General features: G+C 45.6%; 2 protein-coding genes and 1 non-coding gene across 5 annotated transcripts; all 3 read left to right on the top strand.

Moving 5' to 3' along the window:
* The first annotated feature begins 52,411 nt into the window (after window positions 1-52,411).
* Window positions 52,412-112,698, top strand: LOC110499572 (striatin). 2 transcript variants are annotated; one of them, XM_036956443.1, is made up of 17 exons: window positions 52,412-52,788; window positions 67,427-67,530; window positions 82,463-82,536; window positions 88,301-88,379; window positions 92,444-92,584; window positions 93,182-93,329; window positions 93,631-93,790; window positions 97,271-97,381; window positions 98,721-98,867; window positions 104,655-104,791; window positions 106,703-106,878; window positions 108,448-108,617; window positions 109,592-109,756; window positions 109,870-110,010; window positions 110,271-110,372; window positions 110,667-110,753; window positions 111,265-112,698. In XM_036956443.1, the coding sequence occupies exons 1-17, from the start codon at window positions 52,420-52,422 to the stop codon at window positions 111,432-111,434; spliced, it is 2,481 nt and encodes an 826-aa protein (XP_036812338.1). In that variant the 5' UTR covers window positions 52,412-52,419; the 3' UTR covers window positions 111,435-112,698. The 2 variants fall into 2 exon arrangements, with proteins under 2 accessions (XP_036812338.1, XP_036812339.1); XM_036956444.1 differs by lacking the exon at window positions 97,271-97,381.
* Window positions 112,699-115,729: 3,031 nt separating this feature from the next.
* On the top strand, window positions 115,730-115,801 carry trnah-gug. The gene has a single exon. It is a non-coding gene; the product is annotated as a tRNA-His (tRNA).
* Window positions 115,802-116,616: 815 nt separating this feature from the next.
* On the top strand, window positions 116,617-139,692 carry LOC110499526 (protein MEMO1). Of its 2 annotated transcripts, XM_036956441.1 has the most exons (9): window positions 116,617-117,131; window positions 122,914-122,995; window positions 124,632-124,700; window positions 125,113-125,225; window positions 130,032-130,143; window positions 132,175-132,317; window positions 135,355-135,431; window positions 138,272-138,376; window positions 139,361-139,691. In XM_036956441.1, the coding sequence occupies exons 1-9, from the start codon at window positions 117,020-117,022 to the stop codon at window positions 139,490-139,492; spliced, it is 945 nt and encodes a 314-aa protein (XP_036812336.1). In that variant the 5' UTR covers window positions 116,617-117,019; the 3' UTR covers window positions 139,493-139,691. The 2 variants fall into 2 exon arrangements, with proteins under 2 accessions (XP_036812336.1, XP_036812337.1); XM_036956442.1 differs by lacking the exon at window positions 124,632-124,700 and having other exon boundaries at window positions 139,361-139,692.
* Window positions 139,693-144,179: the final 4,487 nt, after the last annotated feature.

Below are 144,179 nucleotides of genomic sequence, written 5' to 3'. Positions count from 1 at the left end.
GTAGCCTACTTTGATGTGTCTGTCTTCACTAGTAGCCTACTTTGATGTGTCTGTCTTCACTAGTAGCCTACTTTGATGTGTCTGTCTTCACTAGTAGCCTACTTTGATGTGTCTGTCTTCACTAGTAGCCTACTTTGATGTGTTTATCTTCACTAGTAGCCTACTTTGATGTGTCTGTCTTCACTAGTAGTCTACTTTGATGTGTTTATCTTCACTAGTAGCCTACTTTGATGTGTTTATCTTCACTAGTAGCCTACTTTGATGTGTCTGTCTTCACTAGTAGCCTACTTTGATGTGTTTATCTTCACTAGTAGCCTACTTTTATGTGTTTATCTTCACTAGTAGCCTAGGACGCCTGAGAAGGACCCGATTACATGACAGGCATTGCTTAATAAGAATTGTGATATATGAGACAGCCATGTGAGTGAGAGGTGACTTCGGAGCACGGGGATTGGCAGCAGGGAGAAGGTCATTTTAATTATTATATTCAGCCCAAAGGCACAACAGCATGGATGTTTTTAGGGGGCATTATGGCCACACAAGGGGGCATCCACAGCCATGGTCGCTGGGAAATTCAAGGCCTGAACAGCAAGTTCCGCTCAGTTCCACTCACCAGATGATGCTCATTTACCTTTCAACAAGAAGTTCTGTTTCAGTCTTGAAAAGGGAGAAGCGAACAAATTAGCAACATTTCTAACTCTCCCTCCCTCTTTCCCTCCTTCTCTCCCTCTCTCTCTTTGTGGGTTGTGGAGAGAACGAACCAATGTCATTCAGCTGGGTGGAAGCTTGTCTGTTAAGCCATGGGATATGTTCAGCAAGAGAGGAAGGGAGGGAGGGAGAGGGACAGGGGAGAGAGGATATTTCTGGGTGAGTGAGTTTGAGTAAGCATAGGCATTGAGTCAAGCATTAGAGAGAGAGAGAGAGAGAGAGAGAAGAGAGAGAGAGAGAGAGAGAGAGAGAGAGAGAGAGAGAGAGAGAGAGAGAGAGAGAGAGAGAGAGAGAGAGAGAGAGAGAGAGAGAGAGAGAGAGAGAGAGAGAGAGAGAGAGAGAGAGAGAGAGAGAGAGAGAGAGAGAGAGAGAGAGAGAGAGAGAGAGAGAGAGAGAGAGAGAGAGAGAGAGAGAGAGGCCAGGGGTGACGACTGGGTGTTGGGTGTCAGTGATAGCAGGCAGTCTGACAGCATACCCCTATTAATCCTGGAGAAGAATGTATCAGAGGATTGCTGGGAATGTCAGGTGTCAGCACCGAGAAAAGGACAGGAGAGGAGAGTCACAGGGTCAGAGATAGTTATAATACTTCTGTACACAATGTGGTGGGTGGGGAGGAAAGTGGAGGGGAGGGAGGGGAGAGGAAGGGAGGGGAGGGGAAGAGAGGAGAGGAGGGGAGAGGACAGAGGAGAGGTCCACACTGTCCTTTCCACCTGGACAAAAGGAACATCTATGTGGGAATGATGTTCATTGACAACAGCTCAGCGTTCAACACCATACTGCCTTCAAAGCTCATCACTAAGCTAAGGATCCTGGGACTAAACACCTCCCTCTGCAACTGGATCCTGGCCTTCCTGACGGGCTTTCCCACACTGACCCTAAACATGGAGGCAACCCAAGGGGGGTGCATGCTTAGTCCCTTCATTTACTCTATGATCACCCACGACTGATTGGCTGCACACAACTCCAACACCATCATTAAACCTACTGGCAAACAGACCGGCAGGTGTACTGTTAACACATAACATCCCCTCCAGGGTGGTGTACTGTACTGTTAGGACATAACATCCCCTCCAGGGTGGTGTACTGTTAACACATAACATCACCTCCAGGGTGGTGTACTGTACTGTTAACACATAACATCCCCTCCAGGGTGGTGTACTGTTAACACATAACATCCCCTCCAGGGTGGTGTACTGTACTGTTAGGACATAACATCCCCTCCAGGGTGGTGTACTGTTAACACATAACATCACCTCCAGGGTGGTGTACTGTACTGTTAACACATAACATCCCCTCCAGGGTGGTGTACTGTTAACACATAACATCCCCTCCAGGGTGGTGTACTGTACTGTTAACACATAACATCCCCTCCAGGGTGGTGTACTGTTAACACATAACATCCCCTCCAGGGTGGTGTACTGTACTGTTAACACATAACATCACCTCCAGGGTGGTGTACTGTTAATACATAACATTACCTCCAGGGTGGTGTACTGTTAACACATAACATCACCTCTAGGGTGGTGTACTGTACTGTTAACACATAACATCCCCTCCAGGGTGGTGTACTGTTAACACATAACATCCCCTCCAGGGTGGTGTACTGTACTGTTAACACATAACATCCCCTCCAGGGTGGTGTACTGTTAACACATAACATCACCTCCAGGGTGGTGTACTGTACTGTTAACACAGAACATCCCCTCCAGGGTGGTGTACTGTACTGTTAACACATAACATCCCCTCCAGGGTGGTGTACTGTACTGTTAACACATAACATCCCCTCCAAGGTGGTATACTGTACTGTTAACACATAACATCCCCTCCAGGGTGGTGTACTGTACTGTTAACACATAACATCACCTCTAGGGTGGTGTACCGTACTGTTAACACATAACATCCCCTCCAGGGTGGTGTACTGTTGTGACGACCCTCCCACTCTGTCTGCCGTATTTTGTCTTTGTTCTTGTTTCCTTCCTTATTAGGATGCCGGTGGGCGGAGTTGAGAGGGTCGTCAGCTACATGGGAAACACCTGGGCCCAGGTGTTTCCCAGGATAAATACACCCCTTCCCCATTCATGGAGGAGACTCTCTCCATGCAGACACCTTTGTAGATTGTGTTGTGGTTCTTGGTGGCCTTTTGTTTGTTTGCTTTGGCACCTTTCAACACCCTGCATTATCACATTCATGCATGCAAAACACTCACTTACACTACTGATTACTGATTACACACATCATTGTATATTTTCCTTAGTTGCTTTAGTTAATAAATATATATTTTGTTACTCCTTATCTCCACGTTGTCTCCCTTTGTTACGGGCTTTGAGCCGGTTCGTGACAAGTGGGGGCTCATCCGGGATATTTGAACTATTGGTTTGGGAGACCGTGGAGGTACGTGTTTGGTTTGAATATTGTGTTTGAGTGTGATAGGCCCAGTCTTGGTTGCCTTTGTTGTTTGGTTTGTGTGCTGCGTTGGAGAGAGAATGGTTAGTTTCCAGGCCCTGCCTAGCCTGGAAACGTTTGTTCTACTTTCTGTTGGGATATCAGTCTGAGGTGAGTAAATCGGCTGTGTACCTCGGTAGGAGATTTGGGTAGGGTAGTGGAACTTGCTACCTGGAGCTATAGCTTTTTTCCCCTGATAGGCTTAGCGACGTGTTTCAATTTTGGACATGTTGGGCATGGTTAAATGTTTGTTATTTTTGTGTGGTGTCTGTGGACTGAGCAGTTGTCTCGGGGGCACATCTGTGGCTTGGTGGAATTTGCCAGCATGCTGGGGAGTTCTATTTCCTTGCCAGCGGGCTACAGTGCGTAAATACCCACTGCAAATCTGCATGAAGACTAGGGTTGAGTTATTGTAGGTTTTGGGGAAGCTCCGTATCTCATCTCTCTTCTGTGGTGCTCAGGGTGATTGTCATTTCTCTGGTTGTGGTCTGATGTGCTCAGCAGAGGGGTTGAGCAAGATTATTTACTTATGACTATGGTGTCTCATGTAGACAAGTTCATTCGCTTTCATCAGAGGAACTGTTAGAATTAGGTACTAAAGAACAGCTGTTGAAGATCGCTGAACACTACAAGGTTAACTGATTGAAATTAGTGAAATTCTGTTTCGTTGGAAGTGACTATGAATTGTTGGAAGTGACTATGAATTGTTGGAAGTGACTATGAATCGTTGGAAGTGACTATGAATCGTTGGAAGTGACTATGAATCGTTGGAAGTGACTATGAATCGTTGGAAGTGACTATGAATCGTTGGAAGTGACTATGAATCGTTGGACGGGACTATGAATCGTTGGACGGGACTATGAATCGTTGGGAGTTGTAAAATTAAGAAGGACCCTGATGTTCTTTTCGTTGGAGTTTGTAGCTGTTGTGGTCTTTTGTGCCATGTTCCTGAATGTTTACGTGACTGACCATTGGTTGGGGTTGTCATGTTCTATCTTTCCTGTCTGTTCCCTCCTGGTCTTGTGTTCTTCTTTCCTCTTAAATATTGCTTCCTATGCGCAAAGGTTGCTGAGGTCTGGGGAGGAGGAGGTTGGCTGGCGCAGGTGGAGGTGTGAACACATAACCCCTCACCAATTTGGGACGCAGAGGCTGTGTCAATTTGGGACGCAGAGGCTGTGTCAATTTGGGACGCAGAGGCTGTGTCAATTTGGGACGCAGAGGCTGTGTCAATTTGGGACGCAGAGGCTGTGTCAATTTGGGACGCAGAGGCTGGTATGTTGTTCTGGGGTCCTTGTTGGTCCCCGGTTTTATGGGGGGGAATGTGACGACCCTCCCACTCTGTCTGCCGTATTTTGTCTTTGTTCTTGTTTCCTTCCTTATTAGGATGCCGGTGGGCGGAGTTGAGAGGGTCGTCAGCTACATGGGAAACACCTGGGCCCAGGTGTTTCCCAGGATAAATACACCCCTTCCCCATTCATGGAGGAGACTCTCTCCATGCAGACACCTTTGTAGATTGTGTTGTGGTTCTTGGTGGCCTTTTGTTTGTTTGCTTTGGCACCTTTCAACACCCTGCATTATCACATTCATGCACGCAAAACTCACTTACACTACTGATTACTGATTACACACATCATTGTATATTTTCCTTAGTTGCTTTAGTTAATAAATATATATTTTGTTACTCCTTATCTCCACGTTGTCTCCCTTTGTTACGGGCTTTGAGCCGGTTCGTGACACTGTTAACACATAACATCCCCTCCAGGGTGGTGTACTGTTAACACATAACATCCCCTCCATGGTGGTGTACTGTACTGTTAACACATAACATCCCCTCCAGGGTGGTGTACTGTACTGTTAACACATAACATCCCCTCCAGGGTGGTGTACTGTTAACACATAACATCCCTTCCAGGGTGGTGTACTGTACTGTTAACACATAACATCCCCTCCAGGGTGGTGTACTGTTAACACATAACATCCCTTCCAGGGTGGTGTACTGTACTGTTAACACACAACATCCCCTCCAGGGTGGTGTACTGTACTGTTAGGACATAACATCCCTTCCAGGGTGGTGTACTGTACTGTTAGGACATAACATCCCCTCCAGGGTGGTGTACTGTTAGGACATAACATCCCCTCCAGGGTGGTGTACTGTTAACACATAACATCACCTCCAGGGTGGTGTACTGTACTGTTAACACATAACATCCCCTCCAGGGTGGTGTACTGTACTGTTAGGACATAACATCCCCTCCAGGGTGGTGTACTGTACTGTTAACACATAACATCCCCTCCAGGGTGGTGTACTGTACTGTTAACACATAACATCCCCTCCAGGGTGGTGTACTGTACTGTTAACACATATCATCCCCTCCAGGGTGGTGTACTGTACTGTTAGGACATAACATCCCCTCCAGGGTGGTGTACTGGTAACACATAACATCCCCTCCAGGGTGGTATACTGTACTGTTAACACACAACATCCCCTCCAGGGTGGTGTACTGTACTGTTAACACATAACATCCCCTCCAGGGTGATGTACTGTTAACACATAACATCCCCTCCAGGGTGGTGTACTGTACTGTTAACACATAACATCCCCTCCAGGGTGGTGTACTGTTAACACATAACATCCCCTCCAGGGTGGTGTACCATACTGTTAACACATAACATCCCCTCCAGGCAGTTTTTTGTCCCTAATATATTTTATTGAACTAAATCAACAGTGGTAAATAGCACCCAACATTTTCCGGCGGCTCCCTTGGGAATGTTATATTAACCTTTTAATTTTAACTTAAGTATTATAGTTGATGGTTATTACTGGTTTCTTAATGTGTTTGAGCCAACCAGTTATGTTGTGACAAGGTAGGGGTGGTATACAGAACATAGCCCTATTTGGTAAAAGACCAAGTCCATATTATGTCAAGAACAGCTCAAATAAGCAAAGGGAAACAACAGTCCATCATTACTTTAAGACATGAAGGTCAGTTAATATGTAACATTACAAGAACTTTGAAAGTTTCTTCAAGTTCAGTCTCAAAAACCATCAAGCGCTATGATGAAACTGGCTCTCATGAGGACCGCCACAGGAATGGAAGACCCAGAGTTACCTCTGCTGCAGAGGATACGTTCATTAGAGTTACCATTAGAGTTACCAGCCTCAGAAATTGCAGCCCAAATAAATGCTTCACAGAGTTCAAGTAACAGACACATCTCAACATCAACTGTTCAGAGGAGACTGCGTGAATCAGACCTTCGTGGTCGAATTGCTGCAAAGAAACCACTAGTAAAGGACACCAATGATAAGAAGAGACTTGCTTGGGTCAAGAAACACGAGCAATAGACATTAGACTGGTGGAAATGTGTCCTTAGGTCTGATGAGTCCCAATTCCAGGTGAAGCTGGTTGAGATAATGCCAAGAGTGTGCAAAGCTTTCATCAAGGCAAAGGGTGACTATGTATAAGAATCTCAAATATAAAATACAGGTTTTTTGGTTACTACATGATTCCATATGTGTTATTTCATAGTTTTGATGTCTTCACTATTATTCCACAATGTAGAAAATAGTAAAAAATTAAGAAAAACCCTTGAATCAGTAGATGTTCTAAAATGTTTGACTGGTCTGTATATAATATATGTATTGTGTGTGTGTGTATGTATGTATTGTGTGTGTGTGTGTGTGTGTGTGTGTGTGTGTGTGTGTGTGTGTGTGTGTGTGTTTGTGTGTGTGTGTGTGTGTGTGTGTGTGTGTGTGTGTATTGGGGTGTGAGAGCATCAGTGTAGTCTTTTGCTGCTGCTGTTGTTCAGACTGACAGAACTCAACAGACTGAATTTAAGTGGATGCTCTGTCTCTCTCCATTCCATTACCTCTCTCCTCTCCCTGTCTCTCTTTCTCACTTGCTCTCTCTCTCTCTCCCTTCCATTACCTCTCTCTCTCCTCTCCCTGTCTCTCTTTCTCACTTGCTCTCTCTCTCTCTCCCTTCCATTACCTCTCTCTCTCCTCTCCCTGTCTCTCTTTCTCACTTGCTCTCTCTCTCTCTCCCTTCCATTACCTCTCTCTCTCCTCTCCCTGTCTCTCTTTCTCACTTGCTCTCTCTCTCTCTCCCTTCCATTACCTCTCTCTCTCCTCTCCCTGTCTCTCTTTCTCACTTGCTCTCTCTCTCTCTCCCTTCCATTACCGCTCTCTCTCCTCTCCCTGTCTCTCTTTCTCACTTGCTCTCTCTCTCTCCCTTCCATTACCTCTCTCTCTCCTCTCCCTGTCTCTCTTTCTCACTTGCTCTCTCTCTCTCCCTTCCATTACCTCTCTCTCTCCTCTCCCTGTCTCTCTTTCTCACTTGCTCTCTCTCTCTCCCTTCCATTACCTCTCTCTCTCCTCTCCCTGTCTCTCTTTCTCACTTGCTCTCTCTCTCTCCCTTCCATTACCTCTCCTCTCCTCTCCCTGTCTCTCTTTCTCACTTGCTCTCTCTCTCTCTCCCTTCCATTACCTCTCTTTCTCCTCTCCCTGTCTCTCTTTCTCACTTGCTCTCTCTCTCTCTCTCCCTTCCATTACCTCTCTATCTCTCCCCTTCATTGCTCTCATCTCTCTTTTGCCTGTGTGGTTATCTAATTCTTTCCGAGCTTTACGGTTTGGCTGCATCTGGATTTGACACATTTTTCCAAGGGCATTTCATAAACAATTCTCTTTCCCCTCTCTCTTTCCCCTCTCTCTCACTCTCTCTCTACCCCCCACCCCTCCCACCCCTCCTCCCTCGTTTCTGATAATGCAGAAGAATTTACATTCAAGGCCTTGTGGTCCACATCGCAACACTAAAATTCAGACAAGGTCTCAGAAACCCATAACAATAGGAACTGAGGGAGGAAGGTATTGGCTGAAGGTGTAGGGTATTGGCTGAGGGAGTAGGGTATTAGCTGAAGGTGTGGGGTATTGGCTGAAGGTGTAGGATATTGGCTGAAGGTGTAGGGTATTGCCTGAAGGTGTAGGGTATTGGCTGAAGGTGTAGGGTATTGGCTGAAGGTGTAGGGTATTGGCTGAAGGTGTAGGGTATTGGCTGAAGGTGTAGGGTATTGGCTGAAGGTGTAGGGTATTGGCTGAAAATGTAGGGTATTGGCTGGGGTTCTGCAGCCAGGCTTCGGTGGTAGAGGCGGTAGAATTGCATTGCCTCACCTAGCTGCCAGAGGATCAAGGTTGTAACAAATGAAATGCTTTAATTTATGGCACGGTGAGATTTCAATGATGTCATTCTGCGTCCTAAATGGTAACCTCTTCCCTATATGGGTTCTGGTCAAAAGTAGTGTACTATATAGGGAATAGGGCTGTAGTATAAAGTACTATATAGGGATTAGAGCTGTAGTATAAAGGACTATATAGGGAATAGAGCTATAGTAATAAGTAGTGTACTATATAGGGAATAGGGCTGTAGTATAAAGTACTCTATAGGGAATAGGGCTGTAGTATAAAGTACTATATAGGAAATAGAGCTGTAGTATAAAGTACTATATAGGGAATAGGGCTGTAGTATAAAGTACTATATAGGGAATAGGGCTGTAGTATAAAGTACTATATAGGGAATAGGGCTGTAGTATAAGTACTATATAGGAAATAGAGCTGTAGTATAAAGTACTATATAGGGAATAGGGTTGTAGTAATAAGTAGTGTACTATATCGGGAATAGGGCTGTAGTATAAAGTACTATATAGGGAATAGGGCTGTAGTATAAAGGACTATATAGGGAATAGAGCTGTGGTATAAAGTACTATATAGGGAATAGGGTTGTACTAATAATTAGTGTACTATATAGGGAATAGGGCTGTAGTATAAAGTACTATATAGGGAATAGGGCTGTAGTATAAAGTACTATATAGGGAATAGCGCTGTAGTATAAAGTACTATATAGGGAATAGGGCTGTAGTATAAAATACTATATAGGGAATAGGGCTGTGCTATAAAGTATGATATCAGGAATAGGGCTGTAGTATAAAGTACTATATAGGGAATAGGGTTGTAGTATAAAGTACTATATAGGAAATAGAGCTGTAGTATAAAGTACTATTTAGGGAATAGGGCTGTAGTATAAAGTACTATATAGGAAATAGGGCTGTAGTATAAAGTACTATATAGGGAATAGGGCTGTAGTATAAAGTACTATATAGGGAATAGGGCTGTAGTATAAAGTACTATATAGGGAATAGGGCTGTAGTATAAAGTACTATATAGGAAATAGAGCTGTAGTATAAAGTACTATTTAGGGAATAGGGCTGTAGTATAAAGTACTATATAGGAAATAGAGCTGTAGTATAAAGTACTATATAGGGAATAGGGCTGTAGTATAAAGTACTATATAGGGAATAGGGGCTGTAGTATAAAGTACTGTATAGGGAATAGGGCAGTAGTATAAAGTACTATATAGGGAATAGGGCTGTAGTATAAAGTACTATATAGGAAATAGAGCTGTAGTATAAAGTACTATTTAGGGAATAGGGCTGTAGTATAAAGTACTATATAGGAAATAGAGCTGTAGTATAAAGTACTATATAGGGAATAGGGCTGTAGTATAAAGTACTATATAGGGAATAGGGGCTGTAGTATAAAGTACTGTATAGGGAATAGGGCTGTAGTATAAAGTACTATATAGGGAATAGGACTGTAGTATAAAGTACTATATAGGGAATAGGGCTGTAGTATAAAGTACTATATAGGGAATAGGGCTGTAGTATAAAGTACTATATAGGGAATAGGGCTGTCGTATAAAGTACTATATAGGGAATAGAGCTGTAGAATAAAGAACTATATAGGGAATAGGGCTGTAGTATAAAGTACTATATAGGGAATAGGGCTGTAGTATAAAGTACTATATAGGGAATAGGGCTGTAGTATAAAGTACTATATAGGGAATAGGGCAGTAGTATAGAGTAGTGTATAGGGAATAGGGCTGTGCTATAAAGTACGATATAGGGAATAGGGCTGTAGTATAAAGTACTATATAAGGAATAGGGCTGTAGTATAAAGTACTATATAGGGAATAGGGCTGTAGTGTATAGGGAATAGGGTTCCATCTGGGACACTGTTTGAGACAGGGTAATAAAAGGATGGAACACCATGACTCAGCACTTTAGACCTCCATTTAATTTCAGCTGAATGCAATGTCTCCCCTTTCCTCCACCCCCTCGCGGAGGAGGGGAGAAGAGGGGGAGGGGGAGGGGAGGAGGAGGAGAGAATAAGAGTAGGAGATAATAAGAGGAGGAGGAGAGAAGAGGAGGAGAGAAGAAGAGGAGGTGGAGGGGAAGGGAGGAGAGAAAAGGGGTAGGAGGGGAGGAGGAGAAGAGGAGAGGAGGAGGCGGAGAGAAGGAGGAGAGAAGAGGGGGAGGAGGGGAGGAGAAGAGAAGAGGAGGCCGAGGGGAGGAGGAGAGAAGAGGAGGCGGAGGGGAGGAGGAGAGAAGAGGGGGAGGAGGGGAGGAGGGGAGGAGGAGAGAATTCAACTCACTCAGGATAGTCGACACCATACATTCTGAGTATGTTGTCTATCACTAGCATCACCATATCACCAGGTAACAATCTGAGGATGTTGTCTATCACTAGCAGTACCATATCACCAGGTAACAATCTGACTATGTTGTCTAGCAGCACCATATCACCAGGTAACAATCTGAGGATGTTGTCTATCACTAGCATCACCATATCACCAGGTAACAATCTGACTATGTTGTCTATCACTAGCAGCACCATATCACCAGGTAACATTCTGAGTATGTTGTCTATCACTAGCATCACCCTATCACCAGGCAACATTCTGAGATTGTTGTCTGTCAGCACCATATCACCAGGTAACAATCTGAGGATGTTGTCTATCACTAGCAGTACCATATCACCAGGTAACAATCTGACTATGTTGTCTAGCAGCACCATATCACCAGGTAACAATCTGAGGATGTTGTCTATCACTAGCATCACCATATCACCAGGTAACAATCTGACTATGTTGTCTATCACTAGCAGCACCATATCACCAGGTAACATTCTGACTATGTTGTCTATCACTAGCATCACCCTATCACCAGGCAACATTCTGAGATTGTTGTCTGTCAGCACCATATCACCAGGTAACAATCTGAGGATGTTGTCTATCAGCACCATATCACCAGGTAACAATCTGAGGATGTTGCCTATCAGCACCATATCACCAGGTAACATTCTATTGATGTTGTCTATAAGCACCATATCACCAGGTAACATTCTGAGTATGTTGTCTAGCAGCACCATATCACCAGGTAACATTCTGAGTATGTTGTCTAGAAGCACCATATCACCAGGTAACATCTGAGGATGTTGTCTATCACTAGCAGCACCATATCACCAGGTAACATTCTGAGGATGTTGTTTATCACTAGCAGCACCATATCACCAGGTAACATTCTGAGGATGTTGTTTATCACTAGCAGCACCATATCACCAGGTGGCATTCTGAGTATGTTGTCTATCAGCACTATATCACCAGGTAACATTATGAGGATGTTGTCAAGCATCACCATATCACCAGGTAACATTCTGACTATGTTGTCTATAGCTAGCAGCACCATATCACCAGGTAACATTGTGAGGATGTTGTTTATCACTAGCAGCACCATATCACCAGGTAAATTCTGAGGATGTTGTCTATCACTAGCAGCACCATATCACCAGGTAACAATCTGACTATGTTGTCTAGCAGCACCATATCACCAGGTAACATTATGAGGATGTTGTCTATCAGCACCATATCACCAGGTAACATTCTGAGTATGTTGTCTATCACTAACAGCACCATATCACCAGGTAACATCCTGAGTATGTTGTCTAGCAGCACCATATCACCAGGTAACATCTGAGGATGTTGTCTATCACTATCAGCACCATATCACCAGGTAACATTCTGAGGATGTTGTCTATCACTAGCATCACCATATCACCAGGTAACATTCTGAGTATGTTGTCTATCACTAACAGCACCATATCACCAGGTAACATCCTGAGTATGTTGTCTAGCAGCACCATATCACCAGGTAACATCTGAGGATGTTGTCTATCACTAACAGCACCATATCACCAGGTAACATTCTGAGTATGTTGTCTAGCAGCACCATATCACCAGGTAACAATCTGAGTATGTTGTCTAGCAGCACCATATCACCAGGTAACATTCTGACTATGTTGTCTATCACTAGCAGCACCATATCACCAGGTAACAATCTGACTATGTTGTCTATCACTAGCAGCACCATATCACCAGGTAACATTCTGAGTATGTTGTCTATCACTATCAGCACTATATCACCAGGTAACATTCTGAGTATGTTGTCTATCAGCACTATATCACCAGGTAACATTCTGAGTATGTTGTCTAGCAGCACCATATCACCAGGTAACATTCTGAGTATGTTGTCTAGCAGCACCATATCACCAGGTAACATTCTGAGTATGTTGTCTATCACTAGCAGCACCATATCACCAGGTAACATTCTGAGAATGTTGTCTATCAGCACCATATCACCAGGTAACATTCTGAGTATGTTGTCTATCACTAGCAGCACCATATCACCAGGTGGCATTCTGAGTGTGTTGTCTATCAGCACTATATCACCAGGTAACATTATGAGGATGTTGTCTAGCATCACCATATCACCAGGTAACATTCTGACTATGTTGTCTATAGCTAGCAGCACCATATCACCAGGTAACATTGTGAGGATGTTGTTTATCACTAACAGCACCATATCACCAGGTAACATTCTGAGTATGTTGTCTAGCAGCAACATATCACCAGGTATCAACCTGAGGATTTTGTCTATCAGCACCATATCACCAGGTAACATTCTGAGTATGTTGTTTATCACTAACAGCACCATATCACCAGGTAACATTCTGAGTATGTTGTCTAGCAGCACTATATCACCAGGTAACATTATGAGGATGTTGTCTAGCATCACCATATCACCAGGTAACAGTCTGACTATGTTGTCTATAGCTAGCAGCACCATATCACCAGGTAACATTGTGAGGATGTTGTTTATCACTAACAGCACCATATCACCAGGTAACAATCTGAGTATGTTGTCTAGCAGCAACATATCACCAGGTATCAACCTGAGGATTTTGTCTATCAGCACCATATCACCAGGTAACATTCTGAGTATGTTGTTTATCACTAACAGCACCATATCACCAGGTAACATTCTGAGTATGTTGTCTAGCAGCACCATATCACCAGGTAACATTCTGAGTATGTTGTCTAGCAGCACCATATCACCAGGTAACATTCTGACTATGCTTAAATGTATTTGGCAATAAAGGTGACTCTGATTATTACTCATTTTCAGCTAGAGAATCTTTCCAACTGCAGGGCAACACCCTTTATCTCTGCCATCCTTAGGAGAGAGAGAGAGAGAGAAGGGAAAGGACAGACAGTCCTTAGGATAGAGGAGGAGTGGATTTCTTTCTCGGTCAGGGAAGGAGGGAGGGAGAGGAGGGAGAAAATGAGGGGAGAGGGTGAGGGAGATGGGAGAGGGATGATATTCCTTTGAAGTGGGCGGCGGCTGAGATATTCAATTATTGAGTTGTAAGAGATTAAAGTTTCAGAAGCTCATTTGACCATCTCCTCCCTGCCTTGTCACTTGGAGGCAGAAGAAGTTAGTATGCACTATAGAGTCAGGCTGCTGGCTGGGAGGTTGATGAAGTGTCTGTGAGTCACTACCTGTTTGTGTGAGTGTGTGGCTGGGCTGGAGAAACCATATATCAGCCTGCCACAGGAAGTTCAGTTGGGCATGCTTCCCTCTCCCTCTCCCTTCCATATAAACAGAGGGAGCATGATATCTGATTACGAGAACTGTATGGTTTTTACAGAAAGAGATTTACAGTTGACCCATACGTGTTTGGGTGGGAAGCTATCTCAACAGCATTCCCAACAGAAATATCTGAATAGCCTCTAGAATACCTTGAATTTTTGTCCGGAACCTATCTGCTGACATTGAAAGCTCATTTTGAATCACCTTGTGGAATAATGACTGTCAACGTCAGTCACAGAGCAATTGATATGAATGAACTGTCTCTCAGCAGCAAGATCATCCCATCTTCAAAGGGACAAATACCTCTCTGGGATAGGGTCCAGTTTCCTAAATTTCCTCCTGACTGACATGCCCACAGTAAACTGCCTGTTACTCAGGCCCAGAAGCCGGGATAGGTATATAATTGGTAGCATTGAATAGAAACACTTTGAAGTTTCTAAAACTGTTACAATAATGTCTCAGACTATAACATAATTGATATGACAGGCAAAAATCCGAAGAAAAACCAACCAGAATGTGTTTTTTTGGAAACGTATTGTTCTTATGTAAATCTGTCTCCCAGATTGCAATTCATATGGCTTCCACTAGATGTCAACAGTCTTTATTCAAGGTTTCAGGTATGTTTTTTGAAAAACAAGCAAGAATTTGGGGTTTTGGTGAGAAGAGCACCGGAAAAATATCAGTCTTTCGCTTACTAATTTTCCTTTTCTATTGAACATTCTATTTTCCGTATTAAATATTATAATTAATTTACATTTTAGAGTACCTGAGGATTAAATAGAAACGTTGTTTGACTTGTTTGGATAAAATTTAGTCGTAGCTTTTTGGACTCTGTCATGACGTTGGCCTCTTTGGGTATAGCAAGCCCCCTCCCATCCTCCCCCTTGCCTCCTTCAACTAGGCTGCTGTGGTCAGAGGTCGTAAATTCCTGAGAAGACACTGCCACATGGCCACATAGTATAGAGAGAGTACATTTTCATAGAGGACAAAGGAAATCCTTCCACCTCACAGAACTTGAGGTACGAACAAATTTCATGTTCCGGAGAAAGTATAAAAGATGGGTGAAGAATCCAGCTAAGAACTGGTCCGTTTGTCACAACTTGGGGAAGCTCATGGGAGACGGTGTGACCACATTACCATAACGCTGTTTATATAATAACCTCAGATATGAGGTTTACATCTAATTGTTGTATAAGATGAATGAGTGAGTATGATACTGTTTATATAATAGTCTCAGATATGAGGTTTACATCTAATTGTTGTATAAGATGAATGAGTGAGTATGATACTGTTTGTATAATGGTGTAATATGATGTTGGACTGTTTAATGAAGAAAAATACAATTCCCTTTTGATTTGAACTAAATCAGAGGACCGCCCCTGAGCCCAGTTAGGGTCAGACATCCTGGACCGCCCCTGAGCCCAGTTAGGGCCAGACATCCTGGGACAGCCCCTGAGCCCAGTTAGGATCAGGCCTCCTGGACCGCCCCTGAGCCCAGTTAGGGTCAGACATCCTGGGACAGCCCTTTTCTGCCATTCCGAATAAAACCCAGACTCGGGTTTTCGATCAGCAGACCGAGCTTACCTCAATTACGAGAATTGCAGACCATGTTTTTCTCCATTAGGAGGACAAAGGTTGTAGACCATTGCTGAATATTTTAACCATACCACGTGGTTAAACTCTTAGACTATCAATACCGACAGAATAAGAACAAGTCTTTGATATTAATTACTAGTCTGCAGCTAGGAACTCGGTATCATTGAACGTGAAGAACAACAACCTCCGAAACATCCATTCTATAATGAAACGAATGAATGTCACTCTAAACTATCCACTCTAACCACAACAGAGAGAGAGAGAGGGAGAGAGACGGACAATTCTACAAAATAAATAAACTTTTCACCGGCGATCAAGACGACACACTGAGCGTAAATATATATATTGATTGCAATTGTTCCCGAATGAGTGAGTGTTCATGTGCAAAGGATTAGCATTTCAACTGTTATAATTATCACTCTGTAGTGACTTCTTAGTCGACCCCCACTCCCCCTCTTGTCTAACAAGCCACAATGCCAATTTACGACGTTTGGAATGAGACTATCGTGAGGTAAAGTAAATAATTCATTAATTCGAAGACTAATTAAATATCTGAAAAGTTATTTTAGGAAATTATAACTTTGTAATCTAAATATTTTTCCTTGGTGCCCCGACTTCCTAGTAATTACATATTTAATCAGTCTAATCGCGCAATAACTAATTACAGAGAATCTTTGATAAAAACTATCAGTCTTCAGTTAATGATAGTAAAGACGTGACAACTCCTTTGTCTGCATGTTGAACGAGTGGATTACTGAAATCGATGGCGCCAACTAAACAGACTTTTTGGGATATAAAGAAGGATTTTATCTAACAAAACAACCATTCATGTTGTAGCCGTTTGCAAACAGAGGAAGATCTTCAAAAGAAAGTGATTTATTTAATCGCTATTTATGATTTTATGAAGCCAGTGCATACGACATACGTTGATGTGGGGTGCTGTCCTCAGACAATCGCATTGTATGCTTTCGCCGTAAAGCCCATTGTAAATCGGACAATTTTTATTTTACCTTTATTTCACTAGGCAAGTCAGTTAAGAACAAATTCTATTTTCAATGACAGCCTAGGAACAGTGGGTTAACTGCCTGTTCAGGGGCAGAATGACAGATTTGTACCTTGTCAGCTCGGTGATTTGAACTTGCAACCTTTGGGTTACTAGTCCAACTCTCTAACCACTAGGCTACCCTGCCACCCCACAAGTTAGATTAACAAGAATTTAAGCTTTTAAATTAAATAAGATACTTGTATGTTCATGAATGTTTAATATTACGATTATTTATTTGAATTGGCAACCCTCTAATTTCACGGGGTGTTGTCGGCAGGTGTCCCAATAGTGGAACGCCTATCCCTAGGACACAGAGTGACAGAGAGGTGAACGGACATGTTTTTGCAAGGACAAATACATAAAAAAATGTCAAAAGAAAGATGTTTCCAAATTCTGGTCCTCGAGTATCCCAAACAGAAAACATTTTTATTGTAACCTTGTACAAGCACACCTGATCCAACTTGTCAACTAATCATCAAGCCCTCAATTACTTTAATGAGGTTTGTTTGTCAAGGGCTGTTGTACTGTTGGGGTACTGGAGGACCAGGATTTGGGGTACTGTAGGACCAGGATTTGGGGTACTCGAGGACCAGGGTTTGGGGTACTGGAGGACCAGAATTTGGGGTACTGGAGGACCAGGATTTGGGGTACTCAAGAACCAGGATTTGGGGTACTGGAGGACCAGAGTTTGGGGTACTGTAGGACAAGGATTTGGGGTACTCGAGGACCAGGGTTTGGGGTACTGGAGGACCAGAATTTGGGGTACTGGAGGACCAGGATTTGGGGTACTCAAGAACCAGGATTTGGGGTACTGGAGGACCAGAGTTTGGGGTACTGGAGGACCAGGATTTGGGGTACTGGAGGACCAGGGTTTGGGGTACTGGAGGATCAGGATTTGGGGTACTGGAGGACCAGGATTTGGGGTACTGGAGGACCAGGATTTGGGGTACTGGAGGACCAGGATTTGGGGTACTCGAGAACCAGGATTTGGGGTACTGGAGGACCAGGGTTTGGGGTACTGGAGGACCAGGGTTTGGGGTACTGGAGGACCAGGGTTTGGGGTACTGGAGGACCAGGATTGGGGTACTCAAAGACCAGGATTTGGGGTACTGGAGGACCAGGATTTGGGGTACTCGAGGACCAGGATTTGGGGTACTCGAGGACCAGGATTTGGGGTACTGGAGGACCAGAGTTTGGGGTACTGTAGGACAAGGATTTGGGGTACTCGAGGACCAGGGTTTGGGGTACTGGAGGACCAGAATTTGGGGTACTGGAGGACCAGGATTTGGGGTACTCAAGAACCAGGATTTGGGGTACTGGAGGACCAGAGTTTGGGGTACTGGAGGACCAGGATTTGGGGTACTGGAGGACCAGGGTTTGGGGTACTGGAGGATCAGGATTTGGGGTACTGGAGGACCAGGATTTGGGGTACTGGAGGACCAGGATTTGGGGTACTGGAGGACCAGGATTTGGGGTACTCGAGAACCAGGATTTGGGGTACTGGAGGACCAGGGTTTGGGGTACTGGAGGACCAGGGTTTGGGGTACTGGAGGACCAGGGTTTGGGGTACTGGAGGACCAGGATTGGGGTACTCAAAGACCAGGATTTGGGGTACTGGAGGACCAGGATTTGGGGTACTCGAGGACCAGGATTTGGGGTACTCGAGGACCAGGATTTGGGGTACTCGAGGACCAGGATTTGGAAACACTCTAGAACACCAGGGAAGCTGTCTTATGTCTGATTTTCCAGTATATATGGCAGTAAGGTCGATCAGGAATTCCTTTCTAGCCTTCTTACACATAACTAAACCAGGGAAATATTGGCTACGGGGTTATTCATCATCACTTCACCCATCCTCTATATATGCTGTCTAATTCTGGGCCCATATTTACAAGATATCCAAGACTATGAGGGCTGATCTAGGATCAAATAATGAAAAATAAGACAGGAGGGAACAAATCAAATGTCTCTCTAGGAATAGCAATATATTGGGTGCGTTTTTTCAAATATTCAACAGTTCATAGTTTATTATTTTCAGTGAGTCTAAATTATGCATTTGGTAATAGATTTATATATCTGGAGGAATAAAGACAAACTGTCATGCCCTGTGTTTCACCTGTCTTTGTGATTGTCTCCACCCCCTCCAGGTGTCATGCCCTGATCTGTTTCACCTGTCTTTGTGATTGTCTCCACCCCCCTCCAGGTGTCACGCCCTGGTCTGTTTCACCTGTCTTTGTGCTGGTCTCCACCCCCTCCAGGTGTCACGACCTGATCTGTTTCACCTGTCTTTGTGATTGTCTCCACCCCCTCCAGGTGTCACGCCCTGGTCTGTTTCACCTGTCTTTGCGCTGGTCTCCACCCCCCTCCAGGTGTCACACCCTGATTTGTTTCACCTGTCTTTGTGCTTGTCTCCAAACACTCTGAAGTTTCTAAAACTGTTAAAATAATGTCTGTGAGAACTGGCGAAAACCTGAGGAAAATCCATCCAGGAAGTGGGATTTTTTTAATGTGAGTGGTCTTCCATTGAATGCCTATTGCCTAATTGGTTAGGGCCCAGATTGCAGTTCCTATGGCTTCCACTAGAGAGCAACAGTCGTTTGGTTTCAGGCTTGATTTCTGAAAAACGATGAAGAAAAATACCTTTTGGTTAGGGGACTGGGGAAACAGTACTGGTTTGCACACCCTTTGTTATTTTTCCTTTCTATTGAATACGCTATTGTCCGGTTGAAATATGATCCATTATTTAGATAATTGACACCCTGAGGATATAAAAATCGTATGACATGTTTTGATGAACTTTACCGGTTTAGGATGTATTCGCGCTCAAACAAGTTTTTTCAGTAATCCACTGGCTCAATGGCGGTCACAACATGCAGAGGAATACATCCTATATACATCCCCTATTTGTCGAAACATGTCAAACAATGTTTCATAATTAATCCTCAGGTTGTCTATTGTATAAATAATCGATAATATTTCAACCGGACAATAGCGTATTCAATAGAAAGGAAAAATAACGAAGGGCGCGCAATCGGTCACGCACGCAAACAAGCTCTGCTTCATTCTAGAGTCTTAGAAAACTTAGAAAATGGTCTCATTCTTCCTCCTTTTTCAGAAAACAAGCCTGAAACAATGTCTAAAGACTGTTGACATCTAGTGTAATTCATAGGAACTGCAATCTGGGTCCTAACCCAATACATACTGTATAGGCATTCAATTAAAAACTACACACTTCAAAAATGTCCCACCTCCTGGATGGATTTTCCTCAGGTTTATGCCTGCCATATCAGTTCTGTTATTATCACAGACATTATTTTTAACCGTTTTGGAAACTTTAGAGTGTTTTCTATTCTGGGCATGAGTAACTAGCAGTTTTCTTTGGGCACGCTTCTCATCCAGATGTCGAAATACTGCCCCCAAGCCATAACAAGCTAAACGGAACACTGTCCTTCTCTCAGCAAATATCAAATCTGCAGGCTAAAGTTAAATCTAGTCTTGGTTTCCTCTATCGTAATCACTCGTCTTTCACCCCAGCTGCCAAACTAACCCTGATTCAGATGACCATGCTAGGTTACGGAGACATCATTTATAGATCGGCAGGTATGGGTGCTCTCGAGGGGCTAGATGTTCTCTACCATTCGGCTATCAGATTTGCCACGAATGCTTTAAAGGACACATCACTGCACTCTATACTCTGTAAACTGGTCATCTCTGTATACCCGTCACAAGACCCACTGGTTGATGATTACTTTTAAAACCTCTTAGGCCTCACTCCCCCTGAGATACCTACTGCAGCCCTCATCCTCCACATACAACACCCGTTCACTCTCCCCTATCTGAGTTACCTACTGCAGCCCTCATCCTCCACATACAACACCTGTTCACTCCCCCCTATCTGAGTTACCTACTGCAGCCCTCATCCTCCACATACAACACCCGTTCTGCCAGTCACATTCTGTTCGCTGCAGCTAGCGACTGGATTGAGCTGCAACAAACACTCAAACTGGACAGTTCTATCTCAATCTCTTCATTCAAAGACTCAATCATGGACACTCTTACTGCCAGTTGTGGCTGCTTTGTGTGATGTATTGTTGTCTCTACCTTCTTGGCCTTTGTGCTGTTGTCTGGGCCCAATAATGTTTGTACCATGTTTTGTGTTGCTACCATGCTGTGTTGCTACCATGTTGTTATGTTGTGTTGATACCATGTTGTTGTGTTGATACCATGTTGTTATGTTGTGTTGATACCATGTTGTTATGTTGTGTTGATGCCATGTTGTTGTGTTGATACCATGTTGTTATGTTGTGTTGATGCCATGTTGTTGTGTTGATACCATGTTGTTATGTTGTGTTGATACCATGTTGTTATGTTGTGTTGATGCCATGTTGTTGTGTTGATACCATGTTGTTATGTTGTGTTGATGCCATGTTGTTGTGTGGATACCATGTTGTTATGTTGTGTTGATACCATGTTGTTGTGTTGATACCATGTTGTTATGTTGATACCATGTTGTTATGTTGTGTTGATACCATGTTGTTGTGTTGATACCATGTTGTTATGTTGTGTTGATGCCATGTTGTTGTGTTGATACCATGTTGTTATGTTGATACCATGTTGTTGTGTTGATACCATGTTGTTGTGTTGATACCATGTTGTTATGTTGTGTTGATACCATGTTGTTGTGTTGATACCATGTTGTTGTGTTGTGTTGATACCATGTTGCTATGTTGTGTTGATGCCATGTTGTTGTGTTGATACCATGTTGTTGTGTTGATACCATGTTGTTGTGTTGATACCATGTTGTTATGTTGTGTTGATACCATGTTGTTATGTTGTGTTGATGCCATGTTGTTGTGTTGATACCATGTTGTTGTGTTGATACCATGATGTTATGTTGTGTTGATACCATGTTGTTGTGTTGATACCATGTTGTTATGTTGTGTTGATGCCATGTTGTTATGTTGATACCATGTTGTTCTGTTGTGTTGATACCATGTTGTTATGTTGTGTTGATGCCATGTTGTTGTGTTGATACCATGTTGTTCTGTTGTGTTGATACCATGTTGTTATGTTGATACCATGTTGTTATGTTGATACCATGTTGTTATGTTGATACCATGTTGTGCTGCTGCCATGTTGTCATGTGTTTCTGCCATGCTATGTTGTGTTGTGTTGTCCCTCTTGTCATGATGTGTGTTTTGTCCTATATTTTTATTTAATTTTAAATCCCAGCCCCCATCCCCGCAGGAGGCCTTTTGGTAGGCTGTCATTGTAAAAATAATTTGTTCTTCACTGACTTGCCTCGTTAAATAAAACTCACATTTAAATGGTGGAGTCTGACTTGATGGATGGCAAATTCTGCTCTCTGTCTAATCAATAAGTAGGAGTAATGAAACGATGTAACGCCATTTTGTGCCTCTTTTAGGATATTGTAAAAATGTGAAGTTGGCAGTAGTAAACGTGGTGGTCAGACAAGCTCATATTTCCAATTTCTATTTGATTAATTATAGAAAATAGAGGTGTAGATAATGGTATTAAATCGATTATTAATGATTTCTGACTGTTTGAGTAGAAAGCTCTTTTGCTTCAGGATTACGAGCCCGGCAGGCATCAATGAGGTTGCAATCAGAGTATATGGCATGCTATAGAGACTCTGAATACCAGGCATGCTATAGAGACTCTGAATACCAGGCATGCTATAGAGCCTTGGTTTCAATCAGAAAGTATATGCTATAGAGCCTTGGTTGCGTGTGGATTGTAGTTTGTCTTATTAGATTTGTCCTGCATGTACAAAATGGCATTCATGTCTGTCTCAATAACCAGATGGAATTTTGTTAATTCTAAGGATATGCTGTTCAGAGAATCAAAAAACGTAGGATCATATTCTAGATCAGACAGTCAGTGTGAAGGGTTAACTCTCATTTCCTCTTCTGTTCCATCTGAACAAACACTGTTGAGCTGACAGAGTACAGAGAGGAGGGAGGGGGAGGGATGGGGGAGGGAGGGAGGGATGGGGGCTGAAGGAGTACAGAGAGGAGGGAGGGAGGGAGGGGTACAGAGAGGAGGTAGGGAGGGAGGAGGGAGGGATGTGGGCTGAAGGAGTACAGAGAGGAGGTAGGGAGAGAGGAGGGAGGGAGGGAGGGATGGGGCTGAAGGAGTACAGGGGAGGGAGGGAGGGAGGGAGGGAGGGAGGGAGGGAGGGAGGGAGGGAGGGAGGGAGGGAGGGAGGGAGGAGGGAGGGAGGAGGGAGGGAGGGAGGGATGGGGCTGAAGGAGTACAGAGAGGAGGGAGGGAGGGAGGGGTACAGAGAGGAGGGAGGGAGGGAGGGAGGGAGGGGTACAGAGAGGAGGTAGGGAGGGAGGAGGGAGGGATGTGGGCTGAAGGAGTACAGAGAGGAGGTAGGGAGGGAGGAGGGAGGGAGGGAGGGAGGGATGGGGCTGAAGGAGTACAGAGAGGAGGGAGGGAGGGAGGGAGGGCTGAAGGAGTACAGAGAGGAGGGAGGGATGGGGGCTGAAGGAGTACGGAGGGAGGGAGGGAGGGAGGGAGGGAGGGAGGGAGGGAGGGAGGGAGGGAGGGAGGGAGGGAGGGAGGGAGGGAGGGAGGGATGGGGGCTGAAGGAGTACAGAGAGGAGGGAGGGAGGAGGGAGGGAGGAATGGGGGGCTGACAGAGTACAGAGAGGAGGGAGGAGGGAGGGAGGGAGGAGGGAGGAGATGGGGGCTGAAGGAGTACAGAGAGGAGGGAGGGAGGGATGGGGGCTGAAGGAGTACAGAGAGGAGGGAGGGAGGAGATGGGGGCTGAAGGAGTACAGAGAGGAGGTAGGGAGGGAGGAGGGAGGGAGGGAGGAGATGGGGGCTGAAGGAGTACAGAGAGGAGGGAGGGAGGGAGGGAGGCTGAAGGAGTACAGAGGGGAGGGAGGGATGGGGGGCTGTAGGAGTACAGAGAGGAGGTAGGGAGGGAGGAGGGAGGGAGGAGATGGGGGCTGATCCCTCTCTCTCTCTCTCCCCCACATTTCCCTCCCTCCATCCCCCTCTCTCTCTCTCTCCCCCACATTTCCCTCCCTCCATCCCCCTCTCTCTCTCTCTTCCACATCTCCTTCCCTACCTCCCCCCTCTCTCTCCTCCACATCTCCCTCCCTCCATCCCCCTCTCTCCCTCTCTTCCACATCTCCCTCCCTCCATCCCCCCCTCTCTCTCTCCTCCACATCTCCATCCCTCCATCCCCCCCTCTCTCTCTCCTCCACATCTCCCTCCATCCACCTCTCTCTCTCTCCTCCACATCTCTCTCCTTCCATCCCCCTCTCTCTCCCTCCTCCACATCTCCCTTCCTCCATCCCCCTCTCTCTCTCCCTCCATCCCCCCCCCTCTCTCTCTCCCTCCATCCCCCTCTCTCTCTCCCTCCTTCCTCTCCCTCTCCTCCACATCTCCCTCCTCTGAAGCCCTTCTCTTCCTGCCGCTGCCTGCCTCTTCAGCACAATAACATTTCTGGGAAATGGTAGACTCCCTCCCCCAAACTGTAAGGTTTTAACATGTGACTGATCTGATTCAGCCTGTTTAGCTCTTTCGTCATCAGCCACTACTGCTCTCTCACCCCGACAGAGTCTACTCCTCCCTCTCTGTCTCTTTCTCTCTATTTTTCCTCTGTCTTTCTGTTTTTTTACAAAACATGCTCTCCATTGATGTAGAGAGAGAGAGAGAGAGAGAGGGAGAGAGAGAGAGAGAGAGAGAGAGAGAGAGAGAGAGAGAGAGAGAGAAATGAACACAGACAGAGAAGTATTACAAACATCAAAGGGAAACCCAGCCGTGAGCTTCCCAGTGAAGCGAGCCTACTAGACGAGCTAAATGCCTTTCTTTAGTGCTCGCTTCGAGGCAAGCAACACTGAAGCATGCATGAGAGCACCAGCATGCATGAGAGCACCAGCTCGGACGACTGTGTGACCACGCTCTCTGTCGCCGATGTCAGCAAGACCATTAAGCCAGACGGATTACTAGCACGTGTATGTACTCAAAGCCTGCACGGACCAACTGACAAGTGTCTTCATTGACATTTTCAACCTCTCCCTGACTGAGTCAGGTAACCTGCCTACCCCCTCGTAGCACTCATGTCGGTAACCATGGCTCACATCAAGACCATCATGCCGGAAACCCTAGACCCACTCCAATTCGCATACCGCCCCAACAGACCCACAGATGATGCAATCTCAATTGCACTCCACACTGCCCTTTCCCACCTGGACAAAAGGAACACCTATGTTAGAAGGCTGTTCATTGACGAGAGCTCAGAGATCAACACCATAGTGCCTTCAAAGCTCATCACTAAGCTAAGGATCCTGGGACTAAACACCTCCCTCTGCAACTGGATCTTGGACTTCCTGACGGGCTGCCCCCAGGTGGTGAGGGTAGGTAAGAACACATTGGCCATGTTGATCGGGGGCCCCTTAGGGGTGCGTGCTCAGTCCCCTCCTGTACTCCCTGTTCACCCATGACTGTGTGGCCAAGCACGAGTCCAACACCGTCATTAAGTTTGCTGACGACACAACAGTGGTAGGCCTGAACACCAACAACGATGACACAGCCTATAGGGAGGAGGTCAGAGACCTGGCCAGGTGGTGCGAAGACAACAACCTCTCCCCCAATGTGAGCAAGACAAAGGAGCTGATTGTGGACTACAGGAAAAGGAGGACTGAACAGGCCCCCATTAACAGCGACGGGGCTGTAGTAGTGCGGGTCGAGAGCTTCAAGTTCCTTGGTGTCACATCACCAACGTACTATCATGGTCCAAACACACCAAGACAGTTGTGAAGAGGACACGACAACACCTTATCCCCCTCGGGGGACTGAAAAGATTTGGCATGGGTCCCCAGATTCTCAAAAAGTTCTACAGCTGCACCGTCGAGAGCATCCAGACCGGTTGCATCACCGCCTGGTATGGCAACTGTTCAACATCTGACCGTAAGGCGCTACAGAGGGTAGTGCGTACAGCCCAGTACATCATTGGGCCAAGCTTCCTGACATCCAGGACCTATATAATAGGCGGTGTCAGAGGAAGGCCCAAACAAAGACTCCAGTCACCAAAGTCATAGACTTGTTCTCTCGGCTACCCAACTACCAAACGGCAAGCAGTACTGCAGCTCCAAGTCTAGGACCAAAAGGCTCCTCAACAGCTTCTAATCGCAGCAAAAGGTGGCGCTACAAAGTATTAACTTAAGGGGGCTGAATAATTTTGCACGCCCAATTTTTCAGTTGTTGATTTGTTAAAAAAGTTTGAAATATCCAATACATTTTGTTCCACTTCATGATTGTGTCCCACTTGTTGTTGATTCTTCACAAAAAAATACAGTTTTATATCTTTATGTTTGAAGCCTGAAATGTGGCAAAAGGTCGCAAAGTTCAAGGGGGCCGAATACTTTCGCAAGGCACTGTATGTCCATTGGTGCGTGTGAGTACCTGTGCTGTGTGTTTTGGGCTTTCATGCCATTGTGGATTGCGCAGATGATTACGCCCAGTGCGTTAATCATTGTGCGCTGGTGTTATCTATTCGGGGTACTCCTCACTCTTTTGTTTGGGATTCAGCCCTGTGATTTTGTTATGTCTTCGTCTCCGTGCCCTTACAAGGCACGCTGTTATTTGGGGTGTAATTTTTTTGGGAAAATATTACGCATTCCTGCGTCTGTCTCCTGATCCTTCATGCCAACGTGCCAGTTAAACAATGTTATTGCACACGGAGTCCATGCAACTTATTTTGTGACTTGTTAGGCATAGTATTTCAGATATTCATTTAAGTCCTATCTGATCTGATCAAATGCCTGGTTCATTTGTCTTGTTGTAATAATCCATCATTTCAAGAAGCCTTTAGATGCTGTGAATGTCCCTTCCAAGAAACCGGTTTCTTAATTTCTGTGAGCCTGATTAGTTTAGTTGCACAGGGCTAGGCTGATTGGTGGAGAAGTAGCCTGATTAGTTTAGTTGCACAGGGCTAGGCTGATTGGTGGATAAGTAGCCTGATTAGTTTAGTTGCACAGGGCTAGGCTGATTGGTGGAGAAGTAGCCTGATTAGTTTAGTTGCACAGGGCTATGCTGATTGGTGGAGAAGGGGTAATATAAAGTAGTCTGATTAGTTTAGTTTCACATGTCTATGCTGATTGGTGGAGAAGGGGTAATATAAAGTAGTCTGATTAGTTTAGTTACACAGGGCTAGGCTGATTGGTGGAGAAGGGGTAATATAAACTAGTCTGATTAGTTTAGTTGCACAGGGCTAGGCTGATTGGTGGAGAAGGGGTAATATAAACTAGTCTGATTAGTTTAGTTGCACAGGGCTAGGCTGATTGGTGGAGAAGGGGTAATATAAACTAGTCTGATTAGTTTAGTTGCACAGGGCTAGGCTGATTGGTGGAGAAGGGGTAATATAAACTAGTCTGATTAGTTTAGTTGCACAGGGCTAGGCTGATTGGTGGAGAATGGGTAATATAAACTAGTCTGATTAGTTTAGTTGCACAGGGCTAGGCTGATTGGTGGAGAAGTAGCCTGATTAGTTTAATTGCACAGGGCTATGCTGATTGGTGGAGAAGGGGTAATATAAAGTAGTCTGATTAGTTTAGTTGCACAGGGCTATGCGGATTGGTGGAGAAGTAGTCCGATTAGTTTAGTTGCACAGGGCTAGGCTGATTGGTGGAGAAGGGGTAATAGGGGTTCAGGGAGGCCTGGGAGTTATGTCCTAGTTTGTCAACAGGTGTGTGTAGGAGGAGATGTTGAGGTGGGTGTGGGACAGACAACTGTGTGTAGGAGGAGATGTTGAAGTGGGTGTGGGACAGACAACTGTGCGTAGGAGGAGATGTTGAAGTGGGTGTGGGACAGACAACTGTGCGTAGGAGGAGATGTTGAAGTGGGTGTGGGACAGACAACTGTGCGTAGGAGGAGATGTTGAAGTGGGTGTGGGACAGACAACTGTGTGTAGGAGGAGATGTTGAAGTGGGTGTGGGACAGACAACTGTGCGTAGGAGGAGATGTTGAAGTGGGTGTGGGACAGACAACTGTGCGTAGGAGGAGATGTTGAAGTGGGTGTGGGACAGACAACTGTGCGTGCACAGGGGTGTACATGTTTGTCTAGGATACCAGTAAATTAAACGTCTCAGTTTACCTTGCTCAACCGTTGACCGTGGGAAAGAATGTCTTTTCATTTGACTGTAACTATTGTGTCATGAGGGGTGTGGTGTCATGAATGAATGGAGATCCAACTATGGTCAGGTGGTACGTACCTTCCCAGGAAGATGACAGAACAGATACACACCTTTACATTGTACTGTTGATATTCTCATCTGGGAAATTCACTTATTTTCCTGAAAGAATATGAGTCGTCACCTCATCTGTGCCTCAGGAGGTTCAGTGGTAAGTTGACTAATGCTGCTTGGAAGGTGAAGTATTTTGTGTAAAAGGTCATTCACAAATGTTAATGACTGTTTCTGGGGAAATAATAATAAAATAATAATAATCATCACTTAAGTTAAAAAAAAAAAGACAACTGTCTGTCGAGGATATCTTGCTCTCTCAGCTTTGCCTTCACTATTTTTCTCAAAACATGTAATCAATCAGTAATCTGTCTTTGTGACCTGATGTCAGTCTTCAGTAAGACTGATATTTGATCCCAGTCCCCAATCCATAACCTCCCTAACCATGTCACATGACTTCTCCATTGTCTTTGCTAAACCAAGCGTGTCAACCACCCTGTCACGCCAACACTGGCTATGTCCCAACTGGTGCACTACTCCCTATATAGTGCACTACTTTTGACCAGGGCCTGTAGGGAATAGGGTGCCATTTGGGATGAAACCCATGTCTACGTACTCTTTCTCAGGCCATGGGGGAACCAGGGTTCTCTTTCACATTGACAGTTAGAACAATAACACTTATCTGTCATACTGACAGTTAGAACAATAACACTTATCTGTCATACTGACAGTTAGAACAATAACACTTATCTGTCATACTGACAGTTAGAACAATAACACTTATCTGTCATACTGACAGTTAGAACAATAACACTTATCTGTCATACTGACAGTTAGAACAATAACACTTATCTGTCATACTGACAGTTAGAACAATAACACTTATCTGTCATACTAACAGTTGAACAATAACACTTATCTGTCATACTGACAGTTAGAACAATAACACGTATCTGTCATACTGACAGTTAGAACAATAACACTTATCTGTCATACTGACAGTTAGAACAATAACACTTATCTGTCATACTGACAGTTGAACAATAACACTTATCTGTCATACTGACAGTTAGAACAATAACACTTATCTGTCATACTGACAGTTAGAACAATAACACGTATCTGTCATACTGACAGTTGAACAATAACACTTATCTGTCATACTGACAGTTGAACAATAACACTTATCTGTCATACTGACAGTTAGAACAATAACACTTATCTGTCATACTGACAGTTAGAACAATAACACTTATCTGTCATACTGACAGTTAGAACAATAACACTTATCTGTCATACTGACAGTTAGAACAATAACACTTATCTGTCATACTGACAGTTAGAACAATAACACTTATCTGTCATACTGACAGTTAGAACAATAACACTTATCTGTCATACTGACAGTTAGAACAATAACACTTATCTGTCATACTGACAGTTGAACAATAACACTTATCTGTCATACTGACAGTTAGAACAATAACACTTATCTGTCATACTGACAGTTAGAACAATAACACTTATCTGTCATACTGACAGTTAGAACAATAACACTTATCTGTCATACTGACAGTTAGAACAATAACACTTATCTGTCATACTGACAGTTAGAACAATAACACTTATCTGTCATACTGACAGTTAGAACAATAACACTTATCTGTCATACTGACAGTTGAACAATAACACTTATCTGTCATACTGACAGTTAGAACAATAACACTTATCTGTCATACTGACAGTTGAACAATAACACTTATCTGTCATACTGACAGTTAGAACAATAACACTTATCTGTCATACTGACAGTTAGAACAATAACACTTATCTGTCATACTGACAGTTAGAACAATAACACTTATCTGTCATACTGACAGTTGAACAATACCGTTAGGTTTATAAACACATCAAATCTGTTTATTTATTACTGTATCTGTCCTTATTATAGACACAGCCTGACCAGCAGTCACTTTACTGAAGACAAATTCTACTGAACAGGACTGAATTCAACGCCGACTGAACAGGCATCAATGGGAGACAAGCCATTTACAATGTGGAGCCAGGGATCTTGGATCTGACTGAGCTGTAAATAATGTAAGTTATTCATATCTAGGACAGGAAAAATACTTCAGAATAGTGCTGTAGTGTCAAACAGAAGAATAAAAATAACAGTTGTGTGGAAAAACCCAGCTATAAATAGCACCGTTCTGTTACTCCCAGATGGCCCAGTGATCCTAGAGGACAATTAATCTAGTGACACACTTTTGAAAACTAAAATAGATAACTATCCAACGTAATACTAATAGTGTTGGTAGTCCAACTCAGAGCCCAGATAACGAAATTAAAAATGTGATTGTTTTTTCATACACACAGTGTTTCTTGCTAAAGAAGTCATAACATGATAACTGCCAGACAGAGGATCAACCAGTCAGTCAGCCAGCCAGATAGCCAGTCAACCAGTCAGTCAGACAGCCAGTCAACCAGTCAGCCAGCCAGAGAGCCAGTAAACCAGTCAGACAGCCAGTCAACCAGTCAGCCAGCCAGACAGCCAGTCAACCAGTCAGGCAGCCAGCCAGACAACCAGCCAAGCAGTCAGTCAGCCAGCCAGACAGCCAGTCAACCAGTCAGTCAGCCAGTCAACCAGACAGCAGCCAACCAGCCAGCCAGCCAGGAAGTCAGCCAGCCAGTCATGATTGAGTACTACTCTGTTCAGGTAGACTGTGATTTTGCTGTGATCTGATAGGGGTGTCAGTGGACTGACTGTGAACGCTCTGAAAGCCTCTGGGTTGAGGTCAGTTATAAAGTAGTCTACAGTACTACTGCCAAGAGATGAGCTATAGGTGTACCTACCATAGGAGTCCCCTCGAAGCCTACCATTGGCTATGTACAGCCCCAGCGTGCGACAGAGCTGCAGAAGTTGTGACCCATTTTTGTTGGTTGTTTTGTCATAGTTGTGTCTAGGGGGGCATATTTGGGAAAGAATACTGTCACCTCTGGGAAGGTAATTGTCCCCCTGTGTGCTAACAGTGTCAGGTTCTTGTCCAGTTCTGGCATGTAGGTCACCACAGACTAGTACATGTCCCTGGGCCTGGAAATGATTGATTTCCCCCTCCAGGATGGAGAAGCTGTCTTCATTCAAGTATGGTGATTCTAGTGGGGGGGATATAGGTAGCACACAGGAGGACATTTTTCTCTGTTGAGATCATTTCCTTTTGAATTTCTAGCCAAGTGTAAAATGTTCCTGTTTTGACTTAGTTAGTAGAGTGGGTTAGGTCTGCTCTACTCCAAATTATACCAAATTAGTTTCACACCTGGTAGTTTGGTGGATGGTACTACCAGCTCTCTGTAACCTAGAGGGCAACCAGTGGGTCCGTCTCCTCTATACCACCCACCTGGTAGTGTGGTGGATGGGACTACCAGCTCTCTGTAACCTAGAGGACAACCAGTGGGTCCGTCTCCTCTACACCACCCACCTGGTAGTTTGGTGGATGGGACTACCAGCTCTCTGTAACCTATTGGGAAACCAGTGGGTCCGTCTCCTCTATACCATGTTTCTTGTAGGATGACAATGTCTGTATTTCCAATTTCTTTGATGAAGACCAGGTTCCTGCTCTTTAGGCCAAAGGCAGACTTCAGACTGTCATGTTCTGACCTTAGTTCCTTTGTTATGTCTTTGTTTTAGTTTGATCAGGGTGTGAGTTGGGGTGGGTAGTCTATGTTCTTTTTTCTATGTTGTGTTTATGTGTTTGGCCTGGTATGGTTCTCAATCAGAGGCAGGTGTCGTTCGTTATCTCTGATTGAGAATCATACTTAGGTAGCCTTTCCCCACCTGTGTTTTGTGGGTGATTCTTTTCTGTTTTAGTGTTTTACGCACCTTTCAGGACTGTTTCGGTTTTCGTTTATTTTCACATTGTTATTTTGTATTTGAGTGTTCATTAAAATAAATTAGCATGAACATATACCACGCTGCACATTGGTCCCACATTTCATACTCCTCGTTAGAGAAGGACGAAGAATTCCGTTACAGAATCACCCACCAACCAAGGACCAAGCAGCGTGGTATCGGGCAGCAGCGATCTCCGGACTCGTGGACATGGGAGGAGATACTTGACGGCAAGGGACCCTGGTCACAGGCTGGGGAATATCGCCGCCCCAAGGCAGAGCTGGAGGCAGCACGGCAGCACGAGAGGCAGCCCCCAAAACATTTTGGGAGGGGGGACAAGGGGAGTGTGGCAGAGTCAGGTTGGAGACCTGAGCCCACTCCTCGTGCTTACCAGAAGAAGCGCAGTACTGGTCAGGCACCGTATTATGCAGTCAAACGCACGGTGTCGCCAGTACGCGCTCACAGCTATAGGCTGTGCCAAGCGAGAGTGGGCATCCAGCCAGGGCGTGTTGTGCCAGCCCAGCGTGTTTGGTCTCCGGTACGCCGTTTCGGCCCAGGGTATCCTGCGCCGGCGCTGCGTGCTGTGTCTCCGGGGCGCTGGGATGGTGCAGTGCGTTCTATGCCTGCGCTCCGCCCGTGCCGGGTGAATGTGGGTATTGAGCCTAAGGGAGAGGTACGAGTGGTATGCACCAGATCTCTAGTGCTCACCCACAGCTCGGTTCCACCTGTGCCTGCACTCTGGAGGGTCCGGGCTAAAGGGGTCATCCAGCCTGGAGGAGTGGTGCCAAGGCTGCGCACCAGAGCTCCAGTGTTCCCCCACAGCCCGGTCCATCCGGTGCCTCCTTCAAGCAGTAGGTCTCCCCAGCCTGGTGTTTTTTGAGTGTTCAGTAAAATAAACATCATGAACACATACCACTCTGCACATTGGTCCGACATTTCATACTCCTCGTTAGAGGAGGACGAAGAATTCCGTTACCCAGACCTTGTATATTTAATCAAATTTACCAAAAAAGCCCTTTTTACATTAGCCGATGTCACAAAGTGCTGTACAGAATCCCAGCCTAAAACCCCAAACAGCAAGCATTGCCTCCTATCCCTCCCTTCCTCCTATCCCTCCCTCCCTTCCTCATATCCCTGCCTTCCCTTCCTCATATCCCTTCCTCCTACTCCTCCCTTCCTTCCTCCTATCCTCCCTCCTTCCCTTCCACTTATCCCTCCCTCCCTCCCTTCCTCCTATCCCTCCCTCCCTTCCTCCTAACCCTCCCTTCCTCCTATCCCATCCATTCCTCCATTCCTCATATCCTTCCATCCAAACCTTCCTCCTATCCCTCCCTTCCTCACTTCCTTCGTTCCTCCTATCCCTCTCTCGTTTCCTTCTATCCCTCCCTCCTTCGTTTCCTCCCCTCCCTCCCTCGTTTCCTCCTATCCCTCCCTCGCTTCCTCCTATCCCTCCCTCCCTTCCTCCTATCCTCCCTCCCTCCCTTCCGCCTATCCCTTCCTCCTATCTCTCCCTCCCTTCCTCCTATCCATCCCTCCCTCCCTTCCACCTATCCCTCCCTCCCTCGTTTCCTCCTATCCCTCCCTCGTTTCCACCTATTCCACCCTCCCTCGTTTCCTCCTATCCCTCCCTCCCTTCCACCTATCCCTCCCTCCCTCGTTTCCTCCAACCCCCACTCCCTTGTTTCTTCCTATTCCTCCCTCACTTCCTCCTATCCCTCCCTCCCTTCCTCCTATCCTCCCTCCCTCCCTTCCACCTATCCCTTCCTCCTACCCCTCCCTCCTTTCCTCCTATCCTTCCTCCCTCCCTTCCTCCTATCCCTCCCTCCCTTCCCCCCTCCCTCATTTCCTCTTATCCCTTCCTCCTACCCCTCCCTCCCTTCCTTCCTCCTGTCCCTCCTTCCCTTCCTCCTATCCCTTCCTCCTAACCCTCCCTTCCTCCTAACCCATCCATCCCTCCATTCCTCATATCCTTCCCTCCGAACCTTCCTCCTATCCCTCCCTTCCTTCGTTCCTCCTATACCTTCCTACTATCCCTCATTAGTTTCCTCCTATCCCTCCTTCCCTCCCTTCGACCTATCCCTCCCTCCCGTCCAGCTATCCCTCCCTCCCTCCCTTCCTCCTATCCCTCCCTCATTTCCTCCTATCCTTCCCTCTCTCCCTTCCTCCTATCCCTCCCTTCCACCTATCCCTCTCTCCCTTCCTCCTATCCCTCCCTCCATTACTCCTACCCCCCTTCCACCTATCCCTCCCTCCCTTCCTCCTATCCCTCCCTCCCAAATGTATTTATATAGCCCTTCGTACATCAGCTGATATCCCAAAGTGCTGTACAGAAACCCAGCCTAAAACCCCAAACAGCAAGAAATGCAGGTGTAGAAGCACGGTGGCTAGGAAAAACTCCCTAGAAAGGTCAAAACCTAGGAAGAAACCTAGAGAGGAACCAGGCTATGTGGGGTAGCCAGTCCTCTTCTGGCTGTGCCGGGTGGAGATTAGAACAGAACATGGCCAAGATGTTCAAATGTTCATAAATGACCAGCATGGTCGAATAATAATAAGGCAGAACAGAACTCCCTTCCTTCCTCCTATCCCTCCATCCCTCCCTCCCTCCCTCCCTCCCTAACCTCATATCCCTCCTATCCCTTCCTCCCTCACTTCCTCCTATCTCTCCCTCGCTTCCTCCTATCCCTCCCTCCCTTCCTTCCTCCTATCCCCCCCCCTCCCTAACCTCATATCCCTCCTATCCCTTCCTCCTATCTCTCCCTCGTTTCCTCCTATCCCTTCCTAACTCCCTTCCTCCTATCTCTCCCTCGTATCTTCCTATCCCTTCCTCCCTCCCTTCCTCCTATCCCTTCTTCCCTCGCTTCCTCCTATCCCTCCCTCCCTTCCTTCCTCCTATCCCTCCCCCCCCCTAACCTCATATCCCTCCTATCCCTTCCTCCCTCCCTTCCTCCTATCCCTTCCTCCCATCTCTCCCTCGTTTCCTCCTATCCCTTCCTCCCTCCCTTCCTCCTATCCCTCCCTTCCTAACCTCATATCCCTCCTATCCCTTCCTCCTATCTCTCCCTCGTTTCCTCCTATCCCTTCCTCCCTCCCTTCCTCCTATCTCTCCCTCGTTTCTTCCTATCCCTTCCTCCCTCCCTTCCTCCTATCTCTCCCTCGTTTCCTCCTATCCCTTCCTCCCTCCCTTCCTCCTATCTCTCCCTCGTTTCCTCCTATCCCTTCCTCCCTCCCTTCCTCCTATCTCTCCCTCGTTTCTTCCTATCCCTTCCTCCCTCCCTTCCTCCTATCCCTCCCTCCCTAACCTCATATCCCTCCTATCCCTTCCTCCCTCCCTTCCTCCTATCTCTCCCTCGTTTCCTCCTATCCCTTCCTAACTCCCTTCCTCCTATCTCACCCTCGTATCTTCCTATCCCTTCCTCCCTCCCTTCCTCCTATCTCTCCCTCGTTTCTTCCTATCCCTTCCTCCCTCCCTTCCTCCTATCTCTCCCTCGTTTCTTCCTATCCCTTCCTCCCTCCCTCCCTCCTATCTCTCCCTCGTTTCTTCCTATCCCTTCCTCCCTCCCTTCCTCCTATCTCTCCCTCCCTTCCTCCTATCCCTTCATCTGCAGTGCTAGTCCATTCCACGTGCACCAACACTGTTGCCAAGACTCTCCCCTCTCTGTACCTTCCTCTCCCCCTCCCTTCTCCCTCATTCACATTCCTCTCCCCTCATTAGATCTGCCCTGCCCCCCAGGAGGCTTTGGCAGTGGCCAAATGTACACACTGCTGTTGCAGCACAGTCATTTTTTGAAAAGGGCGTATTTGAGCATGTGCCAGGCAGGTCCAGGGCAACAGGCCAACTATTTCTCATCTGAAGAGCTGGCCTGGAGTTGACCTGACTGCTGCTGGAGTTCTGAGAGGAGGAAAAACAACACTGGCAGGGAGGGAGGGAGGGAGGGAGGGAGGGCGTCAGCACATTTCATTTGCTTCGGCCTCTTTCAAACGCATTCTATCATTACTTTCCTCCTCCTAAGTCTCCTGCTCCTCATCTTCTCCTCTCCCACTCCTCCCTCTCCTCCACACTCTCCTTCCCTCCTCCTCTCCCCATTCCCCTGTCCCACTCCCTGCCTCTCTCCCCTGCCTGTCTGTCTCCCTGCCACTTTTTCCTGCATGTCTGTCTCCCTGCCTCTCTTTCCTGCCTGTCTGTCTCCCTGCCTCTCTTTCCTGCCTGTCTGGCTCCCTGCCTCTCTTCCCTGCCTGTCTGTCTCCCTGCCTCTGATGAATGGCCCCTTCTAAGGCCCCTTCTGAGTGTCTGCTGAGGCATTAAGGCCCCTTCTGAGTGTCTGCTGAGGCATTAAGGCCCCTTCTGAGTGTCTGCTGAGGCATTAAGGCCCCTTCTGAGTGTCTGCTGAGGCATTAAGGCCCCTTCTGAGTGTCTGCTGAGACATTAAGGCCCCTTCTGAGTGTCTGCTGAGACATTAAGGCTCCTTCTGAGTGTCTGCTGAGGCATTAAGGCCCCTTCTGAGTGTCTGCTGAGACATTAAGGCCCCTTCTGAGTGTCTGCTGAGACATTAAGGCCCCTTCTGAGTGTCTGCTGAGACATTAAGGCCCCTTCTGAGTGTCTGCTGAGACATTAAGGCCCCCTCTGAGTGTCTGCTGAGACATTAAGGCCCCTTCTGAGTGTCTGCTGAGGCATTAAGGTCACCTTTGCTCTCTCTTTGTCTCTGCTCTACCTGGGATTCTGTCTCTACAGCCACATCATAATAGCTGATTTGTGGGGACATTGTGAGAGACACTGCTAGAGAGGTGGTAATGTGTCTCCCAGACTTGTCACCATGAACACAGACCAGTCACTCTTAAATGTGTGACCCTCTAAGGCTTCTTAACAGCTTCTACCCCCAAGCCATAACTCCTGAACAGGAGTCTACCCTGACCCCTCTTTTACGCTGCTGCTACAATCTGTTTATTATCTATGTATAGTCACTTTAACTCTACCTATATGTACATATTACCTAATTTACCTCAACTAAAATAGGGTAGAAGTCAGATGTGACCATGTTGTAGCCGTTGTGCTCTGGACTGACTGAGAAAACGTGTGTAGAGAGGAAGAGAGAATGTTTTGGTTCTGGATGAGAGAGGGAGGAAGAGCGAGGGAGAGAGAATTATTTGGTTCCATTATGTTATGGACTGAGAACACTAGTCAGACAGAACCACTACTGATCCTGAATGGTTCTCCATAGGAGTCTGTAGCCTGCAGCATGATGCCACAGCTCCCCCTGGCGGTAGTCTTTAATGATCACACTGACAAGATCGACACAAACCAAAACATTGTTTTAAATAGACTGTGGAAAATTCAGACAGGCAGTGTGCAGTATGTAGACAGGGGTCAGATTGGCCTGCAGTGTTATACCCTGGTACCACTGTAGACAGGGGTCAGGTTGGCCTGCAGTGTTAATACCCTGGTACCACTGTAGACAGGGGTCAGGTTGGCCTGCAGTGTTATACCCTGGTACCACTGTAGACAGGGGTCAGGTTGGCCTGCAGTGTTATACCCTGGTACCACTGTAGACAGGGGTCAGGTTGGCCTGCAGTGTTAATACCCTGGTACCACTGTAGACAGGGGTCAGGTTGGCCTGCAGTGTTATACCCTGGTACCACTGTAGACAGGGGTCAGGTTGGCCTGCAGTGTTATACCCTGGTACCACTGTAGACAGGGGTCAGGTTGGCCTGCAGTGTTATACCCTGGTACCACTGTAGACAGGGGTCAGGTTGGCCTGCAGTGTTATACCCTGGTACCACTGTAGACAGGGGTCAGGTTGGCCTGCAGTGTTAATACCCTGGTACCACTGTAGACAGGGGTCAGGTTGGCCTGCAGTGTTAATACCCTGGTACCACTGTAGACAGGGGTCAGGTTGGCCTGCAGCGTTATACCCTGGTACCACTGTAGACAGGGGTCAGGTTGGCCTGCAGTGTTAATACCCTGGTACCACTCTAGACAGGGGTCAGGTTGGCCTGCAGTGTTAATACCCTGGTACCACTGTAGACAGGGGTCAGGTTGGCCTGCAGTGTTAATACCCTGGTACCACTGTAGACAGGGGTCAGGTTGGCCTGCAGTGTTAATACCCTGGTACCACTGTAGACAGGGGTCAGGTTGGCCTGCAGTGTTAATACCCTGGTACCACTGTAGACAGGGGTCAGGTTGACCTGCAGTGTTTATACCCTGGTACCACTGTAGACAGGGGTCAGGTTGGCCTGCAGTGTTAATACCCTGGCACCACTGTAGACAGGGGTCAGGTTGGCCTGCAGTGTTAATACCCTGGTACCACTGTAGACAGGGGTCAGGTTGGCCTGCAGTGTTTATACCCTGGTACCACTGTAGACTGGGGCCAGGTTGGCCTGCTATGTTAATACCCTGGTGCCACTGTAGACTGGGGCCAGGTTGGCCTGCAGTGTTTATACCCTGGTACCACTGTAGACTGGGGCCAGGTTGGCCTGCTATGTTAATACCCTGGTACCACTGTAGACTGGGGCCAGGTTGGCCTGCAGTGTTAATACCCTGGTACCACTGTAGACTGGGGTCAGGTTGGCCTGCAGTGTTAATACCCTGGTACCACTGTAGACGGGGGTCAGGTTGGCCTGCAGTGTTAATACCCTGGTACCACTGTAGACTGGGGCCAGGTTGGCCTGCTATGTTAATACCCTGGTACCACTGTAGACTGGGGCCAGGTTGGCCTGCAGTGTTTATACCCTGGTGCCACTGTAGACTGGGGCCAGGTTGGCCTGCAGTGTTTATACCCTGGTACCACTGTAGACTGGGGCCAGGTTGGCCTGCTATGTTAATACCCTGGTACCACTGTAGACTGGGGCCAGGTTGGCCTGCAGTGTTATACCCTGGTACCACTGTAGACAGGGGTCAGGTTGGCCTGCAGTGTTAATACCCTGGTACCACTCTAGACAGGGGTCTGGTTGGCCTGCAGTGTTTATACCCTGGTATCACTGTAGACTGGGGCCAGGTTGGCCTGCTATGTTAATACCCTGGTACCACTGTAGACTGGGGCCAGGTTGGCCTGCTATGTTAATACCCTGGTACCACTGTAGACTGGGGCCAGGTTGGCCTGCAGTGTTTGTGTGTTATTAGTGTAAGCAGACTGTGTTTGTTGTGAGGATCAGAGTGTCAGTATCTCCCTAGGAGAGGTGGAGTCAGGCGCAGGAGAGCAAGAATTTCAACCAATTGCGCTATTTTTTAATTTTTTTTGCTTTGTTAGTAACTTTTTTTTTAAATGTATTTTGTACATCATGTTGTTGCTATTGTCTCTTATGACCGAAAATACCTTCTGGACATCAGAACTGGGATTACTCACCACGGACTGGAAGAAGCTTTTTCCTTTAACGAGTCTGAAGAGAATGATATACTGCTCTCCCAGGAACAGGCCCAGATCCCTGTCATCAGCGTGAAGAAAGACATAGAAAGATATACTGCTCTCCCAGGAACAGGCCCAGATCCCCGTCATCAGCGTGAAGAAAGACAGAGAAAGATATACTGCTCTACCAGGAACAGGCCCAGATCCCCGTCATCAGTGTGAAGAAAGACAGAGAAAGATATACTGCTCTCCCGGGAACAGGCCCAGATCCTCGTCATCAGCGTGAAGAAAGACAGAGAAAGATATACTGCTCTACCAGGAACAGGCCCAGATCCCCGTCATCAGCGTGAAGAAAGACAGAGAAAGATATACTGCTCTCCCAGGAACAGGCCCAGATCCCCGTCATCAGCGTGAAGAAAGACAGAGAAAGATATACTGCTCTACCAGGAACAGGCCCAGATCCCCGTCATCAGCGTGAAGAAAGACAGAGAAAGATATACTGCTCTCCCAGGAACAGGCCCAGATCCCCGTCATCAGCGTGAAGAAAGACAGAGAAAGATATACTGCTCTCCCGGGAACAGGCCCAGATCCCCGTCATCAGCGTGAAGAAAGACAGAGAAAGATATACTGCTCTACCGGGAACAGGCCCAGATCCCCGTCATCAGCGTGAAGAAAGACAGAGAAAGATATACTGCTCTCCCGGGAACAGGCCCAGATCCCCGTCATCAGCGTGAAGAAAGACAGAGAAAGATATACTGCTCTCCCGGGAACAGGCCCAGATCCCCGTCATTTGGTGAAGAAAAGACGGAGGAAAAGAGGACGCAGATCAGGCTGCTTTTGAGAATCCGTAGGCGAGCAAGTAAACTCCCACTGTCATCAATTCTACTTGCTAGCATGCAATCACTGGGAAATAAAATTGATGGTCTACAATTACGATTATCCTAACAACGGGACATTAAAAACTGTAATATCTTATGTTTCACGGAGTCGTGACTAAACGACGACACGGATACCATAGAGCAAACCTAACCCAGTCCATTTCGGACTGCCAGATGGTGAAGCGTGATTCATCACTCTGGAGAAAGCGTTTCCACTGCTCCAGAATCCAATGGCGGAGAGCTTTACACCACTCTAGCTGACGCTTGGCATTGCGCTTGGTGATCTTAGGCTTTTGTGCGGCTGCTCAGCCATGGAAACCCATTTCATGAAGCTCCCGACAAACAGTTATTGTGCTGATGTTGATTCCAGAGGCAGTTTAGAACTCTAGTGAGTGTTGCAACTGAGGACAGACGATTTATACGCGCTATGTGCTTCAACACTCACTTCCAACGTTCTGTAAGGAATTTCCTCCTCTTCTTCCGATGAGGAGAGGCGAGAAGGATCAGAGGACCAATATGCGGCGTGGTTAAAGTTCATGGTTCTTTAATCAGAGAAACTATACATGAACAGAATACAAATCAAATCAAATGTATTTATATAGCCCTTCGTACATCAGCTGATATCTCAAAGTGCTGTACAGAAACCCAGCCTAAAACCCCAAACAGCAAGCAATGCAGGTGTAGAAGCATGGTGGCTAGGAAAAACTCCCTAGAAAGGAAAAAACTAGGAAGAAACCTAGAGAGGAACCAGGCTATGTGGGGTGGCCAGTCCTCTTCTGGCTGTGCCGGGTGGAGATTATAACAGAACATGGCCAAGATGTTCAAATGTTCATAAATGACCAGCATGGTCGAATTATAATAAGGCAGAACAGTTGAAACTGGAGCAGCAGCACGGTCAGGTGGACTGGGGACAGCAAGGAGTCATCATGTCAGGTAGTCCTGGGGCATGGTCCTAGGGCTCAGGTCCTCCGAGAGAGAGAAAGAAAGAGAGAAGGAGAGAATTAGAGAACGCACACTTAGATTCACACAGGACACCGAATAGGACAGGAGAAGTACTCCAGATATAACAAACTGACCCTAGCCCCCAACACATAAACTACTGCAGCATAAATACTGGAGGCTGAGACAGGAGGGGTCAGGAGACACTGTGGCCCCATCCGAGGACACCCCCGGACAGGGCCAAACAGGAAGGACATAACCCCACCCACTTTGACAAAGCACAGCCCCCACACCCCTAGAGGGATATCTTCAACCACCAACGTACCATCCTGAGACAAGGCTGAGTATAGCCCACAAAGACCTCCGCCACGGCACAACCCAAGGGGGCGCCAACCCAGACAGGATGACCACATCAGTGAATCAACCCACTCCGGTGACGCACCCCCTGATACAAAACAAGAATACAAAACAAGAAACGTGAAAACCCGAAAACAGTCCCGTGTGGCACAAACACTGACACAGGAGACAACCACCCACAAAATATCCAAAGAATATGGCTGCCTAAATATGGTTCCCAATCAGAGACAACGATAAACACCTGCCTCTGATTGAGAACCACTCTAGGCAACCATAGACTTACTTAGACAACTACACTGAACATAACCCCATAAATCTAATAACCCCCTTGACAAGACAAAACACAATAAATCACCCATGTCACATCCTGGCCTAACCAAAATAATAAAGAAAACACAGATAACTAAGGCCAGGGCGTGACAGTATCCCCCCCCAAAGGTGCGGACTCCCGGCTGCACACCTAAACATATAGGGGAGGGTCTGGGTGGGCGTCTATCCACGGTGGTGGCTCTGGCGCGGGACGTGGACCCCACTCCAACATAGTCTTAGTCCGCTTTCTGAGCGTCCTTTGAGTGGCGACCCTCGCCACCGACCTTGGCCTAAGAACCCTAACAGAGAGCCCCACTGGACTGAGGGGCAGCTCCGGACTGAGGGGCAGCTCCGGACTGAGGGGCAGCGCCGGACTGAGGGGCAGCTCCGGACTGAGGGGCAGCTCCGGACTGAGAGGTAGCTCAGGACTGAGAGGTAGCTCAGGCTGGTTGACGGCTCTGGCAGCTTCTGGCTGAATGGCGGTTCTGCCGGATCCTGGCTGACTGGCGGCTCTGGAGGATCCTGGCTGACTGGCGGCTCTGGCGGATCCTGGCTGACTAGCGGCTCAGGGAGATCCTGGCTGACTGGCGGCTCTGGAAGATCCTGGCTGACTGGCGGCTCTGGAAGATCCTGGCTGACTGGCGGCTCTGGAAGATCCTGGCTGACTGGCGGCTCTGGAAGATCCTGGCTGACTGGCGGCTCTGGAGGATCCTGGCTGACTGGCGGCTCTGGAGGATCCTGGCTGACTGGCGGCTCTGGAGGATCCTGGCTGACTGGCGCCTCTAGCAGCTCTGGACAGACGGGAGACTCTAGCAGCTCTGGACAGACGGGAGACTCTAGCAGCTCTGGACAGACGAGGCGCACTGTAGGCCTGGTGCGTGGTGCCGGCGCTGGTGGTACTGGGGCGAGGACACGCACCTCAGGGTTAGTGCGGGAGGAGGAACAGGGAGTACTGGGCTCTGGACACGCACAGGAAGCCTGGTGCGGGGAGCTGCCACCGGAGGGCTGGTGTGTGGAGGTGCGTTCCACCGCATAACACGGTGCCTGACCAGTACCACGCCCGCCACGGTTAGCACTGCTAGGAGCACTGTAGCGCTGAGCTGGCACAGGACGTGCAAGCGTAGGGAGGTGCACAGGAGGCCTGGTGCGTGAGGCTGGCACAATCTTCACCAGACGACTAGCACGCACCTTAGGACGAGTATGGAGAGCTGACCCAGGTGCCATCAAATCCCCGACATGTTCCGTCGGGTGAATGCCGTGCCTCATGCACCAACACAGCAACTCCCTCATAACTCTCTCCTCCAATTTCCCCATGAACTCCTTCACGGTCTCTGCTTCGCTCACCTCCAACACCGGCTCTGGTTCTGGTTTCCTCCTTGGCTCCTTACGATAAACAGGGGGAGTTGGCTCAGGTCTGACTCCTGACTCTGCCACACTCTCCCTGTGCCTCCCCCCCAATACATTTTTGGGGCTGACTCTCGGGCTTCCATCCGCACTGCCGTGCTGCCTCCTCAAACCGCCGCCTCTCCGCTTTGGTTGTCTCCAGCTCTGCCTTTGGGCAGCGATATTCCCCTGGCTGTGCCCAGGGTCCTTTCCCGTCTAGGATCTCCTCCCACGTCCAGGAGTCTTGATTCTTCTGCCCGCTGTTGCTGCTGCCCGTTACCACGCTGCTTGGTCCTTTGTTGGTGGGTGGTTCTGTAACGGGTTTCTTTCTGGGAAGGAGAGGCGAGAAGGATCGGAGGACCAATATGCGGCGTGGTAAGTGTTCATGGTTCTTTAATCAGAGAAACCATACATGAACAGAATACAAAACAAGAAACGTGAAAACCTGAAAACAGTCCCGTGTGGCACAAACACTGACACAGGAGACAACCACCCACCAAAATTCTCAAAGAATATGGCTGCCTAAATATGGTTCCCAGTCAGAGACAACGAGAAACACCTGCCTCTGATTGAGAGCCACTCTAGGCAACCATAGACTTACCTAGACAACTACACTGAAAACAACCCCATAAATCTAATAAACCCCTAGACAAGTCGAAACACAATAAATCACCCATGTCACACCCTGGCCTAACCAAAATAATAAAGAAAACACAGATAACTAAGGCCAGGGCGTGACACGTTCTGTGAGCTTGTGTGGCCTATCACTTCGCGGCTGAGCTGTTGTTATACCTGGACGTTTCCACTTCACAATAACAGCACTCACAATAACAGCACTCATAAGCAAGGCGCTAAAAGAGATGGCCGCCTCGCTTCACGTTGCTAAGAAACTATGCAGTATTTAGTTTTTTTTAAGTGTAATTTCTTACATTGTTATCCCAGGTAATCTTAGGTTTTATTAAATACAGTCGGGAGGAACTATTGGATATAAGAGCAACGCCAACTCACCATCATTACGACCAGGAACACGACTTTCCCGAAGCGGATCCTCTGTTTTGACCACCACCAAGGACAATGGATTGGATCCCAGCCGGCGAACCAAAACCATGACGGCGTAAAAGGGGCAGACGAAGCGGTATTCTGGTGAGGCTCCGGAGACAGGCACATCACGCAGCGCTTCCAAGCATACTACTAGCCAATGTCCAGTCTCTTGACAACAAGGTTGATGAAATCCGAGCATGGGTAACATTCCAGAGAGACATTAGAGACTGTAACGTTCTTTGCTTCATGGAAACATGGCTCACTCGAGAGACGCCATCGGAGTCGGTGCAGCCAGCTGGTTTCTTCACGCATCGCGCCGACAGAAACAAGCATCTTTCTGGTAAAAAGACAACATACAGGAACTCAAGTCCTTCTGTTCACCTGACTTAGAATTCCTCACAATCAAATGCCAATCTACCAAGAGAATTCTCTTCGATTATAATCACAGCCGCATATATTTCCCCCCAAGCAGACACATTGATGGCCCTAAACTAACTTCATTTGACTCTATGTAAACTGGAAACCACATTTCCAGAGGCTGCATTCATTGTAGCTGTTCATTTTAACAAGGTTAATCTGAAAACAAGACTCCCTAAATTCTATCAGCATATCGATTGTGCAACCAGGGCAAAACCCTGGATCATTGTTATTCTAACTTCCGCGATGCACAACAGGCCCTCCCTCGCCCTCCTTTCGGAAAAGCTGACGACGACTCTATGTTGTTGCTTCCAGCCTATAGACAGAAACTAAAAGGAAGCTCCCACACTCAGGTCTGTCCAACGCTGGTCCGACCAATCTGATTCCACACTTCAAGATTGCTTCGATCACATGGACTGGGATATGTTCCGCATTGCGTCAAACAACAACATTGACGAATACGCTGATTCGGTGAGCGAGTTTATTAGCAAGTGCGTCTGTGATGTTGTACCCACAGTGTTTATTAAAACATTCCCCAACCAGAAACCGTGGATTGATGGCAGCATTCGCGTGAAACTGAAAGCCCGAACCACTGCTTTTAATCAAGGTGACCGGAAACATAACCGAATACAAAGTGCAGCTATTCACTCCGCAAGGCAACCAAACAAGCTAAGCATCAGTATAGAGACAAAGTAGAGTCGCAATTCAATGGTTCAGACACGAAAGGTATGTGGCAGGGTCTACAGTCAATCACGGATTACAAAAAGAAAACCAGCCCCGTCGCAAACCAGGAAGTCTTGCTGCCAGACAGACTAAACAACTTTTTTGCTCGCTTTGAGGACAAGACAGTGCCTCTGACACGACCCGCGACAAAAACCTGCGGACTCTCCCTCACTGCAGCCGACATGAGTAAAACATTTAAACGTGTTAACCCTCGCAAGGCTGCAGGCCCAGACGGCATCCCCAGCCGCGTCCTCAGAGCATGCGCAGACCAGCTGGCTGGTGTGTTTACGGACATATTCAATCAATCCTTATCCCAGTCTGCTGTTCCCACATGCTTCAAGAGGGCCACCATTGTTCCTGTTCCCAAGAAAGCTAAGGTAACTGAGCTAAATGACTATCGAACTGTAGCACTCATTTCCGTCATCATGAAGTACTTCGAGAGACTAGTCAAGGACCATATCACCCCCACCCTACCTGACACCCTAGACCCACTCCAATTTGCTTACCACCCCAATAGGTCCACATCTGGACAAGAGGAATACCTATGTGAGAATGCTGTTCATCGACTACAGCTCAGCATTTAGAACCATAGTACCATCCAAACTCGTCATTAAGCTTGAGACACTGGGTCTCGACCCTGCCTTGTGCAACTGGGTACTGGACTTCCTGACGGGCCGCCCCCAGGTGGTGAGGGTAGGTAACAACATCTCTATCCCGCTGATCCTCAACACTGGGGCCCCACAAGGGTGCGTTCTGAGCCCTCTCCTGTACTCCCTGTTCACCCACGACAGCGTGGCCATGCACACCTCGAACGTAATCATCAAGTTTGCAGACGACACTACAGTGGTAGGCTTGATTACCAACAACGACGAGACGGCCTACAGAGGTGAGAGCCCTCAGAGTTAGAACTGCCAAAGGGGGCGGAGTTGCAATCTACTGCAGAGTTCTGTCTTACTATACTATCCAGGTCAAACAATTTGAGCTTCTATTTTTAAATATCCACCTTTCCAGAAACAAGTCTCTCACCGTTGCCGCTTGCTATAGACCACCCTCTGCCCCCAGCTGTGCCCTGGACACAATATGTGAACTGATTTCCCCCATCTATCTTCAGAGCTCGTGCTGCTAGGTGACCTAACTGGGACATGCTTAACACCCCAGCCATCCTACACTATAAGCTTGATGCCCTCAATCTCACACAAATGATCAATAAACCTGCCAGGTACAACCCCAAATCCAGGCACCCTCGTAGATATCATCCTAACCAACTTGCCCTCCAAATACACCTCTGCTGTCTTCAACCAAGATCTCAGCGATCACTGCCGAATTGCCTGCATCTGGGTCTGCAATTAAAAAAGACCACCCCTCATCATTGTCAAACGGCCTTTCTAATCGACCTGGCCCGGGTATCCTGGAAAGATATTGACCTCATTCCGTCAGTAGAGGATGCCTGGCTATTCTTTAAAAGTGCCATCCTCACCATCTTAAATAAGCATGCCCATTCAAAAAAATTCAACCAGGAACAGATATAGCCCTTAGTTCACTCCAGACCTGACTGCCCTTGACCAGCAAAAAAACATCCCTCGGAGTGTGGTGTCAGGAAAATAACCTCACACTCGACATAAACAAAACAAAAGAGATGATCGTGGACTTCAGGAAACAGAAGAGGGAACACCCCCCTATCCACATTAACGGGACAGTAGTGGAGAGGGTAGTAAGTTTTAAGTTCCTCGGCGTACACATCACAGACAAACTGAATTGGTCCACTCACACAGACAGCATCGTGAAGAAGGTGCAGCAGCGCCTCTTCAACCTCAGGAGGCTGAAGAAATTCAGCTGTCACCAAATGCACTCACAAGCTTTTACAGATGCACAATCGACATCACCCTGTCGGGCTGTATCACCGCCTGGTACGGCAACTGCTCCACCCACAACCGTAAGGCTCTCCAGAGGGTAGTGAGGTCTGCACAACGCATCACCGGGGGCAAACTACCTGCCCTCCCAGGACACCTACACCACCAGATGTCACAGGAAGGCCAAAAACATCAACAAGGACAACAACCACCCGAGCCACTGCCTGTTCACCCCGCTATCATCCAGAAGGCGAGTTCAGTATAGGTGCATCAAAGCAGGGACCGAGAGACTGAAAAACAGCTTCTATCTCAAGGCCATCAGACTGTTAAACAGCCACCACTAACATTGAGTGGCTGCTGCCAACATACTGACTCAACTCCAGCCACTTTAATAATGGAAAAATGTAGGTCAAAAATGTATTACTAGCCACTTTAACCAATGCCACTTTTATATGTTTACATACCCTACATTATTCATCTCATATGTATATACTGTACTCTATACCATCTACTGCATCTTGCCTATGCCGTTCTGTACCATCACTCATTCATATATTTTTATGTACATATTCCTCATTCCTTTACACTTGTGTATATAAGGTAGTAGTTGTTAGATTGTTAGGTTAGATTACTCGTTGGATATTACTTGGATGTTACTGCATTATCGGAACTAGAAGCACAAGCATTTCGCTACACTCGCATTAACATCTGCTAACCATGTGTATGTGACAAATAAAATAGGATTTGATTTGATTTGACTTACAGTTGACCCCGGCAACTCTAGCAGGGCTCGATTTGATTTGATTTGATTTGATTTTATACACCTGTCAGCAACGGCTGAAATAATCCACTATTTGAATTGGTGTCCACATACTGCTGTTTATTTAGTGTGTATATTCTATTCTCAAGATACGAGTTCAAGGTTTTAGGTTTAATAGTTGTTTGTACAGGACACACACGGTCTACACCATCCAGCCAGATGCTGACTGCAGATTCCTTCTGGAAACGATAAGAAATACTAAAAGATAAGAACACGAACAGCAAGTAAATGTCTCAGTAGAATAGAATAAACCTTTCAGTGTATAAAACAGGAATGCACCATTTATAGTCCGGTATTTACACATGTTTTGGGGAAGGGGGATAGGGGGACAAGTGTTTAAATTGTGCAGTGGTAGGTTTTGGGGAAGAGGGATAGGGGGACAAGTGTTTAAATTGTGCAGTGGTAGGTTTTGGGGAAGGGGGATAGGGGGACAAGTGTTTAAATTGTGCAGTGGTAGGTTTTGGGGAAGGGGGATAGGGGGACAAGTGTTTAAATTGTGTAGTGGTAGGTTTTGGGGAAGGGGGATGTACATAGCGTCTGAGGTTTGACTTGTGACAGCGGATCAATTGATTTGGATTAAAATGGACAATAAGTATATATTCTATCAGCAGGCAAAGCACTGGAAATGCAAAGTATGTGTAAATTCTGCCTTAGTGAATAATGAACTAGATCAGAACTGGGCTGCCTGTGTAAATACTGCCTTAGTGAATAATGAACTAGATCAGAACTGGGCTGCCTGTGTAAATACTGCCTTAGTGAATAATGAACTAGATCAGAACTGGGCTGCCTGTGTAAATACTGCCTTAGTGAATAATGAACTAGATCAGAACTGGGCTGCCTGTGTAAATACAGCCTTAGTGAATAATGAACTAGATCAGAACTGGGCTGCCTGTGTAAATTCTGCCTTAGTGAATAATGAACTAGATCAGAACTGGGCTGCCTGTGTAAATACTGCCTTAGTGAATAATGAACTAGATCAGAACTGGGCTGCCTGTGTAAATACTGCCTTAGTGAATAATGAACTAGATCAGAACTGGGCTGCCTGTGTAAATACTGCCTTAGTGAATAATGAACTAGATCAGAACTGGGCTGCCTGTGTAAATACTGCCTTAGTGAATAATGAACTAGATCAGAACTGGGCTGCCTGTGTAAATACTGCCTTAGTGAATAATGAACTAGATCAGAACTGGGCTGCCTGTGTAAATACAGCCTTAGTGAAGAATGAACTAGATCAGAACTGGGCTGCCTGTGTAAATACTGCCTTAGTGAATAATGAACTAGATCAGAACTGGGCTGCCTGTGTAAATACTGCCTTAGTGAAGAATGAACTAGATCAGAACTGGGCTGCCTGTGTAAATACTGCCTTAGTGAATAATGAACTAGATCAGAACTGGGCTGCCTGTGTAAATACTGCCTTAGTGAATAATGAACTAGATCAGAACTGGGCTGCCTGTGTAAATACAGACCATAAAGGAAATAAGGAAGTGGTTTTGTGTTATCCCAGGCTACATTCCAAACACTCAACAGACACACCCTCTCCCCTCAATTAAATTAAGTGGACACTTTGATTACGTATCATGACATCTGACGAGTTTACACTTGCAGGGCGAAGGGCGAGGAAGGAAGGAATGAATTCTTCCCAGAAATTCGTCACTCGCTTGTCCCTCGACGACTGTTTTCAGCCACCGGTAGCTTGTGGGTGCTTTATATGCGCTTCAGTCAATTATGAGTGCATGTCTACTTATATTAAATATATAATTATTAATATACGCCTACTGTATGATAGCTAGTAAATTAATTAGCTAACTAACGTTAGCCTGCCTAGCTGGAACTTCTGAAGAAGCTAACCAAACAAAAACATCATTACTTTATGAGATGTGTTTATGCGTTAGTAGCACAATTTCAGTCAATCAACAAATCAACCAATCATCCATCATCAATCAATCAACCAATCATCAATCAGTCAATCAATCAATCAACCAATCATCCATCATCAATCAGTCAATCAACCAATCGACCAATCATCCATCATCAATCAGTCAATCAATGAATTAAACCAGAGACCTCACTCCTCTGCTAGTCTAAACAGGATGATAGAGGACAGATAGTCAAGTTATTGTTGTGTAAAATGAAAACACCTTAACTTAATCAAATATTTGAAAAAGCGTATTGAATAGGGCCCTTTATTTGAGGCAGTCAAAGTGGTGTACCTACTACTTACTACCATACCCCATTCAAAATCCCTCTTTAACCCAAGAGTCTTAGCTCTGTCTAAGCTATATGAAATTGTTTTAAGAAGGTCATACCAATGATCATTTTTCTATTTGGTTTTGAATTTTATGACCCCTTATTAAAGTATAAAAAAAATATAAAAAATAATATTTGATGAAAAAATATTTTTGTCCGTACTGCTATTAGCCAATACAAACACATTGAATAACAGATTCACAACATTAAACGACAGAGTCCCCCCCCCAAAAGAAGTGTCAAATTAAAATCAAATCAAATGTATTTATGAAGCTCTTTTTATATCAGCAGATGTCACAAAGTGCTGTACAGAAACCCAGCCTGAAACACCAAACAGCAAGCAATGCAGGTGTAGAGGTGCAAGGTGGCTGGGAACTCCCTAGAAAGGCCAGAACCTAGGAAGAAACCTAGAGAGGAACCAGGGGGCTGTCCAGTACTCTTCTGGCTGAGCCTGTCCTATGTCTGAGTGAATTAAGAATAAAATACATTTAACCCCTTATTTTTGGCACCATATATAAGGGAAAGGGGGATACCTAGTCAGTTGACCAACAAAGGGGATACCTAGTCAGTTGACCAACAAAGGGGATACCTAGTCAGTTGACCAACAAAGGGGGATACCTAGTCAGTTGACCAACAAAGGGGGATACCTAGTCAGTTGACCAACAAAGGGGATACCTAGTCAGTTGACCAACAAAGTGGATACCTAGTCAGTTGACCAACAAAGGGGGATACCTAGTCAGTTGACCAACAAAGGGGGATACCTAGTCAGTTGACCAACAAAGGGGGATACCTAGTCAGTTGACCAACAAAGGGGGATACCTAGTCAGTTGACCAACAAAGGGGGATACCTAGTCAGTTGACCAACAAAGGGGGATACCTAGTCAGTTGACCAACAAAGGGGGATACCTAGTCAGTTGACCAACAAAGGGGGATACCTAGTCAGTTGACCAACAAAGGGGGATACCTAGTCAGTTGACCAACAAAGGGGGATACCTAGTCAGTTGACCAACAAAGGGGGATACCTAGTCAGTTGACCAACTGAATACCTTCAACTGAAATGTGTCTTCCACATTTGTTTTATTTGAGCCTTTATTTAACTAGGCAAGTCAATTAAGAACAAATTCTTATTTACAATGACGGCCTACCCTGGCCAAACCTGGACAACGCTGGGCCAATTGTGCACCACACTATGGGACTCCCAATCACAGCCGGATGTGATACAGCCTGAATTCGAACCAGGGACTGCAGGGACGCCTCTTGCACTGAGGTGCAGTGCCTTAGACAGCTGCACCACTCAGGAGCCCCACCCCTCTGAATCAGAGAGGTAAGGGGGGCTGCCTTAATCCCATGGAACAGTGGGTTAACTGCCTTGCTCAGGGTAACAGTGGGTTAACTGTCTTGTTCAGGGGAACAGTGGGTTAACTGCCTTGCTCAGGGTAACAGTGGGTTAACAGCCTTGCTCAGGGGAACAGTGGGTTAACTGTCTTGTTCAGGGGAACAGTGGGTTAACTGCCTTGTTCAGGGGAACAGTGGGTTAACTGCCTTGCTCAGGGGAACAGTGGGTTAACTGTCTTGTACAGGGGAACAGTGGGTTAACTGCCTTGTTCAGGGGAACAGTGGGTTAACTGCCTTGTTCAGGGGAACAGTGGGTTAACTGCCTTGTTCAGGGGAACAGTGGGTTAACTGCCTTGCTCAGGGGAACAGTGGGTTAACTGCCTTGTACAGGGGAACAGTGGGTTAACTGCCTTGTTCAGGGGAACAGTGGGTTAACTGCCTTGTACAGGGGAACAGTGGGTTAACTGCCTTGTTCAGGGGAACAGTGGGTTAACTGCCTTGTTCAGGGGAACAGTGGGTTAACTGCCTTGTTCAGGGGAACAGTGGGTTAACTGCCTTGTTCAGGGGAACAGTGGGTTAACTGCCTTGTTCAGGGGAACAGTGGGTTAACTGCCTTGTACAGGGGAACAGTGGGTTAACTGCCTTGTTCAGGGGAACAGTGGGTTAACTGCCTTGTTCAGAGGAACAGTGGGTTAACTGCCTTGTTCAGAGGAACAGTGGGTTAACTGCCTTGCTCAGGGGCAGAACAACATATTTTTACCTTGTCTGCTCTGGGATTTGATCCAGCAACCTTTCCAGTACTTCTATTCATTTTCCGACAGTTACAGGGGACTTTCAGACTAGTCTTGTGAGGTATGTGGGCGTCCTAGAGCAAAACAGGTAAATACAATCAATAGATACAAATACAGATATCTTAAATTGAGGAGTTGTATGTAAATGTTTTTATTATGCAAATTGTGTTCCTTATGGTTTGTCCACTCAGTGTTGATGTGTCCCCTTGTGGTGTTGTGTGTTTTCTGACTACATCCATACATGGTGTGGGCGTGATGATGTTCTCCGACGTCAGTCAATGACAGCTGGCTGTCAGAAAGCCCGAGACACAGAGAACTGTCAGTATACGGTAGTAGTTACTATCCTTCCGATTGAACATCGTACATTCATTTGGCTTGGCGAACAATCTCACGAATCAGCGACACAAAAGAGGCGCTGTCACTCTGTCCGTGCCCAGGCCATGGACGAACAGGCAGGGCCCGGGGTTTTCTTCAACAACAACTCTATCTTATCGGGCGGTGGGAAAGGACTGCTACCGGAGGGCGACGCAGCGGAGGCAGCCAGGTCACCGTACAGTATCCCGGGGATCCTACACTTCCTGCAACACGAATGGGCCCGCTTCGACGTGGAGAAGGTGCAATGGGAGTTGCAACGCGCCGAATTACAGGTGAATAACTTTGATATTTTGTATATTCACTTTTTTGAAAGGATGTTTTTGGTGAAATGGCAGGTTTGTCCAATGGTCTTATCAGGATAGCTACATAGCTATTCAATGCATGAATGGGATTGTTTTAGTTAGCATTAGCTAGCGTGCACTGTCTCCTGGTTGGTTAGCACATGCTAAGTAGCCATTCTGTCTTGACAAGCTACTAGTTAGTTAGTTAGTTAGTTAGTTGAGTCGTGAGGACAACTCTAGCTTGTCTAGCTGCATGTAGTTAGTTCTGGATGAGGTGTAATTTACTTGCTATTTTAGTCCTTTTTCTAAAACTAGCTAATGTTAGTTAGCTAATCTGTTGTGTCTAGTGCCTTAAAATTTGATGTTTATTTGTGTAGCAAACTCACTAGCAAGTTAGTAACTGGCATGGCAAAGCTGATGAAACCTCCCAAGAGTGACTAACCAGGTAGTCGGCTAACTAATGTTATAGCAACAATCTAGCAAACCAACTGGTTAGCTAGTCAATCTGCTCCCTCTGCTGTTGTCTTGGAAAATACAGGCATTGAAGCTGCTGAAACCTGTGATGGTATAAAGTTAATAACGTATTACATTAGCTGTATCTGAGTGATGCCACCCCCCAATGAACACACTCCACACATTTATGCATTGGCCATCTAAAGATGGAGGAAGGACAGAACAATCTGTAGGGGACACAGACGTTTCCTGTGTAATGGCTTTTCCTCCTTCCTGCCCCCGACCTCTTTTCCTCCTTCCTGCCCCCGACATCTTTTCCTCCTTCCTGCCCCCCGACATCTTTTCCTCCTTCCTGCCCCCCGACATCTTTTCCTCCTTCCTGCTCCCCGACATCTTTTCCTCCTTCCTGGCCCCCGACATCTTTTCCTCCTTCCTGGCCCCCGACATCTTTTCCTCCTTCCTGCCCCCCGACATCTTTTCCTCCTTCCTGCCCCCCGACATCTTTTCCTCCTTCCTGCCCCCGACATCTTTTCCTCCTTCCTGCCCCCCGACATCTTTTCCTCCTTCCTGCCCCCCGACATCTTTTCCTCCTTCCTGCCCCCCGACATCTTTTCCTCCTTCCTGGCTCCCGACATCTTTTCCTCCTTCCTGCCCCCCGACATCTTTTCCTCCTTCCTGCTCCCCGACATCTTTTCCTCCTTCCTGCTCCCCGACATCTTTTCCTCCTTCCTGGCCCCCGACATCTTTTCCTCCTTCCTGCCCCCCGACATCTTTTCCTCCTTCCTGCCCCCCGACATCTTTTCCTCCTTCCTGCCCCCCGACATCTTTTCCTCCTTCCTGCCCCCCGACATCTTTTCCTCCTTCCTGCCCCCCGACATCTTTTCCTCCTTCCTGCTCCCCGGCATCTTTTCCTCCTTCCTGGCCCCCGACATCTTTTCCTCCTTCCTGCCCCCCGACATCTTTTCCTCCTTCCTGCCCACCGACATCTTTTCCTCCTTCCTGGCCCCCGACATCTTTTCCTCCTTCCTGCCCCCCGACATTTTTTCCTCCTTCCTGGCCCCCGACATTTTTTCCTCCTTCCTGGCCCCCGACATCTTTTCCTCCTTCCTGCCCCCCGACATCTTTTCCTCCTTCCTGCCCCCCGACATCTTTTCCTCCTTCCTGCTCCCCGGCATCTTTTCCTCCTTCCTGGCCCCCGGCATCTTTTCCTCCTTCCTGCCCCCCGACATCTTTTCCTCCTTCCTGGCCCCCGACATCTTTTCCTCCTTCCTGCCCCCCGACATTTTTTCCGCCTTCCTGGCCCCCGACATTTTTCCCTCCTTCCTGGCCCCCGACATCTTTTCCTCCTTCCTGCCCCCCGACATCTTTTCCTCCTTCCTGGCCCCCGACATCTTTTCCTCCTTCCTGCCCCCCGACATATTTTCCTCCTTCCTGGCCCCCGACATTTTTTCCTCCTTCCTGGCCCCCGACATCTTTTCCTCCTTCCTGCCCCCGACATCTTTTCCTCCTTCCTGCCCACCGACATCTTTTCCTCCTTCCTGGCCCCCGACATCTTTTCCTCCTTCCTGCCCACCGACATCTTTTCCTCCTTCCTGGCCCCCGACATCTTTTCCTCCTTCCTGCCCCCCGACATCTTTTCCTCCTTCCTGCCCCCCGACATCTTTTCCTCCTTCCTGCCCCCCGACATCTTTTCCTCCTTCCTGCCCCCCGACATTTTTTCCTCCTTCCTGCCCCCCGACATTTTTTCCTCCTTCCTGGCCCCCGACATCTTTTCCTCCCTGCCTCCGACATCTTTTCCTCCTTCCTCGGACATACGCTCACGGCCACACTGTTGTTTTGCAGCAGGGGCCAGGATGGCGCCAGAGGAGGTGGCTGCCATTTTACGGGATCCTAACCAATTGTTCTATTGTGTAATGTGCTTTGACGTTATTTGTAACTTATTTTGTACATAATGTTGCTGCCACCGTCTCTTATAACCGAAAAGAGCTTCTGGGAATCAGAACAGAGATTACTCACCTCAACCTGGATTAAGGTTTTTTCTTTAACGAGTTGGACGTGAAGGATTTACTCCAGACACCCAATAAGGCCCAAATCCCCGTCATTCACATGAAGAAGAGACGGAGATATCGGGGCCGTAGGTCAGGGTGCCTTGTGAGAATCCGACGGCGACTGGGTAACCTGCCTCTACCATCAGTCCTATTAGCCAACGTGCAATCAGTTGATAATAAAATGGATGAGATCCGATCAAGACTATCCTACCAACGGGACTTTAAAAACTAATTTCTTATGTTTCACCGAGTCATGGCTGAGCAACATGTATAACATACAGCTGGCTGGATTTTCAGTCCATCGGCAATAACAGCTGCCTCCGGTAAGACGGGGTGGCGGTCTGTGTCTATTTGTAAATAACAGAGGGTACACGAAATCTAATATTAAGGAAGTCTCAAGGTTTTGCTTGCCTGAGGTAGAGTATCTCATGATAAGATGTAGACCACACTATTTACCGCATTGTTTTCATCTATATTTTTTTGTAGCTGTCTATTTACCACCACAGACCGACGCTGGCACTAAGACGGCACTCAACCAACTCTATAAGGCCATAAGCAAACAAGAAAACGCTCATCCAGAGGCGGCGCTCCTAGTGGCCGGGGACTTTAATGCAGAGAACCTTAAATCCGTTTTACCTCATTTCTATCAGCATGTTAAATGTGCAACCAGAGGGAAAAAAACTCTAGACCACCTTTGATCCACACAGAGACGCATACAAAGCTCTCCCTTGCCCTCCATTTTGCAAATCTGCCGCAGCGCCAGACGGATTACCGGAAGTGTACTCCGAGCATTTGCCGACCAACTGGCAAGTGTGTCTATTGACATTTTTAACCTTTAACCTGACTGAGTCTCTAATACCAACATGTTTCAAGCAGACCACCTTAGTCCCTGTGCCAGGACAACAACCTCTCCCTCAACGTAATCAAGACAAAGGAGATAATCACGGTCTACAGGAAAGCGGGCCGAACAGGCCCCCATTAACATCGACGGAGCTGTAGTGGAACGGGTCGAGAGTTTCAAGTTCCTTGGTGTCCACATCACCAATGTTGTTGTTGATCCGATCTAGGAGAAAAGGGCATTCAAACATCTTGCTGTAATTTTCACACATGCTCCACATTAACCCCTAGGAAACATACATTTTAGGAAGAGTCTTATTGGTTCCAAACCGCTTCCATTTAAGAATGATGGAGGCCACTGTGTTCTTGGGGACCTTCAATGCTGCAGAAATGTTTTGGTACCATTTCCCAGACCTGTGCCTCGTCGCAATCCTGTCTCGGAGCTCTACGGAAAATTCCTTCTACCTCGTTACTTGGTTTTGCTCTGACATGCACTGTCAACTATGAGACCTTATATATATACAGGTGTGTGTGTGCCTTTCCAAATCATGTCACATCAACAGAATTTACCTTAGGTGATTCCAACCAAGTTGAAGAAACATCTCAAGGATGATCAATGGAAACAGGATGCAGAACTTACTGAACTTACTTTTTTATTTGTAATTCATTTACCAAAAATTTAAACTGTTTTCACTGTCATTATGGGGTATTGTGTGTAGCTTAATGAGGAAAATGTTTTATTGAATCCATTTTAGAATACATAACAAAATGTGGAACAAGTCTAGGTCTGAATACTTTCCGAAGGTTAGGTTAGGTTATCGTTTCCTCTTACCTGGTTGTAAAACATTCTCTCCTTGTCAGAGCAATAGTTGAGCAAGAATCTAGTGAATCCACATGATCCCAGTGTGATGTCATTACTGAGTCATCAACTCTCTATCACCGCTTAGCCGGTGGAGGTTTGGATGATCCATCTTTCACAGGCCTTAGTTATCTACTGGCATGGTGGATGATCCGTCTTCACAGGAGTCGATGCTAATGCTAGGCCTTAGTTATCTACTGGCATGGTGGATGATCCGTCTTCACAGGAGTCGATACTAATGCTAGGCCTTAGTTATCTACTGGCATGGTGAATGATCCGTCTTCACAGGAGTCGACGCTAATGCTAGGCCTTAGTTATCTACTGGCATGGTGGATGATCCGTCTTCACAGGAGTCGATGCTAATGCTAGGCCTTAGTTATCTACTGGCATGGTGAATGATCCGTCTTCACAGGAGTCGACGCTAATGCTAGGCCTTAGTTATCTACTGGCATGGTGGTGCCAGCTGCCACATTAAAGAACCCCAAAATATGAAGGGACTTGCTTGGGCCAAGATTCTTCAAAGTAGCCACCCTTTGTCTTGATGACAGCTTTGTACGCTCTTGGCATTCTCTCAACCAACTTCATGAGGAATGCTTTTCCATTTTCTTGGCTGCTTTTTCTTCACTCTGAGGTCCAACTCATCCCAAACCATGAGATCAGGTGATTGCGGAGGCCTGGACATCTGATGCAGCACTCCATCACTCTCCTTGATCAAATAGCCCTTACACAGCCTGGAGGTGTGTTGGGTCATTGTCCTGTTGAAAGACAAATGATATTCCCACTAAGCCCAAACCAGATGGGATGGTGTATCACTTCAGAATGCTGTGGTAGCCATGCTGGTTGTGTGCCTTGAATTCTAAATAAATCACACAGTTTCACCAGCAAAGCACCATCACACCTCCTCCTCCATGCTTCACGGTGTGAACCACACACGCTGAGATAATCCGTTCAGCTACACAAAGACACAGAGGTTGGAACCAAAAATATCAAATTTCCACCGGTCTAATGTCCATTGATCGTGTTTCTTTGCCCAAGCAAGTCACTTCTTAATATTGGTGTCCTTTAGTAGGGGTTTCTTTGCAGTCATTTGACCATGAAGGCCTGATTCACGCAGTCTCCTCTAAACATTTTGAGATGTGTCTGTTACTTGATCTCTGAAGCATTTATTTGGGCAACAGACGTAACTCAGGATCAGAGGTAATTCTGGGTCTTCCTTTCCTGTGGCTGTCCTTATGAGAGCCAGTTTCATCATAGCGCTTGATGGTTTTTGCGACTGCACTTGAAGAAACTTTCAAAGTTCTTGAAGTTTTCCTTATTGACTGACCTTCATGTCTTAAAATAATGGACTGTTGTTTCTCTTTGCTTATTTTAGCCGTTCTTACAATAATATGGACTTGGTCTTTTACCAAATAGGGCCATCTTCTGTAAACCAACCCTACCTTGTCACAACACAATAGATTGGCTCAAATGCATTAAGAAGGAAAGAAATTCCACAAATTCCCTTTTAACAAGGCATACCTGTTATTTGAAATGCATTCCAGGTGAGTACCTCATGAAGCTGATTGAGAGAATGCCAAGTGTGCAAAGGGTGGCTACATTGAAGAATCTCAAATATAACATTTTGATTTTAAAACTTTTTTTGGTTACTGCTTGATTCTAATTGTGTTATTTCATAGTTTTGATGTCTTTACTATTATTCTACAATGTAGAAAATAGTACAAATAAAGAAAAACCCTTGAATAAGTAGGTGATTACAAACTTTTGACTGGTACTGTACATGTACTGATCATATTGTGCAACAGCTAATGAAGCATGTGATCAGTACCCAACAGAGACTGCAGATCAATCTTCACCTGGAGGGGAAGCAGCAGCTACTCTGTGCTTGTGGAAAACACTGCCTATATTGGCATTTCTCACACATAATCTTCAAATCATCTAGAAGCAACTTTTTTTTTCAGCTTCAAAATCTATTTTAGATACTTTTGGATGATGTCACATGGCATTTATTGTCCCCGGCACAAGGTGCACCTGTGTAATGATCATGCTGTTTAATCGGCTTCTTGAAATGTCACACCTGTCAGGTGGATGGATTATCTTGGCAAAGGAGAAATACTCACTGACAGGGATGTAAACAAATCTGTGAACAAAACTGGAGAGAAATAAGCTTTTTGTCCATATGGAACATTTTTATATATATTATTTTAGCTCCTGAAACATGGGACCAATACTTTGTGTTTTTATTTTTGTTCAGTGTAGCTACCTACCTACCCCTTCCTCACCCCTTAATAACCCCTCAAGCTCTGGCCTGATGCAACTGCTTTAGCTCAGTGGACTGAGAGACCCTTATCCTCTGGCCTGAAAAAGCAGTCAGTCAGCCAGTGAGGACTGTAACGTTGTTAATAAAACGCTTCCTGTTTTAAAAAATAATAAAAATGATGGCCCACTTGACTCATAGCAGCATTCCAGCCAAGGTTAATCTCTGATTGGCGAGTGAGGGATGGAGTGTGAGGGGACTGTCGAAGACGATCATTTTCTAAAGAGCTACCCTCTCTTCCTTCTATCCTCTCTTCCTTGTGTTCTCTCTTCCGTATATCCTCTCCCCTCTCCATAGTCCCCGACTGTTTCTAACACTGGACTCTGAAGGACACTCGGGAGGGATGAAGGGATGCTGTACCAAAATCCTTATTTAACGACCTGTCCTCTGTTCACTCCCTAATGCTCTTCCTCTGGCCTCTCCTCCCTCCCTGTCACTTGAGGATTGTACTGGACAACAGTGGCTTGTTTCAGCCACATCAGAATATAGCTAGGCTAATAGGAATACCAAGTATTTTATGCTCTGCTCTCCAGTGTCTCTCCAGCCTAGGCGTTTTGGCACTTCTCAACATGGCATCCTCCTGAATGTAGATGTGGACTTCCGCTCTGTGTCTGTGGACGTCGGCTCTGTGTCTGTGGACTTCGGCTCTGTGGACAGGAGAGAGTGGTGTCCACTACCTGCAGAATGGAATGAGACAGGAGAGAGAGAGTGGTGTCCACTACCTGCAGCATGGACTGAGACAGGAGAGAGAGAGTGGTGTCCACTACCTGCAGCATGGAATGAGACAGGAGAGAGAGAGTGGTGTCCACTACCTGCAGCATGGACTGAGACAGGAGAGAGAGAGTGGTGTCCACTACCTGCAGCATGGAATGAGACAGGAGATAGAGAGTGGTGTCCACTACCTGCTGCATGGACTGAGACAGGAGAGAGAGAGGGGTGTCCACTACCTGCAGCATGGACTGAGACAGGAGAGAGAGAGTTATGGCCCCTGAGTTGTACCTGGCTGTAAATGTTTAGTCTCTCCTGCTCTGTGGTAGGACTGGGAGGGTGTTGGTCTGTGTAGTCTCATATAGGTAGCTACATGTGTACTAAGTAGGTAGAGTACCTCTGACTCCCTCAACACCTTATTTATATAAGAAAACACAGACCCATCCAATACAGGCTCTAGCTACGCACAGTATTGAACACAAAGAACTTGGCTGGCTGACTGGAGGGATGGCTGACTGGATGGATGGCTGACTGGATGGATGGCTGACTGGATGGATGGCTGACTGGATGGATGGCTGACTGGATGGATGGCTGACTGGATGGATGACTAGCTGACTGGATGGATGGCTAGCTGACTGGATGGATGGCTGACTGGATGGATGGCTGACTGGATGGATGGCTGGCTGACTGGATGGATGGCTAGCTGACTGGATGGATGGCTAGCTGACTGGATGACTGGCTGTCTAGCTGACTGGATGGCTGGCTGACTGGAAGTATGGCTGACTGGATGGCTAGCTGACTGGATGGCTAGCTGACTGGATGGATGGCTAGCTGACTGGATGGCTGACTGGATGGATGGCTGACTGACTGGATGGATGGCTAGCTGACTGGGTGGATGGATGGCTAGCTGCCTGGATGGCTGGCTGACTGGATGGCTAGCTGGCTGGCTGGCTAGCTGGCTGACTGGATGGCTAGCTGACTGGATGGCTGGCTGACTGGATGGCTGACTGGATGGCTGGATGGATGGCTGGCTGACTGGCTGACTGGGTGGCTAGCTGACTGGGTGGCTAGCTAACTGGATGGCTAGCTGACTGGATGGCTGACTGGGTGGCTAGCTGACTGGATGGCTAGCTGACTGGATGGCTGACTGGGTGGCTAGCTGACTGGATGGCTAGCTGACTGGATGGCTGACTGGATGGCTGGGTGGCTGGCTGGCTGACTGGATGGCTGGCTGGCTGGCTGGCTGGCTGGCTGACTGGATTGGTGGCTGACTGGATTGGTGGCTGACTGGATGGGTGGCTGACTGGATGGCTGACTGGGGTCAAAGTAACTAGAGGCCGCCTCTCCATGCATCTTGGTCCCAGGCTTTGGGATAGTTAAAAGGCTGTCTCTCCATGTCTCTTGGTCCCAGGCTTTGGGATTTTTGGTCCTTTACCACTTAACTAAGGCTGTCTCTGTGTTGGCTCTAGGATCATTTACCACTAAGGCTGTCTCTGTGTTGGCTCTAGGATCATTTACCACTAAGACTGTCTCTGTGTTGGCTCTAGGATCATTTACCACTTAACTAAGACTGTCTCTGTGTTGGCTCTAGGATCATTTACCACTAAGGCTGTCTCTGTGTTGGCTCTAGGATCATTTACCACTTAACTAAGACTGTCTCTGTGTTGGCTCTAGGATCATTTACCACTAAGACTGTCTCTGTGTTGGCTCTAGGATCATTTATCACTAAGACTGTCTCTGTGTTGGCTCTAGGATCATTTACCACTAAGACTGTCTCTGTGTTGGCTCTAGGATAATTTACCACTAAGACTGTCTCTGTGTTGGCTCTAGGATCATTTACCACTAAGACTGTCTCTGTGTTGGCTCTAGGATCATTTACCACTAAGACTGTCTCTGTGTTGGCTCTAGGATCATTTACCACTAAGGCTGTCTCTGTGTTGGCTCTAGGATCATTTACCACTAAGGCTGTCTCTGTGTTGGCTCTAGGATCATTTACCACTAAGGCCGTCTCTGTGTTGGCTCTAGGATCATTTACCACTAAGGCTGTCTCTGTGTTGGCTCTAGGATCATTTACCACTAAGACTGTCTCTGTGTTGGCTCTAGGATCATTTACCACTAAGACTGTCTCTGTGTTGGCTCTAGGATCATTTACCACTAAGACTGTCTCTGTGTTGGCTCTAGGATCATTTACCACTTAACTAAGGCCGTGTTGTGGTGGGTATGAAAACCATTTTTTTTAAAATACAGTTCACACTTAAATGATTTAGCTGTTTGAACACCAATTTCTCCAGAAGTTTGATTAAGAATGGAAGGCTGGAGATTGAAGAAAGATGCTAAGAGCTTTTCTTCAGAAGGTGTTTCACCATAGCAGTTTTTAGTGAGGTGGGGAAAGTGCCCGAAAACAGGGAGGGATTAACAATATCTTGTACTTCTTCAGATATGCTATTAAAAAGAGTTTTGAAGAAGGTGGTGGGGATAGGATGGAGAAGGCAGGTTGTGATATCACTTTCCTGAGTATGTCTGTGTCAACCAGGGAAATAAATCCACAGTGCCTTTGCGTGGTCGGCTAGGGCTCATATCATCAACCTTCTCATCAGGTCTTGACTGATACCCAGCCTTGTGTTGGTTGTCTTATCTCTGAAATATGCCACAAACTTCCATGTGGAGGAACATTCACAGGTTTGAGAGGGTATGATTTATCAGGCCATCAGTAGTGGAGAAGAGCGCTCTCAAATTATTCTGATTTAATAGTGACCAAGTACGAAAAACGAGCCCGTCTGGCATTTCTAATTGCCATACAGTCAAACGTTTTAGAACGCCTTCTGATTCAAGGGTTTTTCTTTATTTTCACTATTTTCTACATTGTAGAATAATAGTGAAGACGACATCAAAACTATGAAATAACACATATGGAATCATGTAGTAACCCCAAAAAAATCTACATGTATTGTATATTTGAGATTCTTCAAAGTAGCCACCCTTCAAATGCCAACCGAATTATCTCCCAAGAGAATTCTCATTGGTTATTGTCACAGCTGTTTATTTCCCCCCTCAAGCTGATACCACGATGACCCTCAAGGAACTTCACTGGACTTTATGCAAACTGGAAACCAGATGTTATGAAGCTGCATTTATTATACCTGGGTTTTTTAACAAAGCAACTTTGAGAACAAGACTACCTAAATTCATATTGACTGTAGCACTCTCGCCGGTAAAACACTGGATCACTGCTCATATAACTTCCGCGATGCATACAAGGCCCCGCCTTCCTTTCGGCATATCTGACCACGACTCCATTTTGCTTCTCCCTTCCTATAGGCAGAAACTCAAACAGGAAACTCAAACAGAAGTACCTGTGCCAAGGACTATTCTGCGCTGGTCTGACCAATTGGAATCCACACTTCAAGATAGTTATTTAATTTTTTAAAATTTATTTTACCCCTTTTTCTCCCCAATTTCGTGGTATCCAATTGTTGTAGTAGCTACTATCTTGTCTCATCGCTACAACTCCCGTACGGGCTCGGGAGAGACGAAGGTTGAAAGTCATGTGTCCTCCGATACACAACCCAACCAAGCCGCACTGCTTCTTAACACAGCACGCATCCAACCCGGAAGCCAGCCGCACCAATGCGCCGGAGGAAACACCGTGCACCTGGCCACCTTGGTTAGCGCACACTGCGCCCAGACCGCCACAGGACTCGCTGGTGCGCGATGAGACAAGGACACCCCTACCGACCAAGCCCTCCCTAACCCGGGCGACGCTAGGCCAATTGTGCGTCGCCCCACGGACCTCCCGGTCGCGGCCGGTTACGACAGAGCCTGGGCGCGAACCCAGGGACTCTGATGGCACAGCTGGCGCTGCAGTACAGCGCCCTTAACCACTGCGCCACCCGGGAGGCCCTCTTCAAGATAGTTTTGATCACGCGGACTGGGACATGTTCCGGGTAGCCTCAGAGAATAATATTGACGTATACGCTGAATCGGTGAGTAAGTTTATAAGGAAGTGTGTAAGAGATGTTGTACCTACTGTGACTTAAAACCTACCCTAACCAGAAACCATGGATAGATGGTGGCATTCGTGCAAAACTGAAAGTAAGAACCACCGCATTTAACCATGGCAAGATGACTGGTGATATGGCTGAACATAAACGGTGTAGTTATTCCCTCCGCAAGACAATCAAACAGGCACAATGCCAGTACAGGGACAAGGTGGAGTCGGAACTCAACAGTTCAGACACGAGATGTATGTGGCAGAGTCTACAGACAATCACGGTCAACAAAAGAAAAACCAGCCACATCGCAGACACCGTCTTGCTTCCAGACAAACTAAACACCTTCTTTGCCCGCTTTGAGGATAACACAGTGCCACCGATGTGGCCTGCTACCAAGGACTGTGGGCTCTCCTTCTCCATGCCCGATGTGAGTAAGACATTTAAACATTTTAATCCTCACAAGGCTGCCCAGACGGCATCCTTAGCCGCATCCTCAGAGCATGCGCAGACCAGCTGGCTGGTGTGTTTACGGACATATTCAATCTCTCCAGTCTGCTGTTCCCATATGCTTCAAGATGGCCACCATTTTTGCTGTATCCAAGAAAGTCATTCAGTTCAGTTACCATCGCCCCATAGCACTCACTTCTGTCGTCAGGAAGTGCTTTGAGAGGCTAGTCAAGAGTCATATCACCCCCATCTTACCTGTCACCCTAGACCCACTTCAATTTGCTTACTGCCCCAATAGGTCCACAGACGCTGCAATATCTATTGCACTCCACACTGCCCTTTCCCACCTAGACAAAAGGAACACCTATGTGAGAATGTTGTTCATTGACGAGAGCTTAGCGTTCAACACCATAGTGCCCTCAAAGCTCATCACTAAGCTAAGGGCCCTGGGACTTAACACCTCCCTCTGCAAATGGATCCTGGACTTCCTGATTGGCCGCCCCCAGGTGGTAAGGGTAGGTAACAACACATCCGCCACGCTGATCCTCAACACGGGGGTCCCTCAGGGGTGCGTGCTCAGTCCCCTCCTGGTACTCCCTGTTCACTCATGACTGCAAGGCCAAGGACGACTCCAATACCATCATTAGGTTTGTCGATGACACAACAGTTGTAGGCCTGATCACCGACAACAACGAGACAGCCTATAGGGAGGAGGTCAGAGACCTGGCCGTGTGGTGCCAGGACAACAACCTCTCCCTCAACACGATCAAGAAAAAGATGATGATTGTGGTCTACAGGAAAAAGAGGAGCACGCCCCCATTCTCATCGACGGGGCTATAGTGGAGCAGGTTAAGAGCTTCAAGTTCCTTGGTGTCCACATCAACAACAAACTACCATGGTCCAATCACACCAAGACAGCTGTGAAGAGGGCACGAAAAAACATATTCCCCCTCAGGAGACTGAAAAATTTGGCATGGGTCCTCAGATCCTCAAAAGGTTTGACAGCTGCACCATCGAGAGCTGGTTGCCTGGTATGGCAACTGCTCGGCCTCCGAACGCAAGGCGCTACAGAGGGCAGTGCGTACGGCCCAGTACATCACTGAGGCCAAGCTTCCTGCTATCCAGGACCACCAGGCGGTGTCAGAGGAAGTCTAGGTCCAAGTCTAGGTCCAAGAGGTTTATTAACAGCTTCTACCCCCCCAAGCCATAAGACTCTAACATCTAATCAAAGGGCTACCCAGACTATTTGCATTGCTCCCCCCTACACTGATGCTACTCTCTGTTATCTGTGCATAGTCACTTGTACATATTACCTCAATTATCTCGACTAACAGTTGGCCCCACACATTGACTGTACTGGTACCCCTTGTATATAGCCTCCACATTGACTCTGTACCGATACCCCCTGTATATAGCCTCCACATTGACTCTGTACTGTAACACCCTGTATATAGCCTCCACATTGACTCTGTACTGTAACACCCTGTATATAGCCTCCACGTTGACTGTACTGGTACCCCCTGTATATAGCCTCCACATTGACTCTGTACCGTAACACCCTGTACATATCCTCCACATTGACTCTGTACCGGTACCCCCTGCATATAGCATCCACCTTGACTCTGTACCGGTACCCCCTGCATATAGCCTCCACCTTGACTCTGTACCGGTACCCCCTGTATATAGCCTCCACATTGACTCTGTACCGGTACCCCCTGTATATAGTCTCCACATTGACTCTGTACCGGTACCCCTGTATATAGCCTCCTCATTGACTCTGTACCAGTACCCCCTGTATATAGCCTCCACGTTGACTCTGTACCGGTACCCCCTGTATATAGACCTTCTATTGTTATTTTACTGCTGCTCTGTAATTATTACTTTTTATATCATTTTTTTTTAAAACACCTGTTGTATTTGGCGCATATGACAAATACAATTTGATTTGTGTCTAGTTGTGGATAAAAACACTGGTGGGCTAGCACTGCTAGCATTAGCCTGCTACATTTTCATGATGGCTAACAGCTACATAACAGGAATCCGGGACACAAATTTGCGGAATCTGTAGCAATACAAACACTAGATATGATTTTAAAACGATTTAATCAAAACAACAGCCCGAGTGTAAACAGTATACTGTTCTGTTGCTAAGCGTCATCATAATGTGACCGGTATACTGTTCTGTTGCTAAGCGTCATCATAATGTGAACAGTATACTGTTCTGTTGCTAAGCGTCATCATAATGTGACCGGTATACTGTTCTGTTGCTAAGCGTCATCATAATGTGACCGGTATACTGTTCTGTTGCTAAGCGTCATCATAATGTGACCGGTATACTGTTCTGTTGCTAAGCGTCATCATAATGTGACCGGTATACTGTTCTGTTGCTAAGCGTCATCATAATGTGACCAGTATACTGTTCTGTTGCTAAGCGTCATCATAATGTGACCAGTATACTGTTCTGTTGCTAAGCGTCATCATAATGTGACCAGTATACTGTTCTGTTGCTAAGCGTCATCATAATGTGACCAGTATACTGTTCTGTTGCTAAGCGTCATCATAATGTGAACAGTATACTGTTCTGTTGCTAAGCGTCATCATAATGTGAACAGTATACTGTTCTGTTGCTAAGCGTCATCATAATGTGAACAGTATACTGTTCTGTTGCTAAGCGTCATCATAATGTGAACAGTATACTGTTCTGTTGCTAAGCGTCATCATAATGTGACCGGTGAAATTAAGAACTTAATGTTCTTCTAACGAATTGAACAAGTTTCCTGCAGGTATTTACTTAAACGTAGCTACAAGTATTCAAATGTATTAAAACACTTCAAATAAATAGTTTCAACGGTATTGACAGTATTGAAAACCCACCTGTCTTTATTCCAAATACCCCTGTATTCTGTATATATGGTATACTACCCAAGCCTAGTGTTAATGGTAGGTGTGTATATGTCGTGTGTCTCCTCAGGCCCAGATAGCCTTCCTGCAGGGAGAGAGGAAAGGACAGGAGAACCTGAAGAAGGATCTCGTCAGGAGGATTAAGATGCTGGAATATGCCCTCAAACAGGAGAGGTATGCACCCTGCATCTTACCACATTACACTGCCTTCTGACATCATACTGACATCATCACATGACCCTGTGACCTTTCACATTTAATTCACCACACTGATAATGACAGAGGGCCTGACAGCCAAAGACGTCTCTACATGATGTCTTCAAATGACCATGAGACTTAACACAGCAGAAATCAGAGGGTCTACAATGCCAGGGGGATAAAGGGAGTCCCTGGTGTGATGTGTCTGTACAGCCTGTACACGGGGTACCAGTACTGAGTCGATTAACATACAATGAGTAACGGTAACTTGGCTATATACACGGGGTACCAGTACTGAGTCGATTAACACACAATGAGTAACTTGGCTATATACACGGGGTACCAGTACTGAGTCCATTAACACACAATGAGTAACGGTAACTTGGCTATATAGAGAACTGAGGTAGATATGTACAATATAAGTAGGGATAAAGTTACTAGTTAACGGGATAGATAATTAACAGCAACGTATGTGATGAGTCAAGAGATTAGTGCAAAAAAGGTCAATGCATATATTCCAGGTAGCTATTTAACCAACTATTTAGCAGTCTTCTAGCTTGAGGGCGGAAACTGTTCAGGGTCCTGTTGGTTCCATACTGCATCGGTACCGCTTGCCATGTGATAGCAGAGAGAACAGTCTATGACTTGGGTGGCTGGAGTCTGACAATTTTTAGGTTCTTCCTCTGACACCATACCAAGCGGTGATGCAGCCAATCAAGCTGCTCTCAATGGTGCAGCTGTAGGACTTTTTGAGAATCTGAGGGCCTTTTTTTTTTTTTTTTTTTCACTGAGGATCTTGAAGCTCCTTGACCCACTCCACTACAGCCCTGTCGATGTGGATGGGGGCATGCTCAGCCCTCCGTTTCCTGTAGTCCACGATCAGCTCCTTTGTCTTGTTGAGGGAGAGGTTGTGGTCCTGGCACCACACTGCCAGATCCTACCACCGTCGTGTCTCTAAGCTTAATGATGGTGTTGGAGTTGTGCGTGGCCACGTAGTCGTGGGTGAACAGGGAGTACAGGAGGGGACTCAGAACACACCCCTGAGGGGCCCCCGTGTTGAGCATCATGTGTTGTTGAATAAATACAGGCAGCCTGCAGCAGATCCTTGATGATGATGATGATGAATAAATACATGCAGCCTGCAGCAGATCCTTGATGATGATGATGATGATGAATAAATACAGGCAGCCTGCAGCAGATCCTTAATGATGATGATAAAGAAATACAGGCAGCCTGCAGCAGATCCTTAATGATGATGATGATGATGAATAAATACAGGCAGCCTGCAGCAGATCCTTAATGATGATGAATGAATACAGGCAGCCTGCAGCAGATCCTTGATGATAATGATGAATAAATACAGGCAGCCTGTAGCAGATCCTTAATGATGATGAATAAATACAGGCAGCCTGCAGCAAATGCTTAATGATGATGATGAATAAAAACATGGCAGCCTGCTGCAGATCCTTAATGATGATGAATAAATTCTGTCAGCCTGCAGCAGATCCTTAGTGATGATGATGATGAAGATGATGATGATGATGAATAAATACAGGCAGCCTGCAGCAGATCCTTAATGATGATGAATAAATACAGGCAGCCTGCTGCAGATGCTTAATGATGATGATGATGATGATGAATAAATACAGGCAGCCTGCAGCAGATCCTTGATGATGATGAATAAAAACATGGCAGCCTGCAGCAGATCCTTGATGATGATGATGATGATGAATAAATACAGGCAGCCTGCAGCAGATCCTTGATGATGATGATGAATAAATACAGGCAGCCTGCAGCAGATCCTTAATGATGATGATGATGTTGAATAAATACAGGCAGCCTACAGCAGATCCTTGATGATGATGAATAAATACAGTCAGCCTGCAGCAGATCCTTGATGATGATGATGAATAAATACAGGCAGCCTGCAGCAGATCCTTGATGATGATTATGAATAAATACAGGCAGCCTGCTGCAGATCCTTAATGATGATGATGATGAATAAATACAGGCAGCCTGCTGCAGATCCTTAATGATGATGAATAAATACAGGCAGCCTGCTGCAGATCCTTAATGATGATGATGAATAAATACAGGTAGCCTGCTGCAGATCCTTGATGATGATTAATAAATACAGGTAGCCTGCTGCAGATCCTTAATGATGATGAATAAATACAGGCAGCCTGCAGCAGATCCTTGATGATGATGATGAATAAATACAGGCAGCCTGCTGCAGATCCTTAATGATGATGATGAATAAATACAGGCAGCCTGCAGCAGATCCTTGATGATGATGAATAAATACAGGCAGCCTGCTGCAGATCCTTGATGATGATGAATAAATACAGGCAGCCTGCAGCAGATCCTTGATGATGATGAATAAATACAGGCAGCCTGCAGCAGATCCTTGATGATGATGATGAATAAATACAGGCAGCCTGCAGCTGATCCTTGATGATGATGAATAAATACAGGCAGCCTGCAGCAGATCCTTGATGATGATGATTATGAATAAATACAGGTAGCCTGCTGCAGATCCTTGATGATGATGATGATGAATAAATACAGTCAGCCTGCAGCAGATCCTTGATGATGAATAAATACAGGCAGCCTGCAGCAGATCCTTAATGATGATGATGATGTTGAATAAATACAGGCAGCCTACAGCAGATCCTTGATGATGATGAATAAATACAGTCAGCCTGCAGCAGATCCTTGATGATGATGATGAATAAATACAGGCAGCCTGCAGCAGATCCTTGATGATGATGAATAAATACAGGCAGCCTGCAGCAGATCCTTGATGATGATGATTATGAATAAATACAGGTAGCCTGCTGCAGATCCTTGATGATGATGATGATGAATAAATACAGTCAGCCTGCAGCAGATCCTTGATGATGATGAATAAATACAGGCAGCCTGCAGCAGATCCTTGATGATGATGATGAATAAATACAGGCAGCCTGCAGCAGATCCTTGATGATGATGATGATGAATAAATACAGGCAGCCTGCAGCAGATCCTTGATGATGATGAATAAATACAGGCAGCCTGCAGCAGATCCTTGATGATGATGATTATGAATAAATACAGGTAGCCTGCTGCAGATCCTTGATGATGATGATGATGATGATGATGAATAAATACAGTCAGCCTGCAGCAGATCCTTGATGATGATGATGATGAATAAATACAGGCAGCCTGCAGCAGATCCTTAATGATGATGATGATGATGTTGAATAAATACAGGCAGCCTACAGCAGATCCTTGATGATGATGAATAAATACAGTCAGCCTGCAGCAGATCCTTGATGATGATGATGATGAATAAATACAGGCAGCCTGCAGCAGATCCTTAATGATGATGATGATGATGTTGAATAAATACAGGCAGCCTACAGCTGATCCTTGATGATGATGAATAAATACAGGCAGCCTGCAGCAGATCCTTGATGATGATGATGAATAAATACCGGCAGCCTGCAGCAGATCCTTGATGATGATTATGAATAAATACAGGCAGCCTGCTGCAGATCTTTAATGATGATGATGAATAAATACAGGCAGCCTGCTGCAGATCCTTAATGATGATGATGAATAAATACAGGCAGCCTGCTGCAGATCCTTGATGATGATGATGATGAATAAATACAGGTAGCCTGCTGCAGATCCTTGATGATGATGATGAATAAATACAGGCAGCCTGCAGCAGATCCTTGATGATGATGATGATGAATAAATACAGGTAGCCTGCTGCAGATCCTTGATGATGATGATGAATAAATACAGGCAGCCTGCAGCAGATCCTTGATGATGATGATGATGAATAAATACAGGTAGCCTGCTGCAGATCCTTGATGATGATGATGAATAAATACAGGCAGCCTGCAGCAGATCCTTGATGATGATGATGAATAAATACAGGCAGCCTGCTGCAGATCCTTAATGATGATGATGAATAAATACAGGCAGCCTGCAGCAGATCCTTGATGATGATGAATAAATACAGGCAGCCTGCTGCAGATCCTTGATGATGATGATGAATAAATACAGGCAGCCTGCTGCAAATCCTTGATGATGATGATGAATAAATACAGGCAGCCTGCTGCAGATCCTTAATGATGATGATGAATAAATACAGGCAGCCTGCTGCAGATCCTTGATGATGATGATGATGATGAATAAATACAGGCAGCCTGCTGCAGATCCTTGATGATGATGATGATGAATAAATACAGGCAGCCTGCAGCAGATCCTTGATGATGATGAATAAATACAGGCAGCCTGCAGCAGATCCTTGATGATGATGAATAAATACAGGCAGCCTGCAGCAGATCCTTGATGATGATGAATAAATACAGGCAGCCTGCAGCAGATCCTTGATGATGATGATTATGAATAAATACAGGTAGCCTGCTGCAGATCCTTGATGATGATGAATAAATACAGGCAAACTGCTGCAAATCCTTAATGATGATGATGAATAAATACAGGCAGCCTGCTGCAGATCCTTAATGATGATGATGATGAATAAATACCGGCTGCCTGCAGCAGATCCTTGATGATGATGAATAAATACAGGCAGCCTGCTGCAGATCCTTGATGATGATGATGAAGATGATGATGATGATGATGAATAAATACAGGCAGCCTGCAGTAGATCCTTGATTATGATGATGATGATGATGATGATGATGATGATGATGAATAAATACAGGCAGCCTGCTGCAGATCCTTGATGATGATGAATAAATACAGGCAGCCTGCAGTAGATCCTTGATTATGATGATGAAGATGATGATGATGATGATGATGATGATGATGAATACATACAGGCAGCCTGCAGCATATCCTTGATTATGATGATGAAGATGATGATGATGATGATGAATAAATACAGGCAGCCTGCTGCAGATCCTTGATTATGATGATGAAGATGATGATGATGAATAAATACAGGCAGCCTGCTGCAGATCCTTGATTATGATGATGAAGATGATGATGATGATGATGTTGAATAAATACAGGCAGCCTACAGCAGATCCTTGATGATGATGAATAAATACAGTCAGCCTGCAGCAGATCCTTGATGATGATGATGAATAAATACAGGCAGCCTGCAGCAGATCCTTGATGATGATGAATAAATACAGGCAGCCTGCAGCAGATCCTTGATGATGATGATTATGAATAAATACAGGTAGCCTGCTGCAGATCCTTGATGATGATGATGATGAATAAATACAGTCAGCCTGCAGCAGATCCTTGATGATGATGAATAAATACAGGCAGCCTGCAGCAGATCCTTGATGATGATGATGAATAAATACAGGCAGCCTGCAGCAGATCCTTGATGATGATGATGAATAAATACAGGCAGCCTGCAGCAGATCCTTGATGATGATGAATAAATACAGGCAGCCTGCAGCAGATCCTTGATGATGATGATTATGAATAAATACAGGTAGCCTGCTGCAGATCCTTGATGATGATGATGATGATGATGAATAAATACAGTCAGCCTGCAGCAGATCCTTGATGATGATGATGATGAATAAATACAGGCAGCCTGCAGCAGATCCTTAATGATGATGATGATGATGTTGAATAAATACAGGCAGCCTACAGCAGATCCTTGATGATGATGAATAAATACAGTCAGCCTGCAGCAGATCCTTGATGATGATGATGATGAATAAATACAGGCAGCCTGCAGCAGATCCTTAATGATGATGATGATGATGTTGAATAAATACAGGCAGCCTACAGCTGATCCTTGATGATGATGAATAAATACAGGCAGCCTGCAGCAGATCCTTGATGATGATGATGAATAAATACCGGCAGCCTGCAGCAGATCCTTGATGATGATTATGAATAAATACAGGCAGCCTGCTGCAGATCTTTAATGATGATGATGAATAAATACAGGCAGCCTGCTGCAGATCCTTAATGATGATGATGAATAAATACAGGCAGCCTGCTGCAGATCCTTGATGATGATGATGATGAATAAATACAGGTAGCCTGCTGCAGATCCTTGATGATGATGATGAATAAATACAGGCAGCCTGCAGCAGATCCTTGATGATGATGATGATGAATAAATACAGGTAGCCTGCTGCAGATCCTTGATGATGATGATGAATAAATACAGGCAGCCTGCAGCAGATCCTTGATGATGATGATGATGAATAAATACAGGTAGCCTGCTGCAGATCCTTGATGATGATGATGAATAAATACAGGCAGCCTGCAGCAGATCCTTGATGATGATGATGAATAAATACAGGCAGCCTGCTGCAGATCCTTAATGATGATGATGAATAAATACAGGCAGCCTGCAGCAGATCCTTGATGATGATGAATAAATACAGGCAGCCTGCTGCAGATCCTTGATGATGATGATGAATAAATACAGGCAGCCTGCTGCAAATCCTTGATGATGATGATGAATAAATACAGGCAGCCTGCTGCAGATCCTTAATGATGATGATGAATAAATACAGGCAGCCTGCTGCAGATCCTTGATGATGATGATGATGATGAATAAATACAGGCAGCCTGCTGCAGATCCTTGATGATGATGATGATGAATAAATACAGGCAGCCTGCAGCAGATCCTTGATGATGATGAATAAATACAGGCAGCCTGCAGCAGATCCTTGATGATGATGAATAAATACAGGCAGCCTGCAGCAGATCCTTGATGATGATGAATAAATACAGGCAGCCTGCAGCAGATCCTTGATGATGATGATTATGAATAAATACAGGTAGCCTGCTGCAGATCCTTGATGATGATGATGATGATGATGAATAAATACAGTCAGCCTGCAGCAGATCCTTGATGATGATGATGATGAATAAATACAGGCAGCCTGCAGCAGATCCTTAATGATGATGATGATGATGTTGAATAAATACAGGCAGCCTACAGCAGATCCTTGATGATGATGAATAAATACAGTCAGCCTGCAGCAGATCCTTGATGATGATGATGATGAATAAATACAGGCAGCCTGCAGCAGATCCTTAATGATGATGATGATGATGTTGAATAAATACAGGCAGCCTACAGCTGATCCTTGATGATGATGAATAAATACAGGCAGCCTGCAGCAGATCCTTGATGATGATGATGAATAAATACCGGCAGCCTGCAGCAGATCCTTGATGATGATTATGAATAAATACAGGCAGCCTGCTGCAGATCTTTAATGATGATGATGAATAAATACAGGCAGCCTGCTGCAGATCCTTAATGATGATGATGAATAAATACAGGCAGCCTGCTGCAGATCCTTGATGATGATGATGATGAATAAATACAGGTAGCCTGCTGCAGATCCTTGATGATGATGATGAATAAATACAGGCAGCCTGCAGCAGATCCTTGATGATGATGATGATGAATAAATACAGGTAGCCTGCTGCAGATCCTTGATGATGATGATGAATAAATACAGGCAGCCTGCAGCAGATCCTTGATGATGATGATGATGAATAAATACAGGTAGCCTGCTGCAGATCCTTGATGATGATGATGAATAAATACAGGCAGCCTGCAGCAGATCCTTGATGATGATGATGAATAAATACAGGCAGCCTGCTGCAGATCCTTAATGATGATGATGAATAAATACAGGCAGCCTGCAGCAGATCCTTGATGATGATGAATAAATACAGGCAGCCTGCTGCAGATCCTTGATGATGATGATGAATAAATACAGGCAGCCTGCTGCAAATCCTTGATGATGATGATGAATAAATACAGGCAGCCTGCTGCAGATCCTTAATGATGATGATGAATAAATACAGGCAGCCTGCTGCAGATCCTTGATGATGATGATGATGATGAATAAATACAGGCAGCCTGCTGCAGATCCTTGATGATGATGATGATGAATAAATACAGGCAGCCTGCAGCAGATCCTTGATGATGATGAATAAATACAGGCAGCCTGCAGCAGATCCTTGATGATGATGAATAAATACAGGCAGCCTGCAGCAGATCCTTGATGATGATGAATAAATACAGGCAGCCTGCAGCAGATCCTTGATGATGATGATTATGAATAAATACAGGTAGCCTGCTGCAGATCCTTGATGATGATGAATAAATACAGGCAAACTGCTGCAAATCCTTAATGATGATGATGAATAAATACAGGCAGCCTGCTGCAGATCCTTAATGATGATGATGATGAATAAATACCGGCTGCCTGCAGCAGATCCTTGATGATGATGAATAAATACAGGCAGCCTGCTGCAGATCCTTGATGATGATGATGAAGATGATGATGATGATGATGAATAAATACAGGCAGCCTGCAGTAGATCCTTGATTATGATGATGATGATGATGATGATGATGATGATGATGATGATGAATAAATACAGGCAGCCTGCTGCAGATCCTTGATGATGATGAATAAATACAGGCAGCCTGCAGTAGATCCTTGATTATGATGATGAAGATGATGATGATGATGATGATGATGATGAATACATACAGGCAGCCTGCAGCAGATCCTTGATTATGATGATGAAGATGATGATGATGATGATGAATAAATACAGGCAGCCTGCTGCAGATCCTTGATTATGATGATGAAGATGATGATGATGAATAAATACAGGCAGCCTGCTGCAGATCCTTGATTATGATGATGAAGATGATGATGATGATGATGATGAATAAATACAGGCAGCCTGCAGCTGATCCTTGATGATGATGAATAAATACAGGCAGCCTGCAGCTGATCCTTGATGATGATGAATAAATACAGGCAGCCTGCAGCAGATCCTTGATGATGATGATGACGATGATGATGATGATGATGAATAAATACAGGCAGCCTGCAGCAGATCCTTAATGATGATGATGAATAAATACAGGCATCCAGCTGCAGATCCTTAATGATGATGATGAATAAATACAGGCATCCAGCTGCAGATCCTTAATGATGATGATGAATAAATACAGGCAGCCTGCAGCAGATCCTTAATGATGATTATGAAGATGATGATGATGATGATGAATAAATACAGACAGCCTGCTGCAGATCCTTGATGATGAAGATGATGATGATGATGAATAAATACAGGCAACCTGCTGCAGATCCTTAATGATGATTATGAAGATGATGATGATGATGATGATGAATAAATACAGGCAGCCTGCTGCAGATCCTTAATGATGATTATGAAGATGATGATGATGATGATGAATAAAAACAGGCAGCCTGCTGCAGATCCTTGATGATGAAGGTGATGATGATGATGAATGATGATGATGATGATGATGAATAAATACAGGCAGCCTGCTGCAGATCCTTAATGATGATGAATAAATACAGGCAGCCTGCTGCAGATCCTTAATGATGATTATGAAGATGATGATGATGAATAAATACAGGCAGCCTGCTGCAGATCCTTAATGATGATGAATAAATACAGGCAACCTGCTGCAGATCCTTAATGATGAAGGTGATGATGATGATGAATGATGATGATGATGATGATCAAATCAAATCAAATCAAATTTATTTATATAGCCCTTCGTACATCAGCTGATATCTCAAAGTGCTGTACAGAAACCCAGCCTAAAACCCCAAACAGCAAGCAATGCAGGTGAAGAAGCACGGTGGCTAGGAAAAACTCCCTAGAAAGGCCAAAACCTAGGAAGAAACCTAGAGAGGAGCCAGGCTATGTGGGGTGGCCAGTCCTCTTCTGGCTGTGCCGGGTGGAGATTATAACAAAACATGGTCAAGATGTTCAAATGTTCATAAATGACCAGCATGGTCGAATAATAATAAGGCAGAATAGTTGAAACTGGAGCAGCAGCACAGTCAGGTGGACTGGGGACAGCAAGGAGTCATCATGTCAGGTATTCCTGGGGCATGGTCCTAGGGCTCAGGTCCTCCGAGAGAGAGAAAGAAAGAGAGAATTAGAGAGAGCATATGTGGGATGGCCAGTCCTCTTCTGGCTGTGCCGGGTGGAGATTATAACAGAACATGGCCAAGATGTTCAAATGTTCATAAATGATCAGCATGGTCGAATAATAATAAGGCAGAACAGTTGAAACTGGAGCTGATGATGATGATGATGATGATGAATAAATACAGGCAACCTGCTGCAGATCCTTAATGATGATGAATAAATACAGGCAGCCTGCAGCAGATCCTTAATGATGATTATGAAGATGATGATGATGATGATGAATAAATACAGGCAGCCTGCTGCAGATCCTTGATGATGAAGATGATGATGAATAAATACAGGCAGCCTGCTGCAGATCCTTAATGATGAAGGTGATGATGATGATGAATGATGATGATGATGATGATGAATAAATACAGGCAACCTGCTGCAGATCCTTAATGATGATGATGAATAAATACAGGCAGCCTGCTGCAGATCCTTGATGATGAAGGTGATGATGATGATGAATGATGATGATGATGATGATGATGATGAATAAATACAGGCAACCTGCAGCAGATCCTTGATGATGATTAATAAATACAGGCAGCCTGCAACAGATCCTTGATGATGATGATGAATAAATACAGGCAGCCTGCTGCAGATCCTTGATGATGATTAATAAATACAGGCAGCCTGCTGCAGGTCCTTAATGATGATGATGAATAAATACAGGCAGCCTGCAGCTGATCCTTAATGATGATGATGAATAAATACAGGCAGCCTGCAGCAGGTCCTTAATGATGATGATGAATAAATACAGGCAGTCTGCAGCAGATCCTTGATGATGATGATTATAATGAATAAATACAGGCAGCCTGCAGCAGATCCTTAATGATGATGATGAATAAATACAGGCAGCCTGCTGCAGATCCTTAATGATTATGATGAATAAATACAGGCAGCCTGCTGCAGATCCTTAATGATGATGAATAAATACAGGCAGCCTGCTGCAGATCCTTAATGATGATGAATAAATACAGGCAGCCTGCTGCAGATCCTTAATGATGATTATGAAGATGATGATGATGAATAAACACAGGCAGCGTGCTGCAGATCCTTGATGATGAAGATGATGATGATGATGATGAATAAATACAGGCAGCCTGCTGCAGATCCTTGATGATGATGATGATGATGATGATGATGATGAATAAACACAGGCAGCGTGCTGCAGATCCTTGATGATGAAGATGATGATGATGATGATGATGAATAAATACAGGCAACCTGCTGCAGATCCTTGATGATGATGATGATGAATAAATACAGGCAGCCTGCTGCAGATCCTTGATGATGATGATGATGAATAAATACAGGCAGCCTGCAGCAGATCCTTGATGATGATGATGATGATGAATAAATACAGGTAGCCTGCTGCAGATCCTTAATAATGATAAATAAATACAGGCAGCCTGCTGCAGATCCTTGATGATGATGATGATGAATAAATACAGGCAGCCTGCAGCAGATCCTTAATGATGATGATGATGAATAAATACAGGTAGCCTGCTGCAGATCCTTAATAATGATAAATAAATACAGGCAGCCTGCTGCAGATCCTTAATGATGATGATGAATAAATACAGGCAGCCTGCTGCAGATCCTTGATGATGATGATGAATAAATACAGGCAGCCTGCTGCAGATCCTTAATGATGATGAATAAATACAGGCAGCCTGCTGCAGATCCTTAATGATGATGATGAATAAATACAGGCAGCCTGCTGCAGATCCTTGATGATGATGATGAATAAATACAGGCAGCCTGCTGCAGATCCTTAATGATGATGAATAAATACAGGCAGCCTGCTGCAGATCCTTAATGATGATGATGAATAAATACAGGTAGCCTGCTGCAGATCCTTGATGATGATTAATAAATACAGGCAGCCTGCTGCAGATCCTTGATGATGATAAATAAATACAGGTAGCCTGCTGCAGATCCTTAATGATGATGATGAATAAATACAGGTAGCCTGCAGCAGATCCTTGAAGATGATTAATAAATACAGGCAGCCTGCTGCAGATCCTTAATGATGATGATGAAGATGATGATGATGAATAAATACAGGCAGCCTGCTGCAGATCTGTTATTCAATGTGTTTCTAATAGCAGTAAGGACTATCTGTTATTCAATGTGTTTCTATTGGCTAATAGCAGTAAGGACTATCTGTTATTCAATGTGTTTCTATGGGCTAATAGCAGTAAGGACTATCTGTTATTCAATGTGTTTCTAATAGCAGTAAGGACTATCTGTTATTCAATGTGTTTCTATGGGCTAATAGCAGTAAGGACTATCTGTTATTCAATGTGTTTCTATGGGCTAATAGCAGTAAGGACTATCTGTTATTCAATGTGTTTCTATGGGCTAATAGCAGTAAGGACTATCTGTTATTCAATGTGTTTCTATGGGCTAATAGCAGTAAGGACTATCTGTTATTCAATGTGTTTCTATGGGCTAATAGCAGTAAGGACTATCTGTTATTCAATGTGTTTCTATGGGATAATAGCACTAAGGACTATCTGTTATTCAATGTGTTTCTATGGGCTAATAGCAGTAAGGACTATCTGTTATTCAATGTGTTTCTATGGGCTAATAGCAGTAAGGACTATCTGTTATTCAATGTGTTTCTATGGGCTATTAGCAGTAAGGACTATCTGTTATTCAATGTGTTTCTATGGGCTAATAGCAGTAAGGACTATCTGTTATTCAATGTGTTTCTATTGGCTAATAGCAGTAAGGACTATCTGTTATTCAATGTGTTTCTATGGGCTAATAGCAGTAAGGACTATCTGTTATTCAATGTGTTTCTATGGGCTAATAGCAGTAAGGACTATCTGTTATTCAATGTGTTTCTATTGGCTAATAGCAGTAAGGACTATCTGTTATTCAATGTGTTTCTATGGGCTAATAGCAGTAAGGACTATCTGTTATTCAATGTGTTTCTAATAGCAGTAAGGACTATCTGTTATTCAATGTGTTTCTATGGGATAATAGCACTAAGGACTATCTGTTATTCAATGTGTTTCTATGGGATAATAGCAGTAAGGACTATCTGTTATTCAATGTGTTTCTATGGGATAATAGCACTAAGGACTATCTGTTATTCAATGTGTTTCTATGGGATAATAGCAGTAAGGACTATCTGTTATTCAATGTGTTTCTATGGGATAATAGCACTAAGGACTATCTGTTATACAATGTGTTTCTATTGGCTAATAGCAGTAAGGACTATCTGTTATTCAATGTGTTTCTATGGGCTAATAGCAGTAAGGACTATCTGTTATTCAATGTGTTTCTATTGGCTAATAGCAGTAAGGACTATCTGTTATTCAATGTGTTTCTATGGGATAATAGCAGTAAGGACTATCTGTTATTCAATGTGTTTCTAATAGCAGTAAGGACTATCTGTTATTCAATGTGTTTCTATGGGATAATAGCACTAAGGACTATCTGTTATACAATGTGTTTCTATTGGCTAATAGCAGTAAGGACTATCTGTTATTCAATGTGTTTCTATTGGCTAATAGCAGTAAGGACTATCTGTTATTCAATGTGTTTCTATGGGCTAATAGCAGTAAGGACTATCTGTTATTCAATGTGTTTCTATGGGCTAATAGCAGTAAGGACTATCTGTTATTCAATATGTTTCTATGGGCTAATAGCAGTAAGGACTATCTGTTATTCAATGTGTTTCTAATAGCAGTAAGGACTATCTGTTATTCAATGTGTTTCTATGGGCTAATAGCAGTAAGGACTATCTATTATTCAATGTGTTTCTATGGGCTAATAGCAGTAAGGACTATCTGTTATTCAATGTGTTTCTAATAGCAGTAAGGACTATCTGTCAGGAATATCTATCAGGAATATTCTGGTTAGTTAACAGGAAGGTTCTGGTTAGTTAACAGGAATATTCTGGTTAGTTAACAGGAATATTCTGGTTAGTTAACAGGGATGTTCTGGTTAGTTAACAGGAATGTTCTGGTTAGTTAACAGGAATGTTCTGGTTAGTTAACAGGAATGCGGTGGCAAGTTAACAGGAATGTTGTGGTTAGTTAACAGGAATGTTCTGGTTAGTTAACAGGAATGCTCTGGTTAGTTAACAGGAATGTTCTGGTTAGTTAACAGGAATGTTCTGGCTAGTTAACAGGAATATTCTGGCTAGTTAACAGGAATGTTCTGGTTAGTTAACAGGAATGTTCTGGTTAGTTAACAGGAATGCTCTGGTTAGTTAACAGGAATGCTCTGGTTAGTTAACAGGAATATTCTGGCTAGTTAACAGGAATATTCTGGTTAGTTAACAGGAATGTTCTGGCTAGTTAACAGGAATGTCCTGGCTAGTTAACAGGAATGTTTTTGCTAGTTATCAGGAATGCACTGGCTAGTTAACAGGAATGTTCTGGCTAGTTAACAGGAATGTTCTGGCTAGTTAACAGGAATGCACTGGCTAGTTAACAGGAATGCTCTGGTTAGTTAACAGGAATGCACTGGCTAGTTAACAGGAATGCTGTGGTTAGTTAACAGGAATGTTCTGGTTAGTTAACAGGAATATTCTGGCTAGTTAACAGGAATATTCTGGTTAGTTAACAGGAATATTCTGGTTAGTTAACAGGAATATTCTGGCTAGTTAACAGGAATTTTCTGGTTAGTTAACAGGAATATTCTGGTTAGTTAACAGGAATTAACTGGCTAGTTAACAGGAATGTTCTGGCTAGTTAACAGGAATGAACTGGCTAGTTAACAGGAATGTTCTGGCTAGTTAACAGGAATGTTCTGGCTAGTTAACAGGAATTCGCTGACTAGTTAACAGGAACTGTGATCCCAAGTTATTATACTGATTGAAGTGCGGACAATGTTTCTCTGTCGATCTTAATCATCAGCATCTTTGAACAGTTGTTTCTGCTTTCTCTTCCAGGTCCAAGTACCACAAGTTAAAATATGGAACGGAGTTGAACCAAGGAGACGTGAAACCTCCCAGCTATGACTACGGTAGGACAACTTACACACGACCCTCTTCTTCTATGGCGGTACTAAATCCTAGAGAATGCAGCATTCACATACCTGAATCCTGTCTGGCTGTGTAGACTTTTACACATGTCTTATCCAATAGTTTCACCATGTATGTGTACCAACACTCTCTCTGATGGTCTCCATGTTCTGATTCCCTCCTGTCTTTAGGGATGTGTCCTATTGGTCTCCATGTTCTGATTCCCTCCTGTCTTTAGGGATGTGTCCTCCTCATCATTCATCATCTTTATTCATAAGATACAGCCTGTTCTGTCTGTTCAAAGCATCAGCTCTCTGGAAGTGTTGATGAACCGGAGAGGTGTCGGGGTGTGTGTGTGTCGGGGTGTGTGTGTGTCGGGGTGTGTGTGTGTCGGGGTGTGTGTGTGTCGGGGTGTGTGTGTCGTGGTGTGCGTGTTCATGTGCCTAAATTAGGCACGTCTCTCTCTTCTCCTCTCCCCTCTCTCCTAAATTACCAAGTAGGGATGCACCGATATTACATTTTTGGCCGATACCGATATCCGATATTTTCCTTGACAAAATTAAACCAATATCGATTTATAAAAAAATGTTGCGGCCTGTTAAGCATTCTAGTATAGTTAACACACACACACACATGCACGCAGCGGTCTAAGGCACTGCATCTCAGTGCAAGAGGCGTCACTACAGTCCCTGGTTTGAAACCAGGCTGTATCACATCCGGCCGTGATTGGGAGTCCCATAGGGCGGCACACAATTGGCCCAACGTCGTCCGGGGTAGGCCGTCATTGTAAATAAGAATTTGTTCTTAACTGACTTGTTACATAAAGGTTACACACTCACACCACACTGACCAAAAAGTTATTTTGTTTCCATTTACGTATGTCCCCATTACCAGTGAAACATCATCAAAAAAAAATTCTTTCACTTACTTGCTGTGCTGTTTTGTTGTTCAGTCGTTTCGTTCTCAACCAGGATTTCATCATACATGTCAAACAGTGATGTTTCAGCTCTCTGTCCGTGTCCTCTCTTCCTCTGCACTGTCACTGTGTCCGTTTCCATCTTGTCCATCCATGTCTGTCCGTGGTCTCTCTTCCTCTTCACTGTCACTGTGTCCGTTTCCATCTTGTCCAGCCATGTCTGTCCGTGGCCTCTCTTCCTCTGCACTGTCACTGTGTCCGTTTCCATCTTGTCCAGCCATGTCTGTCCGTGGCCTCTCTTCCTCGGTACGCACTGTCACTGTGTCCGTTTCCATCTTGTCCAGCCATGTCTGTCCGTGGCCTCTCTTCCTCTTCACTGTCACTGTGTCCGTTTCCTTCTTGTCCAGCCATGTCTGTCCGTGGCCTCTCTTCCTTGGTGCACACTGTCACTGTGTCCGTTTCCATCTTGTCCAGCCATGTCTGTCCGTGGCCTCTCTTCCTCGGTACGCACCGTCACTGTGTCCGTTTCCTTATTGTCCAGTTGAGTAAAGAGGCTCAGAGAGAATGCCTGTTAAAGAAGTAGTGGTCCTTGTACCTAACATCGAGCATGGTGGTGACACAGTAAAGAGGCTCAGAGAGAATGCCTGTTAAAGAAGTAGCAGTCCTTGTACCTAACATCGAGCATGGTGGTGACACAGTAAAGAGAGAATGCCTATTAAAGAAGTAGTGGTCCTTGTACCTAGCATCGAGCATGGTGGTGACACAGTAAAGAGAGAATGTCTGTTAAAGAAGTAGTGGTCCTTGTACCTAGCATCGAGCATGGTGGCAACACAGTAAAGAGGCTCAGAGAGAATGCCTGTTAAAGAAGTAGCGGGTCTTGTACCTAGCATCGAGCATGGTGACGACACAGTAAAGAGGCTCAGAGAGAATGCCTGTTAAAGAAGTAGCGGTCCTTGTACCTAGCATCTAGCATGGTGGCAACACAGTAAAGAGAGAATGCCTGTTAAAGAAGTAGCGGTCCTTGTACCTAGCATCGAGCATGGTGGCAACACAGTAAAGAGAGAATGCCTGTTAAAGAAGTAGCGGTCCTTGTACCTAACATCTAGCATGGTGGCGACACAGTAAAGAGAGAATGCCTGTTAAAGAAGTAGCGGTCCTTGTACCTAGCATCGAGCATGGTGGAGACACAGTAAAGAGGCTCAGAGAGAATGCCTGTTAAAGAAGTAGTGGTCCTTGTACCTAACATCGAGCATGGTGGTGACACAGTAAAGAGGCTTAGAGAGAATGCCTGTTAAAGAAGTAGCGGTCCTTGTACCTAGCATCGAACATGGTGGCGACACAGTAAAGAGAGAATGCCTGTTAAAGAAGTAGCGGTCCTTGTACCTAGCATCGAGCATGGTGGCAACACAGTAAAGAGAGAATGCCTGTTAAAGAAGTAGCGGTCCTTGTACCTAACATCGAGCATGGTGGTGACACAGTAAAGAGAGAATGCCTGTTAAAGAAGTAGAGGTCCTTGTACCTAACATCGAGCATGGTGGCGACCCAGTAAAGAGGCTCAGATAGAATGCCTGTTAAAGAAGTAGCGGTCCTTATACCTAGCATCGAGCATGGTGGAGACACAGTAAAGAGAGAATGCCTGTTAAAGAAGTAGCGGTCCTTGTACCTAACATCGAGCATGGTGGTGACACAGTAAAGAGAGAATGTCTGTTAAAGAAGTAGCGGTCCTTGTACCTAGCATCCAGCATGGTGGTGACACAGTAAAGAGGCTCAGAGAGAATGCCTGTTAAAGAAGTAGCGGTCATTGTACCTAGCATGGAGCATGGTGGTGACACAGTAAAGAGAGAATGCCTGTTAAAGAAGTAGCGGTCCTTGTACCTAGCATCCAGCATGGTGGTGACACAGTAAAGAGGCTTAGAGAGAATGCCTGTTAAAGAAGTAGTGGTCCTTGTACCTAACATCGAGCATGGTGGTGACACAGTAAAGAGGCTCAGAGAGAATGCCTGTTAAAGAAGTAGCGGTCCTTGTACCTAACATCGAGCATGGTGGCAACACAGTAAAGAGAGAATGTCTGTTAAAGAAGTAGCGGTCCTTGTACCTAGCATCGAGCATGGTGGCGACACAGTAAAGAGGCTCAGATAGAATGCCTGTTAAAGAAGTAGCGGTCCTTGTACCTAGCATGGAGCAGGGTGGCGACACAGTAAAGAGAGAATGCCTGTTAAAGAAGTAGTGGTCCTTGTACCTAGCATCGAGCATGGTGGTGACACAGTAAAGAGGCTCAGATAGAATGCCTGTTCAAGAAGTAGCAGTCCTTGTACCTAGCATCTAGCATGGTGGAGACACAGTAAAGAGAGAATGCCTGTTAAAGAAGTAGTGGTCCTTGTACCTAGCATCGAGCATGGTGGCGACACAGTAAAGAGAGAATGCCTGTTAAAGAAGTAGCAGTCCTTGTACCTAACATCGAGCATGGTGGAGACACAGTAAAGAGGCTCAGAGAGAATGCCTGTTAAAGAAGTAGCGGTCCTTGTACCTAGCATCGAGCATGGTGGTGACACAGTAAAGAGGCTCAGAGAGAATGCCTGTTAAAGAAGTAGCGGTCCTTGTACCTAGCATCGAACATGGTGGAGACACAGTAAAGAGAGAATGCCTGTTAAAGAAGTAGCGGTCCTTGTACCTAGCATCGAGCATGGTGGCAACACAGTAAAGAGAGAATGCCTGTTAAAGAAGTAGCGGTCCTTGTACCTAGCATCGAGCATGGTGGAGACACAGTAAAGAGAGAATGCCTGTTAAAGAAGTAGTGGTCCTTGTACCTAGCATCGAGCATGGTGGAGACACAGTAAAGAGAGAATGCCTGTTAAAGAAGTAGTGGTCCTTGTACCTAGCATCGAGCATGGTGGAGACACATTAAAGAGAGAATGCCTGTTAAAGAAGTAGCGGTCCTTGTACCTAGCATCGAGCATGGTGGTGACACAGTAAAGAGAGAATGCCTGTTAAAGAAGTAGCGGTCCTTGTACCTAGCATCGAGCATGGTGGTGACACAGTAAAGAGAGAATGCCTGTTAAAGAAGTAGCGGTCCTTGTACCTAGCATCGAGCATGGTGGTGACACAGTAAAGAGGCTCAGAGAGAATGCCTGTTAAAGAAGTAGCGGTCCTTGTACCTAACATCGAGCATGGTGGCGACACAGTAAAGAGAGAATGCCTGTTAAAGAAGTAGCGGTCCTTGTACCTAGCATCGAGCATGGTGGCAACACAGTAAAGAGAGAATGCCTGTTAAAGAAGTAGCGGTCCTTAGTGCTGCCGCTAAAACCTTAGTGCTGCCGCTAACACCTTAGTGCTGCCCGCTAACACCTTAGTGCTGCCCGCTAACACCTTAGTGCTGCCCGCTAACACCTTAGTGCTGCCCGCTAACACCTTAGTGCTACCGCTAACACCTTAGCGCCACCCGCTAACACCTTAACACTGCCGCTAACACCTTAGCGCCGCCCGCTAACACCTTAACACTGCCGCTAACACCTTAGTGCTGGGCCTTAATGGAAGTTCTCCTACATGGAGAAGTCTCTCTGGCTTCTACTTGAATGTCTATACCCATGGAACGGCTCTAATGAACTCATGATAAGAAGCCATAGATGAAACAGGCTTCTAAGAAGAATAAGACCACGATGTACAGTGGAGTTGTGTTGTGGTTGATGTTTCTCTCTCACTGTGTGATGTTGTGGTTGATGTTTCTCTCTCACTTTGTGATGTTGGGGTTGATGTTTCTGTCACTGTGTGATGTTGTGGTTGATGTTTCTCTCACTGTGTGATGTTGTGGTTGATGTTTCTGTCACTGTGTGATGTTGTGGTTGATGTTTCTCTCACTGTGTGATGTTGTGGTTGATGTTTCTCTCTCACTGTGTGATGTTGGGGTTGATGTTTCTCTCTCACTGTGTGATGTTGTGGTTGATGTTTCTGTCACTGTGTGATGTTGTGGTTGATGTTTCTGTCACTGTGTGATGTTGTGGTTGATGTTTCTCTCTCACTGTGTGATGTTGTGGTTGATGTTTCTGTCACTGTGTGATGTTGTGGTTGATGTTTCTGTCACTGTGTGATGTTGTGGTTGATGTTTCTGTCACTGTGTGATGTTGTGGTTGATGTTTCTGTCACTGTGTGATGTTGTGGTTGATGTTTCTCTCTCACTGTGTGATGTTGGGGTTGATGTTTCTGTCACTGTGTGATGTTGTGGTTGATGTTTCTGTCACTGTGTGATGTTGTGGTTGATGTTTCTGTCACTGTGTGATGTTGGGGTTGATGTTTCTGTCACTGTGTGATGTTGTGGTTGATGTTTCTGTCACTGTGTGATGTTGTGGTTGATGTTTCTGTCACTGTGTGATGTTGTGGTTGATGTTTCTGTCACTGTGTGATGTTGTGGTTGATGTTTCTCTCTCACTGTGTGATGTTGTGGTTGATGTTTCTGTCACTGTGTGATGTTGTGGTTGATGTTTCTGTCACTGTGTGATGTTGTGGTTGATGTTTCTCTCTCACTGTGTGATGTTGTGGTTGATGTTTCTCTCTCACTGTGTGATGTTGTGGTTGATGTTTCTCTCTCACTGTGTGATGTTGGGGTTGATGTTTCTGTCACTGTGTGATGTTGTGGTTGATGTTTATGTCACTGTGTGATGTTGGGGTTGATGTTTCTGTCACTGTGTGATGCTGTGGTTGATGTTTCTGTCACTGTGTGATATTGGGGTTGATGTTTCTGTCACTGTGTGATGTTGTGTTGGGGTTGATGTTTCTGTCACTGTGTGATGTTGTGTTGTGGTTGATGTTTATGTGATAGTTGCTCAGCATGTTTCTCTGTGTTTCTCTGTCCACAGACGAGGTGATTGAGAATGAGACTCCTGGGTCCTTGAACAACCAGTTGTCCTGGAAACAAGGCCGTCAGCTCCTCAGACAGTGAGTTACTTACTATACCATACCACTAACCCTGGAAACAAGGTCATCATTCATCAGGTCAACATTCATAAGACTGCAGGGCCAGACGGATTACCAAGACTTGTACTCTAAGCATGCGCTGACCAACTAGCAAGTGTCTTCACTGACATTTCCAACCTCTCCCTGTCCGAGTCTTTAATACCAACAAGCAGACCACCATAGTCCCTTTGCCCAAGAACATCAAGATAACCTGCCTAAATGACTACCGACCCGTAGCACTCACGTCTGTAGCCATGAAGTGCGTTGAAAGGCTGGTCATAGCTCACATCAACACCATTATCCCAGAAACCCTAGGCCCACTCCAATTTGCATACTGCCCCAACAGATCCACAGATGATGCTGTCTCTTTTGCGCTCCACACTGCCCTTTCCCACCTGGACAAAAGGAACACCTATGTTAGAATGCTATTCATTGACAACAGCTCAGCGTTCAACACCATAGTGCCCACAAAACTCATCACTAAGCTAAAGACCCTGGGACTAAACACCTCCCTCTGCAACTGGATCCTGGACTTCCTTACGGGCTGCCCCCAGGTGGTAAGGGTAGGTAACAACACATCCGCCATGCTGATCCTCAACACAGGGGCCCCTCAGGGGTGCGTGCTCAGCCCCCTCCTGTACTACCTGTTCACTCATGACTGCACGACTCCAACACCATCATTAAATTTGCCGATGACACAACAGCGAGACAGCCTATAGGGAGGAGGTCAGAGACCTGGCCGTGTGGTGCCAGGACAACAACCTCTCCCTCAACATGATCAAGACAAAGGAGATGATTGTGGTCTACAGAAAAAGGAGGGCCGAGCACGCCCCCCTTCTCAAGGGCTGTAGTGGAGCAGGTTGAGCATTTCAAGTTCCTTAGTGTCCACATCACCAACAAACTAACATGGTCCAAACACACCAAGACACTCATGAAGAGGTTACGACAAAACCAATTCCCCCTCAGGAGACTGAAAAGATTTGGCATGGGTCCTTAGATCCTCAAAAGGTTCTACAGCTGCACCATCGAGAGCATCCTAACGGGTTGCATCACTACCTGGTATGGCAACCGCTCGGCATCCGACCGCAAGGCACTACAGAGCGTAGTGCGTACGACCCAGTACATCACTGGGGCCAAGCTTCCTGCCATCCAGGACCTCTATTCCAGGCGGTGTCAGAGGAAGGCCCTAAAAATTGTCAAAGACTCCAGCCACCCTAATCATAGACTGTTCTTTCTGCCTTTGCAGGGCAAGCGGTACCGGAGTGCCAAGTCTAGGTCCAAAAGGTTTCTAAACAGCTTCTACCCCCAAGCCATAAGACTCCTGAACATCTAACCAAATGGCTACCCAGACTATTTGCATTGCCCCCCTCCTCTCTCCACACCACTGCTATTCTCTGTTGTTATCTATGCAGAGTCACACAAATAACTCTATCTTCATGTACATATGACCTCAACTAACCAGTACCTCTGCACATTGACTCTGTACCGGTACCCCCTGTTTATATTGTTATTTTTTTACTACTGCTCTTTAATTACTTGTTACTTTTATCTCTTATCCATATTTTTTTTAAACTGCACTGTTGTATTCATCATTTCACTGTAAGGTCTACTACACCTGTTGTATTCAGCATTTCACTGTAAGGTCTACTACACCTGTTGTATTCAGCATTTCACTGTGAGGTCTACTACACCTGTTGTATTCAGCATTTCACTGTAAGGTCTACTACACCTGTTGTATTCATCATTTCACTGTAAGGTCTACTACACCTGTTGTATTCAGCATTTCACTGTAAGGTCTACTACACCTGTTGTATTCAGCATTTCACTGTGAGGTCTACTACACCTGTTGTATTCAGCATTTCACTGTAAGGTCTACTACACCTGTTGTATTCAGCATTTCACTGTAAGGTCTACTACACCTGTTGTATTCAGCCTTTCACTGTAAGGTCTACTACACCTGTTGTATTCAGCATTTCACTGTGAGGTCTACTACACCTGTTGTATTCAGCATTTCACTGTCAGGTCTACTACACCTGTTGTATTCAGCATTTCACTGTGAGGTCTACTACACCTGTTGTATTCAGCATTTCACTGTAAGGTCTACTACACCTGTTGTATTCAGCATTTCACTGTCAGGTCTACTACACCTGTTGTATTCAGCATTTCACTGTGAGGTCTACTACACCTGTTGTATTCAGCATTTCACTGTCAGGTCTACTACACCTGTTGTATTCAGCATTTCACTGTGAGGTCTACTACACCTGTTGTATTCAGCATTTCACTGTAAGGTCTACTACACCTGTTGTATTCAGCATTTCACTGTAAGGTCTACTACACCTGTTGTATTCAGCATTTCACTGTAAGGTCTACTACACCTGTTGTATTCAGCATTTCACTGTAAGGTCTACTACACCTGTTGTATTCAGCATTTCACTGTAAGGTCTACTACACCTGTTGTATTCAGCATTTCACTGTAAGGTCTACTACACCTGTTGTATTCAGCATTTCACTGTAAGGTCTACTACACTTGTTGTATTCAGCATTTCACTGTGAGGTCTACTACACCTCTTGTATTCAGCATTTCACTGTAAGGTCTACTACACCTGTTGTATTCAGCAGTATATTTTGATTTGACTAGCAGACAGACAGACAGACAGACAGACAGACAGACAGACAGACAGACAGACATACACTGTTGTTATTGTAGTAACTCATTACAGAGTGCCAGTTTACTAGCTGTCTTCAACACAGCTGAGATGGTTATGTGTTAGAGGACACCAGTCTAATGATGCTGGTTGTCTGTCTTCAACACAGCTGAGATGGTTATGTGTTAGAGGACACCAGTCTAATGATGCTGGTTGTCTGTCTTCAACACAGCTGAGATGGTTATGTGTTAGAGGACACCAGTCTAATGATGCTGGTTGTCTGTCTTCAACACAGCTGAGATGGTTATGTGTTAGAGGACACCAGTCTAATGATGCTGGTTGTCTGTCTTCAACACAGCTGAGATGGTTATGTGTTAGAGGACACCAGTCTAATGATGCTGGTTGTCTGTCTTCAACACAGCTGAGATGGTTATGTGTTAGAGGACACCAGTCTAATGATGCTGGTTGTCTGTCTTCAACACAGCTGAGATGGTTATGCGTTAGAGGACACCAGTGTAATGATGCTGGTTGTCTGTCTTCAACACAGCTGAGATGGTTATGTGTTAGAGGACACCAGTCTAATGATGCTGGTTGTCTGTCTTCAACACAGCTGAGATGGTTATGTGTTAGAGGACACCAGTCTAATGATGCTGGTTGTCTGTCTTCAACACAGCTGAGATGGTTATGTGTTAGAGGACACCAGTCTAATGATGCTGGTTGTCTGTCTTCAACACAGCTGAGATGGTTATGTGTTAGAGGACACCAGTCTAATGATGCTGGTTGTCTGTCTTCAACACAGCTGAGATGGTTATGCGTTAGAGGACACCAGTGTAATGATGCTGGTTGTCTGTCTTCAACACAGCTGAGATGGTTATGTGTTAGAGGACACCAGTCTAATGATGCTGGTTGTCTGTCTTCAACACAGCTGAGATGGTTATGTGTTAGAGGACACCAGTCTAATGATGCTGGTTGTCTGTCTTCAACACAGCTGAGATGGTTATGTGTTAGAGGACACCAGTCTAATGATGCTGGTTGTCTGTCTTCAACACAGCTGAGATGGTTATGTGTTAGAGGACACCAGTGTAATGATGCTGGTTGTCTGTCTTCAACACAGCTGAGATGGTTATGTGTTAGAGGACACCAGTCTAATGATGCTGGTTGTCTGTCTTTCTCTCTGTCAGCAGGTTTGATTGGAGGAAATATAAATCTATAATATAAATATATATGTCCTGATTTAAAGGAGATCTTCACCAGACCCGAAGGCTCTGTCTCCTCTCCTGTGTCATGTTGTGTGCATCTTTCTCTCCCCGCAGTCTGACTCAACTGACAGTAGTGGGAGGCGTAGGGACAAGCTCCTCCTGGGACTAAAAAACACTCACACAGCCTGTCTAATTTGTCCAGGTATCTCCAGGAGGTGGGTTACGCAGACACCATCCTGGATGTGAAGTCTCGCAGGGTACAAACCCTGCTGTGTCTGGCCGGAGACGGAGGGGGCCCTGTGGAGAGGACGGCCAACGGAACAGACACCCGCACCAGAGGAGGGTAAGTTAACACACCTCACTGTCAATACACACACAGGATGGTGCCCCCGCAGGATGGTACCCCCGCAGGATGGTGCCCCCGCAGGATGGTGCCCCCGCAGGATGGTGCCCCCGCAGGATGGTGCCCCCGCAGGATGGTGCCCCCGCAGGATGGTGCCCCCGCAGGATGGTGCCCCCGCAGGATGGTGCCCCCACAGGATGGTGCCAATGATAGCATTACTAGAAGGGAGAAAATACCTCAGACCAATAATAGAATTCTAGTCATTCTATTTCTATGGCCCCAACCTAGAGAAACGGATATGTAAGATGGAGAGGTCAAGATGGTGGATCAGGCTGGCCCCAACCTAAAAAACTGCCTTGATATTGTTAGGACAGCTAGGTCCGTGTTGCCTCTGGAAGAGTGAACCACTGTGTGTGTGTGTGTGTGTGTGTGTGTGTGTGTGTGTGTGTGTGTGTGTGTGTGTGTGTGTGTGTGTGTGTGTGTGTGTGTGTGTGTGTGTGTGTGTGTGTGTGTGTGTGTGTGTGTGTGTGTGTGTGTGTGTGTGTGTGTGTGTGTGTGTGTGTGTGTGTGTGTGTGTGTGTGTGTGTGTGTGAGCAGGAAGACAGAGCAATCTGAGTCCAGTGTTGTGCAGGAGGCCTTCAGGTTCATAGAAAGCTCTGCAGCTGACTACAGTGATGAAGATGATGATGAAGACGGTTCAGGGAATGACAGGACTATCATGGAACGGACAGGACCTACAGGGACGGTAAGGTGCACACACACACACACACAGATATGCATCACACACACACAGACATGCATCACACACACACAGATATGCATCACACACACACACAGACATGCATCACACACACACACAGATATGCATCACACACACACACAGACATGCATCAGACACACACAGACAAACGCTTAGCTAAATCGTTTTCCTTCTGAAGTTCATGATAATATCAGTCAATTAACAGAACTGATCTGACAATATCAGAATGGATTTCTGTCTGCTGGCAGTCACAATATGCCTCAATGTCCCTGTCTCTGCCCCTTAGATAGTGAGGAAGAAGCCATCATCTGCCCTGTCCACCAGTATGGACACAAGTGAGGACCCAGACACTGAGGATGCACTGAAGGGCTTTGACTTCCTGTCTAGTCCAGATGATATGGACACATCACCTGAGTCCCGCAGCGCAGGGAACGGGACCAACTGGGGTGAGTTACACAAGTAAATAAACAAGGTTAAAACCTGTCCCTCTGACTAAAATATTAGTACCCTGGTAGACTAGTGTTCAGGTCACTGTCAACCAACACCCTGGTAAACTAGTGTTCAGGTCACTGTCAACCAACACACTGGTAGACTGTAGTGTTCAGGTCACTGTCAACCAACACACTGGTAGACTGTAGTGTTCAGGTCACTGTCAACCAACACCCTGGTAGACTGTAGTGTTCAGGTCACTGTCAACCAACACACTGGTAGACTGTAGTGTTCAGGTCACTGTCAACCAACACCCTGGTAGACTGTAGTGTTCAGGTCACTGTCAACCAACACCCTGGTAGACTGTAGTGTTCAGGTCACTGTCAACCAACACCCTGGTAGACTGTAGTGTTCAGGTCACTGTCAACCAACACCCTGGTAGACTGTAGTGTTCAGGTCACTGTCAACCAACACCCTGGTAGACTGTAGTGTTCAGGTCACTGTCAACCAACACCCTGTTAGACTGTAGTGTTCAGGTCACTGTCAACCAACACCCTGGTAGACTGTAGTGTTCAGGTCACTGTCAACCAACACCCTGGTAGACTGTAGTGTTCAGGTCACTGTCAACCAACACCCTGGTAGACTGTAGTGTTCAGGTCACTGTCAACCAACACCCTGGTAGACTGTAGTGTTCAGGTCACTGTCAACCAACACCCTGGTAGACTGTAGTGTTCAGGTCACTGTCAACCAACACCCTGTTAGACTGTAGTGTTCAGGTCACTGTCAACCAACACCCTGGTAGACTGTAGTGTTCAGGTCACTGTCAACCAACACCCTGGTAGACTGTAGTGTTCAGGTCACTGTCAACCTGGTAGACTGTAGTGTTCAGGTCACTGTCAACCTGGGAGACTGTAGTGGTCAGGTCACTGTCAACCTGGTAGACTGTAGTGGTCAGGTCACTGTCAACCTGGTAGACTGTAGTGGTCAGGTCACTGTCAACCTGGTAGACTGTAGTGTTCAGGTCACTTTCAACCTGGTAGACTGTAGTGTTCAGGTCACTGTCAACCTGGTAGACTGTAGTGTTCAGGTCACTGTCAACCAACACCCTGGTAGACTAGTGTTCAGGTCACTGTCAACCAACACCCTGGTAGACTGTAGTGTTCAGGTCACTGTCAACCAACACCCTGGTAGACTAGTGTTCAGGTCACTGTCAACCAACACCCTGTTAGACTGTAGTGTTCAGGTCACTGTCAACCTGGTAGACTGTAGTGTTCAGGTCACTGTCAACCTGCTAGACTGTAGTGTTCAGGTCACTGTCAACCTGGTAGACTGTAGTGTTCAGGTCACTGTCAACCTGGTAGACTGTAGTGGTCAGGTCACTGTCAACCTGGTAGACTGTAGTGTTCAGGTCACTGTCAACCTGGTAGACTGTAGTGGTCAGGTCACTGTCAACCTGGTAGACTGTAGTGTTCAGGTCACTGTCAACCTGCTAGACTGTAGTGTTCAGGTCACTGTCAACCTGGTAGACTGTAGTGTTCAGGTCACTGTCAACCTGGTAGACTGTAGTGGTCAGGTCACTGTCAACCTGGTAGACTGTAGTGGTCAGGTCACTGTCAACCTGGTAGACTGTAGTGTTTTAAATGAATAACTGCAGATCACTTGTATTTACTACCTTAAATACCACATATTCATTATTTTACACACACTAACTATTATATAATTGATTGTTTCATTTCATGCCATTTTTCTGTTATTTTTCTCTGGTGTTTTTTGTTCAAACAGATTGCAGATTGTTGATAGAGATTTGATGTCCATCACCATAATCCACCAACTCATTACTTTAGACGTATTACTTGTCTCTACCCCTCTGTAGCCTGTCTCTACCCCTCTGTAGCCTGTCTCTACCCCTCTGTAGCCTGTCTGTACCCCTCTGTAGCCTGTCTCTACCCCTCTGTAGCCTGTCTGTACCCCTCTGTAGCCTGTCTCTACCCCTCTGTAGCCTGTCTCTACCCCTCTGTAGCCTGTCTCTACCCCTCTGTAGCCTGTCTCTACCCCTCTGTAGCCTGTCTGTACCCCTCTGTAGCCTGTCTCTACCCCTCTGTAGCCTGTCTGTACCCCTCTGTAGCCTGTCTCTACCCCTCTGTAGCCTGTCTCTACCCCTCTGTAGCCTGTCTCTACCCCTCTGTAGCCTGTCTCTACCCCTCTGTAGCCTGTCTCTACCCCTCTGTAGCCTGTCTCTACCCCTCTGTAGCCTGTCTCTACCCCTCTGTAGCCTGTCTTTTCCACCTCTGTGTTCAAATGTATTTATATAGCCCTTCGTACATCAGCTGGTATCTCAAAGTGTTGTACAGAAACCCAGCCTAAAACCCCAAACAGCAAGCAATGCAGGTGTAGAAGCACGGTGGCTAGGAAAAACTCCCTAGAAAGGCCAAAACCTAGGAAGAAACCTAGAGAGGAACCAGGCTATGTGGGGTGGCCAGTCCTCTTCTGGCTGTGCCGGGTAGAGATTATAACAAAACATGGTCAAGATGTTCAAATGTTCATAAATGACCAGCATGGTCAAATAATAATAATCACTGGCAGAACAGTTGAAACTGGAGCAGCAGCACAGCCAGGTGGACTGGGGACAGCAAGGAGTCATCATGTCAGGTAGTCCTGAGGCATGGTCCTAGGGCTCAGGTCCTCCGAAAGAGAGAATTAGAGAGAGCACACTTAAATTCACACATGACAAAGGATAGGACAGGAGAAGTACTCCAGATATAACTAACTGACCCTAGCCCCCCAACACATAAACTACTGCAGCATAAATACTGGAGGCAGAGACAGGAGGGGTCAGGAGACACTGTGGCCCCATCCGATGATACCCGATGATACAGGGCCAAACAGGAAGGATATAACCCCACCCACTTTGCCAAAGCACAGCCCCCACACCACTAGAGGGATATCTTCAACCACCAACTTACCATCCTGAGACAAGGCCGAGTATAGCCCACAAAGATCTCCTCCACGGCACAACCCAAGGGGGGGCGCCAACCCAGACAGGAAGATCACATCAGTGACTCAATGTTGGTCTTTGAAAGGAATTGACCATTTTGTCACATGCTTTGTGAACCATACAGTTTTTATTTTAACCAAAACCTGGAAAATGGATTAGAAAGATTGCAAGAAAGAAAGATTTATAAAAAGAAAGATCGAAAGATGGACAGAGTGGTTTTGGTTAAGGTTTGTCTCCACAGTGACTTGTCCATGTGGGGGGGGGGGGGTCTCTGAGCTCCTTGTGACTCCTAAAGGTCTACACTCCTTGGGGTATTCTCCTTCCCTTTCAACTCCTTTATAACTATTTAAATAGTATCTGGGCTTAGTGGCTAGTTACTGGAGGGACTATCCAAGACCAGGGTAAATCCTCCTGGACAGTAGGAATTGGTTGCTGCTTCATTCCTGGTCATATCTAGATCCTGGACAGCCTCTCCTATCGCTCTGGTTTTGTCCCCCTGTAGAGGAGGAGCAGCAGACTGCCATGTCAGGGGCCTGGGACATGGACCAGGGTCTGATATCCAAACTCAAAGAGGAGTACAGGAAGGAACGCAAGGGGAAAAAAGTAGGGCAGAGTAAGTCCTCTCTCGATGCCTCCTCTTCCTCTTCTCTCTCTGTAGAGTAAAAGAAATATAAACAAAAGCCTTATATCAAGAACAAGCATCTTGTTCTTTTACTGTGGCTGCTCTTTCATAGCTCTGTCTTCAACTCTGTCTTCAACTCCCTTAATTCCATAACTCTGTATTCAACTCCCTTAATTCCATATCTCTGTCTTCAACTCTCTATATTCTGACTCTTTGTGTAAACATTGTCTGTGTATCTGTTTAGTTATTCCTTCATTTCCTTCAATGCTCCATTCTGTTCTGTCTCTAGTTTAGATATCCATTTGTTCACTGCTAGCTAGTGTATCATTCCCCATGTATATTATCATTGTCTGTCTTAATGCAGTCTATAGAACCTCTATTGGAGTTAGTCTGCAAGGAATCAAACCCTGACTGAATCATATTGCACTCAACATTCCCATCTTCTAGTAGAGTCTCATAGAAGACAAGGAATCAAACCCTGATTGAATCATATTGCACTCAACACACCCATCTTCTAGTAGAGTATTGTAGAAGACAAGGAATCAAACCCTGATTGAATCATATTGCACTCAACACACCCATCTTCTAGTAGAGTCTTATAGAAGACAAGGAATCAAGGAATCATATTGCACTCAACACACCCATCTTCTAGTAGAGTTTTTTTTATTTTATTTAAATTTCACCTTTATTTAACCAGGTAGGCTAGTTGAGAACAAGTTCTCATTTACAACTGCGACCTGGCCAAGATAAAGCATAGCAGTGTGAACAGACAACAACACAGAGTCTTATAGAAGACAAGGAATCAAACCCTGATTGTATCATATTGCACTCAACATTCCCATCTTCTCCTAGAGTCTCATAGATGTGACGGTTGGGCATAAACAGCACTTAGAATCAACTCTGCAACCTTGAAAGACGAGACTATTTAAGTTGATGTCATGATACAAAACAAGACCGATGCTCAGTCCCATTTTCCTACTTAAGTATCAGTCTCTATCCTCTCTCCATTTGACATTATTCTGTCCAGATTCATCCTCTGATCACTACAGCCTGTCGCCATTCTTTTCTTTCCAAAATCTTTCTTGCACTTTTTTTTGTCAAATTCTATTTTGTTCATTTTTTGATGTTCGTGTGGTGAGTATTCAGGAAGTGTGTTCGGGGGAGGGGACAGGTACTACCTTTCCAAGCCAAGTTCTCTCTGCTTGTATCCCAAATGGCACCTGGTTCCCTTTCTAGTGCTCTTCTTTTCACCAGGGCACATAGGGCTGCCGTTTGGGACACAGCCTCTGTTGTGCCGACATTATATTGTCCCCTGTCTGCCCTCCCTCAGGACCTAACCGGTCTAAGCTCCAGGACATGTTGGCCAACCTGAGGGACCAGGAGGACATGAATCCCAGAGAACCCTCCTCTACTTCCCAGTCCCGCTCCAACGCACCCAGGCTCAACGACCACCACCAGGACAACAACACTGATGAAGGTACTGACCCTGTCTTTGTCCCCGTCTCTGTCCCTGTCTCTGTACTACCATATGTGACCGGCTCACATCGGTCTTATGTAGCAAAATTTGAAATGGTGTTTTTTACATTGGATAAAAGTAGAGACTCAGAGCTAGAAAAATTGTATTGTATTGTATCAAACACTACAGTTGAGGAACAATGGGAACGTAATTCTGCTTTGAAAGTTGATAAATTTGTAACTTCACTTTTGAGAAAATGGCCCTTGAATGTTTTGGTACACCTCCTGGAGAGCTCCTCTGTGTCTACACCCATTCAGCATTGTTCACACCCTCTTAAGCCTTAGCCCCACCCATCTCTTTAAGGGTTGATAAAACCGTTCTGTACTAACTTGCTAGCTACTTCCAGACATCTAAGAGAGAGAGAACAGCTCACTGAACATTACTCGCCCTAGTAGAGCTGGTTAGGCTGTTATGTTATCCAGAGTGTTGGTGACTGTAACCGTGCTGTCAGATTGTCCATTCCAAGTTCAGAGCGTTTTGCGTTGGATGCTGATGAGTTTACTGACGTTTACTGACACCGGCCATATTCAACGGGTGTAGAGCGTTTTTAAATTCAGCAGTTATTCTGCTCTCTCTGGCACATTCAGACGAGAGTGCTCTGAAATCGGAGTAGATGGCCAGACTGAATTTATGAACTCACCCGTAATGGTTACTTGCATGGTGGAGTCTTTTGTTAAGACATGTAGCTAGCTAGCTAGGTAAACAATGAACCATAATCACAACTCATGACGTTACTATCCTGCAAGAATCTGCAGGTAGCTAACCAACCAGGTTCAATGTCAGCTAGCTAACATCAGGCTATAATTAGCTAAGCAAATGACTCTGCAATACGAATAATAAGGTCATACACGCAATGTTAGCTCGCGAGCCAGCCAGCTAATGTTAGCTAGATAGCTTGCTAGGCAAACAATGAACCATAATCACAACTCATGATGTTACTGCCCTGCATGAATCTGCAGGTAGCTAACCAACCAGGTTCAATGTTAGCTAGTGTCGTGTCTTTAGTATCATTATCTCTGTTAGTATTATCATCTCTGTGATTATTATTATGTGATGAAACTAATCATGTAAATGTAATTAACTAGGAAGTCAGGGCACCAATGAAAATGTTCAGATTACATATTTATAATTTTCCTAATATAACTTTTCAGATATTTGAATATCTGATCAATTAGTCTTCTATTAATTAATTAATTATTTTTACCTTCTTCAGTCATCTGAACGTCAGAAATTGTTGGTTATCTGCACGAACTCAGCCTTTACTATAAATCAGCCATACACCAATTGCTCAATGATTTATTTCCTAACTAACTTAACAATTACAGAATATACAATACATAACATTATACAGTAAATACCGTCCCTAGTGGACCAAACAAAAACAGTTGGGCTATAACACGATAGATTCAGAGAGAAGAGACGGGGGTTTCGGGAAGGAAGACTAAGGAACATGGGTCTCTATTGGACCTGGGAAGCTATTCTCACATAAATACATATGCCACTATCGATCGCTCATTCGGAAAAGCAATGCATTGTATTTACCTAAAGCTGGTGATGTGAGGCTCGAGTTTGTCCTGTCCTTTGTGGAGTGTTCCGGGTGGTCTGAGAGGTTCATCTCACTCTGGAGATTCGTCTGAGAGGTTCATCTCACTCTGGAGATTCGTCTGAGAGGTTCATCTCACTCTGGAGATTCGTCTGAGAGGTTCATCTCACTCTGGAGATTCGTCTGAGAGGTCCATCTCACTCTGGAGATTCGTCTGAGAGGTCCATCTCACTCTGGAGATTCGTCTGAGAGGTTCATCTCACTCTGGAGATTCGTCTGAGAGGTTCATCTCACTCTGGAGATTCATCTGAGAGGTTCATCTCACGTTGGAGAGTCGTCTGAGAGGTTCATCTCACGCTGGAGAGTCGTCTGAGAGGTTCATCTCACGCTGGAGAGTCGTCTGAGAGGTTCATCTCACGCTGGAGAGTCGTCTGAGAGGTTCATCTCACGCTGGAGAGTCGTCTGAGAGGTTCATCTCACTCTGGAGAGTCGTCTGAGAGGTTCATCTCACTCTGGATATTCGTCTGAGAGGTTCATCTCACTCTGGAGAGTCGTCTGAGAGGTTCATCTCACTCTGGAGAGTCGTCTGAGAGGTTCATCTCACTCTGGAGAGTCGTCTGAGAGGTTCATCTCACTCTGGAGAGTGGTTTGAGAGGTTCATCTCACTCTGGAGAGTGGTCTGAGAGGTTCATCTCACTCTGGAGAGTCGTCCACGTCCGGCAGTGTTGTCGTACTATATTTACTACCTTTCCAGCTGCAGTCTGTTAGGCTGTCATAGGACTCACTTCTTCTTGAGTCATCAGTTAGTTCAGAGTTCATACCATTTCACATGTAGAGCTCTCTCTCTGTCCCTTTCTCTCTCTCGTTATATGGTGCATTCAGAAACTATTCAGACCCCTTGGCTCCCACGTTTCCTGGCCTGTGTGGTTGATATTAGAATTAGCCCTTTTAAACGTGAGCACTTGAGTGGCTTTTCGTTATGTAGAGTGGCTATTCAACTATTCCCCAACCACAGCTCACGCTGGGGTTGGCTTAGTCTGACATGAATTGGGTCACCGGGGCTCTTATAAAAATGTAGAAAAGGGGTTGGTTCATCATTTCCAACCAATGCGTATTCACGTGGGCGTGGCCACTGAGTGAGCATATTTTACTTATGAAAACGATTCTTTCATTTAGAAGGTTAACATCACATTACATAATTTCGCAAATAGTTTCATCTTTACTCATTAAATGCAAACCAAACAAATTAGATGGAAACCTCATAACTGAGCCACCTGTATAAACAGAGTTAGGGTAATGTGGCTGTATTGTCTTTCATGTAGTCACAAACATGAAACAAAATGGACCGGGTCATGGCTTCTCCACCGACCGTTTACACATTCTCCAGAATAGGAATATTGTTCAGTTCTCAAATTCTGGGATGGAGTAGAATTGGAGAATCTCTTTGTCTTACTGTGAAAATCTCTCTCCATACTGCGTGGCCAGGGAGAGTCTCTTTATAGAATTTATGACGTGGGGTTAAGATGTAAAACTGTCCCCCCTCCCCTCCTAACAGGATGTGGGGGGTTGTTAAACATATCTGCTAGCCAATTCGCTGGAAGGGCTAGCGTCATGACACTAGCTAACATTAGGCTATAGCTAGCCAAGCAAATGGCTCTTTCTGTCAAAATTAGAAACATGTAATATCTGAAAATATAGCTCGCTAGACTATCTTACCCTTATACATCATTCATGGTTGGACGCGTCTCCTGTTGCCATTGTTGCCCTTAGTTTGAAGATGTAATCCGAAGACCTATGTTTTCTCCACCTCTTTAGCGATCAGACTCTAATTCCACTGATTTAAAAACTCGGTCCTCCAGAAAGTGGAGAGCAACACTTATACAGTTTTAATACACTGTAAAAAAATATATATATATATATGAAGCCGAGTTCGAACAGGATTACCTACACATACTGACCAACTCAAATAGACAGAAGCACGCTATATGGCAGACCAATCCAAACTCATCTCTTGGCATGTCCAGCCCACTCATTATCTCAGCCAATCATGGATAGTGAGAAAGCAGCTGTATTTTTCTGTGGCTAAACCAACTAGGCCCCTTATTTAACCATTGTATTCGTATTTACAGACGGCATAGATGGTTGTTATTAAGGCACATGAAAGTTCACATGTTCCAGAAGACATTTCTGCCCTCAAAAAAAAAGTTTATGTTCCAACGTCTCTCCTGTAGTGGACCCGCGTCATACGCCTAGTTTCCTGAAACAGGTCACAAATTTTCCCAGTGCACATCTTTAATTTTGACAGATACTGCTCCTCTGTCCTTGCCTTTGTTGGACCACTTGTCTAAACTAGGTGTTAGACCCAGGGCTAGTCTAAACTAGGTGTTGGACCCAGGGCTAGTCTAAACTAGGTGTTGGACCCAGGACTAGTCTAAACTAGGTGTTGGACCCAGGGCTAGTCTAAACGAGGTGTTGGACCCAGGGCTAGTCTAAACGAGGTGTTGGACCCAGGGCTAGTCTAAACGAGGTGTTGAACCCAGGGCTAGTCTAAACTAGGTGTTGGACCCAGGGCTAGTATAAACTAGGTGTTGGACCCAGGGCTAGTCTAAACTAGGTGTTGGACCCAGGGCTAGTCTAAACTAGGTGTTGGACCCAGGGCTAGTCTAAACTAGGTGTTGGACGCAGGGCTAGTCTAAACTAGGTGTTGGACCCAGGGCTAGTCTACACTAGGTGTTGGACCCAGGGCTACTCTAAACTAGGTGTTGGACCACTAGTCTAAACGAGGTGTTGGACCCAGGGCTAGTCTAAACTAGGTGTTGGACCCAGGGCTAGTATAAACTAGGTGTTGGACCCAGGGCTAGTATAAACTAGGTGTTGGACCCAGGGCTAGTCTAAACTAGGTGTTGGACCCAGGGCTAGTATAAACTAGGTGTTGGACCCAGGGCTAGTATAAACTAGGTGTTGGACCCAGGGCTAGTCTAGACTAGGTGTTGGACCCAGAGCTAGTCTAAACTAGGTGTTGGACCCAGGGCTAGTCTAAACTAGGTGTTGGACCCAGGGCTAGTATAAACTAGGTGTTGGACCCAGGGCTAGTCTAAACTAGGTGTTGGACCCAGGGCTAGTCTAAACTAGGTGCTGGACCCAGGGCTAGTCTAGACTAGGTGTTGGACCCAGAGCTAGTCTAAACTAGGTGTTGGACCCAGGGCTAGTCTAAACTAGGTGTTGGACCCAGGGCTAGTCTAAACTAGGTGTTGGACCCAGGGCTAGTCTAAACTAGGTGTTGGACGCAGGGCTAGTCTAAACTAGGTGTTGGACCCAGGGCTAGTCTACACTAGGTGTTGGACCCAGGGCTAGTCTAAACTAGGTGTTGGACCACTAGTCTAAACGAGGTGTTGGACCCAGGGCTAGTCTAAACTAGGTGTTGGACCCAGGGCTAGTCTAAACTAGGTGTTGGACCCAGGGCTAGTCTAAACTAGGTGTTGGACCCAGGGCTAGTCTAAACTAGGTGTTGGACCCAGGGCTAGTATAAACTAGGTGTTGGACCCAGGGCTAGTATAAACTAGGTGTTGGACCCAGGGCTAGTATAAACTAGGTGTTGGACCCAGGGCTAGTCTAAACTAGGTGTTAGACCCAGGGCTAGTCTAAACTAGGTGCTGGACCCAGGGCTAGTCTAGACTAGGTGTTGGACCCAGAGCTAGTCTAAACTAGGTGTTGGACCCAGGGCTAGTCTAAACTAGGTGTTGGACCCAGGGCTAGTATAAACTAGGTGTTGGACCCAGGGCTAGTCTAAACTAGGTGTTGGACCCAGGGCTAGTCTAAACTAGGTGCTGGACCCAGGGCTAGTCTAGACTAGGTGTTGGACCCAGAGCTAGTCTAAACTAGGTGTTGGACCCAGGGCTAGTCTAAACTAGGTGTTGGACCCAGGGCTAGTCTAAACTAGGTGTTGGACCCAGGGCTAGTCTAAACTAGGTGTTGGACCCAGGGCTAGTCTAAACTAGGTGTTGGACCCAGAGCTAGTCTAAACTAGGTGTTGGACCCAGAGCTAGTCTAAACTAGGTGTTGGACCCAGGGCTAGTCTAAACTAGGTGTTGGACCCAGGGCTAGGGCTGTTAGATGGAACCATGTATTTGCTCAGTGTTAACATCTTGAGTGTCCTGCAGGTTATTGGTTGATTGATTAATTGACTGTCTCCATTTCTCTTCCAGTGGAGGTGTTGACGGTCCCTCCTTCCTCCGGGAAGGCCTTTATCCTGGGTCCTGATGTGAACATGGAGGCTGAACTGGGCCTGGGAGAGCTAGCTGGTCTTACTGTATCTAATGAGGCTGATAGTCTGACCTATGATGTAAGTATCCATATACCTCTATGGGAGGAGGAAGACTGCAGAGGGAGAACTGGCTGGATTCAGCATAGCTAATGAGGCTGTTAGTCTGGCCTACGACATGAGTCGAATCTCTTAGGTACCCGGAATACAATCTGCACTCTCCACTAGCCAAGAACATGATCTGTGTGCTTTACATTACCGATGTCTGTCCACTCAATACCTTCCTCAATGAATATGCTTTCAGGTTAGGGTTAGTATTATAGTGCTCTCACAGTACTGTTGCTGTCCTGGGGGATGTACAGCCCTGCTGCTGTCCTGGGGGATGTACAGCCCTGTTGCTGTCCTGGGGGATGTACAGTACTACAGCCCTGTTGCTGTCCTGGGGGATGTACAGTACTACAGCCCTGTTGCTGTCCTGGGGGATGTACAGTACTACAGCCCTGTTGCTGTCCTGGGGGATGTACAGTACTACAGCCCTGTTGCTGTCCTGGGGGATGTACAGTACTACAGCCCTGTTGCTGTCCTGGGGGATGTACAGTACTACAGCCCTGTTGCTGTCCTGGGGGATGTACAGTACTACAGCCCTGTTGCTGTCCTGGGGGATGTACAGTACTACAGCCCTGTTGCTGTCCTGGGGGATGTACAGCCCTGCTGCTGTCCTGGGGGATGTACAGTACTACAGCCCTGTTGCTGTCCTGGGGGATGTACAGTACTACAGCCCTGTTGCTGTCCTGGGGGATGTACAGTACTACAGCCCTGTTGCTGTCCTGGGGGATGTACAGCCCTGCTGCTGTCCTGGGGGATGTACAGCCCTGTTGCTGTCCTGGGGGATGTACAGTACTACAGCCCTGTTGCTGTCCTGGGGGATGTACAGTACTACAGCCCTGTTGCTGTCCTGGGGGATGTACAGTACTACAGCCCTGTTGCTGTCCTGGGGGATGTACAGTACTACAGCCCTGTTGCTGTCCTGGGGGATGTACAGTACTACAGCCCTGTTGCTGTCCTGGGGGATGTACAGTACTACAGCCCTGTTGCTGTCCTGGGGGATGTACAGTACTACAGCCCTGTTGCTGTCCTGGGGGATGTACAGTACTACAGCCCTGTTGCTGTCCTGGGGGATGTACAGCCCTGCTGCTGTCCTGGGGGATGTACAGTACTACAGCCCTGTTGCTGTCCTGGGGGATGTACAGTACTACAGCCCTGTTGCTGTCCTGGGGGATGTACAGTACTACAGCCCTGTTGCTGTCCTGGGGGATGTACAGCCCTGCTGCTGTCCTGGGGGATGTACAGTACTACAGCCCTGTTGCTGTCCTGGGGGATGTACAGTACTACAGCCCTGTTGCTGTCCTGGGGGATGTACAGTACTACAGCCCTGTTGCTGTCCTGGGGGATGTACAGTACTACAGCCCTGTTGCTGTCCTGGGGGATGTACAGTACTACAGCCCTGTTGCTGTCCTGGGGGATGTACAGTACTACAGCCCTGTTGCTGTCCTGGGGGATGTACAGTACTACAGCCCTGTTGCTGTCCTGGGGGATGTACAGTACTACAGCCCTGTTGCTGTCCTGGGGGATGTACAGCCCTGCTGCTGTCCTGGGGGATGTACAGTACTACAGCCCTGTTGCTGTCCTGGGGGATGTACAGTACTACAGCCCTGTTGCTGTCCTGGGGGATGTACAGTACTACAGCCCTGCTGCTGTCCTGGGGGATGTACAGCCCTGTTGCTGTCCTGGGGGATGTACAGTACTACAGCCCTGTTGCTGTCCTGGGGGATGTACAGTACTACAGCCCTGCTGCTGTCCTGGGGGATGTACAGTACTACAGCCCTGTTGCTGTCCTGGGGGATGTACAGCCCTGCTGCTGTCCTGGGGGATGCAAAGGATTGCAGTTTACTTAGACTTTATCTACCCATAATCCATGGTGTTTCCCCTCAGATGTCCAACAACAAGGATGCCCTGAGGAGGACGTGGAACCCTAAGTTTACCCTGCGGAGCCACTTTGACGGGATCCGAGGTCTGGCGTTCCACCCCGTAGAAGCGGTTCTAGTCACCGCCTCAGAGGACCACACGCTGAAGATGTGGAACCTGCAGAAGACTTCCCCCACCAAGAAGTAAGACTGACCCTCCCTGTCTAATAGTACTTCAATGTTAACCTCCCTGTCTAATAGTACTATAATGTTAACCTCCCTGTCTAATAGTACTATAATGTTAACCTCCCTGTCTAATAGTACTATAATGTTAACCTCCCTGTCTAATAGTACTATAATGTTAACCTCCCTGTCTAATAGTACTATAATGTTAACCTCCCTGTCTAATAGTACTATAATGTTAACCTCCCTGTCTAATAGTACTATAATGTTAACCTCCCTGTCTAATAGTACTATAATGTTAACCTCCCTGTCTAATAGTACTATAATGTTAACCTCCCTGTCTAATAGTACTATAATGTTAACCTCCCTGTCTAATAGTACTATAATGTTAACCTCCCTGTCTAATAGTACTATAATGTTAACCTCCCTGTCTAATAGTACTATAATGTTAACCTCCCTGTCTAATAGTACTTCAATGTTAACCTCCCTGTCTAATAGTACTGTAATGTTAACCTCCCTGTCTAATAGTACTGTAATGTTAACCTCCCTGTCTAATAGTACTATAATGTTAACCTCCCTGTCTAATAGTACTATAATGTTAACCTCCCTGTCTAATAGTACTATAATGTTAACCTCCCTGTCTAATAGTACTATAATGTTAACCTCCCTGTCTAATAGTACTATAATGTTAACCTCCCTGTCTAATAGTACTATAATGTTAACCTCCCAGTCTAATAGTACTATAATGTTAACCTCCCAGTCTAATAGTACTATAATGTTAACCTCCCTGTCTAATAGTACTGTAATGTTAACCTCCCTGTCTAATAGTACTATAATGTTAACCTCCCTGTCTAATAGTACTATAATGTTAACCTCCCTGTCTAATAGTACTATAATGTTAACCTCCCTGTCTAATAGTACTGTAATGTTAACCTCCCTGTCTAATAGTACTATAATGTTAACCTCCCTGTCTAATAGTACTATAATGTTAACCTCCCTGTCTAATAGTACTATAATGTTAACCTCCCTGTCTAATAGTACTATAATGTTAATCTCCCTGTCTAATAGTACTATAATGTTAACCTCCCTGTCTAATAGTACTATAATGTTAACCTCCTAGTCTAATAGTACTATAATGTTAACCTCCCTGTCTAATAGTACTATAATGTTAACCTCCCTGTCTAATAGTACTATAATGTTAACCTCCCTGTCTAATAGTACTATAATGTTAACCTCCCTGTCTAATAGTACTATAATGTTAACCTCCCTGTCTAATAGTACTATAATGTTAACCTCCCTGTCTAATAGTACTATAATGTTAACCTCCCTGTCTAATAGTACTATAATGTATACTCCCTGTCTAATAGTACTATAATGTTAACCCTAACCAAATCAGTGTCTACTTCACTAAAGACATTGAGACATTGCTCTCACCAGGGGAGAGTTGGAATTTCAGTTTCCTTCCTGAATTTACTGAATGGTAAAGGAATTGACTCCGAACATGGTGAGACCAATGTCTCTCACAAGATATCTATGTTACCTTTTATACAGTCCAGATTGTGTAGAAAGTGTTTAAGTCTTTATCTCCAGGAATGCCTCTGTAGATGTGGAACCCATGCACACGTTCAGGGCCCACCAGGGTGCAGTGCTGTGTGTTGTGATGAGCAGTACAGGAGAGCAGTGTTTCAGTGGAGGGCTGGACGGCACCATTCAGAGCTGGAACACTCCGAACCCTAACCTAGACCCATACGATTCATACGGTAAGAACGGAGGGCTGGCTGCCTGTATCTCTCTCTCTCTCTCTCTGTTATCTCTCTCTCTCTGTTATCTCTCTCTCTCTGTTATCTCTCTCTCTCTCTGTTCTCTCTGTTATCTCTCTCTCTCTGTTATCTCTCTCTCTCTGTTATCTCTCTCTCTGTTATCTCTCTCTCTGTTCTCTCTGTTCTCTCTCTCTGTTCTCTCTCTCTCTGTTATCTCTCTCTCTGTTCTCTCTGTTCTTTCTCTCTGTTCTCTCTCTCTCTGTTCTCTCTCTCTCTCTGTTCCCTCTCTCTGTTCTCTCTCTCTGTTCTCTCTCTCTCTGTTCTCTCTCTCTCTCTCTCTGTTATCTCTCTCTCTGTTCTCTCTCTCTGTTCTCTCTCTCTCTCTGTTATCTCTCTCTCTGTTCTCTCTCTCTCTCTGTTATCTCTCTCTCTCTCTCTCTGTTCTCTCTGTTCTTTCTCTCTGTTCTCTCTCTCTGTTCTCTCTCTCTCTCATCTCTCTCACTCTGTCTATCTCTCTGTTCTCTCTCTCTCTCTCTCTGTTTTCTCTCTCTCTCTCTGTTCTCTCTCTCTCTCTCTCTCTCTGTTATCTCTCTCTCTCTGTTCTCTCTGTTCTTTCTCTCTGTTATCTCTCTCTCTGTTCTCTCTGTTCTTTCTCTCTGTTCTCTCTCTCTGTTCTCTCTCTCTCTGTTATCTCTCTCTCTGTTCTCTCTGTTCTTTCTCTCTGTTCTCTCTCTCTGTTCTCTCTCTCTCTCTGTTCTCTCTCTCTCTCTCTCTCTCTGTTCTCTCTCTCTGTTCTCTCTCTCTGTGTTCTCTCTCTCTGTTCTCTCTCTCTCTCTGTTATCTCTCTCTCTGTTCTCTCTAGCTGTGCTCTGTCTGTGTCTCTGTCTTTGTGTGTGTGTGTGTGTGTCTGTCTGTCTGTCTGTCTGTCTCTCTGTCTGTCTGTAACATGTCCTCCTCCTCCCTGTGTGTAATAGAGCCGTCTGTCCTGCGTGGGGCGCTGTGTGGTCATACTGACTCGGTGTGGGGTCTGGTGTACAGTGGTGTTTATCAGAGACTCCTGTCTTGCTCTGGAGACGGCACCGTCAGGCTGTGGGACGCCTCCGATACCAAGCCTGCCCTGGTCACCTTCCGCAGTAAAGGTACTCTTCATTCTCATTCATGTCAACAGGATCCTACGCTGATTCATTTGTGTTGTATGTTTATCATATTCAAATTCTGTGGTGAAATCAACAACTATGGTTCGCTGCTTCAGAGTTTGGCGTGCCCTCGTCAGTGGACGTGGTCTCCAGTGACCCCGCCCACATGGTGACATCTTTCACCAGCGGTCAGATCGGCCTGTTCAACATGGAGACACAGCAACTGGTGCTCAGCCTGGAGTCTGCTGCGGAGACGGGTAGGTCTGGAGGGAGGGAGGGAGGGAGGGGGGGATGGTCAGATCGGCCTGTTCAACATGGAGACACAGCAACTGGTGCTCAGCCTAGAGTCTGCTGCGGAGACGGGTAGGGAGGGAGGGAGTTTGGGAAGCCTCCAGACCTTTTTGTTAAAAAGTAAAGGAAGCTATTTGAAGCCAGTTTTGGAAGCCTTGGTATATTATTAATGTACATGGTCCTTGGAGCCAGATGTGACCTAACAAGCTCTCTCTCCTCTCCCCAGGTACCCCCTGTCAGATCAACAAGGTGCTGAGTCACCCCACCCTCCCCATCACCATCACCGCTGAGGAGGACAAACACATCAAGTTCTACGACAACAACACGGGTAACAGCCATTTTGCTGGTCTACATATAAACTTTCTATGAGTTTTTCACTCCAACAGTGTCTTCCTCACAAAACTAAATGTCTTCATGGTCCTCCATTAATCTGAAAGTATGTGGAATCTCGCGGTCCTCCAGGTTTTACCTCAACCTGACCATTTGGTTTCTCATGGCAGTTTATTTTATAGATGTTTTTAAAAGCGGAATGAATTCACATTTTAATTACAGCTCTCTCAGAAAGCTTAACCTTCACACAGAAAGCTTAACCTAACAAATGTTGTCCATTTGAACTCTTCAGGGAAGCTGGTCCACTCGATGGTGGCCCACCTGGATGCTGTTACCAGTCTAGCTGTCGACCCCAATGGTCTCTATCTGATGTCTGGCAGTAAGTAGCTAACTCTCCATAACAATGATTTCTAACATACTCAGCTAGATATATACCTTGTCATTCTGCATGTGATGATATGACAGACTTTATTAAACAGGAGAGGGCCTAGACTTGAGCCCTGGGGGACACCAGAGCTGTACACTTTATAAAACAGGAGAGGGCACAGAACTGAGCCCTGGGGGACACCAGAGTTGTACACTTTATAAAACAGGAGAGGGCACAGAACTGAGCCCTGGGGGACACCAGAACAGGAGATGGTCTAGACCTGAGCCCTGGGGGACACCAGAGCTGTACACTTTATAAAACAGGAGAGGGCCCAGAACTGAGCCCTGGGGGACACCAGACCAGGAGATGGTCTAGACCTGAGCCCTGGGGGACACCAGAGCTGTATACTTTATATGAACTGCCTTGTCGCCCATCTACTGTTCATTTTCCTCTAACTTCTTCCTGCTCTCCTCCTCTTTGATCATTTCCCCCTCCCTAATCCCTTTCTCTTCTCCTCCCTCAGGTCATGACTGTTCTATTCGTCTGTGGAACCTAGAGACTAAGACGTGTGTCCAGGAGTTTACAGCTCACAGGAAGAAGAATGATGAGTCTATCCATGACGTGGCCTTCCACCCCTCTAAGGCCTACATCGCCTCCGCCGGGGCAGACGCTCTTGCCAAGGTGTTCGTATGACGAGGACCAATCACAGTCCACTGACACAGCTTCCTAGCTCCAGGGACCAATAGATGTGGGCGTGTGGGGTGCTACGCAGACTTTACCTCACACATATCCCCTCTCACGCTACTGGTTCCCTGTTTTGACTGGTGGATGGTGCAGCCAATAGCCTCTACTAAGCCCTAGACTAGGCCCTCCTCCAGAGGGAGAGGGTCAGGGCTGTGGTTGACTGGGAGGTCTGTTAGGAGAACTGCTATTGGGCACAAGGCTTCCTCCTCCCTCTATAATCCAGGCATGCCCCTGGGTGTGACCGGCCACAGAGACCCTCCTCCTGCATCCAATGAACACCCACAAAGACTGACTATGGTTCAGACTAATCTTATGGTCTGTCTGCAGCTAGCGAGGGGGTTGAAGATAGACTGACAGGTGTTTTATAGTGTAGACTCACTGGAGAATTGGGAGCACCATGCCCTAACCCCCTAACCCTACCCCCTCCCCCTAACCCTACCCCCTCCCCATGTCAACAAGCCCATTAACCAGAACCCCAGGCCTCTCATTTTACCAGAACCCCGGGCCTCTCCTTTCCCCAGAACCCCGGGCCTCTCCTTTCCCCAGAACCCCGGGCCTCTCCTTTCCCCAGAACCCCGGGCCTCTCCTTTCCCCGGAACCCCGGGCCTCTCCTTTCCCCAGAACCCCGGCCTCTCCTTTCCCCAGAACCCCAGGCCTCTCATTTCCCCAGAACCCCAGGCCTCTCATTTCCCCAGAACCCCAGGCCTCTCATTTCCCCAGAACCACAAGCCTCTCATTTCCCCAGAACCCCAGGCCTCTCATTTCCCCAGAACCCCAGGCCTCTCATTTCCCCAGAACCCCAGGCCTCTCATTTCCCCAATCTCTAGGCTCAGGCTTCTCCCATTTAGACCCCTGTCTGCTCCCTGGTCCCTCCTCTCCTTCTCCTCCAAGTCAGGTTCAGAGTTGTGTTGTGATGGAGATATGGGGTACTTACTGAAGACTGGCTGTGGCGTCTCACTATTCTTTTCTGCTTCTACTCTGCCTGCCTCCAGCCAGCCTTTCTCTCTCTCTCTGCTTTCCTTTTAAGAACACTTATTGACAAATGTGCCTTTGCTTTAAAAAGGTCTTGAAACAGAAGTTCTTTAACAGAACTGTTTTTTTGAGGGAGGTGGAGTTAATGAGGAAAGGTTTTCACGATGGTGTCCGTTTTTACAAAAACATTGGGTGTAAAATTGCAAATACCTATAATAAATATATATTAAGTCTTAACTTACTGTGTTGATGTTTGAGTGTTAGTTTTTTAAATAGCATGAGTGGAAATGAGCCTTGTCCCAGATCTTTGTGCTGTTTTGCTATTGACTATATAGGAGTTGGTAAGGCAGCATAAACAGATCTGGGACCAGGCTAGAGGGGAATCACTTCTTCAAAGCCAATCTGGCAGAGTGAAACAGACCAAGTAAATGTTTCCTGTTTGTTTGAAAAATTCCTAGTTATAATTGTACACTGCAAATTAGTCATGTTTAGTCATGTTTCCAAAGTAAATCTGGTTCTACAACATGAGGTTCAGTCTGCAGTACCAGGTCTGTGTTTACAATACAGCCTCTACAACATGAGGTTCAGTCTGCAGTAACAGGTCTGTGTTTACAATACAGCCTCTACAACATGAGGTTCAGTCTGCAGTAACAGGTCTGTGTTTACAATACAGCCTCTACAACATGAGGTTCAGTCTGCAGTAACAGGTCTGTGTTTACAATACAGCCTCTACAACATGAGGTTCAGTCTGCAGTAACAGGTCTGTGTTTACAATACAGCCTCTAGAACATGAGGTTCAGTCTGCAGTAACAGACTGTGTTTACAATACAGCCTCTACAACATGAGGTTCAGTCTGCAGTAACAGACTGCGTGTGTGTTCATGCAGTGCAGACTGTGTGTGTGTTCAGCCTGGAGTCTGCTGCGGAGACGGGTAGGTATGGATGGATGGAGGGAGGGAGGGAGGGAGGGAGGGAGGGGAGGGGAGGGGAGGGGAGGGAGGGTACTCTTGGACTGTGTGTTCATGCAGTGCAGACTGTGTGTTCATGCAGTGCAGACTGTGTGTGTGTTCATGCAGTGCAGACTGTGTGTTCATGCAGTGCAGACTGTGTGTGTTCATGCAGTGCAGACTGTGTGTTCATGCAGTGCAGACTGTGTGTGTTCATGCAGTGCAGACTGTGTGTTCATGCAGTGCAGACTGTGTGTGTTCATGCAGAACTGTGGTGGCACAGCCATCTAAGTGGCACAGCCATCTAAGGCACTGCATCTCCGTGCTAGAGGTGTCACTGCAGACCCTGGTTCGATCCTGGGCTTTATCACAACTGGCCGTGATTGGAAGTCCCAGACGGCGGAGCACAATTGGCCCAGCGTCATCTGGGTTAGCGGAGGCTGTAACTTAACAAAATGTGGAAAAAGTCAAGAGGTCTGAATACTTTTAAGAATGCCATTATTGCATGAAACTTCGTTCCATCTCATATTTCTCATATTAACAGCAAACCTGGTTTCAAGAAACAGATATAGCAACACCTCAGGGCACAACTCTCCCCTACTTGACCGAGATAGTGTGTGTGTATGTATTGATATGTAGGCTACGTGTGCCTTTAAAAAACATGTATGTAGTTCTGTTCTTAATGTTCTGTATTATGTTTAATGTTCTGCGTGGACCCCAGGAAGAGTAGCTGCTGCTTTTGCAACAGCTAGGTGGGATGCACTAATCAATAACAATATAATACTAAAAATAACAAGGTAGAACAAAAAACATGAGCTATAAAAACAAGAACTAAGAAGAACACGATAAGGTAAGTAAGAATACTATATTGTGTGTGTGAGAGAGAGAGAGTGTTTTTAGGGAAATATTAGCCTCTGCCACAGGCTTTCACCTCAACGTGAATGAAGCCTTGAGCCGAGGTTAGGGAACTATTAGCCCATGTTATAGACATTGATGTTACTGTTATAATAACTCTACAAGTTACTAACTGTCTACATGATGGTGAACTTGTGGGACTAGGGAAATATAAGCTGACGTGCTTCTACATTACTCTTCCCCTCCAGAAGATGGAGGATACCGAGAGGTCCAACGCAGAGCTCTCTAAACAGAAGGTAGATCTTCAGTCTCTCCCAACACAGGTATATCTGGACCAGACTGTGGTGCTCTCTGTGCCAAAGAAAGGTGGGCTACAATATCAATCAAATCTATTTTATAAAGCCCTTTTTATATCAAAGTACTTTACAGAAACCCAGCCTAAAACCCCAAAGAGCAAGCAATGCAGAGGCAGAAGCACAGTGGCTGGGAAAAACTCCCTAGAAAGGCAGGAATCTAAGAAGAAACCTAGAGAGGAACCAGGCTCCAATACATGTCCTTTCCCAGTCTCACATTAGCCTGTGTTGTGTTGTGAAGCTGGGCACTGAAACAAAGAATAGTTATTCCCACATTGATGAAATCCCTAATTGTTTTATTGGTTTTATTTGATGACTGATTTGTATTAATTCTAGTTTTTATTTTCCAGGACTCATCATCCCATTGTGTTTCTAGCTGCACAAAACAAGTCTCAATATGAGGACTGCATCTAACACCTCTGAAGAAACTACACTGGTGGACCTATAATATATACCACTATATAAAGTGTAGGTGTACCAGCTGGTGTGTACTGATTCCCTGTTATCTTATATGATACATTTTTGTTGAACAACAAAAAAAAATGTTTCCGTAATTGACTACATGTTATGGAGTGTTTCTTCAGCCATATAAACACATTAAACTTGACATGCCTTATATCAAAAGGCAGATATTTTGAGCGACATTCTGTATTCTTAAAAAAACACGTATCACAATCATTATAATGAAAACTTCAATAAAGCAACTACCAGCTAAATCATTGTTAGTGAGACAATACACTCGCATCATGTGCTATGTGATGCCTATAATACACCAAATACATGGTTTTATTTCCATTGTACAGTTTTCATATTGTTTTTTTAAGTACGTAGTTGACAGTTGTGTGAATACCTGTCGGGTTCATGTTGTTAGTGTTGCTAACTATGGTAACTTTACATAAACCGCCGCTGCAACCATAGTAACAGACATTACCAGTCCTAAATACACTCTGTGGATTATTCCATGTGGCCTGGTTTCGTTTATTAGTCCAGAAGAAGTCCCCGTAGTGGGCAAAATCAGCCCTGTACCATGTGTTAATATCAGCATGAGCAATGTCTTGATCTTTCGATGAACACTATTCGGGGAATATCTCCTGGGTGAGTTTAAGCCCTGGTAGCTCGCCGTGATCGTATAGTGGTTAGTACTCTGCGTTGTGGCCGCAGCAACCCCGGTTCGAATCCGGGTCACGGCATTGCGATACACAATGTCACGGCAAAAGGGTTATTTTTTTTAGAAAATGTGTTCTAAACGTAATAACTATGCTTTGTAATCATATCTATTCCAGTTTTTCATGGGGGAAATCAGGAAATATAGAATATATGCGTGAACTGAGTCAAACCGAGCACTACCCATAGACATCTATGGCATTTCACCCACTCTTTCTACACGCCTACAAAACATTTTAACCAATCGTTTCTCTATATTCTCCTCGAGCAGCCAATCCACGCAGGTTTACGTCATTTTAAGAAAATGTTTGCGACCATCGGGAATCAAGGAATCGATTCATACATGCTTGTCGGGAATCAAGGAATCGATTCATACACGCTTTTCGGAACTAGGAAACTCGGACATTTCCGACAGGCTATCTGGTTGTAGCTCAACAAATCAGCAGGTCGAAAATTCCCGAGTTACTTAGTTCCGACTGGCGTGTTCAACGCAGCAGCTTTAACTTGTTCTGACTCTATGCAGAGATTGAACATTTAATTTATATTTTAAGACAATGATATACTCAGCCAACAAAAAAGCTATTATAATTATAAATGTGTGTATGCCTCTTAAGGTCCTTGTTTAATGTGATATTGTACCCAATAGCCCAAATGTAATTTGCATATTCTTTATATTTACTTGTGTTTCCCATGTACTTTTTTGCATTGATTTGTTAATAAAAAAATAATAATAATAGTTTGCTCGATTAATTTACTCGACCGCTCGATTTCTACCCTCAATTTAAGATGTAATTGGGTGACGATTATCTCAGCAACCGGGTGACGCAGCATGACAACGTATAAATACATTTAGTCGACGGTCTGCTTGGTGCGGTGATGAATCTACTGCCTACTGGGATTAATATCTCCTATGAACTGGATCTCTGCTAAACCAGACGTTTTAGTTTTAGTCTATTATGATGTACTGTTGCTACCATCTAGCCCGATTTATGACAAACCAACAGTGACATTTTGGCAAACAACAGACAAACTGCATTGAGGGTTTTGTTCATCCGTAACTAAAACCCTCGTTTTAAGATCTTATTTTGAAGTAATGTTAGCCTGCTATCAAACGCACACTTTTCTCAACATGTCAACTTCGCCATCTGGATAACTATTTTTGTATTCTTTCTTTGTCTAGCCAACTTTTTGTTTTTATTGGTGGATTCTATTTAGGTAGTTGTTTTTCTCCGAGTTTTTCATGTATGTTTATTTCTACCGGACATCTTACCAAGATAGGCAGTTCGGGAGCTAAGATGTCGAACCGAACCGTTTGCAGAGAAGCAAGTCACGCCGGCAGTTGGTACACTGCCTCAGGTATAGAACTGGACCAGGGGACGGGTCAGAGACCAGGGTACACCGCCTCAGGTATAGAACTGGACCGGGGGACGGGTCAGAGACCAGGGTACACCGCCTCAGGTATAGAACTGGACCAGGGGACGGGTCAGAGACCAGGGTACACCGCCTCAGGTATAGAACTGGACCGGGGGACGGGTCAGAGACCAGGGTACACCGCCTCAGGTATAGAACTGGACCAGGGGACGGGTCAGAGACCAGGGTACACCGCCTCAGGTATAGAACTGGACCGGGGGACGGGTCAGAGACCAGGGTACACCGCCTCAGGTATAGAACTGGACCGGGGGACGGGTCAGAGACCAGGGTACACCGCCTCAGGTATAGAACTGGACCGGGGGACGGGTCAGAGACCAGGGTACACCGCCTCAGGTATAGAACTGGACCAGGGAACGGGTCAGAGACCAGGGTACACCACCTCAGGTATAGAACTGGACCAGGGGACGGGTCAGAGACCAGGGTACACCGCCTCAGGTATAGAACTGGACCAGGGAACGGGTCAGAGACCAGGGTACACCGCCTCAGGTATAGAACTGGACCAGGGGACGGGTCAGAGACCAGGGTACACCGCCTCAGGTATAGAACTGGACCGGGGGACGGGTCAGAGACCAGGGTACACCGCCTCAGGTATAGAACTGGACCAGGGGACGAGTCAGAGACCAGGGTACACCGCCTCAGGTATAGAACTGGACCGGGGGACGGGTCAGAGACCAGGGTACACCGCCTCAGGTATAGAACTGGACCGGGGGACGGGTCAGAGACCAGGGTACACCGCCTCAGGTATAGAACTGGACCGGGGGACGGGTCAGAGACCAGGGTACACCGCCTCAGGTATAGAACTGGACCAGGGAACGGGTCAGAGACCAGGGTACACCGCCTCAGGTATAGAACTGGACCAGGGGACGGGTCAGAGACCAGGGTACACCGCCTCAGGTATAGAACTGGACCGGGGGACGGGTCAGAGACCAGGGTACACCGCCTCAGGTATAGAACTGGACCAGGGAACGGGTCAGAGACCAGGGTACACAGCCTCAGGTATAGAACTGGACCAGGGAACGGGTCAGAGACCAGGGTACACTGCCTCAGGTATAGAACTGGACCGGGGAACGGGACACAGACCAGGGTACACAGCCTCAGGTATAGAACTGGACCGGGGGATGGGTCAGAGACCAGGGTACACAGCCTCAGGTATAGAACTGGACCAGGGAACGGGACAGAGACCAGGGTACACAGCCTCAGGTATAGAACTGGACCAGGGAACGGGACACAGACCAGGGTACACCGCCTCAGGTATAGAACTGGACCAGGGAACGGGACACAGACCCGGGTTAACTAGTTTTAACGTTAGCTAATAGGGTCAAGATAACTAGCTGCATATGGGCCTCTGTAATGTTTGGGTTGTTGTCCGGGTAAGTAGCTAACCTGGTTACCAAACCTTGCTAACTAGCCAGCTACAGAACTATCTTTCAATGGGACTGTTGTCCGGGGTAGTAACTAGTTAGTTAGCTGCAGACAGGTCTCTCTTGGGCTGTTGTTGTCCGGGGTAGTAACTAGTTAGTTAGTTAGCTGTCTATTTGAGTAGGAGAGAGGTGAGGAAAAACAACAGGCCGTTCTCTATCAGCTGGCCCAGAACAACAGTCTGCTACTTAGCTTGCATCAGCTGTCATTTCTTTATCAAACAGCGGAATAGGCAGATTTGTAATTTACAAGCTAGCGTTAGAAGATAGCTAACATATAACATTTATTTGGAATAAATGGTGTGCTATAGGACCTGGTCATTGGAATAAATGGTGTGCTCTATGACCTGGTCATTGGAATAAATTGTGTGCTATATGACCTGGTCATTGGAATAAATGGTGTGCTCTAGGACCTGGTCATTGGAATAAATGGTGTGCTATATCACCTGGTCATTGGAATAAATGGTGTGCTATAGGACCTGGTCATTGGAATAAATGGTGTGTTATATGACCTGGTCATTGGAATAAATGGCTAGGTAGTTACAGGTACCCTTGTCAACAGCATTAACTAGCTAATTATGTCAAAACACTGACAACCATCTCAGTGAACAGTCAGTTAACCATTATAGCAAAGATTCCCCCATCCATCTATCATTATAGCCCACCCTACGCTACCAATGTACTTCTGCAGCGAGTTGTCAGTGATCTGGCTAGCTGACTGGCCCTCCCTGGTTGTTTGGTCCACATATAAATCCCTCTCGCCTGGAACAAAAGGACCACCTCCCTGTGTAGGTCTAGGCAGCAAATTGAGTGCTCATATTGGGACCAGCTAGCTAGTTTATCTCTCATCTCACACACTACTTTTCATTTAGTTTATTTAACAAGCTTGCTACTATGTCCCTTATTAGCCAACTGAAGTGACTAGTCTAGGGTTGTGGCTAGGAGGGATACGGCTTTTGTCAAATGATCATCAAAAGTAGATTTTGTTTTTGTGTGTGTGTGTGTGTGTGGGGGGGGGGGGGGGGGGCATTTAAACTAACCCTAATCCAAGGGGTTTAGTGTATGTCACGTTACGTACATTTTTCTCTCACATTGCAATATACATGTGAAGGAATCTGTGAGTCAGGATATTACTGTGTTCAAAATATCTTACCGTGAGGATGTAGCAACTTCTTTTAGCTCAACTAAATGACATTATCCTTAGTGAATCATGGGCTTGATTAGTACCCTCAGCTAGATGCTTGGCAGTTTGCTTTGCATACAGTAACAGTGAGGAGGACAAGCATTAGCTCCTGAGTTGGGAAAATCTTGCCCAATACACTGACGCATGTCTTGTATTCAAGATCCTAAATGGCCTGGCTCCGCCCCCTCCACTCAGTATTTTTGTTAAACAGAAAACCCAAACATATGGCAGCAGATCCACAAGGTCTGCCATGAGAGGTGACTGTATAGTTCCCTTAAGGAAAAGCACCTTTAGTAAATCTGCTTTCTCTGTGAGGGCTAAAGGTCAATCAGATTTGTGAACATGGTCCCTAGCTGTGTGTTGCAGCTTTCCATGTTGTCTGTAACTTGTGAGGTGTGTAAACACTTAGTTGCTTTTATGAATTTTGTCCTGCTGATTTTTGTCCTATGTTGCTCTGTGTGTATGCTATGTCTTGCTTGTCCTATGTTGCTCTGCCTGTATGCTATGTCTTGCTTGTCCTATGTTGCTCTGCCTGTATGCTATGTCTTGCTTGTCCTATGTTGCTCTGCGTGTGCTCACTGCTCAATAATTGTCTATATTGTAATTGTTTTTAATAACCTGCCCAGGGACTGCGGTTGAAAATTAGCCGGCTGGCTAAAACCGGCACTTTTACTGAAACGTTGATTAATGTGCACTGTCCCTGTACAAATAAACTCAAACACAAACAAACAAACAGAAGTGTTTGTCTATATACACAGGTGTTTGTCTCCAATGGCACCCTATTCTCTGGCCCTATGGTGCCTGGTCAAATTAGTGCCCTATTCTATGGCCCCTGGTCAAATTAGTGCCCTATTCTATGGCCCCTGGTCAAATTAGTGCCTTATTCTATGGTCCCTGGTCAAATTAGTGCCCTATTCTATGGCCCCTGGTCAAATTAGTGCCTTATTCTATGGTCCCTGGTCAAATTAGTGCCCTATTCTATGGCCCCTGGTCAAATTAGTGCCCTATTCTATGGCCCCTGGTCAAATTAGTGCCCTATTCTATGGCCCATGGTCAAATTAGTGCCCTATACTATGGCCCCTGGTCAAATTAGTGCCCTATTCTATGGCCCCATGTCAAATTAGTGCCCTATTCTATGGCCCATGGTCAAATTAGTGCCCTATACTATGGCCCCTGGTCAAATTAGTGCCCTATTCTATGGCCCCATGTCAAATTAGTGCCTTATTCTATGGTCCCTGGTCAAATTAGTGCCCTATTCTATGGCCCCTGGTCAAATGAGTGCCCTATTCTATGGCCCCTGGTCAAATTAGTGCCCTATTCTATGGTCCCTGGTCAAATTAGTGCCCTATTCTATGGTCCCTGGTCAAATTAGTGCCCTATTCTATGGCCCCTGGTCAAATTAGTGCCCTATTCTATGGTCCCTGGTCAAATTAGTACCTTATTCTATGGCCCCTGGTCAAATTAGTGCCCTATTCTATGGTCCCTGGTCAAATTAGTGCCCTATTCTATGGCCCCTGGTCAAATTAGTGCCTTATTCTATGGTCCCTGGTCAAATTAGTGCCTTATTCTATGGCCCCTGGTCAAATTAGTGCCCTATTCTATGGCCCCTGGTCAAATTAGTGCCCTATTCTATGGCCCCTGGTCAAATTAGTACCTTATTCTATGGCCCCTGGTCAAATTAGTGCCCTATTCTATGGCCCCTGGTCAAATTAGTGCCCTATTCTATGGCCCCTGGTCAAATTAGTGCCTTATTCTATGGTCCCTGGTCAAATTAGTGCCTTATTCTATGGCCCCTGGTCAAATTAGTGCCCTATTCTATGGCCCCTGGTCAAATTAGTGCCCTATTCTATGGCCCCTGGTCAAATTAGTACCTTATTCTATGGCCCCTGGTCAAATTAGTGCCCTATTCTATGGCCCCTGGTCAAATTAGTACCTTATTCTATGGCCCCTGGTCAAATTAGTGCCCTATTCTATGGCCCCTGGTCAAATTAGTGCCTTATTGTATGGCCCCTGGTCAAATTAGTGCCCTATTCTATGGCCCCTGGTCAAATTAGTGCCTTATTCTATGGCCCCTGGTCAAATTAGTGCCTTATTCTATGGTCCCTGGTCAAATTAGTGCCCTATTCTATGGCCCCTGGTCAAATTAGTGCCTTATTCTATGGCCCCTGGTCAAATTAGTGCCCTATTCTATGGCCCCTGGTCAAATTAGTACCTTATTCTATGGCCCCTGGTCAAATTAGTGCCCTATTCTATGGCCCCTGGTCAAATTAGTGCCCTATTCTATGGTCCCTGGTCAAATTAGTGCCTTATTCTATGGCCCCTGGTCAAATTAGTGCCCTATTCTATGGTCCCTGGTCAAATTAGTGCCCTATAAAGGGAATAAGGTGCCCCTTGGGATGTAAACACATTAAACAGACATGTATCTCCCTGTTATCTCCCTGTTATCTCCCTGTTATCTCCCTGTTATCTCTCTGCTCCAGCCCAGTCAGTCACACATAACAAGGAAGTAGCTTCTATTAACCTTGTCCCAGATCTTTCTGTGCTGTCAAACTCCTTACCATGCAGACAATGTTTAGCATCACAAGGACTTGCATTATTTCACATACAGACTCCAACCAAATGTGTTTAGTTGTATTAGTTGTATGTACAGGACACACACGGTCTACACCATCCAGCCAGATGCTGACTGCAGATTCCTTCTGGAAACGATAAGAAATACTAAAAGATAAGAACACGAACAGCAAGTAAATGTCTCAGTAGAATAGAATAAACCTTTCAGTGTATAAAACAGGAATGCACCATTTATAGTCCGGTATTTACACATGTTTTGGGGAAGGGGGATAGGGGGACAAGTGTTTAAATTGTGCAGTGGTAGGTTTTGGGGAAGGGGGATGTGTGCTAAGGTGAGGTGCTCCGATGCTGTCTGCTGGACGGTAAGTCCTCTGTGACGTGGATGCCAAGAAACTTAAAAACCGCTGACTCTCTCTATTGCAGTTAATAATGTCGACCTGAGTCTGTTCCCCTGTGTATAAGAGGCATTGGGTTCAGCAGAAGAGTCGTTTCTGTTTGGTATGGATTAATGAAGTGTTCTTCTCCCTCTCTGCAGGCTCCCAGCTGAATACACAACTAGAAGGTTGGCTGTCTCAAGCACAATCCACTGTCAGCCCTGCTAGAGCCATCATAGCACCGTAAGCTCCACTGCTAGTTGTTCTGATAAGTCAAGGAAAAGGCCTCATCTTGTCACCAAGTCATTCTGTATATTATTTGATCACAGCATATGAATGACTGAAATGTGAATGTAGTGATTGGGGCGGTGGGGGTCATGTCTTCTATTGGTTGTAATGGTGTCTTGTTATGTGTTTTCAGACAGGCAGGTTGTAATGTGTTTTCAGCCAGGCAGGTTGTAATGTGTTTTCAGCCAGGCAGGTTGTAATGTGTTTTCAGACAGGCAGGTTGTAATGTGTTTTCAGCCAGGCAGGTTGTAATGTGTTTTCAGACAGGCAGGTTGTAATGTGTTTTCAGCCAGGCAGGTTGTAATGTGTTTTCAGCCAGGCAGGTTGTAATGTGTTTTCAGGCAGGTTGTAATGTGTTTTCAGGCAGGTTGTAATGTGTTTTCAGCCAGGCAGGTTGTAATGTGTTTTCAGCCAGGCAGGTTGTAATGTGTTTTCAGCCAGGCAGGTTGTAATGTGTTTTCAGACAGGCAGGTTGTAATGTGTTTTCAGCCAGGCAGGTTGTAATGTGTTTTCAGCCAGGCAGGTTGTAATGTGTTTTCAGGCAGGTTGTAATGTGTTTTCAGACAGGCAGGTTGTAATGTGTTTTCAGCCAGGCAGGTTGTAATGTGTTTTCAGGCAGGTTGTAATGTGTTGTCAGGCAGGTTGTAATGTGTTTTCAGCCAGGCAGGTTGTAATGTGTTTTCAGGCAGGTTGTAATGTGTTTTCAGACAGGCAGGTTGTAATGTGTTTTCAGACAGGCAGGTTGTAATGTGTTTTCAGACAGGCAGGTTGTAATGTGTTTTCAGGCAGGTTGTAATGTGTTTTCAGGCAGGTTGTAATGTGTTGTCAGGCAGGTTGTAATGTGTTGTCAGGCAGGTTGTAATGTGTTTTCAGACAGGCAGGTTGTAATGTGTTGTCAGGCAGGTTGTAATGTGTTTTCAGGCAGGTTGTAATGTGTTTTCAGACAGGCACGTTGTAATGTGTTGTCAGGCAGGTTGTAATGTGTTTTCAGACAGGCACGTTGTAATGTGTTGTCAGGCAGGTTGTAATGTGTTTTCAGGCAGGTTGTAATGTGTTTTCAGACAGGCACGTTGTAATGTGTTGTCAGGCAGGTTGTAATGTGTTGTCAGGCAGGTTGTAATGTGTTGTCAGGCAGGTTGTAATGTGTTTTCAGACAGGCACGTTGTAATGTGTTGTCAGGCACGTTGTAATGTGTTTTCAGGCAGGTTGTAATGTGTTTTCAGGCAGGTTGTAATGTGTTGTCAGGCAGGTTGTAATGTGTTTTCAGGCAGGTTGTAATGTGTTTTCAGCCAGGTTGTAATGGTGTCTTGTAATGTGTTTTCAGGCAGGTTGTAATGTGTTTTCAGGCAGGTTGTAATGGTGTCTTGTAATGTGTTTTCAGGCAGGTTGTAATGGTGTCTTGTAATGTGTTTTCAGGCAGGTTGTAATGTGTTTTCAGGCAGGTTGTAATGTGTTTTCAGACAGGCACGTTGTAATGTGTTGTCAGGCAGGTTGTAATGTGTTTTCAGACAGGCACGTTGTAATGTGTTTTCAGGCAGGTTGTAATGTGTTTTCAGGCAGGTTGTAATGGTGTCTTGTAATGTGTTTTCAGCCATGCAGGATATTCCTACTGTGGTGCTTGTGCTGCACACGCCTACAAACAAATAGACCCTTCTGTCACGTAAAGTCATTTATCATGTCTATTACTTATGTTCAGTGAGTTTTCTAAATTAAACATATTTTTTCAGTAACAAAATACATTTTCATCGACAATTTAAGTATCATCAATTCGAAATGAGAGGTTTTTAAATAGCTTTTTCTACATTGTCCCTCCTTATCAAATCCTTAGCCTGCTCTGTTTCACCATGAAGGAACTATCAGCCTGTAGTTACCTCAGACAGACAGTAGGGAGCAGTATAGCCTCTGTCACCGTCTCACCTTGGAACAGCATGAGCGAAGCCTGGTCGGCCGACGCTGCTAGTGGCCTGTTGACTGGTCCATGATGACTGGTCCATGATGACTGGTCCACTGAGCTGCTGAACTGAGTCCTACTGAGGACAGTGAGGTGACTGAGTCCTCTCTTTCCCCTGTAGTCGCAGGGTGTTCATCTTGGGTCCGTCTCACCATGTTCCTCTGTCCCGCTGTGCCCTGTCCTCTGCTGAGGTTTATAAAACACCTCTCTACGACCTCAGGATTGACCAGGAGGGTAGGTACACACACACACTGTGCCCTGTCCTCTGCTGAGGTTTATAAATCACCTCAGGATTGACCAGGAGAGTAGGTACACACACACACTGTGCCCTGTCCTCTGCTGAGGTTTATAAATCACCTCAGGATTGACTAGGAGGCTATGGATAATTTCTAGTTGTCCCCGCCTCCCTCTAGTTGTCCCCGCCTCCCTCTAGTTGTCCCCGCCTCCCTCTAGTTGTCCCCGCCTCCCTCTAGTTGTCCCCGCCTTCCTGCTATAATAGCGGGCCTCACATCCATTTCCTCCATTCAGCACCACTCTTCAGTGAGCCCAAACTCTGCCGGTGGTTTGGTCCAAAATATGTTGTACCTCGTTCCCTCATTCAGGGAACATTAGTTATATTCATAACTATGGGTGTAACAGTTCACCAAACCCATGTTTCAGAATGTATTGGGGTTTCAGGGTTACGGTACAGAGGAGAAATTAAATTCTGATACTTACTGTAGTCCATTTTTGTTTATTTGGCAAAACAAACCACCCTATTCCAGGCCCCAAGTCCAGTTTCTGTGACATTGTTTACAATATTCCTGGCGTTGTCTGTTGTTGGGCCTCAAGTAGCGGTCTAAGAAGTTGAACCCATTCTGAAATGGACCTGGGGCTTTCCCACCCAAACAAATCCGCATAAATACATTTTTCAGTATAGAGACTCTTTCCAAACGGACCTGATGATGACCAGTTCCGTGTTCATGTGGTCAGATCCGAGTTAGGGAAGCAGCAGAAAAGTCCATTTGAAAGTAACTTTATTAACCAGAGCTGATAGGCGGAGGAGGGGCCTTGAGAGGGGGAGCAGGCAGAGGAGGGGCCTTGAGAGGGGGAGCAGGTGGAGGAGGGGCCTTGAGAGGGGGAGCAGGCAGAGGAGGGGCCTTGAGAGGGGGAGCAGGCGGAGGAGGGGCCTTGAGAGGGGGAGCAGGCGGAGGAGGAGCCTTGAGAGGGGTAGCAGGCGGAGGAGGAGCCTTGAGAGGGGTAGCAGGCGGAGGAGGAGCCTAGAAATGGAGAGCAGGAGGAGGAGGGGCCTTGAGAGGGGGAGCAGGGGCCTTGAGAGGGAGAGCAGTGGCCTTGAGAGGGATGGCAGAAGAGGGGCGTTGAGGTGGAGAGCAGGAGGAGGAGGGGCCTTGAGAGGGGGAGCAGATGGAGGAGGGGCCTTGAGAGGGGGAGCAGGGGCCTTGAGAGGGAGAGCAGGGGCCTTGAGAGGGAGAGCAGGGGCCTTGAGAGTGATGGCGGAAGAGGGGCCTTGAGGTGGAGAGCAGGAGGAGGAGGGGCCTTGAGAGGGAGAGCAGGAGGAGGAGGGGCCTTGAGAGGGGGAGCAGACGGAGGAGGGGCCTTGAGAGGGGGAGGAGGGGCCTTGAAAGGGATGGCGGAAGAGGGGCCTTGAGGTGGAGAGCAGGAGGAGGAGGGGCCTTGAGGTGTGTACCGTTACAGCCCTCTTCATAGCTGGTCTGGGCCAAGGCCTCTTCATAGCTGGTCTGGGCCAAGACCTCTTCATAGCTGGTCTGGGCCAAGGCCTCTTCATAACTGGTCTGGGCCAAAGCCTCTTCATAGCTGGTCTGGGCCAGTGTGCCATTGGCCATCGAAGGTGAGCATTTGCCCACTGATGTCGGTCACGACGCCACAGTGCAGTCAGACCTAGACCCTGGTGAGGACGACGAGCACACAAATAAGCTTCCCTGAGACGGTTTCTGACAGTTTGTGCAGAAAATCTTAGTTTGTGCAAACCCAGTTTTATCAGTTGTTCTTGTGGCTGGTCTCAGACGATGCCTCAGGTGAAGAAGCCGAATGTGGAGGTCCTGGGCTGGCGTGGTAACACGTGGTCTGCGGATATGAGGCCGGTTGGACATACTGCCAAATTCTTTAAAACGACGTTGGAGGCTTATGGAAGAGAAATTAACAAAATGATCTTGCAACAACTCTGGTGGACATTTCTGCAGTCAGCATGCCAATTGCACTCTCCCTCATCTTGAGACATCTGTGGCATTGTGTTGTGACAAAACTGCACATTTTAGTGGCCTTTTATTGTCCCCAGCACAAGGTGCACCTGTGTAATGATCATGTTGTTTAATCAGCTTCTTGATATGCCACACCTGTCAGGTGGATGGATTATCTTGTCAGAGGAGAAATTCTCACAAACAGGGATGTAAACAAATTTGTGCACAACATATTTGAGAGAAATCAGCTTTTTGTGAGTATGGAACATTTCAGCTCATAGACCATGGGGCCAACACTTTACATGTTGCATTTATTTTGGTTTAGTATAGAATGTTCATTCAAATGATGTTAACTGATGTGGCTTATGCAATGTATTTTTTTTTGTAATGTCATTTGGAGCTGCACCAACAAATCACAGCACATATTGATGGGTACACTTCCTGCTTTGCTCCTATTGGTACACTCACCAAGGGCCTCCAGTCCAACCACTACGCTACCATTGACTTGAATGGGGATGCCCCTTCTATTCTCTTTATATGGCAGCACATGCAGTCCGGAGTGAAGGAGAGGAGTGCCTAATTATTATTTTTCAAGTTATTACTGAGACCATGGTCATTTGGCTGGCCAATTACCGTCATCCGAAATTCCATGACCGCCACAGCCCTAATCCAGTGTTTATTGTGCCTTTTTTTTTTAGCTTGACACAAACAAAAACCTGAGTTGTCCTCAGGGGACCAATCATCTGACTGATACTGGAAAAGAGACATTCTCACTGACGCTGCCAAACACATCAGTGCGTCTGAACTAATGACTCGCAGTCAAATGCTAATACGAGCCTCTGTTCACCAGTAATAATGTGGATATTGAATCCTCACCTCCCTCTAGTCTATGTTGACCTCCTGGATATTGAATCCTCACCTCCCTCTAGTCTATGCTGACCTCCTGTATATTGAATCCTCACCTCCCTCTAGTCTATGCTGACCTGTATATTGAATCCTCACCTCCCTCTAGTCTATGCTGACCTGTATATTGAACCCTCACCTCCCTCTAGTCTATGCTGACCTGTATATTGAATCCTCACCTCCCTCTAGTCTATGCTGACCTGTATATTGAACCCTCACCTCCCTCTAGTCTATGCTGACCTGTATATTGAATCCTCACCTCCCTCTAGTCTATGCTGACCTGTATATTGAACCCTCACCTCCCTCTAGTCTATGCTGACCTGTATATTGAATCCTCACCTCCCTCTAGTCTATGCTGACCTGTATATTGAATCCTCACCTCCCTCTAGTCTATGCTGACCTGTATATTGAATCCTCACCTCCCTCTAGTCTATGCTGACCTCCTGTATATTGAACCCTCACCTCCCTCTAGTCTATGCTGACCTGTATATTGAACCCTCACCTCCCTCTAGTCTATGCTGACCTCCTGTATATTGAATCCTCACCTCCCTCTAGTCTATGCTGACCTGTATATTGAACCCTCACCTCCCTCTAGTCTATGCTGACCTCCTGTATATTGAATCCTCACCTCCCTCTAGTCTATGCTGACCTGTATATTGAACCCTCACCTCCCTCTAGTCTATGCTGACCTGTATATTGAATCCTCACCTCCCTCTAGTCTATGCTGACCTGTATATTGAATCCTCACCTCCCTCTAGTCTATGGTGACCTCCTGTATATTGAACCCTCACCTCCCTCTAGTCTATGCTGACCTGTATATTGAACCCTCACCTCCCTCTAGTCTATGCTGACCTGTATATTGAATCCTCACCTCCCTCTAGTCTATGCTGACCTGTATATTGAATCCTCACCTCCCTCTAGTCTATGGTGACCTCCTGTATATTGAACCCTCACCTCCCTCTAGTCTATGCTGACCTGTATATTGAACCCTCACCTCCCTCTAGTCTATGCTGACCTGTATATTGAATCCTCACCTCCCTCTAGTCTATGCTGACCTGTATATTGAACCCTCACCTCCCTCTAGTCTATGCTGACCTGTATATTGAATCCTCACCTCCCTCTAGTCTATGCTGACCTGTATATTGAACCCTCACCTCCCTCTAGTCTATGCTGACCTGTATATTGAACCCTCACCTCCCTCTAGTCTATGCTGACCTGTATATTGAACCCTCACCTCCCTCTAGTCTATGCTGACCTGTATATTGAATCCTCACCTCCCTCTAGTCTATGGTGACCTCCTGTATATTGAACCCTCACCTCCCTCTAGTCTATGCTGACCTGTATATTGAATCCTCACCTCCCTCTAGTCTATGCTGACCTGTATATTGAATCCTCACCTCTCTCTAGTCTATGCTGACCTGTATATTGAACCCTCACCTCCCTCTAGTCTATGCTGACCTGTATATTGAATCCTCACCTCCCTCTAGTCTATGCTGACCTGTATATTGAATCCTCACCTCCCTCTAGTCTATGGTGACCTCCTGTATATTGAACCCTCACCTCCCTCTAGTCTATGCTGACCTGTATATTGAACCCTCACCTCCCTCTAGTCTATGCTGACCTGTATATTGAATCCTCACCTCCCTCTAGTCAATGCTGACCTGTATATTGAATCCTCACCTCCCTCTAGTCTATGCTGACCTGTATATTGAATCCTCACCTCCCTCTAGTCTATGCTGACCTGTATATTGAATCCTCACCTCCCTCTAGTCTATGGTGACCTCCTGTATATTGAACCCTCACCTCCCTCTAGTCTATGCTGACCTGTATATTGAACCCTCACCTCCCTCTAGTCTATGCTGACCTCCTGTATATTGAATCCTCACCTCCCTCTAGTCTATGCTGATCTCCTGTATATTGAATCCTCACCTCCCTCTAGTCTATGCTGACCTCTGGAAGACTGGGATGTTTGAGAGGATGAGTCTTCAGACAGACGAGGAGGAGCACAGCATTGAAATGCACCTGCCTTACACTGCTAAAGCCATGGAGAGGTAAGACAGAGGACAGTCTGTCAGGACATGTTGTCTGCTTCATTCATCACAAGCCATCCATCAGTGGAGAGTACAGTGATTAAGAGACTAGAGAGCCACGATACAGACCTGACCTGTCTGCCTGGTTGTGGGAGCCAGCAGGGCCTCATGACTAATGGAGGAGAGCTGTGGGTCTAATGACTGGTTTGCCTTGACATTTTGTGTAGTTCTGTCATCCCCAAGCCCCATGCTGTTTTGCTTCATTACTATGGTTTATGATTGGTTGTTTACTAATGATTGGTTGTTTACTAATGATTGGTTGTTTTACTAATGATTGGTTGTTTACTAATGATTGGTTGTTTACTAATGATTTGTTGTTTACTAATGATTTGTTGTTTACTAATGATTGGTTGTATACTAATGATTGGTTGTTTACTAATGATTTGTTGTTTACTAATGATTTGTTGTTTACTAATGATTGGTTGTATACTAATGATTTGTTGTTTACTAATGATTTGTTGTTTACTAATGATTTGTTGTTTACTAATGATTGGTTGTATACTAATGATTGGTTGTTTACTAATGATTGGTTGTTTACTAATGATTTGTTGTTTACTAATGATTGGTTGTTTACTAATGATTTGTTGTTTACTAATGATTTGTTGTTTACTAATGATTTGTTGTTTACTAATGATTGGTTGTATACTAATGATTGGTTGTTTACTAATTATTTGTTGTTTACTAATGATTGGTTGTTTACTAATGATTTGTTGTTTACAAATGATTGGTTGTATACTAATGATTGGTTGTTTACTAATGATTTGTTGTTTACTAATGATTTGTTGTTTACTAATGATTTGTTGTTTACTAATGATTTGTTGTTTACTAATGATTGGTTGTTTACTAATGATTTGTTGTTTACTAATGATTTGTTGTTTACTAATGATTTGTTGTTTACTAATGATTTGTTGTTTACTAATGATTGGTTGTATACTAATGATTGGTTGTTTACTAATGATTGGTTGTTTACTAATGAGTTGTTGTTTACTAATGATTGGTTGTTTACTAATGATTGGTTGTTTACTAATGATTGGTTGTTTACTAATGATTGGTTGTTTACTAATGATTGGTTGTTTACTAATGATTGGTTGTTTTACTAATGATTTGTTGTTTACTGTGTCGGACCCCACTAAGACTAGCTGTCCCTAATGGAGAGTCATTATAAATCAAGAATCTAATTTTAAGTAAAGCCTGCATGCTCAATTAATGAACCCACTCAATAAGCATGCACACCTTTTAACCAGGTTGGGTTAATACCCACACCTTTTAATCAGGTTGGGTTAATACCCACACCTTTTAACTAGGTTGGGTTAATACCCACATATTTTAATCAGGTTTGGTTAATACCCACACCTTTTAATCAGGTTAGGTTAATACCCACACCTTTTAACCAGGTTGGGTTAATACCCACACCTTTTAATCAGGTTTGGTTAATACCCACACCTTTTAATCAGGTTGGTTTAATACCCACACCTTTTAACCAGGTTGGGTTAATACCCACACCTTTTAATCAGGTTGGGTTAATACCCACACCTTTTAATCAGGTTGGGTTAATACCCACACCTTTTAATCAGGTTGGGTTAATACCCACACCTTTTAATCAGGTTGGGTTAATACCCACACCTTTTAATCAGGTTGGGTTAATACCCACACCTTTTAATCAGGTTGGGTTAATACCCACACCTTTTAATCAGGTTAGGTTAATACCCACACCTTTTAATCAGGTTGGGTTAATACCCACACCTTTTAATCAGGTTGGGTTAATACCCACACCTTTTAATCAGGTTGGGTTAATACCCACACCTTTTAATCAGGTTGGGTTAATACCCACACCTTTTAATCAGGTTGGGTTAATACCCACACCTTTTAATCAGGTTGGGTTAATACGCGTTCAGTCTCTGTAACAGCTTATTCCATCTCAGTCAGGTAACTGTCCCCAGTCCACCACACCCATACAGACTTGTAATGTGTTGTCTCCAATTCCTACTGCAGTCATAAAGATGAGCTCAGCATTGTCCCGGTGCTGGTTGGAGCCCTCAGTGAGTCTAAAGAACAGGATTATGGGAAACTGCTGTTCAGGTATCTGGCTGATCCCTCCAACTTGTTCATCATCTCCTCTGACTTCTGCCACTGGGGTACGTACTGAACAGGACTGGTAGAGATCAATATATTATACCCTGTTCACACTACTGAGTTGAGCTAGTCTGGTTATACATCCATTCGCTGTAGTTGCTGGAAAGAAAAGCCAGGTCGGTGAAAAGGGTTCGATAAGGAAACAGGTGTTCTGTCTCCTTGGGGTTCTATAAGGAAACAGGTGTTCTGTCTCCTTGGGGTTCTATAAGGAAACAGGTGTTCTGTCTCCTTGGGGTTCTATAAGGAAACCTCTCCTTCATCCTTAACTGTCACTCACCCCAAAAAATATCAAATTATGTTTTTGAATACTTGTATTTAGCCTCAGTATAGGCTATAAATAATTGTTATTTGTATGACTTAAAATGTGATAGTGCATCGTAAATATCACAACCAGCCGAGTTGCTCAATTTAGGGTAAACTCATTTTGTGTTGTAATTTGGGTTAATAATCCCCATGAGTTCCTTCCTGTCAAGGCAGCAGCTACTCTTCCTGGTGTTTATTATGGATCCCCATTAGTTCCTGTCAAGGCAGCAGCTACTCTTCCTGGTGTTTATTATGGATCCCCATTAGTTCCTGTCAAGGCAGCAGCTACTCTTCCTGGGGTTTATTATGGATCCCCATTAGTTCCTGTCAAGGCAGCAGCTACTCTTCCTGGGGTTTATTATGGATCCCCATTAGTTCCTGCCAAGGCAGCAGCTACTCTTCCTGGGGTTTATTATGGATCCCCATTAGTTCCTGTCAAGGCAGCAGCTACTCTTCCTGGGGTTTATTATGGATCCCCATTAGTTCCTGCCAAGGCAGCAGCTACTCTTCCTGGGGTTTATTATGGATCCCCATTAGTTCCTGCCAAGAAAGCAGCTACTCTTCCTGGGGTTTATTATGGATCCCCACGAGTTCCTGCCAAGGCATCAGCTACTCTTCCTGGGGTTTATTATGGATCCCCATTAGTTCCTGCCAAGGCAGTAGCTACTCTTCCTGGGGTTTATTATGGATCCCCATTAGTTCCTGCCGAGGCAGCAGCTACTCTTCCTGGGGTGTATTATGGATCCCCATTAGTTCCTGCCAAGGCAGCAGCTACTCTTCCTTGGGTTTATTATGTATCCCCATTAGTTCCTGCCAAGGCAGCAGCTACTCTTCTTGGGGTTTATTATGGATCCCCATTAGTTCCTGCCAAGAAAGCAGCTACTCTTCCTGGGGTTTATTATGGATCCCCATTAGTTCCTGCCAAGGCAGCAGCTACCCTTCTTGCGGTTTATTATGGATCCCCATTAGTTCCTGCCAAGAAAGCAGCTACTCTTCCTGGGGTTTATTATGGATCCCCATTAGTTCCTGCCAAGAAAGCAGCTACTCTTCCTGGGGTTTAATATGGATCCCCACGAGTTCCTGCCAAGGCATCAGCTACTCTTCCTGGGGTTTATTATGGATCCCCATTAGGTCCTGCCAAGGCAGTAGCTACTCTTCCTTGGGTTTATTATGGATCCCCATTAGTTCCTGCCGAGGCAGCAGCTACTCTTCCTGGGGTGTATTATGGATCCCCATTAGTTCCTGCCGAGGCAGCAGCTACGCTTCCTGTGGTTTCTTATGGATCCCCATTAGTTCCTGTCAAGGCAGCAGCTACTCTTCCTGGGGTTTATTATGGATCCCCATTAGTTCCTGTCAAGGCAGCAGCTACTCTTCCTGGGGTTTATTATGGATCCCCATTAGTTCCTGTCAAGGCAGCAGCTACTCTTCCTGGGGTTTATTATGGATCCCTATTAGTTCCTGCCAAGGCAGCAGCTACTCTTCCTGGGGTTTATTATGGATCCCCATTAGTTCCTGACAAGGCAGCAGCTACTCTTCCTGGGGTTTATTATGGATCCCCATTAGTTCCTGTCAATGCAGCACCTACTCTTCCTTGGGTTTATTATGGATCCCTATTAGTTCCTGCCAAGGCAGCACCTACTCTTCCTAGGTTAAATAATACATTATTTACCATTAATTTCTATTGGGCACAAAATAATCTGAAACACAAACAAATCAACCAGCCAAAGCATCCAACGGGTTTGTCGAGTCACAATTATTTTGGTCCCTTAAAAATGGGGGGGGGGGGGTATATGTACCCATGTACAATAAATGCTGTAATTTGTAAATGTTTCACCTGATATGGATGAAAATACCTGTTAAAGCTGACAGTCTGCATTGTAACTTCATGGTCATTGTATCATTTCCAATCTAAAGTGCTGGAGTACAAGGACAAAACAACAATATATATACTATAGTTTTGGAGCTCACTGAATATGAACATTAATGCGTTTACAGTTTTAAGTAAAATGACATGTACTGAATAATATTGTGAACAATATTGACGATAACAGGCAGACAGTAGATACTAATATGGATATAACAGATAAAGCAATCCCATAACAATATTTCTCCATTGTCCATAGTAGCTACCGTTGACTAAATATCATTCCTTTAATGGGCAACTCAACCACCTGCATATTTTTCAAGGCTTCCTAAAATTATAAAATAACATTAGTAATTTCATCATTCTAAAATACTATTTTTAGAGGTCAACGTTTGTCAACCCAGTAATTTCCCATTTTATACACAATTAGTGATGAAAATGTGTGATTTAAGGGTTAATATGTTTACCTCCTTCCCACAGGCCAACGGTTAAGGTCTACCTCCTTCCCACAGGCCAACGGTTAATATCTACCTCCTTCCCACAGGCCAACGGTTAAGGTCTACCTCCTTCCCACAGGCCAACGGTTAATATCTACCTCCTTCCCACAGGCCAACGGTTAATGTCTACCTCCTTCCCACAGGCCAACGGTTAATATCTACCTCCTTCCCACAGGCCAACGGTTAATATGTCTACCTCCTTCCCACAGGCCAACGGTTAATGTGTCTACCACCTTCCCACAGGCCAACGGTTAATATCTACCTCCTTCCCACAGGCCAACGGTTAATATCTACCTCCTTCCCACAGGCCAACGGTTAATATGTCTACCTCCTTCCCACAGGCCAATGGTTAATATATTGACCTCCTTCCCACAGGCCAACGGTTCCGCTACACGTACTATGACGAGGCTCAAGGAGAGATCCACAGATCCATTGAACACCTTGATAAGATGGTAAACACAGTCTGATATTCAGGTATTTCTATTGACATGTCTGTACACACCATCATATCTGTGTTTATATATTCAGGACTCTGACATTGCTTGTTCTAATATTTCTTAATTCCGTTCTCTTTATTTTTGGGGATTTGCTTATTTTGTTAAGTATTACAGCACTGTTGAAGCTATGAACGTAAACATTTCGCTACACCTGCAATAACATATGTAAAATACACTACCAAAAGTATGTGGACACCTGCTCGTCAAACATCTCATTCCCATTAATTAATTAATATGGAGTTGATCCCCCCGTTTGCTGCTATAACAGCCTTCCCTCTTCTGGGAAGGAGTTCCATTAGATGTTGGAACGTTGCTGCAGGAACTTGCTTCCGTTCAGCCACAAGAGTATTAAGGAGGTCGGGCACTGATGTTGGGTGATTGGGTGATTAGGCCTGGCTCACAGTCTGCGTTCCAATTCCTCCCAAAGATGTTCGATGGGGTTGAGGTCAGGGCTCTGTGCAGGCCAGCCAAGTTCTTCCACACCGATCTCGACAAACAGTTTCTGTATGGACCTCTCTTTGTGCACCGGGGCATCGTCATGCTGAAACAGGAAAGGGTCTTCCACAAACTGTTACGACAGGTGGAAGCACACCGTCTGGAATGTCATTGTATGCTGTAGCATTAAGATTTCCCTTCACTGAAACTATGGGGCCCGAACCATGAAAAACATCCCCTGGCCATTAACCCTCCACCACCAAACTTTATAGTTGTCACTATGCTTTCGGGCAGGTGGTGTTCGCCTGGTATCCAAACCCAGATTAGTCCGTTGGACTGCCAGATGGTGAAGCGTGATTCATCACTCTAGAGAAGATGTTTCCACTCCTCCAGAGTCCAATGGTGGTCGAGCTTTATACCGCTTCAGCCGACGCTTGGCATTGCGCATGGTGATCTTAGGCTTGTGTGCAGCTGCTCGGCCATGGAAACCAATTTCATGAAGCTCCAGACTAACAGTTATTGTGCTTACGTTGCTTTGTAGTGAGTGTTGAAACTGAGGACAGGCGGTTTTTATGCGCTTCAGCACTTGGCGGTCCTGTTCTGTGAGCTTCTGTGGCCTACCACTTTGCGGCTGAGCCATTGTTGCTCCAAGATGTTTCCACTTCATATTTCAGATACTTCAAAGTAGCCACCTGTTGCCTTGATGACAGCTTTGTACATGCTTGGCATTCTCTCAACCAGATTCAGCTGGAATGCTTTTCCAACAGTCTTGAAGGAGTTCCCACATATGCTGAGCACTTGTTGGCTGCTTTTCCTTCCCTCTGCGGTCCAACTCATCCCAAACCATCTCAATTGGGTTGAGGTCGGGTGATTGTAGAGGCTAGGTCATCTGATGCAGCACTCCATCACTCTCCTTCTTGGTCAAATAGCCATTACACAGCCTGGAGGTGTGTTGGATCATTGTCCTGTTGAAAAACAAATGATAGTCCCACTAAGAGCAAACCAGATGGGATGGCGTATCGCTGCAGAATGTTGTGGTAGCCATGCTGGTTAAGTGTGTCTTGAATTCTAAATAAATCATTGACAGTGTCACCAGCAAAGCACCATCACGCCGCCTCCTCCATGCTTCATGGTGGGAATCACACATGCGGGGATCATCCGTTCACCTACTCTGCGTCTCACAAAGACACGGTGGTTGGAGCCAAAAATCTCACATTTGGACTCATCAGACCAAAGGACAGATTTCCACCGGTCTAATGTACATTGCTCGTGTTTCTTGGCCCAAGCAAGTCTCTTCTTCTTATTGGTGTCCTTTAGTAGTGGTTTCTTTACAGCAATTTGACCAAAAAGGCCTGATTCACGCAGTCTCCTTTGAACAGTTGATGTTGAGATGTGTCTGTTACTTGAACTCTGTGAAGCATTTATTTGGGCTGCAATTTCTGAGGCTGGTAACTCTAATGAACTTATCCTCTGCAGCAGAGGTAACTCTGGGTCTTCCTTTCCTGTGGCGGTCCTCATGAGATCCAGTTTCATCAAAGCCCTTGATGGTTTTTGCGACTGCACTTGAAGAAACTAAAGTTCTTGAAGTTTTCCGTATTGACTGACCTTCATGTCTTAAAATAATGGACTGTCATTTCTCTTTGCTTATTTGAGCTGTTCTTACAATAATATGGACTTGGTCTTTTACCAAATAGGGCTATCTTCTGTATACCACCCCTACCTTGTCACAACACAACTGATTGGCTCAAATGCATTAAGATGGAAAGAAAGGCACACCTGTTAATTGAAATGCATTCCAGGTGACTACCTCATGAAGCTGGTTGAGAGAATGCCAAGAGTATGCAAAGCTGTCATCAAGGCAAAGAAAGGGTGGCAAATTTGAAGAATCTCAAAACGTTTTATTTGTTTACCACTTTTTTGGTTACTACATGATTCCATGTGTTATTTCATAGTTTTGATGTCTTCACTATTTTTCTACAATGTAGACAATAGTAAAAATCAAGAAAAACCCTATAATGAATAGGTGTCAACTTTTGACTGGTACTGTAGCTAACTGTTAGGGGTATCAGACTGGGTTCTAAACCCCTGTCCCTTGTCTCTCCAGGGTTAGGGTTATATAGTTAACCATATCAGACTGGGTTCTAAACCCCTCTCTCTTGTCTCTCCAGGGTTAGGGTTATATAGTTAACTGTTAGGGGTATCAGACTGGGTTCTAACCCCTCTCTTTTGTCTCTCCAGGGTTATATAGTTAACTGTATCAGACTGGGTTCTACACCCCTCTCTCTTGTCTCTCCAGGGTTAGGGTTATATAGTTAACCGTATCAGACTGGGTTCTAAACCCCTCTCTCTTGTCTCTCCAGGGTATGGGCATTATAGAAACACTGGACCCCATGTCCTTCATCAACTACTTGAAGAAATACCACAACACCATCTGTGGCCGTCATCCTATTGGAGTGCTGCTAAACGTGAGTCATAACAAGTACAACAACAACCATGTTATAATCTGACATCTACAGTACACCTTTGTTAGTTATACATCACATGACACAGCCCTGTGTGCCAGAAGGTCTGTGTATCTGACTGTTCCTGTGTCATGTGATGTACACTACTGTTCAAACATTTGGGGTCACTTAAAAATGTCCTTGTTTTGTCCATTTAAAATAACATCAATTTGATCAAAAATACATTGTAGACATTGTTAATGTTGTAAATGAATATTGTAGCTGGAAACGGATGGAATATCTACATAGGGGTACAGAGGCCCATTATCAGCAACCATCACTCCTGTGTTCCAATGGCACGTTGTTTTAGCTAATCCAAGTTTATAATTTTAAAAAGCTAATTGAACATTAGAAAACCGTTTTGCAATTATGTTAGCACAGCTGAAAACTGTTGTTCTGGTTAAAGAAGCAATAAAACTGGCCTTTAGATGAGTATGGCCTTTAGTTGAGTATCAGGAGCGTCAGCATTTGTGGTTTTGATTACAGGCTGAAAATGGCCAGAAACAAAGACCTTTCTTCTGAAACTCGTCAGTCTATTCTTGTTCTGGGAAATGAAGGCTATTCCATGTAAGAAATTGCCAAGAAACTGAAGATCTCGTACAACGCTGTGTACTACTCCTTCCACAGAACAGGGCAAACTGGCCCTACCCAGAATAGAAAGAGGAGTGGGAGGCCCCGGTGCACAACTGAGCAAGAGGACAAGTACATTAGTGTCTCTGGACACCTATGTAGATATTCCATAAAAAAATCTGACATTTCCAGCTAGAATAGTCATTTACAACATTAACAATGTCTACACTGTATTTCTGATCAATTTGATGTTATTTTAATGGACAAAAAAATACTTTTCTTTCAAAAACAAGGACAAAGTGACACTAAACGTTTGAACGGTAGTGTACATCTGACTGTTTCTTGCTTTCTTCCTACTTGATTGATATTGTTTTCCAGGCTGTGTCTGAGCTGAGGAAGAGTGGAACAGAGATGAACTTCTCCTTCCTGAACTATGCCCAGTCTTCCCAGTGCAGGAACTGGCAGGACAGCTCTGTTAGCTACGCAGCCGGGGCCCTCCTTGTACATTGATGTGGTTCACCTCGGACATTCCCAAATGGCACCCTCTTCCCTATATAGTACTTTTTTACCAGTGCCGATAGTAGCCTTGTCCAAGCCAGAAAGGCTCCTCCTCTCCTCACCCCTCTCCTCACCCTCCTCCTCTCCTCACCATCCTCCTCACCCTACTCCTCTCCTCACCCCTCTCCTCACCCTCCTCCTCTCCTCACCATCCTCCTCACCCTCCTCCTCTCCTCACCATCCTCCTCACCCTCCTCCTCTCCTCACCATCCTCCTCCTCTCCTCACCATCCTCCTCACCCTACTCCTCTCCTCACCATCCTCCTCACCCTCCTCCTCTCCTCACCATCCTCCTCACCCTCCTCCTCTCCTCACCCCTCTCCTCACCCTCCTCCTCTCCTCACCATCCTCCTCTCCTCACCCTCCTCCTCTCCTCACCCCTCTCCTCTCCTCACCCCTCTCCTCACCCTCCTCCTCTCCTCACCATCCTCCTCACCCTCCTCCTCTCCTCACCATCCTCCTCACCCTCCTCCTCTCCTCACCATCCTCCTCACCCTCCTCCTCTCCTCACCATCCTCCTCACCCTACTCCTCTCCTCACCATCCTCCTCACCCTCCTCCTCTCCTCACCCCTCTCCTCACCCTCCTCCTCTCCTCACCATCCTCCTCTCCTCACCCTCCTCCTCTCCTCACCCCTCTCCTCTCCTCACCCCTCTCCTCACCCTCCTCCTCTCCTCACCATCCTCCTCACCCTCCTCCTCTCCTCACCATCCTCCTCACCCTCCTCCTCTCCTCACCATCCTCCTCACCCTACTCCTCGCCTCACCCCTCTCCTCACCCTCCTCCTCTCCTCACCATCCTCCTCACCCTCCTCCTCTCCTCACCATCCTCCTCACCCTCCTCCTCTCCTCACCCCTCTCCTCACCCTCCTCCTCTCCTCACCATCCTCCTCACCCTCCTCCTCTCCTCACCATCCTCCTCACCCTCCTCCTCTCCTCACCATCCTCCTCACCCTCCTCCTCTCCTCACCCCTCTCCTCACCCTCCTCCTCTCCTCACCATCCTCCTCACCCTCCTCCTCTCCTCACCATCCTCCTCACCCTACTCCTCGCCTCACCCCTCTCCTCACCCTCCTCCTCTCCTCACCCCTCTCCTCACCCTCCTCCTCTCCTCACCATCCTCCTCACCCTCCCTCCTCTCCTCACCCCTCTCCTCACCCTCCTCCTCTCCTCACCATCCTCCTCACCCTACTCCTCGCCTCCCTCCTCCGCTTGAAGTGTGGTTGCATTTTTATTTTTATTTTTTGGGATTGGAAGGGAAGGGGTGTTTTTGGTTATTTTCATCTGGGATGGAGGACAGTAATGGGGGAGTATTTGGGGTTCGTTTAGGGACTCGACTTGTTCCTTATGACCCTGTTGTTTTCCTGAACAAGACTTTTAAAATGAATATTAAAACTTTCAAATAAGGTATAAGCATTAAGTAATCTTTACATGTGCACTCTGCAGACCTCATGTGATCTCACTAAAGGAATAATAAACAACTGCCTGTGTAAATGGAATGCATATTTTACTGAAATGATGACAATGGAATTACTTTTGACTGACTGCTTTACAAGCTTGGATAATGTCCTGGTAGTAAAACCCTGGCACTACTTTGGACACGAGCCTGTAGGGTGCCCTTTGGGCCTCTGAGAATAGCATCCTGGGTAGCTACTACTAGCTAACACCGTTAACGTCTTAAAGCCACTGAGAATAGCATCCTAGGTAGCTCCTAGCTAACACTGTTGTTAATGCCTTTAAGCCACTGAAAATAGCATCCTAGGTAGCTACTAGCTAACACCGTTAACGTCTTAAAGCAACTGAGAATAGCATCCTAGGTAGCTACTAGCTAACACCGTTAACGTCTTAAAGCCACTGAGAATAGCATCCTAGGTAGCTACTAGCTAACACCGTTAACGTCTTTAAGCAACTGAGAATAGCATCCTAGGTAGCTACTAGCTAACACCGTTAACGTCTTAAAGCCACTGAGAATAGCATCCTAGGTAGCTCCTAGCTAACACTGTTGTTAATGCCTTTAAGCCACTGAAAATAGCATCCTAGGTAGCTACTAGCTAACACCGTTAACTTCTTAAAGCCATTGAGAATAGCATCCTAGGTAGCTACTACTAGCTAACACCTTTGTTACCTTCATGGAGCCTACTGTTGTAGTTGATAACAAAGCCTACGTCCTAAATTGCACCTTATTCCCTATATAGTGCACTACCCTATTAGCCTTGTTCAACAGTCCTGATGTTTAACATGACATTGGATGTGCAGGATGTTTAACATGACATTAGAGGTGTAGGATGTTTAACATTATATGACATTAGAGGTGCAGGATGTTTAACATGACATTAGAGGTGCAGGATGTTTAACATGACATTAGAGGTGCAGGATGTTTAACATGACATTAGAGGTGCAGGATGTTTAACATGACATTAGAGGTGCAGGATGTTTGAGTGGGGTTACAGATTACAAGACAGGTCTGACTGTCAGTGGAGTTACAGATTACAGGACAGGTCTGACTGTTAGAGTGGAGTTACAGATTACAGGACAGGTCTGACTGTCAGTGGAGTTACAGATTACAGGACAGGTCTGACTGTCAGTGGAGTTACAGATTACAGGACAGGTCTGACTGTTAGAGTGGAGTTACAGATTACAGGACAGGTCTGACTGTTAGAGTGGAGTTACAGATTACAGGACAGGTCTGACTGTCAGTGGAGTTACAGATTACAGGACAGGTCTGACTGTCAGTGGAGTTACAGATTACAGGACAGGTCTGACTGTCAGTGGAGTTACAGATTACAGGACAGGTCTGACTGTTAGAGTGGAGTTACAGATTACAGGACAGGTCTGACTGTTAGAGTGGAGTTACAGATTACAGGTCTGACTATTAGAGTGGAGTTACAGATTACAGGACAGGTCTGACTGTTAGAGTGGAGTTACAGATTACAGGACAGGTCTGACTGTTAGAGTGGAGTTACAGATTACAGGTCTGACTATTAGAGTGGAGTTACAGATTACAGGACAGGTCTGACTGTTAGAGTGGAGTTACAGATTACAGGACAGGTCTGACTGTTAGAGTGGAGTTACAGATTACAGGTCTGACTGTTAGAGTGGAGTTACAGATTACAGGACAGGTCTGACTGTTAGAGTGGAGTTACAGATTACAGGTCTGACTGTTAGAGTGGAGTTACAGATTACAGGACAGGTCTGACTGTTAGAGTGGAGTTACAGATTACAGGACAGGTCTGACTGTTAGAGTGGAGTTACAGATTACAGGTCTGACTGTTAGAGTGGAGTTACAGATTACAGGGACGGTCTGACTGCTAACCTGGACACTTATAAGAAATCCTGCAATGCCCTCCAATGAACCATCAAACAGGCAAAGCATCAATGCAGGACTAAGATTGAATCGTACTACACCGACTCCGACGCTGGTCGGATGTGGCAGGGCTAACAAACTGTTACAGACTACAAAGGGAATCACAGCTGAGAGTTGCCCAGTGGCACGAGCCTACCAGACGTGCTAAATTACTTCTATGCTCTCATCGAGGTAAGTAACACTAAAACATGCATGAGAGCATCAGGTGTTCCGGATTACTCTAATCACGCTCTCCGTAGCCGATGTAAGTAAGACCTGTAAACAGGTCAACATTCACAAGGCCGCAGGGCCAGACGGATTACCAGGATTTGTACTCCGAGCATGCGCTCACCAACTGGCAAGTGTCTTCACTGACATTTTCAACCTCTCCCTGTCCAAGTCTGTGGACAACATGTTTCAAGCAGACCACCATAGTCCCTGTGCCCAAGAACACAAAGCCAACCTGCCTAAATGCCTACCGACCCGTAGCACTCATGTCTGTAGCCATGAAGTGCTTTGAAAGGCTGGTCATGGCTCACATCAACACCATTATTCCAGAAACGGTAGACCCACTCCAATTTGCATACCACCCTAACAGATCCACAGATGATGCAATCTCTATTGCACTCCACACTGCCCTTTCCCACGTGGACAAAAGGAGCACCTACGTGAGAATGCTATTCATTGACTACAGCTCAGCATTCAACACCATAGTGCCCTCAAAGCTCATCACTAAGCTAAGGACCCTGGGACTAAACACTTCCCTCTGCAACTGGATCCTGGATTTCCTGACTGGCCGTCCCCAGGTGGTGAGGGTAGGTAACAACACACCTGCCATGCTGATCCTCAATACGGGGGCCCCTCAGTGTGCGTGCTTGGTCCCCTCCTGTACTCCCTGTTCACTCATGACTGCATGGCCAGGCACAACTCCAACACCATCATTAAGTTTGCCATTGACACAACAGTTGTAGGCCTGATCACCGACAATGACGAGACAGCCTATAGGGAGGAGGTCACAGACCTGGCCGTGTGGTGCCAGGACAACAACCTTTCCCTCAACGTGATCAAGACAAAGGAGATGATTGTGGTCTACAGGAAAAGGAGGACCGAGCACGCCCCCCTTCTCATCGACAGGGCTGTAGTGGAGCAGGTTGAGAGCTTCAAGTTCCTAGGTGTCCACATCACCAACAAACTAACATGGTCCAAACACACCAAGACTGTCGTGAAGAGGGCACGACAAAACCTATTCCCCCTGTCATGGGAATTATGTTCTCAAGGTTCATAACCCAACTGAATTATA

This window comes from Oncorhynchus mykiss, chromosome 20, assembly GCF_013265735.2.
Source record: "Oncorhynchus mykiss isolate Arlee chromosome 20, USDA_OmykA_1.1, whole genome shotgun sequence".
Taxonomy (NCBI): domain Eukaryota; kingdom Metazoa; phylum Chordata; class Actinopteri; order Salmoniformes; family Salmonidae; genus Oncorhynchus; species Oncorhynchus mykiss.
The sequence above is the reverse complement of the archived record's forward strand: the minus strand, read 5'-3'. Positions and strand labels throughout refer to the sequence as shown.

Bases quoted from the DNA above. Each gene is read 5' to 3' on its own strand.
- LOC110499572 (XM_036956443.1), top strand. From the start codon at position 52,420: ATGACAGCTGGCTGTCAGAAAGCCCGAGACACAGAGAACTGTCAGTAT. The intron at 93,330-93,630 runs GTAAGGTGCACA...TCTGCCCCTTAG, and splicing joins GGACAGGACCTACAGGGACG to ATAGTGAGGAAGAAGCCATC. The intron at 110,011-110,270 runs GTAGGTCTGGAG...TCCTCTCCCCAG, and splicing joins GGAGTCTGCTGCGGAGACGG to GTACCCCCTGTCAGATCAAC.
- LOC110499526 (XM_036956441.1), top strand. From the start codon at position 117,020: ATGTTTATTTCTACCGGACATCTTACCAAGATAGGCAGTTCGGGAGCT. The intron at 124,701-125,112 runs GTAAAGTCATTT...TTTCCCCTGTAG, and splicing joins CAAATAGACCCTTCTGTCAC to TCGCAGGGTGTTCATCTTGG. The intron at 125,226-130,031 runs GTAGGTACACAC...ACCTCCCTCTAG, and splicing joins CCTCAGGATTGACCAGGAGG to TCTATGCTGACCTCTGGAAG.